General features: G+C 42.1%; 2 protein-coding genes across 2 annotated transcripts; both read right to left on the bottom strand.

Annotated features, from left to right (window-relative positions):
- Positions 1–25578: 25578 nt before the first annotated feature.
- Positions 25579–27454, bottom strand: tmdd1 (transmembrane and death domain 1). Its single transcript, XM_062970948.1, has 2 exons — positions 27406–27454; positions 25579–26585 (listed from the first exon to the last, which is right to left on the bottom strand). Exons 1-2 carry the CDS (start codon positions 27442–27444, stop codon positions 25641–25643), a joined length of 984 nt encoding a protein of 327 aa, XP_062827018.1. The 5' UTR covers positions 27445–27454; the 3' UTR covers positions 25579–25640.
- A 10134-nt stretch (positions 27455–37588) lies between these two features.
- Positions 37589–114593, bottom strand: fignl2 (fidgetin like 2). The gene is made up of 2 exons (XM_062970947.1): positions 114323–114593; positions 37589–50268 (listed from the first exon to the last, which is right to left on the bottom strand). The coding sequence occupies exon 2, from the start codon at positions 50255–50257 to the stop codon at positions 48101–48103; it is 2157 nt and encodes a 718-aa protein (XP_062827017.1). The 5' UTR covers positions 50258–50268; positions 114323–114593; the 3' UTR covers positions 37589–48100.
- Positions 114594–138804: the final 24211 nt, after the last annotated feature.

Raw genomic sequence — 138804 nt, 5'->3', positions numbered from 1 at the left:
CTGAGATTTGATGGATGGCTCCTGCCAAAATTTAATACTGTTGCTAAAGAGAGACTGAAAAGATTAACAGCCTGCTCTTAGGCAGGGTTAAACATACCTCAGCCCACTGGAATTCACAAGAGTAGTTACTCATAACTTTGCATACAAATGGCAGCTGGTGGCTTCCATGTCAATGGGCTAGTGAATCCCCGCTAGATTTTAGTCGGAACTTTAAGGTGACAAAACCTATCTCCAAGCTAAGTGTGGGGAGCTCCTTTGAGGTTCAGACGAAAATCCAGAGTGGATTTAGCTGTCCAGAAGCATAGGACGGAGCTGCATTTGTGGGTGTTTTGCTCAGTTCTGTCTCAAGAGGAGAACACAGCTCTTACCTAGCTGTATAGAACAAACTGTGATAAATCACAATGAGCGATTTATTTAAAAGCAAACCCATTCATTTTGTGCTATATTCAGCCCAACCAATCTAGCAAGCAATACCAGTCTCCCAGGACTGGTCCATTAAACAATTTTGCACCATTTCAGCATGCTTTGTGGCATCAGCCAAGTAATATTGACAAATACAGCTTGACAAGAGTACTATGAATTGCCTTGTTCCCGCCACATAAAATCTCAGTCCCCAGGGCTGTTTATAGAAAGGAAAGCTCTGTTACACCAACTTAAGTCTACAGTGTAGAAAAGATAAGCCACCTGCCACTTCCCAATCTAGTCACTTAGTTGTCACCATTGTTTGTATTTGGGGACTTTGTGGTATGCAACATGGTATCTACAAAACCTTCCTTTCACATATCTAGGGAGCATTTCTCACCATAAACCCCCCCAGGACCATTTAACTAAAGCTTTGACTTCTTTTCCACTAGGATAAATTGGGATCCGATTGGAAAGAGCCAAGAAACAAAATCAGATGATTTTAATAGGCATATTTTTTACAAAACCAAAAATACTTGTGGCTAACATTTTATTCCATTTCCACTCTTCCTCAGGCAAGAAGAAAACAGTACGTAACATAATTTTGTCCTTAGGAAATTTTGAAACCTGGAAAATTGATGTTTGATAAGCAGATTTGTTGCTTTCACACATCGGCACCAACCAACCACTGTAAAGATTGGAAAGACCTGAATAACTTTATGCAACCTTTTGAAAATTTAGTGAGAGGGTCATAATTTGCATCTTTCTGAGATTGCATTTTATCCCAAATCACACAATGGTATAAATATGCTTGATACTTGGGGACTCAATTGCACTTGGTACTGCAATTGAAAAAGTGGGTTTTATATCCACAAAAGCACATGTGAAAACAAAAACTAGTTAATTTTAAAGGTGGCGCCCCGGATTGCGCAATGCCGGCAGTCCAAATGCAGGTAGCAGGGTGAACTCCCGTCTGTCAGCTCCAGCTCCCCATGCAGGGACATGAGAGAAGCCTCCACAGAATGGTAAAACATCTGGGCGTCCCCTGGGCAACATCCTTGCAGACAACCAATTCTCTCACACCAGAAGTAACTTGCAGTTTCTCAAACCGCTCCTGGCACGAAAAAAAAATCTTAAAGGTACTTCCATATTTCTAATTCTCACTCTTTTCTTCCTCCTTCTTATTGTCAAAGCAGCTTTGCTTTTGCTGTTTCTGATTTTTCTCTGACTTAATCTATAATCTTGGAAATATTTCAGCACCTGCCTATAGGGCCAGCCACTTGACAAATGTCAGGTTCAGCTGTAGTTCAGACAAATGTCAGGTCCACCCTAAAAATTAAGCCTGGTATAACCTTTTACTTGCCAAACTCATTGTCTGCTCAAACCGCACCTCCTTCCTAACAGGACTTCAGAAAAAGATACTGTGAGTTATATTTTTTCTCTTCTAGGAAGCAAGTCAGATAAACAAGCCAATATGTGGGGCTCTACAATTCCACTTTCATAGGATCCTAGTGTTGGAAGAGACCTCGTGGGCCATCCAGTCCAACCCCCTGCCAAGAAGCAGTTATGACACAGAAGAGATGCAAGACTTCAATTTGGGAAAGCAGCTTGAAAGCATCTGGATAAGAATCAAGGGAACCGGGACTCAAAAAGATCTCATTGTGGGCATCTACTATAGGCTATCGAGCCAGGATGAAGAACTTGATGAAGCCTTCTGTCAACAGTTGATCAAACAGGCACAAAGAAGAGATATAGTAGTCATGGGCAATTTCAACTATCCCCATATTTTCTGAAAAACAAACTCGGCCAAGAGTACAAAAGTCCAACGAATTTCTTGCTTGCCTTACAGACAATTTTATGGTCCAGAAGGTAGAAGAGGCAACAAGGGGATCAGCTACTCTCAATCCCATCCTAAGAAACGTGAAGGACCTGATCAATGCAGTCGCAGTGGTTGGACCCTTAGGAGCAAGTGACCATGTGCTCCTGCAGTTTGTGATACAAAGGAAGGCCGAAACTAAGCCAAGTCAAACCTGCATTCTGGACTGCCATGACTACATTTTTGTGGAAACCTTGGACATTTGTGGTTTGGTTTGTGGCATCAGAGAAGCTCCCTGGTTAAGGGGCATAAGGGCCCCTCCATAAATTCCCAGTTCCACGATTCCATAGGATGGTGCCATGGCAGATAAAGTGGAATTATGGCACTATAATTGTGTCATGTGAAAGGACCCCTAGGGTGGAAAGGGACATTTTTGTACCATCCCTTTCCTACTTCTGCATGTCTTTGTCTTCATTCAACCTGAAATGGTTTCCTAATGTGATAACATAAAAATACAGTCTTGCATGGTAATGGGATCAGGAGTTATAACAAAATATAAATGTTACACCACTTGTTATTTCTTCATGTTTTATGTCCCTCCTACAAAACCTAAAATAAACATTAAAAAAAGAACTCTGGCCAAGGCACAATGTACACAAGTCAAAGGCGCCCAACCTCTTCAACGTCAAGGGATGCTTACTTAATCTGCCGGGCTTCATCCACCCCATGTAATAGAGCAGGTAATATAATATTTTCCACCTGCACGTGACACTTGCTGTGCATGGCCAAAGAATTAGAGTATGCATAAGTGTTATTGCAGGTGTGTGTGTGTGTGTATGTGAGGAGACTGTTCCCAGCTCTGTGAGAAAGTCCATTACTTAAGCTCATAGTGTGAGAATGCAAACACACAGGAGCCATGTTGTGATGTCATTGACTCCTCAGGAACCAGGATGTGAAACTCCGTGACTTTATGTTCATATTGCACAGCTATTAGAAAAGAATTAACCAACAGAGCGATTCAAAAACATTATTTGACATCAGCACTGAGCACTGGCAAAGGAATGATAGTTGTCATCCTTCTTTCATCACAAGAAAAGGTCACTCACCATTGTCACAATTCTCAGCAAGACTAGAGAATCTCTGATCCTTCAGGTGACACAGGACACCATTTCCCTCGGCCCCAATAAGAAGGACTAAGTCAAAAAGGAGAATAACGTTCATGCCTAGCATCAGGTTAAAACTGAACTAGTCCTCACTACTTTCTGGATGAGGCTCAGGCCCCATCTGCACTGCCATATAATGCAGTTAGAAACTACATTATATGATCCATTCATATAATGCAGTTTAGGTGCACTGAACTGCTGTTTCAAGCTGCGTTATATGGCAGTTTCGGGCTTCTGTCTCCCTGTATTGTATAAAATGCCATGTGCACTGATGACAACACATATGGCACTAAATATATAAAGTTTTACGATGTATATCTATAAGCATCATATTATACCAGCCTAAACCTCAAGCACTTTTCATAGAATCATAGAGTTGGAAGAGACCTCATGGGCCATCTAGTCCAACCCCCTGCCAAGAAGCAAGAAACTCTTTTGATAGCTTGAGTGAAGGTATTCCTATCCATGGTCTTTTTCTTTTATTCCTCCCTGAAATTTTGTGCAGGGTGGGGATGTATTTAAGCTTATGCTGCAGTGCTTTGGCTCTAAAGCTCAGCTCCGCGTGCTAGGACCTCTAGTCATCTAGTCCTGCACTTCTATAGTGTGCTCTTATTTTCTCCCTCCCACTTGAACTTTCCATGTTTGGTGGGTTAGCTGCTCTTAACATTCTGTAGACTTAGAATCACTGGGCACAGGCTCTTTTTAGATCAGATACATGGGTATGTATTAACACACATTCATTTAATTCTTCTCATTTACACCCACTGCCTTATTTCCAGGTAGCCTTGGTTTACTTCCAGCCATTAGAACATCTGAGTTTTATATCCAAGGCAATGTGTCGCATCCTACAACAGAACGGTGTAGTTCAACTCTACCTAGCCAACCTCTATTAGGAAGGAAATGCCCCTATTTGGAGCTTCACTTAGTTGAGAAGTAGAGTCTTGAAAAATCATTTGGGACTATACAGCAGAGATGGAAATCATGGAGTCCCTAACCTCTAGCCAGAATAACCAACAGTGAGGAATGGTGGGAGTTGTAGCTCAACAACTGATCCCTACTCTCAGGGTAGTTCAGAAAAATAAAGAAAAATGGAAGAAAAAGAAGGTGGAAAACAAATATATGACACTGTTTTACTACTTCTCGAATTCTTGGAACACCCCCTATTTTATGTAGAGGCAAAAGATCGAACCTTAGGGCTGTAGCCAAGGACCAGAGTATTTTATACTAGTAGTGTACAAAATACTACCCCTGGTGGCGCAGCAGATTAAACCGTTGAGCTGCTTAATTTGCTGACCGAAAGATCAGTGGTTCAAGTCTGGGGAGCAGAGTGAGCTTCCACTGTTAGCCCCAACTTCTGCCAACCTAGCAATTCAAAAACATGCAAATGTGAGTAGATCAATAGGTACTGCTCCGGCGGGAAGGTAATGGTGCTCCGTGCAGTCATGCCGGCCACATGACCTTGGAGGTGTCTACGGATAATGCTGGCTCTTCGGCTTAGAAATGGCGATGAGCACCAACCCCCAGAGTCGGACACGACCAGACTTAATGTCAGGGGAAAACAGTTACCTTTACAAGTATACTTACAGTCTGCGACTAAAAAATGGCAACATTTCTCCTTTTACACCTTACTTTTCGGAAAACGCATAGGATTAGAAGAAGCATATAACAGGCAAGAAGGGGTTTTTTTTCTCTAATGCCCTATCACATAACCCCCAACTCATATTCCGCTATCCCAGGCTACTATTACTAGAGGTTGGAAAAGTTACTTGTGTGAACTACAGCCTTGAGAATGCCACTGAAAATGCTGGCTGAAGAGTTCTTGGCAATGAAATTTAGGCAAGCCTGACAATATATTTTTAGCAGTTCAAGCAGCTCTGTCTTTTGTGGGGTTGCAATGCACAACCTCAGCATTTTGTGCCTCAGTGACCCCAAGAAACCACAGATTGTGATGAGAGACACATTTTGCTTCTCATTGCAGTTCCATTTTGCTTCCAAATCAATAGGAACTCAGCCTCCCAAATTCAGTGCTAAAGGTAATGAGGGAGACAGTTCCTCCAGGCACTCAAACTAAGATAACGAATTAAGATAGTGAAGGATTCTGGACAAGATTTATTATTTTTCCAAATCTGGAAAGGTTTGGAGGAATGTCTGTTCATTTGTTGAGCGAAATCTGCCCGGAAATGCTCTGCCAGAAATAATCTCTTTAGACCATCACACTGTGACTCAGAGAGCAATAATCCTAACCATTTTGCAAGGTCTAGCCTACCTCTTAATCACATCTTATCTTGGCCTCCAGTTGGCAGTTTACTGTTTTTTCCAATAAGTTTTCCTTTCAAGTGTTGAAAGTGAACGAAGGAAATTGCTGTAATGTTTACAAGAAGGCCTGGGATAATGTGGCAGAGCATGCAATTTTATTTTAACTGGAAAGATCAACCACGGGACACAATTACCCGTTTAATCCAAGGAGCTGTAAACAATGCTGTGGTTCTCTCTTGCTTTACTTTATTATTAAAGATAAGCTGCCTTGGGTTACCTTATGTGAAGGAAGTTGGGAATTCGGACTCTGTTAATAGTTTGTGGAGAAGAGACGTTGGCAGGATTAGTTAGGCCAGTGTGACAAAAACGTTTCTTTTGGGGGTTAGGATAGAGTTTGGAGAAATTTCTTTTTTGGACTTGGTTTAGTTTTCTACTAGGGTTGCAGTTTTCCATTTGGAAAAAAACACTCAAACATTCTTTATAATGCACAATATTATAGTGCATGACCCCATATCACCTCATAGTTCTTTTCTTCAGTGCTTTCTCCAGCTGAGCCCCTGAACTCTTGTCAAGGCATCCAAGGTCATACCACCTGTTTTGGCCCCATGTTTACCAGGGAGGGAAATAATGTAGTGGTGGCGGTGGTGGATTATTTTGAAAGAAAGCAAAATAATGCTGGTTCATATTTTAGGATAGCATTGGTATGTTTTGAGAGCCAGTGTTGTGTAGTGTTTGTTGGAACTCAACCACAGCCTGGCACAAGTTTGTAATCCTCATTAAGCACTTAGACAGATGAATTCGTTGACAAGGAAAAGTCCTTCTCTCGTTGGCCTATATTTCTGTCTTCCTTTTCTTCTACTATTATGTTGCTTGTTAAACAGATGATTCTAAGGAACGTGCCTTTTTCTATGAAATATACAAATTATTTGAGCACATGGCAAGGCTCAGGGTTCTTCATTTTGTCCTTCTCCTGAAAGCCTGGACAGAGACATGATGTCTCCTGTGAGTTAGATAGATGGCCAGCCCCTGTTTTACTTTCCTATCTTACATATGTAGTTCTTTGAATAAAGTATTGTATAACATTAAGGGAGCCCCCAGTGGAGCAACAGGTTAAACCGCTGAGCTGCTGAACTTGCTGACCAAAATGTCGGCAGTTCAAATCCGGGGAGCGGGGTGAGCTCCCACTGTTAGCCCCAGCTTCTGCCAACCTAGCAGTTCAAAAACATGCAAATGTGAGATCAATAGGTACCGCTATTGAAGGTAACAGCGCCCTGTGCAGTCATGCCGCCCACATAGCTTGGAGGTGTCTATGGACAATGCTGGCTCTTCAACCTAGAAATGGAGATGAGCACCACACCCCAGAATTGGATATGACTAGAGTTAATGTCAGAGGAAAACTTTTACCTTTGCCTTTGCTCTAATTTTTAAGCTTGAGCGCAATTGCTCTACTTCTGGTACTATAGGCTTCTGATCTGCTGCTGTTGCTGTGTTACCATTTTAATTTTTTTCCTTTTTTGGAAATTACCCTCAACAGTTTGACCAGGGCACTGGGAAACTAGGGTTCAACATGCATCTTGGGCAAGTCACGCTTTCTCATCTTTAGAAGAAGGGAAAACCGCTTCTGAACAAATTCTGTAAAAAAAAAAAAAAGGTAGGTTCTTCTTAGGGTCAACGTTGTGTTGTGTAATTGCAGCTTCCACAGGAACTGCAGGTTCAGAGTTTGGCTTGTCCAGCTTCCCAGAAGGCCTGATGGGACACAGATGGGTTGAATGCAAAATCAGAGGTTTATTCTCAATGGTCAGAGAGGATGTCTGTTGAGAAAGCAGTCCGAAGAACTGACATACTGCAACTGCAAAAACAGAGCATATTTATTGCATTTTGACAACTGTTCAAATTTATTGTGCTGGCTTCTGATTGGTTCAGAAAGTGTCCGACTAGCATCCATTCCCTGAGTGGTCCAGGGCTCCAGCCTATGTCATCACTGATCAGTCCTGGTTGTGGAAGGAAACTGTAATAAACTGTCATTGGGCTAGGGTGTTGTGTGGTTTTAGGACTGTCATTGGACGATTTTGAAGAATGTATCCTTTTATAGATCCACCCATGAGAAGGGTGCAATCAGATAGGAATGTGGTGGGGCAATCAATAACGGGCTTCATATTTTAGCTCCGGTTGACACAATGGCGTTGGGGCAGAATAAAAATGGGTGCTTTAAGGTGATGGCTATCTCATTGGGTGTCACAAGGAGAGTCTAGCTTGGGGAATGAGAGCAGAAACATTCCCAAAGATAACCCAGATCATATAATAATAATAATAATAATAATAATAATAATAATAATAATAATAATAAAACTTTATTTATACCCCGCCACTATCTCCCCAACGGGGACTCGGGGCGGCTTACATGGGGCCATGCCCAAAACAATACAATGTAAACAGCATATAAAAGAACAGCACAACACAATACAATAAACAATACAGTAAATAATATCCATTACAAAATAAAACAAGGAGACAATAAAAACAAGGGCAGACCACATGAACATTAAGTTAAAACTCGGGGTGAGAAAGACATAAAAATAAAAACCACAGCGAACAGGGTCATAAGGGAGTGGGGTATTCTGGAGGATAGATATTAGGGGGAGCAACGGAAAAGAAATATAAAATGGTTATTCTCCAAAAGCGCAGCGAAAGAGCCATGTTTTCAAGTCTTTCTTGAAGGCTGCTAGTGTGGGGGCTTGCCTAATCTCAGCGGGCAGAGAATTCCACAATCGGGGGGCCACAGCAGAAAAGGCCCTCTCCCTTGTTCCCACAAGGCAGGCCTGAGATATCGGGAGTGGGGACAGGAAAGCTTCCCCTGATGAACGAAGGGATCGGGTAGGCTTATGATAGGAGATACGGTCACAAAGGTAGGTGGGTCCCAAACCGTTTAGGGCTTTATATGTGATGGTATACACCTTGAATTGGGACCGGAAAATAAAAGGCAGCCAGTGGAGCTCCTTGAACAGGATGAAATAGGAATAAGGACCCAGAAGCTTTGACACAAGCCCATTGTGTACCCCGCCCTCGGTGTCTCCCAGTTCATTATGAAAGGATTATGGTAATTTAGGGAATCATTTCCTGATATCCAATGTGGGGTGATGCAACATTCCAAGGAAATTTCTGAGAGGTTATTACAGGGCGAAATGGAAAAGGCAAAATATGTCCCCATGGGACTGCACCTCAGAATTCATAATTTCAGGGATCTAATTTCTTGACTCGAGCGGTTAGAAAGGACTTGAAAGCACAGAACAATATTTTATATAATTTTGGGAAGACTAAATTTGTTGAAATGAATTAGGAAGTGTGGGGAAATTAACTGGGTTGGCCTTTTGTAAAACAAAAAATGGTTGAACAGGAATGATATTGAATTCTCAGGTCCCTCCTCTGCCTTATATGCAGGTTCATTAACAGCCTGCCTTTCTGAGAAATTAGAGGAACTAACTGCAGCTATTATGGCAGACAATTTTAATGGCATCCTTCCTTAAAATCCCAAATGTGCCCACATGATCATTCCAAGAAGCGTGGTCAGCAGCACAAAGACCTTTGCACACCACTCATTTCTTAGATTTCATTAGCCTTTCCCAGCAACATAATTTGAGATGGTGAAGGTGGTTTTGTGGTTTGTATGAGAACTTTCCTCCATTTTGCTGGACAAGTGGGAGTCAGAACTCTTTCCTGCTCTTTTGACAATCACTTAGGCAATTATAGCCCTATTATTTCACTGTAATAGCCATGGATTCATTCTGTGGAATCCTGTGGGAATTATAGTTTGGTCAGAGGCACCAAATGAGTTCCTTGGTTGAGAAAGTCGCTCCCTCCACTGCATTTAAAGTGGAATCATAGTCATATTTGAGTCCCCTCCGGGGTGAGAAAGGCAGGGTACAAATGGGGTAAAAAATAAATAAATAATATTTGTGTCCTGTAAAAGGGCCCCGGTGTTGGCAATATGAAGATAATTTCTTTTATGTTGTGTCTGCTCCTGCCATTGTTTATGGTACATATAATGGGAATGAGAATTTACTTCAGTTTACTTCTTAATAATTAAGCTAAGCAGAATGTAGAAAATTCTGATACCACCCTAATATGGAAATATATTGATTGTAGCACTTTAGCCAATTACCTTAGCCCCTGTGTTTACAAAACTCACTCGGTGCACTTTGCCCAGTTGTTTTTATGACTTTTATCTTGGTGCCTAAATCATGTTTTAGTACAGTAACCTTTTTAATTTTATTGTGGTAATGTGTAAATTTTTATATTTCTGTCTGTATTTTTCCTTTTTTGATGTGTTCTATTTTGTTTATTGTAATTATCCAGCCTTGGCCCCATGTAAGCTGCCCCGAGTCCCTTTGGGGAGATGGAGGTGGGGTACAAAAATACAGTTGTTGTTGTTGTTGTTGTTGTTATTATTATTATTATTATTATTATTATTATTATTATTATTTATCCAGAAGATCATTATCTTTTCCATTACCTTTGCAGGTTTGTGATCCCACCAGTTCTTTACTGCTGGGAGGTGGTACCTGTGACATAAATTCCAGTGAATCATTTGGGCCACATACCATATTTCCCCAAAAATAAGACAGTGTCTTATATTAATTTTTGCTCCCAAAGATGCGCTAGGTCTTATTTTCAGATGATGTATTATTCTTCCATGAAGAATTCGTATTTATTGTTGAAAAACTGAAATTTTATTATATAATGTACAGTAGTTGTCATCACAAACCAGCATAACCAGACAAACTGTGAATCCTATCAAGAATTTCCTATTACTGTACTCCCATTATTTCCATGTATAACAATCTATGGTACGTACATTTACCAATCCTGCATGCTTTGGTGTTCTGTCCAGCAGGGATGCTTCCAAACAACAACTTTGCTAGGTCTTACTTTCAGGGGAGGCCTTATATTTAGCAATTCAGAAAACCTGTACTAGGTCTTATTTTCAGGGGATTTCTTATTTTGGGGAAACAGGGTAGTTGTGTCTCTGTTTGTAGTCTGTCTGTGCGATTTTCTTACAGCAGCTGAGGATATGATCAATAGTTTCATCATCTTCCTTGCATAGTCTGCATTTTGGGTCACTGGCTGATTTTTCAATATTATTGTTGTTGCTGCTGCTGTTGCTGTTTCTGCTGCTGCTGCTGCAGCAGCAGCAGCAGCTTTTGGGGTGAAATCATAAGGGAATCCTAATGTGGAGTTTACTGGCTATGGCTACTAGAAATTGCAGTCCATTAAAGTTAGAGAACCACATAACCTACTGGTAAATCCAATTGCTCATCCCAACCAGAGCACAGCCATTGAATCAATTATCAAACTTATATTCAGTGGGCTCAAATGGTCTACTCTAATGAAGACAAGAAATTGGATTTAGGCCTACCAAAGAGTGGAATATCTTTTTGTTTGGAGATATTTACAAGTCAAGTTTCTCACGTCTTCTGAATATGAATGTGAAAAATATGACAGCCATCCTGTTAAGGTTTTGCATTACACAAAATACAAAATGCATTACACAACAGATAACGACATTCAAAGGTTTATAGGACAATTTCAGATGAAATAATGGTATATTCACATGCATTTGTAAAATATTGATGGAACTGGGGGCCAAGAATAATACATTTGAGAGTCAACAGGATAAGATATTAAAATCAGTTTCTCTGATTTTTTAAAAAAAACAGAAATGCATTTGTAAAACAAGATTAAAGTCTATATTGAATATGACATTTTAAAAAAGATTTCTGTAAGATAATCTCACAGTGGGATTGTATGCCAACAAAGCTGAATAAAATGTGCCAACACAGAAGTAATGTATGCTGGAGATGTAAGAAGACGGAAACTAGTTTTCTCCACATTTACTGAAGCCATAAAGTCATAAAAGCATTTCAGATGAGAATTACTGAGGTCATATAAAATGTTACAGGAGATAAATTGTTTTTCTCTCCAAGAATGAATCTTATGAGTGATACTCTACTATATGTTTTTTAAAAGACACAGAACAAAACAGAAATGGAGTAATGATTGCAAATACGCTCACACAGGAGCCCCAAACTGGAAGAAATGTAATCTATATAACATCAGCCTCGAGTCACAGATATTTTATTTCATTTATCAAGCAGAAGCACACCAATTGTATCTGCTGCTGTCGGTGGGTAGGAAAAAAAGCATTTTTGCTCTTTTCAGTCTGGTGGAGATACATCACATTTCTGGGAAAATACTTGTAGGATTGCTCATGTGAGACAGCAGTCAGATATTAGATATTTTATGATACATTAACATCGTAAAACCTTGAACAGCTTCTTTATAGAGATGTCTTTAAAAATCAAATATATTTTTCTATTCCCTCCCATTGGACTTGATTGAGATCTTTCAATTATTTTTGATTTAGTTGTTTTATCTTCATGAAAATATTCAATACTTTTCACATTACCAATGGTTTGTATGGGATTTATTATTGCTGCTGTTATTATTTAAGAACTCCCCAGCTGAAGCCCTGGTTTCTCTAAAAGCACAAAAGAAGTCAGCATAGCATAGTCGACTGAACGCTGGACTCTGGACCAGAATTCAACTCCCACTCAGCTCTGGAAGGCCAATGGGTGACCTCAGGCAAGTCACTCTCTCTTGGGGCCCGTCCAGACAGTACCTTTATCCTAGGAGCTTCCACAGCAAACACGAGAGTGGCCAGACACCGTTCCTTCAAAATGCGGGAAGAGGCTCTATAAACAACAAAAAAACATGAGATTTTCAGGTGAGGGAATATCCTGGTTGTGAGCCAAAAATGCGGATCTTCGCATGTCTGTATGTCCCTGCAATCGGAAATCAAAGGGTTTTTTTTAATCTAGATTTGTTCCTGGGTTTTAGATGCTTGTTCCTGATTGGTCAGTTCCTAAAAAGAAGGCGACACTTGAGTAGTAAGCAAATACTTTGTCATGGCAAAAGGAACTTCGTTCACTTGTTTAATGAAGTTTGTGGCAGAAAAACAAAGTTTTTGGGTGCAACCAGTATTTTCACAGTAAGTAGAATACAATGAAACAGGAACAGACACTTTCAAACTAGGAACAGAATGCCATCATTACTATAATTATTTAAACCTTGTATAGCCATCTGTCCAGACAGGTTTCGTGGTGTACTTCTGCCAGGGAAGAACAGGGTGATGTTCCCGGGTAATATATGTCGGTACCTCATTGGGTCTATGCTAGCAACGTGGGGAAATTTTAGTAAATGTCAAAAACTTACTACTGACTGGAGGGACATTGAAGTGGTGGAGAGGAATGTAAATACTGAGAGCCAAGGTCATGCAGGTGGCTAATAGGAACAGACATGTATAACCCAGGAACATCGCCCTGTTGCTCCATGCCACAAGTACACCACTAAACCTGTCTGGACAGAAGGCTAGGCAGGCACTAAAAAGTGTAAATAATGACAAAGTTCTGTTCCAGGCTTGAAAGTGTGTATTCCTGTTGGATTATGTAGTGTTGACTTGAAGTGGTCCTACCCCATTAGGTTTGTTTGTGTGGCAGATATTTCATGAAATGCCTGGAGGACAGTTTCTTTGGCCAGGACAAAGAACGAACTTTTGCAGTGATTCGCATATCTGCATATCTACATATCCGCATCTTGAGTTTTTAAATTAAAAAATACCGCCAAAGTTTCCGGCGGACATCCTGCAGTGGCCATCCTGGGAGCCTCTAAATCTCACAACAAAGCATTGCATCTGGACAATGGAGGCAGAAATCATATGTGGACCTCTTCTGAAGTCCTGGGATTTTTTGCCCCTCACTAAATCCAGCGATTTGCTGCTGTCTGGAAGTGCCCTGAGTTTTAGGGGTAGGAAAAGGTAAACCTTCTCTGCATTAATCTTGCCAAGGAAACTCCATGATAGGTTTGCCTTAGGGTTTATCATAGCTCAGAAATGGCTTGAAGGTACACTGGAAAGCGTCCAGAGGAGGGCGACTAAAATGATTAAGGGTCTGGAGAACAAGCCCTATGAGGAGAGGCTTAAAGAACTGGGCATGTTTAGCCTGCAGAAGAGAAGGCTGTGAGGAGACATGATAGCCATGTACAAATACGTGAAGGTAAGTCATAGGGAGGAGGGAGCAAGCTTGTTTTCTGCTGCCCTGCAGACTAGGACACGGAACAATGGTTTCAAACTACAGGAAAGGAGATTCCACCTGAACATCAGGAAGAACTTCCTCACTGTGAGAGCTGTTCGGCAGTGGAACTCTCTCCCCGGGGCCGTGGTGGAGGCTCCTTCTTTGGAGGCTTTTAAGCAGAGGCTGGATGGCCATCTGTCGGGGGTGCTTTGAATGCGATTTCCTGCTTCTTAGCAGGGGGTTGGACTGGATGGCCCATGTGGTCTCTTCCAACTCTACTATTCTATGATTCTATGATTCTACACAACAACATCAAGAAAAACAACAACAACAATACTCTTTCATCCACTTATTTTAAAGCACAGTATGACTTCCATATCCATGGGGACACATTCCTGGACTTTTCGTGCTGATGATCCAGGCCAAAGTTTCAAAGTCAACTTGGATCGTGCTGCTTAGGAGACAATGGGAGCTCTAGTCCAAAACGAAAGTTTCCATGCTCTGCACCAGTTCATATGTTTGGAGGAGCCCTGCTGGGGACTTTACCATAGTAGCATAAGAAACAATGTCATTATGCTTCAAGAAGTATTGCAATATTCCCTCATCCCTTCTCTATTCTGAAGGGGAGCCATTGGACTTGAGGAAAGTATTGAAAATATTTTGCCAGACAGCTGTATTTTAAGTTATTTACCACACACAAGTGAAAAGAAATTCATAGGTCTCAGGCCCAGTTTAATGGAGGATTGGGTGTGCCCACAGAAAGGCTCTGAAGCCAAACCTATGTGCTACCTCTTTCTCAGAAGGAGAATAAACCTCGTTAAACTATGAATCAGAGTTGGATGCATCGGGATCTTTGCTGTAGGCATTTTTTCAAAGCCAACAAAGCATTCTTTTTAAAAGGTTAGTGTGGGAGGGGAATTGATATTGATCAGCCCAGTTCCTAGGGAAGCTTGGATCCTTCCTTTATTATGCCTTTGTGGTTCAAAGGGCCCTTCCACACAGGCATATAACCCAGAATATCAAGGCAAAAAGCCCAAAATATCTGCTTTGAACTGGAATATCTGAGTCCACACTACCCAGTTTAAAGCAGATAATGTGGGATTTTATTCAGCTGTGTGGAAGGGGCCACAGTTTTATACAATATAGTTCAAAAGAGTTGCTAACTTTCCCCAGTCCTTAACACCCATTTAATCAATTAATTTATATTGTTATTAGTTAAGTTTTTTTTTAAGATATCTTAAACCTATATAAATGGGTTGATTAGCATTAATGGCCTTGCCAGCTTCATGCTGGACTACTCTAACAACTATCATGTCAGATTACACAGAGAAGCCATTGAAATCCACAAGCATGTGGACAATTTCAACAGAAAGGGGAAATTATGAAATAAACAATGGCTACCAGTATTTAAAAACTCTAAAATCAGAACAGTAAATAAGGAACAACACTCAGAAGACAGAGGAATTCCAGACATATATCAATCAGGGGCAGCTAACGCCTCTGAACAAAGGATTCCCTCAGCCAGGAAGAAGCCAGGACATGAAACTGGCAAGGCCATTAATGCTAATCAAGGTGATTAATTACAACATTCACACTGACCTCCAACAGACAAGAGTTCTTTCTCCCACCCTGGACCTTCCACAAACCTTCTTTGCTTAGTTTTTCCAATATACCTCACAACCTCTGAGGATGCCTGCCATAGATATGGGTGAAATGTCAGGAGAGAATACTTCTGGAACATGGCCATACAGCCCAGAAAACTCACTACAACCCAATATAAATAGCTCTGGTCCTGTCCCCCCGTATTCTGAAAACAACATTGGAAAGTAGTTCAGGCTGAAAAAGAATAACTGGCCCAAGATCATGAGACCAAAGTCCTATGCACACTTATTTGGGAGTCAGCTACAATGAAGGCTGTAGGGCTTACTCTTGAGTAGGCAAGTTAAAGGACCAGCCTTTCAAATGTGAAGCTTTTCCTTATATGGAGAAGCCGCCCAGCAAATGCTTTTCCAGTTGAACACCTTGCATGTCAGATTGTTCTTAAATGCAGGAGAGCAACCCCAGAAAACGAAAAGGATGGCAACCTGAACTTTTCATAAAAATCTTCCTAAAAGCAAAAGGAGAATATATCCTCATGCCCTTAAAGTTTTCAACTGTCATCTAGGGCCTGTCAAATTCCTCGGCAGGATTAATTTTACTTCCTGCCCTAATTCCTTCAAAGAAACGCCAAAATGTCAATCCTAGGTAGACAGGCAAACTTATCACACACCCAAAAATTCCAATGCAATGTGACTGCATTTTCAACATACTTTCCATTGAAGCCCACACAGGGTTTTTTTTCTCTTTGAGCTTGGTATGAGTGTGGCAAAAGGAAGAGAGACCTAGAGAAGGGGGTTTATAAAATTAGGGCAAACATAGGGTGGAGAATAGTAAGAGATGATAAATGCGGAAAGGTGAGGTTTAAGTTCAAACTATCTGAAAAACAGTATCTGCTTATACCAAACTAACAAAAGCATGAGATCTGCAGGGGAAGGCTTTCTCCCACCAGCATTATAGGCTCACTTGGTGAGGACAGGAGAGGGAGTCTTTTTTTACTGGGCATGACTTATGTGTCTTTCAACTTTTGTGTGTTTTTGATAGATTTCAAAATGTATCGTATGATTTTAATTGTTGTCACATTGTGTAATACAAGCTTTTTAATGTGTTGTTTTTGGAAGCCACCTTCAGCTCTGGGAGAAAGGTGACATAGAAATATAAAATAAATAATAAAATATATGAATAAACATGAGGGATAAGAAATAAAGATAAAACTTTCTGTTCCAAGAAACCAACATTTCCAGAGGTAACAGCAGCAGGACTGTCATTATTGCCACAATTACATTCATTATCACGATTTTTATCATTATATCAATTTACATAATTAATAGAAGATTTTCATATGTGAAGTGGTTCATAGTAAACTGAAAAACATTTTCTTCTTGCTTGGAACTCTATAAATATAGGATTCGTGACATGGAGTGCTCATGGTTTCTTTCACAAATGGAGGTGTGAGGTGGAAATTGTAGGGTACAAATGGTTCCCACAGATGTTTTGGCACTTAACTGGACGCATGAAGCTCTTGCATTCCTGAAAAAGAGGGGGTGTGAAATGCACACACCCAATGATAAAGTCATCCTTGGATGCATTCAGGAGTGGCTAAAGACCTTCCCTGATTGCGGAAAACAGAACCTAGAAGTAACTATCAGCTTTATTTTAAGTTGTATGTGATTTCAAGTTGCTTGTTGGCCTTTTCAAAAAAATGTGAGGAGCGACTTGAGAAACTGCAAGTCACTCCTGGTGTGAGAGAATTGGCCATCTGCAAGGACGTCCTGGGGATGCCCGGATGTTTGATGTCTTACCATCCTTGTGGGAAGCTTCTCTCATGTCCCTGCATGGGGAGCTGGAGCTGACAGAGGGAGCTCACCCACTCCCCCCAGATTCAAAACACTGATCTGTCGGTCAGCAGTCCTGCTGGCACAAAGTTTAACCTATTGCACCACCGGGGGGCTCCGGTGACAACTTAAGTTGGCTTATGACAACTGCATGAATTTCATAGGAATTTTCTTCAGCAAGGGGTACTGTGGCCCCATCTACACTACCACATAACCCACATTATCAAAGTAGATAATTCACATTATCTGCTTTAAACTGGATTATATGTGTCTACACTGCCCTATAATCCAGTTCAAAGCAGATAATCTGGATTTTATATGGCAATGTAGAAGGTGCCTCAGAGGTGGTTTTGCCAGTTCCTCTCAAAAACAGCCAACAGCACCTGTGATTTGTAGCTACACAGTGGCCAATTTTTCAACACATGCAGCTCACTAGGGGGGCATTGGGAAATAAATAATCTCATGTACAGTAGAGTCTCACTTATCCAAGACTCGCTTATCCAAGGTTCTGGATTATCCAATGCATTTTTGTAGTCAATGTTTTCAAAACATCATGATATTTTGGTGCTAAATTCATAAATACAGTAATTACAACATAACATTACTGCGTATTGAACTACTTTTTCTGTCAAATTTGTTGTATAACGTGATGTTTTGGTGCTTAATTTGTAAAATCATAACCTAATTTAATGTTTAATAGGCTTTCCCTTAATCCCTCCTTATTATCCAAGACATTCGCTTATCCAAGGTTCTTCCGGCCCATTTAGCTTGGATAAGTGAGACTCTACTGTACTTCCTGGAGCTGCTTAGAAACTATGGGCACCCAGTAAGAACTGGATTTTTAAAAGAATGGAATCAATCAACCTTTGGTTTTAGACCTAGGGATACGTCTTGGTCTGCAATTGTTTTTCATAAGTAGTGAAATGGAACAAACAACACCAGTATTCCTAGCTTCTTTGGAGAGACATGGATGGTTGCCATAACAGTTGGGAGTCCCAGTTTGGCTGAGAGGCAAGAAGCTGGAAAAGAGAAACTGCGTAAGGGCCCTTATCCAGAACCCCCAAGTGGTAAAAGGAGGAAGAGATCTGCTACTTAAGTGAAAAACTGGTGTCTGAGAAACTGAAACAGGATAAAATACACTCCCTGCAAGACAGCACCTCTATCAAGCGTTCCAACTTCATGTATTTATGAGCTTTTCAGGTAGTTGATTGCCTGTGACAATCTTTTATCTTACACTAAAGTCAATATCACACTTCATGGCCAGGTGTGTTTATATTGGCCTTATTACACATTGCACCACTTATTGGCATGTTTACATAGCCTGTGAAAGTTTAATGTGTTGAAACAGATTCTGCTGCACGTTGTAATCTTTCTGTTGTTATATATGTTCGATCAAAGGAGGGGAGCACCAAGGTACCTGTACTGGTTTGATCGCAGGGGGAGACGAAAGTAAGACGACAGACATTGGACACACTGAGTGAGGTATGGCATAGATGGAGCATTTCTTCATGTGGTTTGAATTGTTGGTAACATCCTCTCTGCACTATTAAGGGAACCATTCATAATTCCCCCCTACCAAGAGTTAAGGAATTTGAAATATTATTGAATTATCTGGAAAGTTTTATGACTAATGATTATGTTTGAAAATAATTTTATTTTGCATCTCTGTACTACTGTTGTTGGGATCAGACTTCGGATGTTTAAGTAATAAAATGGTTGAATGCTTTGCTTGGTGCTTTGAAGAGAAAGCAATTCAGATTTGCTCTGGTTTTGATGATGTTGCTATTGCGAAGGTATCTGGTGTCCAAGCAACTGTCTAATGGCTAGGGTGCATCTACACCAGGCATGGGCAAACTTTGGCGCTCCAGGTGTTTTGGGCTTCAACTCCCACAATTCCTAACATTCCTACCGGCTGCTAGGAATTGTGGGAGTTGAAGTCCAAAATACCCAGAGGGCTAATCTACACAAATCCCATGTCTAATCTACACTGTAGATTCTAGCATGAGGCCTTGCAATCTGTTTCTTTTGCTGAGACTTGATGACGTGGAGTGGACAAACAGGAGAGGAAATCAGTTTTACCGATGCTGCTGTTGCCACGGGCAGATGGGCAATCTGCAATTTCAGTTATAAATGTGTGTAAGCCTCATCATATCAACTTGCACAAAGTACATTCTAACACATTTGACCAAGGAAGAATGTAGTGATGCAATTAGATCATATATTTATTCAGAAGTTTCCTTGGAAACTATATAACTTCCTTCTATGTAAATATGGACATGGTTATAATCTTAGGCAGAATCTCAGCATATGCACACATACATTAATACGTACTGTTTGCCTTCTGGCTACAGATTGACCAAACCTGGCTTTATAGAGACACAAACTGTGCTATATTCTATGTTTTCAAAACATGCATGTGAATGGCAGATTTATCCCTGCACTTTTAAAAAAACATTAATAGAGCACATACAGCGGGCCCAGTTGGTATCCACTCGATTTTGGTTCCAGGACTCCATGCACCTTCCCTGGTAAGTAGATCTCTTTTACCTGTCAATATTACTAACATAGCTACATCCCTGCCTGTCTATGTACCTTGCACTCTCACTGGCACCTTTGTTGCTCCAATTACTTTTCAACTCTACACCTTCATGACTGCAATGCCCTTTAAATGGGAGGAATACAAGTTAACCATTCAAAATAATCTGTGACGTGGTATAGCACCAAGTGCTAAATCCTAGGGTGAATGTACACTGTGGAATTAATGCAGTTTGAAGCCACTTTAACTGCCACAGGTAAGTTCTTTAGCCTTCTCTTCCAAAGACTGCTGGTGTTTCATCAACTCCCACAATCCCGTAACATTGATCCAAAGGCAATTAGAAGAGTTTTTATCATGCCAGAAGCTAGTTGTGACAAGTCGCTTCTGGTGTGAGAGAATCGGCTGTTTACAAAGACGGTGCCCAGGGGACACCCGGATATATTACCATCCTACTGGGAGGTTTATCTCATGTCCCTGCATGGGAAGCCAGGGCTAACAGACAGGAGTGGATTCAAACCTTCAGCCTTCAGATCAACAGTTCAGCAGGCACAAGCACTCATTGCACCACCACAGCCCCTTAAAGGGATGTCAACATGCATTTATTCAACCGTGTAGATGGCCCCTAAATGAACTGGATTTTTATTCCTATGCCATAAAATATTTTCCCTTAAAGAACACCAACCTGGCTGCGTGAGGACATCCATAGGCATCTTTCAGCACCATGAAAAATAATTATGTGATAATAATTCATAATGTAAGAAGGGAAGCTTTATGGAAATCTTTTCTGTTAAATGCCTCCCTCCACCATTTACTTGAAAAGAGCTTTGCGGAAAAGATAGTGCCGAGAGCCAAGACATCAGAAACACTGAAGGTGCTATCAAACTTTTATTGCTCGCCCGCTGGAGGAATGAATGGTGTTTGGGTCTTCCTCAAATTGTAGAAGAGATCTCTAGAATTGGGTTGCTGTGAGTTTTCCGGGCTGTATGGCCATGTTTCACAAGCATTCTCTCCTGACGTTTCACCCACATCTATGACAGGCAGCCTCAGAGGTTGTGAGATCTGTTGAAAACTAGTCAAGAGATTTATACATTTGTGGAAAATCCAGGATGGGAGAAAGAACTCTTGTCTGTTTGAGGCAATTGTTAATGTAGCAACTGGCCACCTCCATTAGCATTTAACGGCTTTGAAGCTTAAAGGCCTGGTTGCTTACTGCCTGGGGGAATCCTTTGTTAGGTGGCCCTGATTGCTTTCTGCCTATAATTCTGTTTTCAGGGTGTTGTTCTTTATTTACTGTCCTGATTTTGGAGTTTTATAGTACTGTGGTAGCCAGGTTTTGTTCATTTTCATGGTTTTCATGAGCCACTCCCACAACCACCATGTCAGACTGCACAGGGAAGCCACTGAAATCCATAAGCAAGTGGAAAATGTCAACAGAAAGGAGGAAACCATGGAAATTAACAAAATCTGGCTCCCAGCATTTAAAAACTCCAAAATCAGGACAATAATTAAAGAAGAACACTCTGAAAGCAAGGGAATTTCAGACAAGAATGCGATTTCCTGCTTCTTGGCGGGGGGGGGGGGGGGGGTTGGACTGGATGGCCCATGAGGTCTCTTCCAACTCTACTATTCTATTATTCTATGATTCTAAGAAACAAAAACGAGCCAGGTAACACCTCCCAACAAAGTATTCCCCCAAGCAGGAAGCAGCCAGGCTTTGAATCTGCAAGGCCATTCAATGCTAATCAAGCTGGTCAATTGCAACATTCACACTTGCTTTTTTCTCCCACCCTGGACATTCTTCACAGATATATAAACTCCACTTGCCTGGTTTACAACATACCTCACAACCTCTGGGGATGCCTGCATAGATGTGGGAGAAACGTCAGGAGAAAATGCTTCTGGAACATAGCCATACAGCCCGGACAACTCACAGCGACCCAATTTTTAAAGGATCTCTTTGGCCTCTAAACAACACCAAGTATCTAATCAATAGCAAGCTGTCAACACATCTCCATAGAAGGAAATCCCCAGCTCAGTTTGCTCAACGAAGAATCCCAATCTGCATCATTCGAACGATTGCAGCTACAAGAAGAGCGAGCAACTTTTGATCGCAAAGCAAAAGCCTTGGATGCTGTTCAGGAGCACTTTCCGGGGCTGCTTTTCCTGTGCCCAGACTGCTCCAAACTTCCAAAAAGCACTTACCAGCGAAACTACTGGGAAGCGCCTTACATTGCCTGAGTTCCCAGCAGAAGGAAAACACGCACGCGCTGGGGGGCGGAGCTAACACCGCTTCCGTCTTCGTTCAAGTTCCAGCTCCCCCGCGTGAACCAATGAGAGCCGAAAGGCTCTTCGAATTAACCAATCACTTCTCAGCATTGGTTGGCTAGGCGATACCGGCGCTTTCTGCTCTTACATTCTTCTCGATTCCCCATTGTTCGAACTCCTTTGCTTATTGGCTGATGGAAGTTCCCATCTTCCTCTTCAGCCAATCGGAAACGAGCGCTACAATCTGAACGTACTCATAAAAAACGGGGCGCTTCTCATGGCAAAAGTCAAAAGATTTCTCAGCTGTGGTATATACAGAAAGCAAGAGGAACCATTTCCCCCTTTGCTTCTGCTCTAGTAATTTGCCTGTGCTAATCCTGTGGGTAAAGATCTCTCTTGTCTACAAAGGGTTTTTTTCCCCTGAGCATCCTAACTCCTCACTGTAGTCTACAGAGCCATTGCTTTCACCAGCCAGTTCAACAATAATACTAACACGATTTTTGTTCCTTGGTTATGAATGTCATTTTTTAATTGGTTCTATCATAAAAGCATGGGAAAGATTTATTAATTTTTGCAACACGTTTTGCTATAGGTTGCTGTGAGTTTTCCAGGCGGTATGGCCATGTTCCAGAAACTCTCTCCTGACGTTTCACCCACATCTATGGCAGGTTATGAGGTCTGTTGGAAACTAGGCAAGTGAGGTTTATATATATGTGGAATAATGTCCAGGGTGGGAGAAAGAACTCTTTGTTGGAGGCAAGTGTAAATGTTTCAATTAATCGCCTTCATTAGCATTCAAGAATCTTGCAGCTTCAAAGTCTGAATGCTTCCTACCTGGGGGAATCCATTGTTGGGGGAATCCTTTGTTCGGAGATGTTTTCTGGCCCCGATTGTTTCCTGTTTGGGATCCCCCTATTTTCTTTGTGTTGCTTTTTATTTACTGTTCTGATTTTAGAGTTTTTTTTAATACTGGTGGCCAGATTTTGTTCATTTTCATGGTTTCCTCTTTTCTGTTGAAACTGTCCACATACTTGTGGGTTTCAGTGGCTTTTCTGTGTAGTCTGATATGGTGGTTGTGAGAGTGGTCCAGCATTTCTGTGTTCTCAAATCATATGTTGGTTCATCAGGTACTCTGCTATGGCTGACTTACCTGGCTAAGTTAGTCTGCGGTGCCTTTCATGTTCTTTGATTTGTGTTTGGTCAATGCTGCTGCGTTTGGTGGTCCCTATGTAGACTTGTCCACAGTTGCCTGGTATATGGTAAACTTCTGCAGAGTTGAGAGGATCCCTCTTGTCCTTTGCTAAACATAGCATTTGTTGGATTTTCTTAGTGGGTCTGTAGATAGTTTGTAGGTTGTGTTTCATCATCAGCTTCCCTGATTCAATTCAATTCCTTGATTAGCTATTCAATGCTAATCAAGGTGCCCAATTGCAACATTCACACTTGCCTCCAACAGACAAGAGTTCTTTCTCCCACCCTGGTCATTCCACAGATATATAAATCCCACTCGCCTAGTTTCCAACAGACCTCACAACATTTGAGGATGCCTGCCATAGATGTGGACGAAACATCAGTAGAGAATGCTTCTGGAACATGGCCATACAGCCCGAAAAGCTCTCAGCAACCCAGTGATTCCAGCCATGAAAAGCCTTCAACAACACATTTTACTATAGTTTTTCAAAGAATATCACCATAGTTTGTGGCAGCCACAAAAATGAAGTTTTTGGAGTACAACATCTACTTTCAAAATAAGTGCTGCATTATTAAAAAGAAATCATACTTTCAAACCAGGAACAACATTTTTGTCATTTTGTTACTACAGTAGAGTCTCACTTATCCAACATAAATGGGCCAACAGAAGAATGTTGGATAAGCGAATATGTTGGATAATAAGGAGAGATTAAGGGAAAGCCTATTAAACAGCAAATTAGGTTATGATTTTACAAATTAAGCACCAGAACATCATGTTATACAACACATTTTACAGAAAAAGTAGTTCAATACACAGTAATGCTATGTAGTAATTACCGTATTTACGAATTTAGCACCAAAATATCATGATATATTGAAAACATTGACTACAAAAATGCGTTGGATAATCCAGAATGTTGGATAAGAGTGTGTTGGATAAGTGAGACTCTACTGTATCGTGTTATTCGACACAGTGAGATGGCTACTTCGGGCAGCATGTCCTAGAAGTGATAGATCAATGCTGGCTCTAAAGCAGGCCTTCAGGGGTTGTAGGAGAAAAGAGGGGAAATATGGAGTAGGCTTACAACTAGCTGGATGTTTGGCATATGTTGCCCAGCCCTGCTGGATTTCAGGCAGGATTCTTTCTTGATCCTGCCTGGATATTTTCTAGCGATCCCTATCGGCCCTCCTCCAGCCAAGTGAAATCTTGCATTTCCAGGCTGGCATGGTACGACTCATATGGGAAACATTAACAGGTTGTGTTGTCGAAGGCTTTCATGGGTTGCTGTGAGTTTTCCAGACTGTATGGCTGTGTTCCAGAAGGATTATCTCCTGATGTTTCACCCACATCTATGGCAGGCATCCTCAGGGGTGTGAGGTATATTGGTAACTAGACAAGTGGAGTTTATATATCAGTGGAATGCCCAGGGTGGAAGAAAGAACTCTTGTTTGTTTGAGGCAAGCGTGAATGTTGCAATTAATGGGTTGTTGCCTCATTGTCGGTCGGCCCGAAGGCCTTTCCACGCAGCTGAATAAGATCCCACATTTTCTGCTTTGAACTGGGTTATATGGCAGTGTGGACTCAGATAACCCAGTTCAAAACAGATATTGTGGGATTTCCTGCCTTGATATTCTGGGCTACATGGCTGTGCGAAAGGGCCCCCAATCGCCTTTTGTAAAGTAGGATTGGGGGCTTGGTGTGATAAATTCTTTGCCTCAGGCAGCAAAATATCTTGGCTATGAGAAGGGCCCCCCGGTGGCGCAGCATGTTAAAGCGCTGAGCTGCTGAACTTGAAGGAGGCCTTGAAGTTTCACCTGCTGTTAGCCCCAGCTTCTGCCAACCTAGCAGTTTGAAAACATGCAAATGTAAGTAGATCAATAGGTACCACTTTGGTAGGAAGGTAACATTGCTCTATGCAGTCATGCCAGCCACATGGCCTTGGAGGTGTCTAAGGACAACGCCAGGTTTTCAGCTTAGAAATGGAGATGAGCACCAACCAGTGTTGGACATGACTGGACTTAACATCAGGGGAAAAACCTTTACCTTTAACTTTGTTGTTGTTGTTGTTTTTAAGCCCACTTCTGCTTACAAATTAATTACCTGAATTCATTCTTTATGACTACAAAGTGAGTGTGAGTGTGGAGAAGAGCAAACCACAGACCACCTATTCCAGTGCAGCCTGAGCCTGCCACATGTACTATGGAGGACCTTCTCACAGCAACATCAGAAGCACTCCAAGTGGCCAGCTACTGGTATAATGCCAAGTTGTTGTTGTTGTTTCTGTTGTTGCTGCTGTTGTGGTTGTTGTGCTTTTTGAAAATTTATGTTTTCAAATACATTACAACTTGTACCCTTGACACGATAAATAAATAAATTCTTTATGACTGCACGTTTCTGGTCTATCTGTTTTATTCTCCTTTCCCCCCACAATATTAGTTACAGGAAGATTGGCTTTATGACGTAAGAAGGGGCTCTGCGTCCTCAGCTTCACCACCATCACTGCCGTCACCGCCTTCAGCAACTGACTTGCTGTCGTATTTCCGCTCTTCGCCAAACTGCAAATATGTATAGTAGATGCCACCCGGTTGGGATGAAGGTAAATCTAAGGTCACCTTGGGAATGCTGTCCCTGTTGGGTAGAGTGATGTCTGAGCGTCCCTCATTCAGGATCCAGATATAACTATAGACGGCTAGAGCCACGAGCACAAAGGAAGTCAGAAACCCACCAATGGCACCCGTGGCCACTGGTCTGACCCATTCAAAGAGACTTCTGTCATACGGTGGTAGAGGCATTCTCTGAATGAGAAGCTCTAGCTCATCCAGGCTTCTCAGTGCTCGCCTTATCTTGGAGGCTTTTCTCCCTCGCCGTGCTCGGCCTTGTCCACTACTCTCCTTCTCGCCCATCCCAATCTCGTTCTCTTCCAGGAGCAAGGTAGAAGTCAGGTGCTTAACGGTCTCATGATATTCCTCCACATTCTTCTTGATCTCCAAGTTCTTGTCCTGGTTGAGGTTCTTGCCCAGTTCCAGGGAGACGTCAGGGCGCCCGATGTCCTGGAGAGCACGTGAGAGGCGGTCCCAGTACATGGTGTCTCCTTCCATTTGCAGCCAGTGATCCAGTGTCTCCTTGCATTGCTGTGTGCTGAGGATGTCTCTACGCCTGCGGGCTCCAATGGGGTTCTTCTCTTCCGAGAGCCGGTCTAGCTCTTCTCGCATATTCTCCTCGGGCCCAAGGAGTTTTGTGTTGAACGCTTGGCATTCCTCCGGGGACAAGAGCTCCGAGATGCGGCCCATCATATGGCTACCAATATCGTCAGCCACTGTGTCATCGCCCAAAGCCGGGGCCACCAGTAACAAAAGGGCTACTCGTATGAGAGGTAGCATCAGAAAATTTCCAGAAACCTGAATGGAGAGACAAGGAAGAAATCTAAAAGGAGAAGGGAAGAAGGGAAATGGACTGGGGCATTCCCTCTTCTCTAGTTATATACAAGACAATAGTCCCCAGGCTAGAGCATCCTCCTTCTCAGGGATTCATCCTCAAACTTGGGAGGCAATAATAAATAGAATCACAGAATCATAGAGTTGGAAGAGACCTCGTGGGCCATCCAGTCCAACCCCCTGCCAAGAAGCAGGAAAATCACCTTCAAAGCACCCCCAACAGATGGCTATCCAGCCTCTGCTTAAAAGCAGCAGAGAACAAGCTTGCTCCCTCCTCCCTATGACTTCCCTCAAATCTTGATACTTGGCCATCATGTCTCCTCTCAGCCTTCTCTTCTGCAGGCTAAACTTGCCCAGCTTTTTAAGCCACTCCTCATAGGGCTTGTTCTCCAGACCCTTGATCATTTTAGTCACTCTCTTTTCACCATGTTTTAGTATGTTGTTGATTGATGTAATTCAGTATTTTTATATAATGGCTTATTTTTTAAAAAAATTATATCATTTTTTCCCTGTGTGTTTTGATTTTAGCTGGATATGACCTGCCTCATGCCCCATGCTGGAACAACAGTGAACACACAAGAGATTGTTCAATCCACATCCCCATGAGTGAAGTTTATCTATCTTGAGTGTCCACTGAAGTTTATCAATGGAGCCCGATTTCTAAAGTATTTTACATTATGGAACTACTCTTCATGATTTGCTAAAAAAAAAAAAAGTTCCCCCCTCCCCCGAATTTTTTTTCTGGGTTTGGCCCAGAGTTTTAGTGATAAATATTGAGCATTACCTGACTTGACTCCCAGACAAGAGCACTTCTTTCAGGCATCTCTCTTGAAATACTTTAGAACGTTTTCTATAGAATTAAGAATCACTTCAACTGTCTGATGTAACAAGAGAGAAAGCAGACAGGGCTGGAAGTGTATTTCAGAGAAGTTGCTGTGAAAGGTCTAATAGATTGCCAGAGAACCTGGTGTGCATAAAGTTGGCCAGTCTTAGTCCTTGGTATCTGGGGGGTGGATTTGTGGCCAGGGTCTTCCGATATCCCTTTTTGATTGAGGGGTAGGAAAGCAAAGAAATCCTGAAAAGAGAATAAACCCAAACTTGCCATATGTCTATCGGTGCATTGCCACAAACCCCCACAACACAGCTGTATAAAATCCAGATTATCTGCTTTGAACAGTGTAAAAGGGTAAAGGTAAAGGTTTCCCCTGACGTTAAGTCCAGTCGTGTCCGACTCTGGGGGTTGGTGCTCATCTCCATTTCTAAGCCGAAGAGCCAGCGTTGTCTGTAGACACCTCCAAGGTCATGTGGCTGGCATGACTACATGGAGCACCGTTACCTTTCCGCCAGAGCAGTACCTATTGATCTACTCACCTTTTGCATCTTTTCGAACTGCTAGGTTGGCAGGAGCTGGGGCTAACAGCGGGCGCTCATTCTGCTCCCGGGATTGAACCTGGCACCTTTTGGTCCGCAAATTCAGCAGCTCAGCTTTAACGCACTGTGCCACCAGGGGCCCTTGAACAGTGTAGACTCAGTTAATCCAGTTCAAAACAGATAATGTGGATTATCTGCTTTGATAAACTGGATTATATAGCAGTGTATACAACACAGGACAGCACATTGTCTTCCTTAAGTGGCAGGGTTGCGGAGTCTTAATGCCAAGCCTTTGACTCTGAATCTTATATTTTTCTAATATCAGACTGCTTCATAAACGGTAAATAAATATGAATCAGCTATCAGTATGGTAAATATTAATGCACTACAAATTTGCTGTTGTACAATCATAGCTCAAAGCATTACATCACCATCCCATGAGTTGTTCGTGGATTTAGCTGGATAGAATATCAAACATATTTGATTTAAAAATAATGAACAAATATTTTTCTCTAAATTTCTATGAAAGAAAGTGTGCAACAAACAATTATAATATGTGTCTATTTTCAAGTCTAAGTTTGTCCATTTTTTCCAACTGCACCCAAAATTGTTTCAGACTCTGATTCTCCGCTCTCCTGTTAAGTGGCACTGGCCACCCAGAGCTCATAGCACAGAAATAAAGGATAGTGGCCTCTTTTTTTTACATTTTCAGTAGTATTATTTTGACCAGCAGGTGGCAGCACTTTACCATTATTACATATTCTTATTTTTAAAGAAATCCAGGAGATAATAGCAAGTGACTTCCATTCCAGTTCAAATATTTCAGGCCCTTTCTACACTGCCTTTATATCCCAGGATCTGATCCCAGATTATCTATCCCAAATGATATGGCAGTGGAGACTCAGGGCCCTTCTACACAGCCATATCATTCAGAATAACACACAATATCTACTTTGAACTGGAATATCTGACTCCGCACTGCCATATATCACATTGAACTGGATATTATATGGCAGTGCGGACTCAGATAACCCAGTTCAAAACAGGTATTGTGAGTTATTCTGCCTTGATATTCTGGGTTATATGGTTATGTGTAAGGGCCCTCATTTTATCCAGTTCAAAGCAAATAACCTGGGATATAAGGACAATGTACAAGACTCAGAGGGCCTTTTTTAAACCCAGATAATAATATGCCGATTTGTTTTACTGGGTTTGATGGGAGCCGTAGGGCTCCGTGGCCAAACTTACACAAAACCTCTCTGCTGTTGCCGATAAGAAGCTCATGTGAAGAGGTGTTGGACTGGATGGCCCATGTGGTCTCTTCCAACTCTACTATTCTATGATTCTATCAGAGGCTGGATGGCCATCTGTCGGGGGTGCTTTGAATGCGATTTCCTGCTTCTTAGCAGGGGGTTGGACTGGATGGCCCATGTGGTCTCTTCCAACTCTACTATTCTATGATTCCTTTGAGAATGTCCCTACTTTGTATGAATCACCTGAAAGGAGAGATGTTTTGAGTTCATCAGTGTGGTGTAAAGCTTAGCCAAGAGTCAATACAGTGTAATTTTTTTGAGAAAATACTACAAGTCACTTCTGGTGTGAGAGAATTGGCCGTCTACAAAGATGTTGCCCAGGGATGTGTTACCATCCTGCTGGGAGGCTTCTCTCATGTCCCTGAAAACTAGAGCTGACAGACGGGAGCTCAGCCCATCTCGCAGATTTGAATTGCCATCCTTCAGGTCAGCAACTCAACTTTCAGATCAGCAGTTCAGCCGGCACAAGGGTTTAAACTGTGGCACAGTGTAGTGGTTTGACTGTTCAAGATGGACGCAAACCAGCTCTGTGGCAGCTGCATCATGCATGGTGCTGATGAGGGTTAATGCAGGCCAAGACTGCTTAATTTGACCTTGAACAGTGTAAAGAAGTGTGTTTTTATTTTGATTTATAGAAGTCATGTTTAATTTCGTTTTAAAAGTCATGTTTAGCTATGTTTAAAAAGGGTAAGTATTAGTTACCAGTGCGTGGGGGATGGTAACCAGCTCAGCATTCTGAGGCAGGTTACCATAGTAACGAGGGCGGAGCCAACCACCGTTTGAAGGAAAAGGAGGGAATGTTTTAAAAACAGTTCAGTCTGATTTTTAGTCACAGGGAAGACACTGGTTCCAAGTTAGGGAGACCAGGGAAACTCAGATCTCTAGTGGAGTTAAATTAAGCCAGTTAGGTGACTTTGGGTTTATTTGTAGAGTCTGAGTAGTAAGGGGAAGTAATCCCCATTAGATCCAAAGTGATCAGGTTTAGACTGCTCAAGGAAAGGAGCAAGTATTTTGAAAGTGTATTCATCATAAGTTATATTTGCAACCATTATCTAAGTGCCTTTAAAGAAGTTACTGTAACCACTAAGCTCTGTGCCTGAAATAAACTTATCTTTCAACATCCAAGCCTCTGTCACTCATATTGTAAACTAAGTAACACTACCATCTAAAGAGAATTAAAAGAAGAGAAAGAAAAGGTTTAAAAAGAAATTCCCCTCTGCCTGAGATCTCCACAACTGGTGGCAGCGGATATAAAACATATAATAATATAATTAATGGAAAAAATCCCTTCCCCCACATCTCCACAATTTGGTGGCAGCGGTGGGATTTAAAAGGATTCCTCCCTGCCACATCTTGACAATTGGTGGCAGCGGTGGGATTTAAAAGGATCCCTCCCTGCCACATCTTTACAAACAGCATTAACAAAAGCTGCGGGTTGCTTCAAATTTTACCCAAGATTCCAGAGTAATCCACAATTTTGTGTTCTGTGTAAGCAAGTGGAATGTCTGTGCAACTGTTTACAAAGTCATCCTGTACTCCCTGGACTCAGGTGGCCCAGGGACTTCGGATGGCACCAATAGACCACCCCTCCTCAACGTATCGTCAGCCACCAGTTGCGATATGGCTAGTGTCCGTCAGTCATTGCCTGGAGTTACATCATCTGGGGCCCAAGGGTAATTGGAGAATGTAGAGGGGAGCACTTCCTCCTCTCCCCCCTCCCCTATCCCATATTATTCTGGCCAAAGTCACCCCAGCTGCCCTGGAGACTAGGACTTGGAACAATGGGTGCAAATTACAGGAAAGGAGATTCCACCTGGACGTTAGGAAGAATTTCCTGACTATAAGAGCTGTTTGTTCAGCAGTGGAACTTTCTGCCTTGGAGTGTGATGGAGGCTCCATCCTTGGAGTCTTTTAAACAGAAGCTGGATGGTCATCTCTTCGGGGTACTTTGATTGTGCTTATCCTGTGTGGCAGTGGGTTGGATGACACATGTGGTCTTTTCCAACTCTATGATTCTATTATTCTAGGTGATCAGTGATGGACACTAGCTGTATTGCAGCCAGTGGCTGCCACTACAATAACAACAAGAGGAGGGACAGTTTGGGTGGCCAGGTTTGGTAGTGCTGATGGTTAAGATTCTGCAGCAGCTTTGAGGCTGGGAGTAAAAACCATCCTTGGGTCAGTCCACATTTGGACCTGGTAAATGTCATTGTTCCCCAAGCTGACAGCCTCCATATGCATCTGAGTGAAATATTTTCAGGGTTATGCTGGCTAAATATGATGGGATTTGTAGTGCAATACTTCTGGGGCTGCTATGCTGAGAGAAGTCTGCTTTCCACGATAATACTAAATTTAAAATGAAAGAGATTGTGCAAAAAACAAAGGCATGGAGCCAAGTACAAAATAAATGATGGTAACTTAATGTGTTGTCAAAGGCTTTCATAGACAGAATCACTGGGTTGCTGTGAGTTTTCTGGCCTGTATGGCCATGTTCCAGAAGCATTCTCTCCTGATGTTTCACCCACATCTATGGCAGGCATCCTCAGAGGTTGCGATGTCTGCTGGAAACTAGGCAAGTTAGGTTTATATATCTGTGGAATGTCTAGGGTGGGAGAAAGAACTCTTGTCTGTTTGAGGCAGGTGTGAATGTTGCAATTGGCCACCTTTATTAGCATTCCCCCAGGCAGGAAGCAGCCAGGCCTTGAAGATACAAGGTTGTATTTCTTCTTCAGCTTCCATATGCTTAAAGGCAATTCAATGCTAATCTGAGGATGCCTGCCATACATGTGGGCAAAATGCCAGGAGAAAATGTTTCTGGAACATGGCCATACAGCCCGGAAACCTCACAGCAAATCTTTCCATCCTAGAATGGACTCCATCCATGTTGTTGCACCCATCCAACTGGACTTCTTTCTTCTCTTTTTCTTCAGCTACATCTCAGTCGAAGGAGCTAGTTATTGCTAGAGTGAGAATTAGCCATCACATTCTACTTTTATGCCCTGCCTATCTTAGCAGCATGAAAATGGATGAGAGTCAAAACTCGTACCTTTGGAGGAGTTCAAAATAAATGTTTTGGCCTTCCATTCTCCCCTGTTTGCACATAGGTGCAACCATCCCTGTCTGCCTGTTGAGATTTTTAACAGTTCACATTTCATACCTCTTCCTAATAATGCCCATGAGACAAAGTTGTTTTTTTAAAGATATGTGTCTGCTACATGGAGAACCTGTATAATGCTCCCTATCGGAGAAAAGGCTTCTTGTAAACCTTACAGAGGGGCCATTAGAGATGCACAGTCGTCTCATTGTTCCCGCCTAGGAACACCCAGCAACCCGTTCCTGAAGAAGCAGAAGTGGAAGATGAAGAAGTGACGGCTGTGGAATGAAAACAAACAATCCACAGTTTGTGACTGAGCAGAGGGGCCCCACAGAGGGTCCCGTTCACGCCTTCCAATTTCATTCAGATTCCAAAGGGCAGAAAAGAACATTTCAGGCAACTTGTGCTTCAAGTTGTGCTGTGGGTTTTTAAAAATTGCCGCTCTAGTTATTTGTCCAGTCCCTTCTCCCTCCCTTGATGTTGAGTATTTTCTACATAAAATGTGGAGCCTAGCAAAGCTCACACAGTTCTGCGTCGCTGCCTGGTTTGCAGTTTCCACGGTGTGGGGGAATAGACAACAGGCCTCTCTTTCAAGAAGAACGACAACTTTTCCACATCTGGCTTTCATTGAATGCTGCATCAGGCCATAAATGGATCTCCTCAAACTGGCGAATGGCATTTTAATTATCACAAGCCCACAATCAGGCCATTCTCCCAGGCACCCCCAATTCAGTGGCACGGATTTATTACACCATTCAGAAATGTGTCTCCCGGATGGCCTGAAAGCAGCACTCTCCACCCTGGTGCTCCTCTGCTGCCTTGGAAAGACATCCAAGGCATCTTCATCCTCAGCAAGTGGAGCCATTGTTCGTACTGGTAGGCAATGGGAGCTGCACTCCAAGACATCAGTGTAGCACCAGGTTGGAGGAGGCTGCTTGCTTACATAAGTAGTAACAGCAAACCATGGAAAATTTTTCACCAGATTGTACAGGAGACAGCAGCATGTTCGACTACATCTTTTATGGTTGCAAGCGAGGGCGTTGTGCCCCTGAAGTCTTCTTTCCTCTCCTCTAATCATATGCAGGTAATAAACTAGCAGAACAGGCTTAGAGTAGCCCTTTTCCTTTCTCCCTGTGACAGCCTATTATATGTAAAGGGGTAAAGATTTTCCCCTGACATTAAGTCTAGTTGTGTCCGGCTCTGGAGGGTTGGTGCTCATCTCCATTTCTAAGCCAAAGAGCAGGCATTGTCCGTAGACATCTCCAAGGTCATGTGGCCAGCATGACTGCATGGAGCGCCATTACCTTCCCACCGGAGCGGTACCTATTGATCTAATCACATTTGCATGTTTTCAAACTGCTAAGTTGGCAGAAACTGGTGCTAACAGTGGGGGCTCACCCTGCTTGCCGGATTTGAACCGCCGACCTTTTGGAAAGCAAGTTTAGCAGTTCAATGGTTTGACCTGCTGTGCCACGGGAGGCTCCTAATATATGTACAGACCTTTAAAAATGTGAACCCACACTCTAAAAGTACCCTCTCTTTCCTCTGGCATACGAAGTGGTGCAGCTCTGAAATCTCCAACTTCTTTCATGAAATATATGACAGGGGTCTTTTAAATTGTGTAATTAAATTTGGGAGTGGGGAGGGAGGAATGCCTGGGGCCAAGACATCCTTTGGTTGGTGACCAGGATATGTTGGACCACAGCTCATATTAAAAAGGTAAAGGTTTCCCGTGATGTTAAGTCCAGTCATGTCTGACTCTGAGGGTTGGTGCTCATCTCCATTTCTAAGCCGAAGAGCCAGCATTGTCCGTAGACACCTCCAAGGTCATGTGGCCGGCATGACTGCATGGAGCGTCGTTACCTTCCCACCGGAGCGGTACCTATTGATCTACTCACATTGGCATGTTTTCGAACTGCTAGGTTGATAGGAGCTAGAGCTAACAGCGGCCGCTCCCGCCGCTCCCGGGGTTTCAACCTGGGACCTTTCGGTCTCCAGCTCAGTGTTTTAACGCACTTCGCCACCGGGGTTCCACAGCTCATATTATCCCCTAGAAATTTTAATCCAAAACATATGGAGGGGGCCACACTGGGTAAAACTGTGTCTAGGGAAAGACATTCATGGTGTGATTTGTGTTTGATTTCCCTATGCCCTTTTTCTTTTCAGAGAACAAGGAAAAGAGGAAAATACATGATGCCACAATACACGTTTGTCATTAGTTTCAGCATAGTTCACTATTACCCATGGTTTCCTGTTTCGTGATTACGAAGGTTCATAAAGAGTACACCTACAAGACAAAAATTATCTGTGCGCTGGTTATATTAAAACTTGTTAGCCACACTGTCTTAGCAGCACTTTCCGTACATGGCCTCTATCTCCCCACTCATTACTGTGCAGTTTTGAAAGTGCCATGTCAGTTAATTTACGTCTGCAGTGAAAGAAAACTTGGCTGCCCTCCTTGTGATTTGCACAAAAGAAGAGCACTGTGCAGTGAAAAAGGTTCAACCAACAGTAAGTGATCATTACAGTGAGATGCTCAATGAAGAGCTGGAGCCTAAAATTTGGACAAAACACAGAGGGCTGCTATCCAGGGGTTTTTGTGCTGTTGCATGACAATGCATGTCTGCACACCCCTGCCCATACTGTTGAAACTCCCCAAAAGCTCCAAAGTGTTATATCATCCTCCCCATAGTCATGATTGTGCCCCACCGGACTATCACCTGTTTTGTCACTAAAAGAAGTCCTACTAGGACAAAGATTCATGTCTGTTGAAAAGGTGAAGACAGTGGTACACGTGTGATTTGCAGCTCAGCCTAAAACATTTTTAATAAGGGAAGACGAAAACTTGTTGACAGATGGACAAGATATATTGAAAGGCAAAGAGATATTTTTTTTAAAATGAAGTGTTTGTATTTTCGGAAAGTTGAGTAAAATAAATTCTAGTCAGAATGCGGATAATTTTTTTACTCACTCGCATATGTTTATCATCTATCTATTGATCTATCGATCTATCTATTGTTTTTATTAACTTCCTAATCTTATTCTTAACATTCTACACTTATGTGAGTCTAAGAGCAAGGCAATTGTTTGCTGTCCAGAAGAACAAACAACTCCAGTAACCCACCACAATAAATCATTGGACCACAGAGCTGACAAATCAACACAGAAGGGAATGGAAGGAAGCATGGTTTGTTTGGTTTTTTTTTTAGTCAGGAGTGACTTGAAAAGCTGCAAAATGCTTCTGGTGTGAGAGAATTGGCCATCTGCAAAGACTTTGCCCAGGGGACGTCCGGATGTTTTGATGTTTTTTACCATCAATGTCCCCACATGGGAAGCTGGAGCTGAAAGAGGGAGCTCATCTGCACTCTCCTCGGGTTGGATTTAAACCGGCAACCTTCAGGTCAGCAACCCAACCTTAAAGTCAGTCCTGCTGGCACTGCACCACTGGTTTGTTGTGGGCAGAGCACATTGTTTGAAACAATCTGTGAAAACGTGCAGCCAGGGGGCAGCAGGAGCCCACCACACATCTTCCTGTTGATAGAGCTGAAGGATTTTGTGCATTAAACTTTCCAGATTCTTTTCAAGCTTGCTGGCCTTTTTAAAAATAAAACCAGAGTTCTTTGGTTTTGGTCATTTTATTTTACCTTGTGAGTAGATGTTCAAATGTTAAGAAAAAAGAATGTGAGCAGCACTGGTGCAGCCGTCACTAAAGTTAGGGTATACGGGAACAGATTATAAAAACAGAAGTAAAGACCCACCTATACTATTAAAACCAGTTTGAAGCTAGTTTCAAATAGTTAGACAACAAACTCCCACAAAAGAGCATGAAAGAAAGCCCTTAATGTGTGCCGGTACTCTGTGGTTTGTGTAATCACCATCCGGGCCTCATACCGGGTCCAGGATTTCTTATGTAATCATCTGCACAGTGAAATCACTTTCTTCAGTACCAGTTTGGAACTGCATTACATGGTCACCATAGCTGAGGCCTTAGTGTGAGTTTGCCATCCAATGTAAGCCTCTCCTTCTCTAGGGAATAACAGAGGTATGTAAGTTAATCAGAACGACCCTGTATACACCACGTTACTTTTATTCTTTTAAGAAATTGCATAGATTTTAACAACTGCAAGATTGTTTGAGGGATGGAGATGAGTGGGGTTTTGCAACAAAAGAGACAGGTAACGTCCACACCTGTATCTCCCACATTCCAGTTATTTCCACATTAAAAACATATACAATTGGTTGCGGTTGATTTTTAAGAACTCATAGATGAACTGAATTCTGCTGTCCCTTCCACATAGGAGTAGTGATAAGAGCTACACATAGACCCGCAAGGAATAAAAACAATTCTATTTGAAATAACAATTGACATGAACTTTACTGTTCAGTATCCAATTTTGAACTTTATTCTTCAGTATCTAATTGTTCAGTATCTAATTTTGAAATTCTGACTAAGGCAAAGGTAAAGGTTTCCCCCTGACATTAGGTCTAGTCATGTCTGACTCTGGGGGTTGGTGCTCATCTCCATTTCTAAGTCGAAGAGCCGGTGTTGTCCACAGACACCTCCAAGGTCATGTGGCTGGAATGACTGCATGGGGTACCATTACCTTCCTGACGGAGTGGTACCTATTGGTCTACTCATATTTGCATGTTTTCGAGCTGCTAGGTTGGCCGAAGCTGGGGCTAACAGCGAGAGCTCACCCTGCTCCCCGGATTTGAACCAGCAACCTTTTGCTCAGCAAATTCAGCAGCTCAGTGGTTTAACCTGCTGCGTAATCCAGAACAAATTCATCATGCTGTTAACATACAGCCATTTAATTACCCCTTCCTTTAATAGGTAATGTACCCGCAAAATCGTAACTGCATTGATATTTTTAATCCCCTGAATATTTTAATTGATGTGCAGAATACAAAGTACTGGGTTAACTACTTGGATATTTTTTCAAGTGTTATTCAAGAAATTATGAACCGAGAACAGAGAAAAGGCTGAATTGTTTTTAAAAAGCAGGCTATTTTCCTATGGCTGTTGGAATATCAAATCACTTCCTGAATATGTTTTTGATGCGCTTTCATTTGCTTACACAACAAGATTACAAAATTCCCCGAGTACGCCTCTTACCACCATTACTGTGATCACAAAGGTCCTGGGATTGAGTGACAGCGGAGATGAAAAACGAAAACAAGCCAACACCTTTTGATTCCTTGCAATCTCTTTAATACTGTGAAATACTTTTTCTTTTTTAAAATACAGTATTTTCTGAGGTAGACCATTACAGTTTAAACGCATTTTTTTTCAGACATTAATAAGACATGAATTAAATACTTTCATGTACAATATGTTGCAAAATGAGGTAGAAATGGTTACAGAGGATGTACAAAGTCAAACATGATTTTTTTAAAAAACAACAACAACAAAGTCTTCAAAATTCCAGTACCACTTTTTGGAGGAAAGCAAACGTAAAAGAGAAGATAATTTTCCTGAGGTGAACTATATATATCTTTGATATCTATGAGAGGAATGTGTACTGAAAGCACCAGAGTGAAGCCAGAGCTTGGAAAAGTAGTGTTTGGGGGATGCAACTCCCAAGAATCTCCCAGAGACCAGTGGCTATGCTTGCTGGGGGGAGTTGCAGCCTTCAAATAAAGCAATTTTCCCCAAGCACTGGAAAAAAAGCTCTGCTCAATGACAACAATTTCCTTTTATCTAACCAACAGAATAAATTTTATCAGCATTTTATTATTCCTGGGTATCTTGTGTGTGCTGTCTACATGAATTTCATAGGCAAGGAACACTCAGATTATTTTACCACTTCCTTCCTCTACAATATACCCTACAGCATTTGTTGATGATCTCCTATCCAAATACTAACTAGGGCAGGCCCTGCTGAGGTTCCAAAATCATACAGGATCAGGAGATCTTAATGCTCGCAGATCTGATGACAAGAGTTGTGTGTAGATGACTACAGGCAAACACCTTATCTCTGAATTACTAGCATCAGCTTTACTTGGTGTTGTTGTTTTCACGTCTTTCTTTTATCATTTACGTGTCTCATGCGGAAGCTTTATTTGTTGTAAAGTATTCTGGGGCCATGTTTCATAATGTGAGATCACAAAAGTCTGCCTTGTGCTGTTGAACACACTGCTGTATTGAATAGATTCAAGCAACTTGGGTCGCAAATAAGATGCTTTTGCAGCTGCCCATGGCCAGGAAGATTTTTAAAGGTGAAATAATCTCAGAGTTCCTCTAGATCAGTGGTTCTCAAACTGTGGGTCACCAGATGTTATAGCCTTCAAATCCCAGGAATCCTAACAGCTGGTAAACTGGCTGGGATTTCTGGGAGTTATAGGCCAAAACACCTGTGGACCCACAAGTTGAGAACCACTGGTCTAATAGTTCTTAGACTTTGGTTTCCCAGATATTTTGAACTGCACCTCCCCAAAGCCATAGCCAAAACAGCCAATAGTAAAGTCTTCTGGAGACAGAAGTCCACGATATCTAGAGCAATTTGACAACCTTCAACTTTCAGCAAGAAAAGAAATCAAGATTAAAATTGTTAAAACAATTGATCACTATTAGCTAAATGTGCCTCCTTCTCCTCCTCCTGATTTATATTTCTCCTTTCCCCTAAGACTGGGACTCAAGGAAGCCTTTGGGAATGAAGTTACAGTAACAGTGCCACAAATCTCTGGGCTGAATTCAATCTTTGGTTGCCCTCTTTTATGCCCCAGTAGAGTTCTATGCCAAAAGTGAGTCTTGTTGAGTGCCCAATCTCGCAATATCCCCTCCCTTACAATTCCAGAAATGCTCCCAAATCTATACCGCAAATTTTCATTGGACACAACAGACTGCAGGGGGAGAGAAATCAAGCGAGAACATCCTTCTGTACTACCCAGGAACTGCTCCTCCGGGTTGGAAGCCTCCTGCACACAGAAACCTCACAGAGAATGTCTTGGGCATGTGGGATGTGTTTTAAACTATGGAGAGTGCATGTTTGAAAGGGCTATTTCCGTTACATGGGAAGGAAAGGAAGAGAGAAAGGAAGAGAAGAAAGAGACAAGCAAACTAATAGGAGGCAGGGAAAACCTTATTTTGAAAAGCTAATGTTCAGTAAATTCAATGTCCAGAGCAAATGAATGCAAGACATACATACATTTAAATCCAAACGTAAGTCAGCAAGCAGAAAGCACACACATAAAATGCTATGGAAATCACACACAACTTTTTCCTTGGTAGAAGACTTCCACAGCTTTTCAAAGACAGTGGGGCCTGTGAATCATTTCACAGTTCTGGGAGCAACAGTCCGAAAATGTAAATTTTTAAGCTCTAAGTTTGTTAATGGAAACCTGCCCTTTCCAACTAACTAGTGCAGTGGTTCTCAACCTGTGGGTCCCCAGGTGTTTTGGCCTACAACTCCCAGAAATCTCAGCCAGTTTACCAGCTGTTAGGATTTCTGGGTGTTTTGGCAGTTGAAGGCCAAAACACCACTGAACTAGTGCCTTTATGTCTGGAGACAGTTTATGTCTGAATGTTAGTTTGCTGATGACAATCAAGGATGTTTTGTTGCTATCATGCTCTGCTTGCAAACTACCTGTGGGGGAATTTAGCTGGTCACTACTATAAAGAAGAGTACTAGATTAGCAGTTCCCAAACTGTGTTCCACAGCACCCTAGGGTTCCATGAAAGCATCACAGGAGTTCAGTGAAAAAATTGCCAGAGTTTGAAGATCTTATTGAAATTCAGTGTACCTCTGCTTTAAAAACGAAATCTGAATCTCTTTATTTCCAAACCTACATTATACAAAATACCCAAGCAACAGGAGTAGAGGAAAGAAGAAGAAAAATTGCAGGTTCATAGTGCACAGGGACACTGATAGGGTTCCAAAGGAAAATCAAGGACAGATTTAGGGTTCTAGAAAGGGAAAAAGTCTTCTGAAAGTTTCCATGGCCAAAAAGGTTTGGGAACCGCTGAGCTAGACTACATAAAAATGAGCTGCCATAACACTCCTATTCTGGAGTAGAATGCCAAACAATGTTGACATAAATGCCAGTTGTCTAAGATCAGATGCTTGAAATCTACTCTTGCTTACCACTCTCATCCTAAAAATTTTCCTTCAGGTCCATCATCACCACAATAAATTCTATGTTTCGCACCACATCTCAAATTGACGTTTCTTTCCAAAAACCCACCCCCCTTCTCTGCTTAATAGTCCCTACAAACGAATAACAAGAACCTCACATTCCTGTTGATGTCAGCAGTGCAGCCCAGGCCAATTGTGTCTCCCCTTTACACTCCTGTAGAACCTAGCTTTACACACACTTTCTTTTCCCAGGCTTTTTAAGAGGCAGAAGAACAAAAGAGCTATGGTTTGTTTAAAAGGGGGAGCAGAGAGCCAATCAGCAACCACTGATCACAGAATCATAGAGTTGGAAGAGACCTCGTGGGCCATCCAGTCCAACACCCTGCCGAGAAGCAGGAAATTGCATTCAAAGCCCCCCAAATATGAGCCAGCTTCCTCCACTGATCTCACTTTTCACCAGTGGGAACAAATGCTGTGAGCCACATTAACTCTCCTACAATGGACTTCCTGGTACTTTGGAGTCATCATATGAGCACACAAAAAAGTCATTTAGTTACCCCATCAGTTATGTGTAGTATCAAGGCCATCACTGCTTCTTTCTCACAGAACTGACATCCTAGAATTTATCTAAAGGGAAGCAGCAATACAAACAAAAAGCTTCACATGGCATGATCAGCAAACCAGAAAGTCGAAATATCTTTGGTAAAGCAGCCAAGCTTGTCGGGCAGGACAGATTCACTCTCTTGTATTTCACTTCTAATAGATGTCTTACTTTTACAGGAAATCTGTTTTTCAAGCGACATATATGTACATAAAATACATCCTGTGCAATCTACAGTTTAATTCAGTGCTCAAAACCAATTATTCTCCACTATTTCAAACCTCAACATCCTTGTGTAGATGTAATATTTGTTTTTTGTTTAAAAATATACATTTTACAATTTGTGGGTAGATAGTGTATCTATTGATTATAGGCAAGGGATGTTTAATTGTTATCAGAATTATTGCTCAGAAATTATATGCTAGGCAAGCACAGCTAGACATAACCATGAAGACCAAAATTTGCTTTTGTAACAAACACTGTCATTTTTAGGAAGCTGTACCACATATTTGGCATTGCAAATGAGAAAGGATTAAACTGCATTGGTTGTGAATGGAGAGAAATGGATGGATTTCTTATTAGGGACTAAAACATGATCACTCCTACCATAAGAAGTCAGCATTCTGCTCCCACAGTAACACTTTGGAGCAAAGTGTATGGATCAACTATTCAATTTTCAGACTGGTTGTGTGTAATTCCTGTTGTTATTTTAGCTACATCACCTGTGCTTGAGAGTGAAGAAATAGTTGCATATGGAATGAAAATTGCTTTATTTGTGGTTGTTAGTCATGCCTTAGCCAAGTGCTTGTTTAATTTCAGTCTGCACAACAGTAGTTTCTACTGAAATCTGATGTCATATCGAAAAAGGGAAGAAGAAAATCAGAGCGAGATAGACTCTTGTACATTTTAATGTGGGGAAAAGGAAAGGCCTGAATCATTTTGATCCAGTGGAGCTTCCCAGGTTTTCCCCAACACAAAGGCTTTAAAATATACATATATGGAATGAGGCTATGGGAGATGCAGCCATGGCTCTCCTTACACTATGTGCCCTGAAGTGGGAGGGGAAAAAAAGGAATAGTTAATAAGTGGGTTACCAGGCTTCATTAGTGTATTAAAGGGAGACAAAGGAAATAGCCAGAGAGGAGCATAGGGAAGGCTTCTGGATGGCTGAGGGTGAATTTGGTCACTGTGAAACACCACTAAGTGTACTGAGATGAAACACACTTCCGCTCTCCCTTCTATGGGAAGGCAGGGAATAGGTCTTGGTTTGGGATGTAGGAAAACAGCCTGGAGAAGTGATCAGTGGTGGTAGGGGAGAGAATATGAGGACAAGTAGAAGGAAGCACTTATATCCCACCCTGAGGTTTTGCACTACAATCATTGGCAAAGTCTTGCTCAACATGAAAAAGTAATAACATACACCCATGTTCTACATCAGGTACTGTACTTAGTTATGTATATGTGACTAAGTATCATTTTCTATCTTAATCCCTAATCCCACTATAATAGCCAGCAGGCAGATTGGGTGAAAGAGGTTTGTTCAGCTGCCAATCAGGGTGCAAGGATGGCATTTCCACTCCCTTTTGCCAGTAAGCAAGCCTGCAACAAGAAACAGAGAAAGGGATCCTGCTTCTGATTGTCATCGTTTCACTCAATGGGCAGAAGGGGTTGAAACATCATCTTTCTTGTCCCCCAATTTCCAACTGAACATACTTCCTTTATCTGACCTGGCTGTTAATGGGGGCAAAGAGGACAGTAAGACTATGTCTGAGTACTGAGCACTTACAGATACGTGAATCTAGTTTACAAGTCTGTAATTGCAAGATGGGATATCAGACTGTATTCATAAATCACCAGCATAAAAGAAAGTAGGCTTGGGGATTAAATGTCTCGAGACAACAATCTGAAATAACAATCCCCTATGCCACAGGGGAAAAAAAGCCAATGGATTGAAATGAGTAAAACAGAGTTTCTTAAATTCTCTCCTCAGATGTTTTGGACTTCAGCTCTCACGATTCCTAACAGCTAGTCAGATGGCTGGGATTTCTGGGAGCTGAAGTCCAAAACATCTGGAAGAAAAGAGTTTGAGAAACACTGGAATAAAATATAACTACAAGTAGGCATGTAACAGAGACCATACTTTCCCACTGAATCAAAAGAAGGTATAAATGGATGCCAACAAAAAACTGCAACAGTGCTATTATAGGTGGATGATGGCAAGGTTTCATTAATTTCCAAATTAAAAGTGCTACCAAATGAAACTGAACTGCCTTGGTGAGAAATCCAAACATTTACAATATCTATTTAGCCTGTGGATGATTTTAAAGTTGAAAATAGTGTGTGCTCACTTATGGGGAGGACAGTCAAAGATGGCAATTAACTGTCAACACTGACAGCTATCAATTCTAGCCAGACAGAATGCTATTTTTGATTGTCCGAAACCCACAATGCCAAATGAGTCACAACAGCAATCTTCACAGCTATTATGGGAATGTGGGGAGAATTCATAGATGTAGGCTTGTTCCATACTAATTACTGTGGAGCAGTTCATATGTCACCTTTTCAGGCCTATACCTAAAAAGCCAAGTAGTTATGTGGGCCTTTCCTCTCACCTTATGGAAAGCAGGCGAAAGTGGCAAAATAAATCAGGTAGTAGTAAAGGATGTCTGAACTTTTCTCTTCCTGCTGGTCATCTCCTCCAAATCAATCCCCTTCCCAGCTGATATGGGCAAAAATGTCAGCTTGGTATTTCTTCCTCACATAAGATGTCCATGGGGCTTGATACTAAACTGCTTCTATCCTTGTAGAATGTAAGAAAGAACCTGTAATGGCACACAATTTATGAAATAGCCAAGCAAACACTACAGATACATCCTGCAATATGATATCGAATTCCCACAAAAATAATACTTGTTCATGCTCTTTGGCTATGGGCTACAATGGATGACACACAAAGAGAGAACACCACACTTGTGAATGGACAGTCAACACCTTTTTAACAACAAAAAGATTTGATTTTTGATTAGTTCCAATCTGTGACTTTTTATATTAATAAATGCAAAGTACTTCAATATAAAAAGTGCCTGATCCTATTAGAGCTCCATGGCACCTGGGTGAGGCAAGTCATTCCCATTATCTTAAGTGAAGATGCGGGAATATCACTCGCAAAGAAACCATCCATTCAATCCACGGCTTAGCCAGGACATGTCTCCTATCCCAGCCTCTCCTGCTCTCATGAACACCCCCTCTCTTTTTGGTATTAAGTGCTTTGGTTTATTGACGACTTATATGAGAATTTACCAAACAATGCCAAATTCAAAAGCAATTGTTAGCCTGTTGCTTTACAGCCAGTAGCTGAGATAGGCTACCCCTATAGTACTGCAATGCCATCTTATCAGGTCCTGTGTCCAGCTGATCCAAGATATTCTCTTTAGCCATTTTTTTCATGTCAGGAGTGACTTGAGAAACTGCAAGTCACTTCTGGTGTGAGAGAATTGGCCATCAGCAAGGACGATGCCCAGGGACGCCCGGATGCTTTGATGTTTTTACCATCCTTGTGGGAGGCTTCTCTCATGTCCCCGCATGGGGAGCTGGGGCTGACAGAGTGGGCTCATCTGCGTTCTCCCTGGATTCGAACCGGCAACCTTCAGGTCAGCAACCCAACCTTCAGGTTAGCAGTCCTGCCGGCATAAAGGTTTAACCCATTGCACCAACTTTAGCCATGGACCAGCCCCTTTCCTTTGTATAGCAGCATAGGCATGTTACGTTTTCAGGAAGACATGAGAGAGGTGGGCATCTGTCGCTACAGAAGGAAAGTATCTGCACCTCTCTCTGTCATACAACATATGCACTCACCCTCCCTGAGAGAGAAAGAAATTTTTGGTCTCAAAAATGCAATAATCAAAGAAGAAGGACCTGTAGAGTAGAATCGTTCTGCAGGTTCCAGAAAACACGACATACAGGTTCTCAAGTCAACAACATCAACATCTTTTCCCAAGCATTTGAGACAACTAAACTTTTGTTACCTTGTAGTTTAGGGATAATCACTGCCAGGCAATGATTCACCGATACAAAATGCTAGTGAAGAACTGCTTAGGAAGCAAAACATCCTGGCAAACTAGTTCTTTGGATTCGCAAGAGAAATCAGACTAAACTAACCACAAAACAAAAGTGCACAATTGTTATCAGGTGATCTGTAAAGGCCTTTTACTGCCTTCTAGGACACTGAAGAGACGATCGTTCTTAAGGTTCCCTAGCCACAGGTATAGTGAGATAACATACATCTCCACAATGTGTCTGCACGCAATCTCACTGTGGCAAATATTCAAGTGGCAGCCTTACTCAGCATGGGCTCCCAAGAAGTCTTTGGTTTGGATGGGGGACAGAAGTAATACTTGGTAGGAGAGACGTGTCATATCAAAGACACTGTTTGGGGGAGCGCACTGCATTCAAATGATTATTTTGTGGACAAAATCTAAAGTTCACAAAAGGGGCCAAGCCTTGGCAAGCAAACCTTAGTCTGTTACAAGCAAAGGCATTTGAAGTTAAGAAGAATACAGGCAGCATGACTTTACTGTGAGATTCTATGTATTTCAAGAAGGATTCTGCACAGAAATGTACTACACAAAAAGTCTCTATTTCTGACCAGAAAGTACATTTTCTACACCATACATCTGGGCAAAAAGTGCCTTTTCTGGACAGGAAAACTTATTTATGCACACAAAGCAGGGTTTTTTTGTATAATACAACAATCTCTTTTTGCAACATGTTACCTGGTGTCAAGAGATCTGGAGATCTTTAAACATAACACGTTATTTGTGATCTTTGAGTTGGTCCAAGAAGAATACATGCTAACATTGATCTGAAAGTTTTATAGTGCATAATGAGTGGTTAGTCCTGTATTCTACCAAAAGTCTTATCATTATCAATATAAAGTATAGATAGACCTCATTTAATGAAGCGGATGGGTTCTGTGTTGCATAAAATTTAGTAGCACAAATAGAAATGTCACGGAAAGATTAGGGACAGGTTTCTGCACCTCAAAAAAGGTCAGGTCAATAAGTTTCAGCATGCTTTATATCCAAAACTAACAATATACACATATGAAATGAAACATCCACAAGGAAAATGCCCTAGGTTCAAAGTTCTAGAGACAACTCAAAAGTTTCTTCCAAAATGCATCCAGGGCTCAGTATGATGTTCTGGAGGCAGATGCAGTTTACTTTGCCTGTTGTAAGCCAGCTACACACCACCTACAGACTGAAGCAGAATATCATTCTTTCCCAACTAAAGTCTCTGCTGAGCCTCATATCACATAGAAAAGCAGTGATTGAATGACATGCAAAAGTTGTGAGAACCTGTGAAATGGTGGGAAGTCTGGGTTCACACTGAATACTATTCTAGGATCACCACCATTTCATAGATGTACCCCATTTCTTTGCTGCTTGTGTTGTGTATAAGATACCAGGCTGGAAAGAGAATAAAGATCTGTGAAACAGCAGAAATTTAAACACAATGTTCAGAGTGAATCCAAGCCTCTTCAGCCTTTCTTCCTCTCCCACCTTAGCAATACAGTATGTATTAGGATATTTGTATTCCAAAAACTGAAAAATCTGAAATACAAAGCACTTCAGATCCCAAGTATTTCAGATTAGAGCTATTCAGGCCATACCATCAAGTCAAGCCTGAAGACCAAAACGATCCCCAAATGATTACCGTGAGGCTATCATACTTTGGATATATCAGGAAATGACACTGCTTCCGGACCACAAGGTTGTGGCTCATTTTCTGTAAATATCTGGTTTTGTTGCAATTATAATTTTGGAAGCTTCAGCTAGAACTTTTTTCTTGGCTTCCTGAAGGCTCACTGCAATAATGCATTTAGAAGTCCCAGTCCATAAGACCATAACAAAATGAGAAATGAGTTGGCAAACTGAAATTTGAAAATGTCATTGAACAATTCCTTCAAAAAGTGGTACTAGCCATGGCTTTAAAACTACAGCACTAATACTTCTTAATCTTTGAAGACACATTACTCCACAAAAACGCTATGGTAAAAATGCTTTCTTTAAACAAAACAAAAAAAAAGAATAAAGTTATGGCATAATATATTGTGAAACGCCCCTGAAATACATTCAACTTTCATCTTTGTAACAACTTCAAGTTTATTTTTGCTTTTATTTTTCCTCTCTTGCTTTTGCTTTAATGTGGGAATCAAACGGGCCATTAAAAGCACATCTGTAATCCCTCCTGAACATTTTTTACAATTTTCCTTGAGTTTAAAAAAAAACATTCTTCTTGGTTTGAGGTAAATTACTTTTCCTGAGTCGTTAAAAAAGAAAAAAAAACCACTACTACATACTTTACAAAAATAAAAAGGAGGCTAGTTTATTCAACAATCTACACTTTTAAAAAAACAAACCCAAACCCCCTTCCCTTAAAACCCACAGATGCCATCAGCCTCAGAAATTATACTCCTGAAGGCTCTAAAGGACATCAGGGGTATCTCCCTGGAAACACACCTGAATTATGATATAATGCACTGAAATGATTCCGAGTGCAATGCCCATGTGACCAAACAGAAATAGCCAGGAAGTGCGCTATGGAAAAAAAGGGAGACCTGTCTGAACACGTTATAATGCTGTTATGGGAAGGGGACGTCTAGGGGAAACAGCTTAATAATAAATAGATTATCCTGAGTTCATTGAGCAACTACTTTTTCATTAACATAGAGACCCAACAACCACCACACAGTCAAACTTTCAGACATTTTTTAAAAAACAAACCCAAACCAAATGTATGCAAATCAATCTAGGGAAGTTCTTGCATCCAGGAGGTTTGACTTTCTAAGAGACTAGAAGGACTCCTCACCCGTCCCATGTTCCCATAGGCAGACAGGCATTCTGCCCCACAGAAATGGGAGCACTGAGAGCAATAAAATAGGACAAGGTCTCCCGACGCAGAAACCCAAGCTCCCACTCAAAGAGGCCCTGGATGATCTAACAGGTGAGACTGGACACTCTCCACTAATGCCTTGACCCGTACATTTTATCCCATTCAATGTACAAATCCAGCTCTTTCTGAGAGACAGCAGGGTGGATCTTGCAGAAAACGCTTTCAAAATCTTTGTACGAGGTGGGCTGAAGCTGGCCCGGCAAGCCATGTAGCTTATTGGCCCCTGCTTGTTGACAAAGTTGGAGGAGCTCACTGCCAGAGTAGCTTTCAGTGAGTTGCACAATGGAGGCCATTTCCCTCTCGCTGAGGCAGTAGTTTTGCTGGGCTAAGGCATGGTGCAGGATCTGCCGCCTGGCAATGGTGTCTGGCGGGGAGATGTAGAAGCGCTTGGCAAACCTTCTTTGCGTGGCTTCGTCCAGGTTGCCAGGCCTGGTGGTGGTTGCTATCACAACCACGTTCTGCTCACCTGAGGTAGCAAGATTATCCATGTAGGAGAGGAGCTGGGACTTCAGGATGGCTGAGTCTTCCAGGACAGACTCCACATCAGTGAGGAGAACGACGGCAGGCTGACGACAATTGGAGACAAAGAAGGTTGTTTGGAGGATCTTCTCAGCTTCAGCCTTCCACTTGGAGACCAAGGCTGTGCCACTGAGCTTCAGCAAGGTGGATCCCAGCTGTGTAGAAATACACCTGCTCAACAGGGTCTTCCCCACACCACGAGGTCCAAACAGAAGGATGGTTTTGGGTGGTCGGCTCACCCCGGTGTAAGCACCTGGCCTCAGGATGGGCCACACTAGCTCTTCCTCTATGGCAGCCTTGACAGAAACCTGTCCGGCAATGTCTGTCCACTGCACTGGAGGGCCACAGTCAATTATCTTGTTGTTCACTAGTTCCAGGATGAAAGGGTCCACTGTTTTCAGTTGTTCTTCTATTGTCTGGCTGCTGCTGTCACTACTAAACGTGGGCGCTTTGGGCTGCATTCGGAGACCAAAGGACTCTCCCTCGCGGTCACCATTTGCAGCGGGAGGAGTGAACTTCTCAAAGCTCTCACTTGGCCTCAGTGGGGCTTCACCCACATTGTAGGCTGGCGAGAGGAGTCCTTTCATGGGCTGGCTGTTGTATTTTTCAACTGGCTCCTCTGAAGCCACGGCTGTCGCCGCCACTCCCACAGACCTTTTCCCACCTTTGAAAGGCACCTCAGAGCTGCGATTGAATCCATTCCCTCTACATTCGCCACTGTCGGACATCTGATATGGGGACTTTGGTTGCTCATAGCTGTATTTGCGATACCGGCTTTCGCTATCATCTTCATCACCGGTGATGTCAAAGGCCTTTCTTTTCAGAGAGTTCCCCGACTCCCCACTGAGAGGTGGCACCGGGAGGGGGCTCTGGTAGCTGTATCCAGGGACCATAGGGGGGCGAGAAGAAGGAGGGATTGGGGTGGGGGCAGCAATACCTGAGGGCAAGTAAGAGGCTGACGGGTGAGGAGAGTGGATAGTACCATAGCCAGGCTGAGGTGGGTAGCTACCTGTGGCATAGTTGTACATAGCTCCTGAGGGGCTGTAGCCCGGGACAAGCGCGGTCGTGGGGTGGCTGGGCTGTAGGAGGCCTGAGCTGTGCAAGGCAGATGGGTGTGGAGGAGGAGGAAGCGCCGAGGCAGGTTGGCTGCAGTATCCTGATGACAAGTAGCCTCCACTGTAGCTGGAAGAGTACTCCTGAGGTGGCCCAAGGCCGCCAGAAGCAGTGGCCCCCCCACAAGTGTTACCGGGATAAACTGAGTCAGAGAGATTACTGGAGACCACAGGGGAGGTACCAAGACTGTTTCCTGGGGTGACAGCAGGGGGGACAATCCCCTTGGAGCTGGACAATCCATCATGCATTGGGGTCAGAGGGTATGCCCCTTCTGAACTATGTGCCATTGGCCAAGGCTCCATCTCCCCCTTCTGACCATTGAGGGGCCCAAAAGCACCATCCCCATAGGTGTTGATTGCCGATGGTCTGTCATAAGGGGAGTCCAATACGCCAGAGTACTTCTCCGCATAGCGCTTCAGTAGGTTGGAGGCCGTCAGGGCTGAGATGTCATCATTGGCCCAGGCATAGTTGAAGCGCTGCCGGCTGCTGTGGTAGAGGTCAGATTTGTGAGCAGGCGAGGAGGTGGTGGAGGAGACATCAAGATGCTGCTCCGGCCACTGATTCAGGGGCTGAGCATGCTCTGGTGTCCAGTGCATCTTTGACAGAGCTGGGGAAAGAAGAAGAAGAAAGAAAATAAGAATTAGATTTATGAGGAGGGGGCTGAAATATTCAGAGGTCTTATTCTACTACTCTATGTGACTGTCAAAGTACCCAGCTTCACAATGGTCTGCTTAGCATGGCATCAAGTGACCTTCCAACAAAATTACACATGTGTAATAGTTGAAATCAATGTGCCCAGCAATGTCTCATGAAGCCATGCTCACTGGGCCCCTTTGGCGTAGCCACTGTTGTGGTGCACCCTCATGGCATTTTGAAAGAGGGGCCCTCATGCCCATAAGGAAGGTGCTTTATAGCCATGGAAAAGTGGGAAACTCTGGAGCCATCCTAGATATTAGTTACCCTTGGCTTCCAACTATGTCTACTGCTGGAAGAGGGACACAAAACTACACGAGCTCTTGCTTGATTTCATGTAATAACCTCCCTCCATCCCAGCATTCCTCAGCCCTCAGGAGAAGCCAACGGAGCCCCAGTGGCATAGTGGATTAAAGCCTCATGACTTGAAGGTTGGGTTGCTGATCTGAAAGCTGCCAGGTTCGAATCCCACCCAGGGAGAGCATGGATGAGCTCCCTCTATCAGCTCCAGCTCCATGCAGAGACATGAGAGAAGCCTCCCACAAGGATGATAAAAACATCAAAACATCCGGGCGTCCCCTGGGCAACGTCCTTGCAGACGGCCAATTCTCTCACACCAGAAGCGACTTGCAGTTTCTCAAGTCGCTCCTGACACACACAAAAAGGAGAAGCCAACCAACTCCCTAGAAATATGATGGTATACATTCCCCCCTGCACAGTTTAACAGCAAAAATTAGGAACTGTTCCACCACTACTAAAGGAGACAGAAAATCCATTCTCACACATGTTGGAGTGGCAGCAGCATACCCTCTGAATCTCCTGATTTGGCAGGTAGGGTCCTGGCTAATCCTCTGTTGTCCCAATGTTTCAGCTGCTTTTAAAATATCCCAGTTTCTCTCTCCTTCCCCACCTTCCTCTTTTGTGCAAAAGCAGTTTGCATTCCTTTAACTCAGCAAGGAGGAGGAGAGGAGGGAACAGAATTTTGTTATTCCTTATAGGATTATGAAAAGCAAACTGCAAAAGTCTCTCCTGGCTTGTCTGTTCTTCTCTGTTAATACATTTTGCTATTTTGACCACACTCTTAATGTTTGGCTGCACACGGCCAGGTTTTCATCAGTGAAATGTTAGAGGATATGCTGCTGCAGATCTCTAAAGCACTTTTATGTTCCATGCTCAGAGAAAGGTGGGGTATTTATTAAACAAACAAATAAACAAATAATGCTTCTGGAACATGGCCATACGGCCTGGAAAACTCACAGAAACCCAAACAAATAAGCATCTTCCCAGCCTTTTCCCCCTGCCTGTCCATTTAAACAAACCCTCAGAAGAAAATGAAATAGGACATGCCAATGAAATGAAACCAATTATCTCTCCTGTAGATCTGGTTTCTTTCTGAATTCCTGGGTCTGTAGGTCTTCATAGAATTACAGAATGGGAAGTGGTCTTATTGTTCAGTGAAGGATCTCCAGACTCTTTTTGAAGGTATCCACCTCTCTAGACAATTGGTTTCATTTCTGAACCATTCTTACTATCAGGAAGGTCATTTCAATGTGCAATTAAACTCATGTAAATTCAGACCATTAGACCTGGCCCTGCCTTTGGGGCAGCAGGGAACAGGGCTGCCCTCTCCTCTCTGGTTATTAGAAACTATTTTCATTTTTAAAAGGCTAAGGTAAATGTTTTTCCCTGAAATTAAGTCTAGTTGTGTCCGACTCTGGGGGTTGGTGCTCATCTCCTTTTCTAAGCCAAAGAGCAGGCGTTGTCTGTAGACGCTTCCAAGGTCATGTGGCCGGCATGACTGCATGGAGCACCATAACTACCCCACCGGAGCAGTACCTATTGATCTGCTCACATCTGCATGTTTTCAAACTACTAGGTTGGCAGAAGCTGGAGCTAACAGCAGGAGCTCACTCTTCTCAGATTTGAACCTCCGACTTTTGGGTCAGCAAGTTCAGCAGCTCAGTGGTTTAACCCACTGCACCACTGGGGGTTCCTTTAAAAAGGCTGTTTCTCAGTTAAATTTCACCTAACTGATGCATACATGGAGAAACATACATGTAACCATCTGAAGTGTAGAGCAGGCAGTTGATATGAGGCAAAGTTCAGGAAAGTTCCTTTTTAGGACTCCAGCCTACAGAATTTCCCAGGCTGCATAACAACTTCTAAAACACGTTTTCAAAAAAGGAAACTTTCCAAACTACGTCCTCAAAATGAACAAAAGAGAAAGAGTCAAAACTATGTATGTAGTTTTTCAACTGCTTAATATACATGTCTGTCAGACAATCAAATATTAAGGACAGCTAAGGAAATCAGAATTACTTTAGCAGAGAGATTCACTATAAGTGAACAATTATAACTGTAACTATATTGTAGTTGCTTTAAAGTGCAAGCTGTCTTAGGTCCCAGTTATTGGGGGAGGGGGGGGGAATGTGGGATATAAAGAGCAGATGAGGTAGAGAAGAAAAAGAAGAGGACTCTGTTTTAAGAAAAATCACCTGCCCTCATTGTAATCATGCATAAAAGGTCTCACACATCTGGAGGGGAGGGGTCTGAATGGCCCCAGGCCGCATTAAGCTTTAAACCCAATGCCATCAAAGCTCAGTTATCCATGTATAGAACCAGTAGGCGAATTGATTTGTTTTGGTGCTGGAACCCCGAGGTCTCATTTAATTCACTCACAATACCCCTGATGGAGCACTGTTCACAGAAATTCAAATACTGCCCCTTCCTGGTGGTTCAATATCAGGGGCATGGTGGGAAATCAGACAGTGGATCCCAGACACCCCTTTCCTCAGGGTGGTGTAATTCTTCGTGTCCCACAATGCTCCACAAGCAACACTTTGTCGGGAGCCAATGGGAGCAATTTAAACGATAACTCCCAAATTATGTCATCCATTGGTGGACCGCTGGTAGTAGTGATATTTAAATAGGAGTCAAAGGCATTCATTCATATTCATAAAAATGTTTTTAAAAGGTATGGTTGCTTTTTCAGTTACTTGCAGTGCATTATTGCATTTTCAGTTACTTGCAGTGCATTATTTTTAAGCTCTGGGAAGTGTAGTCCAACACATGGAGAGTGCTAGCCTACAGATAGATCTTGCCTACTTTCATAAGACAGATAAAGGTATGGCTGCTTTTTCTAACCATGACTGTGCTGCCACTTTAACACAGGAGAATAAAGATGATTGGGGATATCGAGCAGTGCTTCCAAGCTATCTGTGGAGAAGTGACTTTTTTTTAACCAGGGTATAGTACCATATCCCCCCATTAACTGACATTCCTATCTTTCTTCTCCAGAAATTCACCAGGACCACCTCCTTGACAGCTTCATTAAACTAGCATTTTAAAGTGGGCACCCCTGCTTTCTTGGCATCTTCCTCTTCCTACAGAACTCTTGAAGATGTATTTTAGAGTAGGACCTTCAGAATTGTCAACTAGAGAGGTTTCCACCTTCCCAAACTACATTTTCCAGAGTTCTGCAGGGTGCCTGCTTTAACACACTAGTCTAATGAAACCCTAAGAAGCACTGCTCATATGTAATACAGTGGGAAATTTTATTCACTCAGATTTCATTCCAGGAACTCTGGTGGGCACCAAAATCTGTAGAGGTTCAAGTCCTATTATATACAATGGTCAAGTAAAACAGTGTCCATTATATAAAATTGCAGCATCAAGATTTGATTTCAGATTTATAAGGTAAATGTAAAGGTAAAGGTTTTCCCCTGACATTAAGCCTAGTCATCTCTGACTCTGGGGGTTGGTGCTCATCTCCATTTCTAAGCCGAAGAGCAGGCGTTGTCTGTAGACGCCTCCAAATTCATGTGGCCACCATGACTGCATGGAGCACCGTTAGCACTCCGTCAGACCGGTACCTATTGATCTACTCACATTTGCATGTTTTTAAACTGCTAGGTTGGCAGAAGAATAGCCAAGAATAGTTAAATCCATGAAAGCAGAATCTGAGTGTAAGGGGGCCAAGCAGATTCAAATTAAAAGGAAAGAGATTCTACCTAAACATTAGGAACAATGTTTTTTGATGTAAGAGTTGTTCAGAAGTGGAATTGGGTACTTCAGGCAATGGAGGACTCACTCTTGGAAGATTGTAAACAGAAGTTCGATGGATGGATGGATGGATAGATAGACAGATAGATAGATATTTGTATCCTGCCGCCATCTCCCCGAAGGGACTTGGGGCGACTCACAGAAAGCATTCAATAGTGCAACAATATACAAATACAACAAAGTATATCAGTTGCAGATTTCCTAATGGCAAAGACTTGGACTAGATGGCCTTTGTGGTCCCATCCAAGACTATGGTCCCATAACTGAAAAGGTCATTCAGTAAATAATTCTTGGTATGTACTGCTATTTACTCATGTTTTCCCCATTCTGGTAGGGTGTGTTGCATGTTTGACTTATTAGGGTTTTTTTTCCTTTTGAAGGGCACATAAGCCTATTCTATTGGCTTGGGAAAATGAAATGGGAGATGCTGGTCGCCTAAACAAGCAGAGTGCTCTTACAGAAGGGCTTTCGCAGTTCTGTATACCCTAAAGGCACCATCCTGTCTGTTCTTGGAAGCTAGCAGAGTCACCCTTTGTTCTTCCTTGGATGAGAAACTGCCAAGGAATATCAGGTGCTATATTTCAAAGGGCAGGGCTGACAAACCCAACTCTGAGTATTCCTAAGCCATAAGCAAAGAAGTGACTTGAAGCCTCATATGTATGTATATATACATACAAAGAGAGGAAGCTTAATACAAGGCCAGCCATGCCAGTTGTAAATGTGCAACCCCCTCTCCCTCCCATCGCCCCCTCCCACTTGGCTCAGCTGCTCCGTAGCAAGCAGGCGGAGGAATGCACACAATGAAGCAATCAGGGCCAGCGCTGGAGGAATGCTAACAGCACATCACCAGCCTCCGACTTAAGTAACTTTAATTGTGCCGGGCTGTTTTCGACCCCTGCCCATGGCTTTCTCGTGCTTCTGATCTAATGAGCAAAGACATTTCAGGAGCCTTGCCGAGGGGGCTCAGCACATTCCAAAACGTGGGGGCTCCAGATTGAGGGGAAGAGTGGGAGGGAGGAGCACAGAGGAGTGTTTGTGTGTCGCTCTGTGTCTGTGCATCCGTCCAAGAACACTGGGCGCATTATGCACAACCAAACCCACACAGGGCTTTGTGGCCGCAATCCTAGGTTTTCAGTGCAGCTCCTTTCCTTGACTCTATTGTTGGTGTGTTTCTGTGGCTGTGTGTCCACGTTCCCTCCCTCCCTCCCACCCCATGCCTTCCTCTTGGCTCTCCCTCCTCCTCCTCCTCTTCTGCTCCTTCACAAAGGCCTCAGGGGGAACGCTATGGAGCGGGATGGGGGAGACCCAAGCGGGCAGGGGAGTGTTGCCATTCAGGCTTTAAGCCACTTTGTGGCCACAGCACAATTAGATTACCTAATGCTTTAATTGACTTATATGGCATTTGTCCTTCCACTTTAGATATCAAACTTACACAAGAGGATTTAAATGGCAGCTTTAACCAGGCTTTCTTCGACATCTTGCTTTCATTTACTCACCATTATAGTAAAGTGCTACAATCAGCGAATATCTGGAGAGAAGACAGAGAGGGGTGTCCCTCCTCCTCCACTCTTACCCCTCCCCATAGACCTAGCCCAATAAATAAATAGAAACGAAATAAAATAAGATACTCAGAAAGAAGAGGGGTTGTTTTTGCGGGGACGACGACAAAGACCAAGTGCTGCCCAGTGAACATTCACTGTCGGCACACAATTTCAAGGGTAAATATACATAGGCAGTGACACAATAGGGGTGAGGGGAAGGGGAAATATTGTTCCTTGCCAAAATGAAAGTGGAATCACCTCCATATCAGGGGCATCAATGGCAGCAAAAGCTATTAAAATAGGAAGCATTTCTTGACCTCTTTAGAAGGAAGGACAGCATTTAAAAGGAAGAGCATATATGGAGCATAAGGTCCATACGGTTATTGTTTGGCAGAGGCAAGGCCAGGGTATTGGCTAGGTTTCTCCAACATGAAAACTGCATGACTGGAAAAAAAATGTGTGCAGCAATTTTTGCCCCCTAGTCTGCTCCTGCTGAAATCAAACCAGCTCTCGATCCAGTGCTGGTTTGTGGTGATGCAATGGGATAAACCCTTATGCTGGCAGGACTGCTGACTGAAAGATCCAAATCCAGAGAGCAGGGTGAGTTCCCGTGTGTCAGCCCCAGTTCCCCATGCAGGAACATGAGAGAAGCCTCCCACAGGATGGTAAAACATCAAACATCCGGGTGTCCCATGAGCAACATCCTTGCAGACAGCCAATTCTCTCACACTAGAAGTGACTAGCAGTTTCTCAAGTTGCTCCTGACATGAAAAGAAATCCAGTGCTATGAAAAAAAACCCTGATGCCTGAATGGCTGGGAAGATGGGTGCCCATCAGATGGGATTCGGAAATAATTAGTGCATGAGTGGTGAGTAGATTGTGGGTATTCATGTGTGTGTGTTTGTATGTGCAAATAGAGCTGTATAGTTCTAGGGCAGAGCTTTTCAAACTGTGTGTCGCAACACGTTAGTGTGTGAGCTGCACTGTGTAGATGTGACGTGCGAGCATAGCGGCAAACCTCTGTGTCTATATGACATGAGCAAAAAATCATATATTTAAAAATATAAATGAAAGGTTTTCATCAGATCTGTTGTAATACATTTTATTATTATAATTTATGTATGTATCCGTATCTCTTATAAAGGGTTGCTTTGACCTCTGGTTTGCTAGTAAAACTGAATTACTGTGTCACCAAATGATGCATGTTTAAAAAGTGTATCAGTAAAATGAAACATTTAGAAAGCTCTGTGCTAGTGCTTAAAGAAGTCTGATGCTGCCTTCCACAACTGTGTAGGTGTCTCATATAAATTGTAACCATTCCTCCCACTTCCAGCCTCATGGCTTTGCGAAATGAGTTGACCCATTAGCTGCAGTAACCATGCCCTTTTGAAATCACCCTCCTCACTGGCTGCTCTGTTAGTCCAGATCTCTCAGGCCACAGCAAATGAACTTAAATTATGCAAATAATATCTATGCAACAGCACCACTGATCTGTCAAAATATTGATGGTTCCTTAGGGAGGTTACATCAGCTCTTTACTAAATGATACAGGGGGAGTTCTTGGAGAAAAACAGTTCCCTAGGAGTGATCCCAAAGGAGAATAAGAATATTCTGAAAGCATACAAGCAAAACAAAAACAAAAACAACTCTAACATGCTTTGTGTTTTGTGGCAATTGGTGCTCTAGCTTTTACTGAACAGTTCACCAAAATGCTTCCCTTTGGACAGGAATTCTATTGAGAGGAAATGTCAAACATTTACTTCAAAATGATCAATAAATACCTTGGAGATTAATGGAAGCAACTGATATTTTCTATTTCATATCCACAAAAACATACATTTGGATGTCAAAACATCGTCAGATGCTCTTTCTTTCCTTTGAATCAGATTCCCAAATATTAAAACAAAACAAAAACAGATCCTGATATGTTTATACCAAAGTGGCTAGTGGTATATTTAATGGGTCCATTCTAATTTAGATTAACGAACAGAATGTGTGCCAGTTTATAGCTATGCTTTCAGAATTAGTGAATTCGGAATGGAAATGGATTGTAAATTACTCATTTCTTCTCTTTGTCAAAATACAAAATCAGTTATATCTCTTCTGATGCAAAATGACATGAGGAGATAGAAAACTTGTAGGAAAATATCAGCCAGAAGAGGGGGGGGGGGGGAAACAACGCCCCTGGTACTAATCTGCTAGGGGAAACTCTAGTCTTCATCATGATGCATAAATACATTGGAATAAATACATTGCTTGCCTACTTTCAACCTAACTCCTTGTTTGTTTTTCTGCGCCTTCAATTTGTTTCCGATTTATGGTGACCCTATGACAAAGCTATCTTGGCTAAATTTATTCAGGGGAGGATGGGCTTTGTAGATGCCAACACCAGGAGGAAATCAAGATGAGAAAGCGAGTTGCACTGAAACAAGTGAATGTGTACGGACAAAACACTTTATGGCAGTGGTTCTCAACCTGGGGTCTCCAAATGTTTTCGGCCTTCAACAGCTGGTAAACTGGCTGGGATTTTTGGGAGTTGTAGGCCAAAACACCTGGGGACCCACAGGTTGAGAATCACTGCACTATGGGGCAAGAACACATTATAACTACAGATTGGTTTCTTTCTGCTTGGCAATAATTTCAGTACTGTCACTGAAAAAAGGGTTCCATTCATTCCATTTGCTGGGCAGTACAAGGAGTGTTTTTTGCTCTAAGGCCTTGATTTTCAATATCTCCTTAGATAACCTCATCTCCATTACATATTCCTCACTTTACTAGCCTCGCAAAACTTTCAAAAATGGAGATTCACAAGTAAAGATTTGGACTTGGATCTTTTTTTGTATACATTTTTATTGTGGTAGATGAAAAAAAAAACATACTATCTTCAAAATGCAACAACTGTGATACACTTATTATTTTCCCAGTCCCACCACTTCGTCATTCCCACCTGTGAACCACCAACCATGACTTCCAACACCGAACCATATGGAACTAGTATCTAACAAAACTCTACCATTACATTAATAAATTTTTCTTGCAGCTATTTTGAAATCTATTTTTGTCTTTTAAAAAAACATACCCAAAGGCAAGTCCCCATTTTCTAACAAACTCTTCATTGTTTCTTTTCTTTAAGCAATTGGAGAGCTTGGCCATTTGGATATCCTCAACTAATTTTTTTTCTCCGGTCCTTAATGAGTAGTTCTTTTTTTCCCTTTTCAAGACTTTGCTATTGTAATTCTCAAAGTCACAAAACTATATTGGCAAATTTATACATCATCTTGACTAATTCCCTCTTGAAACAAGTCCAATAGGCATCTCCAGCATTCCCACCATTGGGTTTTACCAATTTTGGCCATTAATTCAGGAATGATGTAACTTCTATAAAACATTTTATACATGTTTTCTCTAATGGACCTCACTACTGTAAATTTAAATCATTTATTCCAGAGGTATTCCCAGTTATCCAAATCTATATTTTTTATATCCAAATCTAAGTCTCTAGCCCAGGAGATCATTACTGTTTTTATTTGGTTATCTTCCAGGTTTTACTCTATTAGTACTCAATCCTTTATTTTCTTTCTCCAATATATTTTCCAACTCTAAGGATGGAGCAGCCCCATCCTTGTCAGGAGGACAACCTGAGGATGACCTGGGCCCTGCCGCATCCCCTCCCAACCCAACCCGACTCACCCAGTGCATGCCCGCCCCTTTCAGTTGGGCTCACAATACGGGCCCCAAGGCAAAAATGTTTGCCCATGCCTACATTAGACGTTCTCCAATCTTCATTATATGTTGGTTTTAGTACTGCTTCCAGAAGACGCAGTCATAACAAGGTCTTTGGCTTCATCCCTTCCTTATATCTTTCCCATAATGCTAGAAGGCTAGCTCTTATCAGGTGCCTATTAAAGTCTTTGTTAGCCTTATCTTTCCCATACCATAAGTAGGCATGCCAGAAAATCTTAGATTATGCCCCTCAAGGTTAAATAAAGCTCGATTTCCTAATTTATTCAGATCTTTAACCAACTAAAGCCAACAACTTCATAATATCGAAGACCTGGAAGTGCTACTCCTCCTATATCTTTGATGTCTATTAGATTTCTATATGCAATTCTAGCCTTTTTTCCAATCCAAATAAATTTGACCATATTCTTTCTCCATTCAATAAAAACCTTCACTCCTTTGTTTATTTGTAAATTTTGAAATAAGAACAGCATTTTTGGTAAAAATCATTGGATCTTTTGCCATCTTTCCAGATCTTTTTTTACTTCCTTCCATGCCTTCTCATAGTTGTCTTGAAATAGATTATTGTTTTTATTAGTTAGCCATATTCCTAGGTACTTAACTTTTCTTGTGATTCTACATGCTGGTAGGCTCTCCAGTTTATTGATATTGTTTTTCGAGAGGTTTTTAGTTAAAAGCTTCGATTCTGATGTATATACAACTGGCCTTAATAAAACTGTAGAAGTAATGACAATACACCAGTCGATGTCACATTCTCCAGTGGCTATTGCCTAAACACTAACTATACACATAGGCTAGTTGAATGTCTTGGTATTCAAATATTCAAAACTGGTTGCAGAAAATAACCTTAGAGAATAATTTATTTGAGTCTTCCATGTCCGCTAGGAATTGGCTCTCTGAGCTTGCACTGGTAGAAGCTAGAGTCCAACATTGTCTCAAGGTCCTCAAATTCCTCACCCTGGTTCAGGGCTTAGAAAAGTTACTATTTTTGATCACAACTTTTAGAAATGCCCAAACAACGCAGCAACAGCTAGCTGGGAATTCGGGGGAAACAATAATTTCTTCCACCGTAACTTTGCTCTATGCCAGTGGTTCCGGACCCATGGGCCGCAAGACCTAAAATAAAGTCCGAGAGATGTGCGGGGAAAATTGCAACTGCGCATGTGCTGAAGTACGTGCCACCAAGCGCAAGAGAGAGAAGAAGAGGGAAAGAAGGAAGGAGATCCCTGCACATTGCCCTCACCAGCGCTTTCTCTGCCTTCAGAAGCTTCCCAAGCCAGGGTAGAGAAGACTCACCCGATGGCATGTGCGAGGGAGCACGAGAGAGAAGAGACTCCCCCCCCCAAGTAGTAGTAATTGTTGTTGTTATTAGCTCACACTGCCAAACACAAGAGTTGCAATGGGAAACCAGCCCTTTCTAAGACCCTGTTTACTCCCCCAAAGTAACTACTACTACTACTACTACTACGACGACGATGATGATGATGATGATGATGATTATTATTATTATTATTATTGCTGCTGCTAGGGACAGTTTCTTGGGTCTCGCGTTCCGTTTTTTCTTTAAAAAAAATTCTTAAGTGTCTTCGTTTTTAGGCCTGTTCCTGGAGTTATTTGAGGTGCTGATTCAGAAAATTGCATTCGATAGACCACATCAGCTCTAGATTATTAAATATGGTTTTCTGTGGGCAAACACATGGCCACTACTGGATGGAATATGTTATGTGTCAGAAACTAGAGCTGATGTGGTCTATCCAATGCAAATTTCTGGATTGGCACCCCAAATAACCAAACCGAATCTAAAGTTGACCAAAAACAGATTTGTAATCCTTTTGGTACTAATGTTGGAGAGTGGTCTCTGGTCAAAAAACATTAGGAACCACTGATCTATGCCCAGGAGCATGGAGGGAGAACTGGAAGAGGAAGTGGAGTCCTCACTAAAGACCGGGAATATTGAAACAATCCAATGCACACACCTGGGAATAAGCAGACCCACGTCTAGGATTTATGAAAGGAAGCTTTCTTTTAAAACTCGGCATATAATATTTATTCACAAAGAAGGACCCAGAAATATTTTTAATGGAAAAGTGACATTTAAATAAATAAATTGTTTAAAATGAATACATTAAGGCTAGTATTTGAGAGAGATAAAAAAATAAAAAGGAATGCAGGCACCAATGTTTAACAATGAGGGTGATTAACTACTTGAAACAGTATCCCAAGGGAGAGAGTAGATGCTCGATCCTTTGCGGTTTCTTAGTGAAGGATGAGTTGCCCGCTTTAGAAAATTATGTTTTAAGAAAATTACTGTTGTTGTTGTGTGTGTGTGTGTGGGGGGGGGGGGGGGGGGGGTTGGAGCTGATTTGCTGAAAGCCCAGACTTCCACTAGACTGACACTAGAAAATAACAATACATGTGGATGGATGGGTAGGTGTTTTTTAAAAAAAACTCTACTGAACAGGGAGAGGAAACGGATTCCGAGATGGGCGCAATAAAATATAAAGAGAGAGGAGCACAGAATGAGCTGTTGGAGCAATGTCTGATGAAGACTAGAAGTAAAACCATGGCAGGCTCCTGCTCTTAAATTTTTAAAATAAATATATAAGAAAATGGCAGGGAAGGGGCAAGCAAAAGGGGACGAGAGAAGGGGTTCAGAGGGAGTGGAGTGGAGTTGTCAGGCATTTGAAATGGAACGTAAATAAGCACTCCCAGAGAAGGCAGATGTTTCAATGAGCTCCCTTGGCAGTGTGAGAAAATTACTGTCCAGTGACCAAATGGCATGTCAGTTTCCCACCCTCTTGGCTTGCCCATTATCTAAAGCACAAGACAAAAGGAAGAAGGGGGGGCCAGGCAGGAGAGAATCCCATTGTCCCCTCACACTCTAATTATGGAAATCTGGTTAATCTATTCAGGAGCAACTATGAACTGGGTTTTTGTTTAGGGGGTGGTAGAAGAAAGCTCTTTTGCCGAAGGCTTGCAGCAAAGGGTTTCCAACTGTTCAGTGTTAAAAGCGGGTGCCCTCTCCTCCCATCCACACCCCTGCGGCTCCCCCAAACCTAGGCCTGCTCTTGCATCCACACTAAAAGTTAAAAACTCCTCTGTGTTGTTTTCTCCATTTCAAAAACAAAACAAACCTGCTTTGTCATTTGAATCACTAAACATACAACAAAGAACTGCCCTTAACAAGCCTTTGCTGAGCCTATCCCATGCAAACACACTCTGCAAACAATCTACATCCTTCACTTCAGATGCATTCCAGAAATGCGAGTCAAATGCAAGTTGAGTATCTCTTATTGTAAATGCATGGCACTAGATGCGTTTTGGACTTTTGATTCTTTTTTCAGACTTTGTAATGTCTGCATTTGCATATACATACATAATGAAATATCTTGGAGATGAGACTCAACATGAAATTCATCAATATTTAATACAAACCTTATATACCATACATAGACTAAAGCAGGACTTCTTAAACTTTATCCTCCCTTGACTCAAGTAATTTTTACCTGATCCCAGTATACAGGTATATAAAATAGGTATAAAAACTAGAATTTAGTGATAAATCAGCATTTGCAAGGCTTGCCAACAGGCTGATTTCCCCTTTTAATGAAGTACATCTGAAGCATCCTCTGCACAGTCAACTGAAAACACTGCATGTTGTTGCTAAAAGATTTACTGCTGCTAAATGTTTCATGATGCCAACACTGAGTTAAAGAGTTGAGTATTTGGGGTTAGGACCCACAGTTTGAAAAGCAATGGACTAAAGTTATTTTTATACACAATATTTGTAACAATTATCTTCATGAAATAAAGTTCGTGTACAGTGAACCATCAACAGGGAAAGGTGTCATTATTTCAGCCACAGATGTGGCACATTCCAGATTTTAGATTTTGGAATTTTGTATAATGGATCTTTACATAAAATGTTGTTGTTGTTGTCATTACATACTACTTTTTCTCTTCCAAAAGAGATACATCCAGGTTTTTTTTGTGTCAGTAGCGATCTGGTGTGAGAGAATTGGCCATCTGCAAGGACGTTGCCCGGTTTAATTTTTCTACACAAATTGAATTCCTAGGCATACAGGCATTCTAATGCAGCAGATAGATCTTAGGTTTCTAGGATGAAAATAAAGCAGATTCCACAAGTCTGTTATAATCTGTAGTCATAATAGGACTTTCCTGCTATGAACACACATTAAGTACATGTGTATAACTGTGATAAGAATTTGTGCAGCACCTCTGCACTGTAGTGAACAAAATATTTATAAGTGCCATACATAAGCATGACAAAAGAGTTTATGAAAGCAGGAAAAAACCACTGAGAAGTAAGACCTGCCCTATAGCTGGAGACAAATCAAAATGTAACTGGATTCAAAACTGTCTTGTGTTATTCAGAAAAGAACATCTAGCACAGTGGTTCTCAACCTGTGGGTCCCCAGATGTTTAGGCCTTCAACTCCCAGAAATCCTAACAGCTGGTAAACTGGCTGGGATGTCTGGGAGTGGTAGGTCAAAACAGCTGGGGACCCACAGGTTGAGAATCACTGGTCTAGCAAATCTATCAAGAAGGAAGCAATGCTTAGGATCCATCCAAGCTACTTTAAACCTCATTTGTTTCATGTTTATCTCCTACATTTTTCACAGAGGTGAAAATGTGTCAATATTTTTGAAGAATTGTGGCCTCTGTCTAGTTGCGGCAGTTTCTCCTTAAATGATACATATGTCTCTACAGCAAATGTGTACATTTGTATATCACACTTAAGGTTTAAAAGTCAATATTCAACATAGAGGATTTTTAACATGAAGCTTTCTCCTCTATCCACCATACTACCTTATCTAAAGTCCAAACACAGAAAAGCAACCTTTGATTGTTCCTGGTTAGTCTTGAAAGCACTGAATGGCTCATAGTATTGTTTGGTTTACTGCTGTACCAAGACACAAGTCCTATCTTGATCTCCACAACAGGAACAAACAGAAAATCTACGTACTAATAATTTTCTGGGTCATCTGCAAAAGGTTTCTTTCACTTTCTAAAATTTCCAATTAATAAAAACAACAAAATGTTTTTCTCTACCACCTGAAAAATAAGCTACTTTTAAAAAGAGTATGCTGTATGAAACAACTAGAGTTCAGTTCCTGTTGAACAAAATTCTTGCTCTGAGCCATGTGGTCAGAGGCAATGTTTTAATCAATTATAGTAGACCAATTATTCACAAATTTGTTATTCACTGATTCGCTTACCCATGTTCCAAAAATATTCCCTCCAAGAAATGTTTATGAGCTTCTCTAAGTCTTCAAGTTTGCTTCCAGCAGATATATAGTCAAAATACAGGGTTTGGCACTATCCACAGAGGTCTCAGAATGTATGCCAGCAGATATAAGGAGCCATACTGTCTACATGTACATCTTATTACATATATCTGTCCTATCCCCACATTTTTTGCTCCTGCTGGTAGACCCTAAGGTTTGATTTTAAAATAGATTCCAGAAGTCAAAAATTAATGCAACGAACATCCAAGTAGAAACAGTGCTATTGTGAACAGAGAACCCAAGCCTACTGCTAGAATTTGCTATTGCTGCGGCTATAAAAAAGATAGTTCTAATACACTAAAAAAGTATACTGTGTATTGTTTTAAGGTTTTTTTTCACATATGACTGCTGCTAATAGGTAAGTGACAGCAGCCTTCAATCTTCGGCTGGGAAAAAGTTGTTCGTGAAAAAATTAAGTCTCAATATGAAATTTTATTTTTATTTTACTTTTATATACATCAGTTATATCCACTCACTATCTAAGAGCACCACCATGTCTTAGTTATAACAGCCGAAGCCCTCCAATGTTTGAGTCCAATATCCTATCCAAAAATTATTCCCACAGGACTCGCAGTGGAAACAAGTGGACCAGTACATCTCCATAACTTACTGGTCTCTTGCGCAATTTCATTGAAACATCCAGGCAGGAGACTTGGATGCCCTGGGACTCATTCGCATTTTGCCTAGCAACTCACAGATTGTGGTCCACCAAGGACGTGTGATTACATGCTTGCATATATTTTGCAGATCATACCAAGCGGGGGAAGCTGATGATTAAGAGAAATTTCACCAATATATTCCAGCAAGCTCATCATGCTCTCAGTGTTACTTGCCAGCACATGGCTTTGCATAAGCAACAGCAATTATTTGCAACATAGTCCTCTTGCATTGACAATAAAAAACTTCTACAATAATGTATTTGCCTATTTAATGCATTGAACAGAATAGCTCTTTAGCTACTTGTGTGAGCAACAACCTAACCCGTTTTCCACTCTTCATACCATGTGTAAAATAAGCCATTGCTCTCTGTGCCTTTCATGCAAGAGAGGGATTTATTCTCTTTTCTACTCCTTCTCCCTGCTGCTTCAGTAATCAAAAGAGCTTGCTACATCATATATCTAAAATAAATGTTTCAGAATACATACCATAACACCTTCCACCATCACCATTCCAATATTCTAAAATTATGGATCTAACTTCATGTGCTCATCTTATTCTCTTTCCATTTGCAATGTCACACCTGGCCTGAAACACACAGGCAAGCCCCTTCTCTGCTGCTTGTTTCCAGCATTTTACAATCACAGGCTCTATTTCAATCAATCATGGTTAACTCCATCTCTTTAAAAAATCCCTGCATCATTATTATCATTGTTTCAAAATTCTGCTTCAAGAGGTGAAATCTATGACACTCCTACCCTGTTTCCCCTAAAATAAGACATCCCCAGAAAATAAGACCTAGTAGAGGTTTTGCTGAATTGCTAAATATAAGGTCTCCCCCGAAAGTAAGACCTAGCAAAGGTTTTGTTTGGAAGCATGCCCGCCAAACAGAACACCAGAGCATGCAGGATCGGTAAAGGTATGTACCATAAAGTGTTGTACATGGAAATATTGGTAGCAACAAGAAATTCTTGATAGGATTCACAGTTTGTCTGGTTATGCTGGTTTATGATGACAACTACTGTACAGTATATAATAAATGTTCATTTTTTTTGTTCATCAATAAATGTGAATTCTTCTTCATGGAAAAATAAGACATCCCCTGAAAATAAGACCTAGAGCATCTTTGGGAGCAAAAATTAATATAAGACACTGTCTTATTTTCGGGGAAACACGGTACAAGAGTTACTCTGGCTTTTTGATTTCATTTACTAATTAATCTAAATGATATTTTGGTCCTCAAACTCCATTAAAACCTATCCAAAGGGATACAGAGGCAGTGTGGTGTATTGGTTTGGGTGTTGGATTAGGATCCTGAAAACCCAGGTTTGAATCACCACCCCAGCATGAAAGCCCACTCAGGCTGGATCTACACTGTCGTATAATCCAGATTATTATATCAGATAATGTACAATATTTGCTTTGAACTGGATTACATGAGTCTACACTACCATATAATCTAGTTCAAATGAGATAATCTGGATTTTACACTGCAGTGTAGAAGGGGCCCAAGTGACCTTGGCTATGTCACTCTTTAATAGCCTTGGAGGAAGGCAAAAGCAAATTATCCCTGCATAAATCTCACCCAAAAAAAGTGATTGGGTCGTCATAAAGTTGGAAATGACTTGAGGACACATAACAACAATCCAAAGGGACATCCAATAGTTAAAACTACTATCTGGAGAATGGTAAAAGGGAGAACTGTCTTTCCTCCCCTGCTCAGAACATGAGCTGCCATTGGAGATCCCACTAGACTTGTAGATACAGATGGATGTTTGAAGACTATTTGGACAAAAGGAATGCTTTTCACTAGGTGTCCCAGACCCTTCTGCCAGCCCTGGTAGGCTTTATTACAGCACATCCAAGAAGTGCTAGGAGAAAGGGGCAGGAATTTGATGTATCCAGTACAATGTGAGTGCCAGACCATGAGTTTACTCTTTGAACCACAATCCCCAGAATCTCTAAGCCAACAATGTCATGCCCGGTGAAAGATTCTAGGAGTTGTAGACCAATTTTATTTATTTATTTTAAAATAGCCAACACACCACATTCATAGGGATTAAAAGGCAGGAAAATTGTGCATGTCTCTAGGCTCCTCCTAAAAGCTAACTCTTAACACGATTGACCATATTTAATACACACATTATCTGCACTTTTCCACAACAGGACATAACCCCGTCTCAATGCCGATTTAATTATTGATGGTAAATGTTCAGATAATAAATTCCTGTGAAAGTTAAACCCATTGAAGTTGAGGTATTGACTGTATTTATTTGTTGTCAACTGTTGTCAAGTCACCTTCAACTTATGGCCAGCCCATGGTATCCATACAACTCTTTTCCAGCACTACATTTCCCACTCTGTATCAGGGCAGCTTTGCGCAGCTTACTACAGCATCAAAATCAGTTAAAAATAGTAAGATATGTTAAATAAGCTAAAGAAAAAAATTAAAATATAGTGAGTTAAAATCAGATTTTATTTTATTTTTTTTTAACTACAAATAACAGTCTTTGGCTTACATTAATGAGGCACAAAGGTGTTTGTGGTCAGCAAAGATTTTACTTGATGCCTAAATGACATGAATATTGGCACCAGTTGGGCCTCCAGATGGAGAGCACGCCACAGTTGGGGTGCCACAGCTGAAAAGGCCCTGTTCCACTGGTGGGACATGAAGGAGGGATCCCACCAGATCTAAAATCTTGGGAAGGCACATAAAAGGAACTTTTCCAAGCATTGCATTGGGCCCACAATACAGTCAGCATAGTGTAGTGGCTTGAGTGTTGGACTAAACTCTGGAGTTGAGGGTTCAAATCCTTTCTTAGCCATGAAAACTGACTGGGTGACCTTGGAAAAGTTGGACACTATGTTTCAGATCGGGTGACCTTGGACAAATCTGAACACTCTGAAAACACTATGATAGGGTCACTGTAAGTTAGATGTGGCTTGAAGGCACCAACAATAAAGTCACCTTTTTACAGTTACAGATGAGCCAGCAACAAACAGCAGGGCCATCACAGGCTACAAAGTCTAAAAAGCAATTTCTCTAACCTGAAGCATGGTAATGTCCCAGATTTGTTTTGGAGTACAGTAGAGTCGCACTTATCCAACATAAACGGGCCGGCAGAACATTGGATAAGTGAATATGTTGGATAATAAGGAGAGATTAAGAAGAAGCCTATTAAACATCAAATTACGTTATGATTTTACAAATTAAGCACCAAAACATCATGTTATACAACAAATTTGGCAGAAAAAGTAGTTCAATATGCAGTAATGCTACGTAGTAATTACTGTATTTACTAATTTAGCACCAAAATATCACGATGTATTGAAAACATTGACTACAAAAATGTGTTGGATAATCCAGAACGTTGGATAAGTGAGACTCTACTGTATTTGCCTTTTCTATGGAAGTTTCCTGCACTTCCAACTGTGCGCTACAGTATCTATCTAAGTAGGAGCATAAGCAGTTGTTGTGATAAACACTCCCTAAAATTACATCATTCTCCTTGACTTGCACCAAGACAACAAAAACACACACACACACAACTGAAGGATGAGGAGTTACTCCTGGACAAGAAAGCGTTTTATTATTATTTTAAGTCAAGAACTCCAAGGCTCTTGCTTCTAAAGATAGAGCTTAAAAGGGAACTGTGCCTGCTTTTGCCTAGTGGTGCTGCACACAATGAACATCCCCATGACTCTTGTTGACAAAAGGAAAGGATGGTTTTGCAATCAAAGTGGGGTCAATGTACATATGTTAAAAGGATTGAGGCTAACTTCAGTGGTGCCCCTATTCTGACTCCACCTTCTGGAGCAGTCACTGCCTGGAATCAGATTTCAGCTCTTGTTCTCTTTCTTCTTTTCTTCCATTTATCCTCCTTTTTTTGTTTGTTTGTTTCCACGAGCCCTGTGGCTCTCTAATGTCCACTCTCTGTCCACTCATATATCAAGGGCAGAGCAGCTGGGCATCACAGAGTGACCAATAGGCCATTTCCCATCTGTGCCCTTTCAGTATCTGTCCAGCAACTAAAAAATTAATATGTATCCATTTGTACATGGCAAGCAGCTGAGCATCACCCATCTGTCAGGCTGACAGTGGTTAATCTCAGTGAAACGCAAGCAGGAGAGAACAGGAGCAAGGGAAGATCGGACATTAGAAAATGGTTTGAAATCCCATCTCACACACTCCCTTTTAATACAGTTCGTAGTTCTACACAAGACCCCGAAAAGAAAAAGGAAGATACTCACATAAAAAGCAGTGATTTATCCTGATGAATCCCATGAACCACCCACCATACGATCTACAAATCTTGGGTAGGCATTTTGAATCTTTGGTGTAAATGGGGGAGCTGGGTCAGACTTAGGATGTTAGGCAGATCCCTCTTACCTTTTGTTGGAAATCGCCCTGAGTCCCTTTGGGGAGATAGGGTGGTCTACAATTAAAGTAGTAGTAGTAGTAGTAGTAGTAGTAGTAGTTGTTGTTGTTGTTGTTGTTGTTGTTGTTGTTGTTATTATTATTATTATTATTATTATTATTATTATTATTATTATTATATTAATGGCTTCTGAAAAGCAACCTTTGTCCTAGGCCCTAGCTTTTTTCCACAGGTTCTTAAAAAGTTACATATGGTAGACAAAATAAATATTCACACTGTTCCTGTTATGGGGCAAAACTCATGAACCAAAATAATAATTCCCCATCCATTTGAAAAAAGATCACAAATGCGTAACAGGTAATCTGCTTCAAAAAAAGCAGTAGGAGGTCACATTTTGTAATAGCAATGAAGAGAAAGGAGAAAGAGGTTGTCAAACGGGCCAAATAAACTCACCATTAATAGGTGGTGAATGGAGACCATAAGTGGTCCCATTAAGAAGTACTGCCTGAGATATGCTTATCATGTGCATGACTGTAAATATGCCCATGCAGTATAAACTCTGTATTCACGGGGAATATTATCTTTCAGAAACAAGAAACCATGGCAAAACCTACTCAAAGTTACCATAGACTTAAACAGGAGGACCTTGAAAATACCTAGACAAGTATCTTCTTAAGGAATGTGCTAGGTCCTCCACTAGTGAACTACCTGGAGGACCTAGAAAATTTCTACAGGTGAGATTGCAGGTTCAGGTCCTGAAGGATGTACTGTATGTCAGATGAAGATGCTCCATCCTTGGTGGGTGTTAATGTCTTATAGATTAACAGTCAGGAAATATAACCTGAGAAAGGATGGCATAGCTTGGCTCTTTTCATTAGGCAAAGCAGTAAGCTTCATGCCTTCCAGGAGCAATATCTGCTTGAATCCATCTACTGGAGCTTCATGGCATCCAGTAGAGGTTTCTGATTTGATCCGGTCAAAGAAAGCAGAAGGAGATTCAACCCAGCACTCTCCAGATGTTCTGGGAGTACTACACCCTTTCCCCCCAGCCATGTTGACATTTTGACCAAGATAGTGATGGAGCAATAGAAGTTGTAAACTGATTTAGCTGAATGCCTACAAAAGAGTGCCCTGGTGCACCAGTGATCCTTAATCTGTGGTCATCAGGATGTTTTTAGGACCACTAACTTCTGGTGAACCGAAGGCTAAAAACCACTGCCCTACACAGCATGCTCAGTTCCCAGAAAGCAGCAGTGTCACTTTCCTTTTAAATGAGGGTCCCAAAAAACACCCAAATAAATACCTATGAGTATACATTACAGGAAAAATAGCAACGGTCAACAGCAAAGTGTTATTCAGGGGATGTGACCATCACTGCAGAACTAAGCCCTATATAAACAACATGGAGGAATATAAGCAAACAAAGTCATAATGCAATATCACATTAGTAGAAATAAGGTGCAGTGTGATGCTCATATCCACAGGACCAGTATTAAAGATTTCATTTATCCACATCTGACAAAATATGCTTTTTCTAGGAATTTTCTAGGTCATCCAGCACAACTCTGTAGTACTCCTGGGTCAGAAATCCCTCATTTCAATAGGATTTACTATTATCCATGGTTTTATGTACCCATGCAAAGTATGGGAATATATCCCTTGGAGATATGAGGGCCCTACTGTACTTGCAAAGGGGAGGCCTTTAAACACACTGAACACACTCCAGAACCTGCAAGAATTCCACCGCAGGCAAGATGAAGTAGAAGTAGAACATAATCTCTGGAGATAAAAAGGTGAAACAGAAAGAAACCAAACTGGGCTTCCTATCATAAAATTCAGCAGCATTAAGGGTTGGGTCTGTCTGACTTCATTACTTTTTCAAGGTTTACTGATCTAATTATTTTTAACTTGCTCTTCAGTCAAATGGAGAATGTGTATTAAGATAAGGCAGTTCCTGCTTGGACACCAACAAAAATGACAGAACACAGAATCAGGAACCCCAGACACCAGTTCTTAAATAGTACAGTTTGATATCCCTTATCTGAAATGCTTGAGATAAGATATGTTTTGGATTTTTTTAAAAAAAAATTGTGGAATGTGTTGGATATAGAACCTAAGTCATAATATCGTTTCATATGTACATATGATAAAGCTAATGTTATGCATAATATTTTAAATCATGTTGCGCATGGAACAAAATCACCAAAAAGCAAAGGCATCACTATCTCATCCTCCTCTGTGAACAATTTCACATTTTGAATTTCCAGATAAGGGATACACAACCTATAATTTCTATGGGCCATATACACAGGCAGGAATGGGGTAGGGGTTGTTGGTGTTTGGATGGGCCAGCCATGCTGGATCTGGTTCAACTGTGCTAGACTATCACCCTCATAGCCCCCTGTCATTCTGGGCTTTACAGTGACCAACTGGACAAACCTGTCACTCATCACCTCTAGTGACAGTAGCTGAAGCAAGAAAGTGACATGAGACAACCGTGGGGAGGGAGGGAGGGAGAGAGAGGGAGGGGGAGAGAGAGAGAGAGAGAGAGAGAGAGAGAGAGAGAGAGAGAGAGAGAGAGAGAGAGAGAACAAATCATTCCCTCCTTTCTTCTCTTCCTTTCTCAAACAAGTTGTTGCTCCAGCTAGCATCATTACAGGTGTTTAGCCACGATCACCACCAATTTTGTGACTAATACTCACTGCTAAGGTCAAATCAACAGGGGGAAGGTAAAGCCTATCCGCTGTCCCTGTGCTACTCGAGCCTAGGAAAGAGGGATGGTTGTGTAAACGGCCCCAGCCATTTCCAAATATAAAGTGCAGATAAAGTTCTGGACTGTTCCACTTCTTTTTAAAACATGGGACAAGGCAACATTAAGGCAAATGGATCCTGTGTGTCATGCGGATGCCACAGTGTCCATCAACCCGCAAACCCACTCATCTGGACCATCAAGGTGAGGAATCCAAGCCGTTACATGTCATTGGCTCCAATTGTATTTTTTATTCTTATCCACAAGTTTTGAAAAGTTACTTTTTGGACTTGTCAGAATACCCAGTCAGCATAATCATGACTAGGGCAGTGCTTTCCAAACTTTATGTCGTGATATATTTGTGTGTCAACAGCAGTAGGTGTGTCCCATGAACATAACAAGAAACCTCCAAGTCTATGTGAAATAAGCAATAAGGTTTTTGTGAGTTATTTTGTACCCCTATTGGTGATTCGAATCCGGGGAGCAGGGTGAGCTCCCGCTGTTAGCTCCAGCTTCCATCAAACTAGCAGTTCGAAAACATGCAAATGTGAGTAAGTCAATAGGTACCACTCTGGCGGGAAGGTATTTATTTATTTATTTATTTATTTACAGCATTTCTATTCTGCCCTTCTCACCCTGAAGGGGACTCAGGGCGGATCACATTGCACACATAAAGGCAAACATTCAATGCCATAACATAGAACAGAGACAGAGACAAGACGCAGGCACGGGCTGGCCTCGAACTCATGACCTCTTGGTCAGATTGATTTGTTGCAGCTGGCTTGCTATCCAACGGCGCTCCATGCAGTTATGCTGGCCACATGACCTTGGAGACGACTACGAACAACGCCGGCTCTTCGGCTTAGAATTTGAGATGAGCACCAACCGCCAGAGTCGGACACGACTAAACGTCAGGGGTTTACCTTTACTATACATTTTGTTATGACAATGTATGTATGTATGTGTCCCTATCTCTTATAAGGGGTTGTTTAACATCTGGTTTGCTAGTAAAACTTTATTCCTGTGTCACAAAATGATGCATATCTAAAAAGTGTGACACCAACATGAAATGCTCTGGACTGGGGGATTTGGGGAAGTTCACTGGGAAACCTTACTTTTCAAGATTAGAGGAAATTTTTGCAGAAGCATCTCAGCTGTGCACTACATTGAAATCCCTGCTCCTGGGCGACTTAAGAACTTTGTGCACTTTCCATAAGCACTGTTGTCTCTTTGCAACAGATAATTGTAGCAAAATGTGATCCTTGATCTCCCGATAATCTATTACTGGTGTGGAGGCTAAATTTTAGCCTGCCAGAGCTCATTTGACAAGCAGCTATTTAGAAAGCTAAAACGAAGGCTTTGGGAGGGAATCTGTCAGGCAAGTGGCAGATCAAGCGCAGGAGACAAGCAGCCCCGTGCAGCTCAGATTTCCACTCCTGTTTATCAATGGATACACTCGGGAGATTCAGTAGCTCTATAAAAAGCAGGAGTCACTTTTGTATGGTGGGGATAATTCTGAAAAGCCTTTTAAGTTTACAGCTGCTTCGGATCTCTTTAGACACAGTTCTCTGCCCCCTCAATGCAAGCACGAGAAGACCAATAAATTTTTCTTGGTGTTCTGCCTACTGGGATTCCTGTTTTTAAAAGTCTCAAGCATCCGAATTCATGTCAAAGCCACCACTTTATTTTTATTTTCCTTTATTTCTGTAAAAATGTTACTGCAGGGATTTTTTTTTAAATGTGCTCTGTCTCTGGCATCTCTCCCTGCCAAAGGGGGGGGGGGGGGAGAGAGAGAGAGAGGAGGAGGCCGGGAAGAATACAAGAGACACTTCAAAGTCAGACTCCGATCCGATCCAGCACAAGAGCAATCTACAAGTGAGATATTCCAGCAAAGGGGTGAGGGCAGTATTATATACAACATTTCAAAGACCCAGAGAGCTGGAGAGGATAATGAAAATGTACCAGAGAGTTGCTAAGAGGGGGATTCTTGCAGCTGGCCTCACATCCCCACCAAGGGCCCCACGGCATTTAGGGAAACTAATAGGAACCATGTGTGCTCGTGAGTGGCAAGAGCAGCAGGCTCACTGGACAGTTGAGCTAGGAAAGGACATTTGCTTATTTGAAGCCCAGCAAGGACATAGTTTTCCAATAGGAATAAGGTAAGCCTGCTAGCACTACATCCCTTAAGGAAGGAACTTCAGCATTACTAAAAACCTCCCTTACCAATATGCCTTTTCCTCTTCTATGTAGATAGATAGATAGATAGATAGATAGATAGATAGATATATATATATATATATATATATATATATATATATATATATACACACACACATACATACATACATACACACACACACACACACACACACACACACACACACATACATACATACATACACACACTAGCTGTGCCCAGCCACACGTTGCTGTGGCGTTGTCTGGTGGTGTTGGTGAGAACTTGCTGAGGCTGGATGGCCATCTTTCAGGAGTGCTTGGATTGTGTCCTCCTGCGTGGTAGAAGGAAGTTGATCTGGATGATCCTTAGGGGTCACTCCAAACCTTAGGATTGTATGATGATGTTGTTATTATTATTAGTAGTAGTAGTAGTAGTAGTAGTAGTAGTAGTAGTATTGAGAGGCTGGGTGGCCATCTGTTGGGAGTGCTTGGATTGTGTCCTGCATGGCAGAATTGGGTTGGACTGGATGGCCTTTAGGGGTGTCTCCTAATTGTCTGATGCTATGATTCGATGTGTATTATTATTGTGCAGATATTGGATGGCCATCTGTGAGGAGTGGTTGGATTGTGTCCTCCTGCATGATATAAGGAAGTTGAACTGGATGATCCTTAGGGGTATCTGCTAACCTTAGGATTGTATTTATTATTATTATTATTATTATTATTATTATTATTATTATTATTATTATTATTATTAAGAGGCTGGGTGGCCATCTGTTGGGCTGAGTGGGTTGCTAGGAGACCAAGTGGGCGGAGCTTAGCCTTGTAACTGGCAGCAATTGGATAAAAACAATTATTCCTCTCCCTCTAATTAGGACTTTATTTTTCTTTTCTTTTTGTTGTATGAACATAGAGGCATGGATGAGGGGTTGTGCTGCCAAGTTTAGTGTTTTTGGTATGTGCAGTTTTGTTGTTTTGTCCTAGGCCGAAATTTCATTACCCTTTTATATATATAGATATATATATAGTTTTGTGCATGAATATCTGTTTGCTCAGGAGAGCCATCGCCAATTATGGGAAGTGGCATGGATTTTGCAGACATGTTACTGCCTCCTGATGTACTTTTTAGGAATATAGTGATTTTTTTTCCGTGTCAGGAGCGACTTGAGAAACTGCAAGTTGCTTCTGGGGTGAGAGAATTGGTAGTCTGCAAGGACATTACCCATGGGATGCCTGGATGTTAATTTTTTTTACCATCCTTGTGGGAGGCTTTTCTCATGTCCGCGCATGGGGAGCTGGAGCTGACAGAGGGAGCTCACCCGCTTTCTCCAGATTCCAACCACCGACCTGACAGTCAGCAGTCCTGCTGGCACAAGGGTTTAACCCATTGCACCACCGGGGGCTCCAAGACATATCATGAGATAACATAACTCACTGGTAAAGACAGTAATTCTTGGTAAAACAGAAGGCAGCAGGAAAAAAGGAGGACAAGTAGACAGGCTCAATCAACCCTGCATCTGCAAGATCAGAACATGACTACTGATGATCAGCTGACTTGCAGGTCTATCATTCATACGCAGGATTGGCAGAGTGAAAACTGGAGGGGGTTCCTATTCCTTGAATGGTTGTGTAGAAGAGAGAATTTCAGCAAGTACTTCTTGTTACCTGTTTGCATGAGTGCAGACTGAAATTTCTTCCTCTGCTCAAACAGCTAAAGCTAACTTCTCAGCAAAAACATCATTAAAATACACCAAGTTTTAATTGCAAAAATATTTTAATCTAGTTTTCTTTGGAACACTTTTATTTTTATTTTGTTTAAGTTGTGGATTTTTGCATCTCCCTCACTGAACCACATAACACACAAAGACACACTGGTTACACTAGATGTTGCATCAGTTCAAGCCAATGTACCACCAGTGAAGAAATTCAAACTTTACATGAAATAGTAGGAAAACCTAATAATCCTTAATACTAGCAGATGTATGACTCTCTAAGACACTGGTTCTCAACATGTGGGTCCCCAGATGTTTGGCCTTCAACACCCAGAAATCCTAACAGCTGGTAAACTGGCTGGGATTTCTGGGAGTTGTAGGCCAAAACACCCGGGGGCCCCACAGGTTGAGAACTACTGCTCTAAGGGATGCTATTATCATCTCAACATGGCTGATTCATGAGAACAATTACAAAAGATGTGATGTTGTTTTCCTCACCTCAGATCTTTTTAGAGTTTGAATTCTAGAAGAGTGGAATGGCATTTCCTGTGGACAGGTAAGTTGCTACCAAAGGGGGAGAAGGAAACATCCTACGCAAAGACATTTCATTTCGTATTGTCAAAGGCTTTCACAGCTGGAATCATTGGGGTGTTGTGTGGTTTCCAGAATGTATGACCGTGTTCTAGCAGCATTTTCTCATGTTTCACTTGCATCTGTGGCTGGCGCCTTCTTCAGATCCTCTGAAGATGCCAGCCACAGCTGAAGGCAAAACGTCAGGAACACGGCCATAAAGCCCAGAATCCACACAACACCCCAAAATTTATTATATTTGGTGTCAACTGGTTTTTCTGGGCTTCTTAATTTTCAGCTAAAGAATTTAACATTAATAGTATAGGGAAGTTTAGTAATCTGCAGATACATTTGTAACTTAGATATGGTTTGCCCATTGGATAACGAAAGGCAAATACAGCTCTCTCATGAGTAAATTTACTAGCAAATCTCCTTTTGCTCATTAACACAGGGATGGTAGCGTGTCACAATGCATTCCTCTGCAGCATGGACTGCAATGTGGAAATTAATCCAATCTATCTGTTAGGACCATGAACATCTCTCCTGGTCAAGTCACTCAGAGAGGAAGGGAGAAACAATTATTGTTTGCATCAATGAGGAAATAAATGAAAGAGCCATGTAGCTGGGCAAAAAAGCGCATCCAGGGCCTGAGCAAGAACAAAGAGGAACACTTCCAAAGCACTGAACCAAGAACTCTAGAGCATTTTTCACAGGAAGGAAAAGACAACCAAAGACTGGAGGAAGAGATAGTGTGCTCCAAAATGGATGGGAGAAGAGAGCATTACAGACTGCTTCTGTGCAAGAGAGACAGCCAAAGAATGAGAAAAATGTTAACCATCAAGAATTACAGGCCTTTCCACTATCAATTAAAAGGCTATTCCTATGAGGGCTGGCCTTGTTCAAAAGGAAAGGTTGGCTTATTTTATTACCAATAGCCAATAGTTTATATTATATATATTATACTATTCTAGAAGCATTGCCTCCTGCAAAAGAATTACAAAACAATGTGCTGGAACATAACTATCCAACCAACAATTGCACATTAAGAAAGACAGTACCCTTATTTTTTATTGTGTTGCCACAGGCATAAAATATTCATCATGCAAACAGGGCTTTGAGGCTAGAGACACTGGTTAAAGGGCCTTAACAAGCCCTGCTTCTGCACTTTTTCTGCTCACATGCACAAAGGCATGCCAAAACCTATACCAGTCCTTCCGTAATTTGACGTTTAAATATCTCATTCATGCACACAAATGCACCACATAACATCCTTCCAGCATGACTCTGTCCATCACCCAACCTCTCCAAGGAGCAAAGACTCCACATGCTGACCCTATCTGGAGGAGCAGACAAATTCACCTCGAGAACGGCTTTAATTTTCAGTTTTTGTCCATCCTCCTTCGAACAGCTCAGGGCAGCATCCAGAGTGTCCTTATTCATCCTTTCTCACAATGGTGGCTACTTGTGAAGAAAGATTTTGAGATACCTGCAACCCAGAAACAATTAACTGCTCCATCACTCCCCTAAAACTGACACAAAAGAGCATGCTGGATCATTAATTTTATACGGGGCAGAGGATTTCTTTATCTGTCACATTTATATCCAACCTCACAGTTGGGAGCAGCACATGTGATCCTCCTTAGCCATGTTTTTCTTTTTAACATTGGTTTTCTACTAATATTTTTGTGAACTAAGATAAGGAGCACAGCAGATTAAACTGCTGGGTTGCTGAACTTGCTGACCAAAAGGCCAGCAGTTTGAATCTGGGGAGCGGGGTGACCTCCCGCGGTTAGTCCCAGCTTCTGCCAACTTAGCAGTTTGAAAGCATGCAAATGTGAGTAGATTAATAGGTACCGCTACAGCGGGAAGGTAATGGTGCTCCATGCAGTCATGATGGCCATATGACCTTGGATGTGTCTACAAATAATGTCGGCTCTCCAGCTTAGAAATGGAGATGAGCACCAATCCCCAGAGTTGGACACAATTAGCCGTAATGTCAGGGGGAAACCTGATAGGCTGTGAACTGATGGCAGGAAGTTGCATGGCCAAGTGACAATTTGGAGACATAGTTTCCTAGTCCAAGACTTTGACAATTACATCATAATGGTTCCCAAGAGGATGTCTCACACCCCTGACTCCCTTAGACATCCATAGAAAACAACCTCACATTGCCCAGAGATAGGTCTTCTGGGCTGTGAACATCCAACATCCTATATCAACACTTCTGCAGTACATTTGCAATTTAAAAGTCCTATGAACCCTTTGAAATTTGCCATTTTCAGAGTCCAGTTTTGACAAAAGAATACTGTAACTGAATTGGGAGAGGTATTTCACTGCAGTTGCTTCTCTTGTATCTGCAACCCGCCACCTATCAGACGCCCAAATACTGCCAAGAAACAGCTGGACCAATTATTGGTATACAATTTTTTGATCATGTCAGAAGCGACTTGAGAACATACTGCAAGTCACTTCTGGTGTGAGAGAATTAGCCATCTACAGAAATGTTACCCGGGGGAACACTCCTGCTAGGAGGCTTCTCTCATGTCCCCGCAAGCTCGAACTGAAAGACGGAAGCTCACCCCATCTCGCAGATTTGAACCAGCAACCTTCACTTACATTGCATACATTGGTATACAATGAAACAACCTTCACTTGAGTGGTCAAGCAGATGCATGGATATTCTGTGGTGGTCCTAAGAACCCAGCAATAGGAAGGCTGAAGCTTAAAAGTGTCACCCAGCCAATACCATCTACAAAACAGGATTCTGAAGTAACAACACCTGTAATATTCTATGGAGTAGTAATGATCTGGAGTAAAGATCTACCTTTCCAAAATAATTGACATTACTTAAACATAAAGGACATCTGGCAATCTTACCCCAAGGCATCAGCTACTCCTTTTGAAGGAAGGATGGCTAATTTGACAGCCCCATCCCACCTGCAAAACCTGACTTGCAGGCTCTGCTGGCTTTCAGGGGAAGTTAACCCTTCATCTTCTAAAATTAGATAGCCATGGAAGAAAAATTCTCTCCAAGATGCTCCCACTCCTTAATTTCTCTACTAATGCTCCCACCCTCTAATTCCCTAGACCTGCGTCTGACTGTACCCCACCCTTCTTGTGTTCCCTCATATTCCTTGAATGCTATGCATATACAGTAAAGACTCGCTTATCCAACATAAATGGGCCAGCAGGATGTTGGATAAGCAAAAATGTTGGATAATAAGGAGGGATTAAGGAAAAGCCTATTAAATGTCAAATTACATTATACGTAATTTCACAAATTAAGCACCAAAACACCATGTTTTACAACAAATCAACAGAAAAAGCAGTTCAATACACAGTAACATTATGTAGTAATTACTGTATTTACTAATTTAGCACCAAAACATTGCAATGTATTGAAAACATTGACTACAAAAACATTGAGTCCTAAAAGGCAGACTGCATTGGATAATACAGAACGTACCTTGAACTTAAGTTATAAGTGAGGTCCATGTTTCGTATCTCTCTTGTAATGGCTAACATAAACGGTATGTGATATTCTGTCACTGCTCTGCAAATCTCAGCATCGGTTGTCACTGGCACATTTGGCCTTCTGTATCCCCCTCCCCCAAAAAAGCAGTGAACCTGATGTAAGGGCTGATGAAAAATGTATGAATTCACACAGTCGGTCTCAACATATACAACAAACTTTATCAATACTCATCAGGGGATAAAATTCAAATACGTCTTATATTAAGTGATTAACTAAGAGCTTTTGTTCTTAATGCGCCTTGCTACTTTAATCTTCTTCTGTGGGCTCTATCTTAAATTACAAGACAATGCCACAAAGTATTCTAAGAACACAAAGATGCTCTTTAGATACATGGGAAGACTAATAACTACTCAGGTTTTCCTTACCTCAAGCCTGGTAAATGTTATTTTTCCAAAGGATAGATGTTCACTAGTCTCCCAAATCTAAAACTTCCATGCTTAATACATCCCTAAAAATGATAATCCACTGGCATTTGTTTCCAGGTTCTTCCCGTGAATATCAAAACTCGCAGATTCTTGTCTTATTATATACAGCGTCGTAGTAATATGTTGTCTCTTGGATGGAGCCCCCAGTGGCACAGTGGGTCAAATCCTTGCAATGGCAGGACTGCTGACCTGAAGGTTGGGTTGCTGACCTGAAGGTTGCTGGTTCAAATCCAACCCAGGGAGAGCACAGATGAGTTCCCTCTATCAACTCCAGCTCCATGCGGGGACATGAGAGAAGCCTCCTACAAGGATGGTGAAAGCATCAAAACATCGGGGGGCCCCCTGGGCAACGTCCTTGCAGATGGCCAATTCTCTCACACCAGAAGCGACTTGCAGTTTCTCAAATCGCTCATGACACAAACAAAAGTGTTGTCTCTTATATAAAATGGCAAGAGCAAGCTTTGACTTATGGATTTTTAAAACTATATTCATGGATACATACTCTGACGTAAATCCATTTGGTTTGCCCAATGAGTCAAGAGTGTTCTTGACTCTCTTCTTTGCTGCCACCATTGGCTCATCACATTTACAAATCCCTGGAACTATGAGAAGTTCCCTTTGTCACTCATAAAATTACTTTCCATAATATGAGAGAATGGAAGATATTTCCCCATCATTTTGAATGGAAGAAAACAACTGTTTCTGTAATCAAGACATCAGGATTCCCCTACAACACACTCATAGCAATAGTGCATTCTGCATGGATCATCCAGAAAGGATGTAAACCAGATAACTTTCCAAGGACAACATAGAACAATCCACAGCAACTCATGTCCTACACTAGTCTTTTTAGGGCAATGAAACTGGAGAAGCAGTCTCCAAACAGCCACACCATTTTGCAGACTTATGTAAAATACAGCAGGGGAGCATATAACTGGAATTCCAATCTATAGGCTGGGAAGACAAGAAAATATCTCCATTTTTTAAAAAGAAATCCTTTCTATGATTGTAATGAATTAATATTTCTTAGTTCAAGAAACAAGGAATTGGCCTTCTTTCATTGTAGCCTTCCCCAACAATAACAGCTTCACTCTAGAAAGCGCTCTCTCTCCCTCTCTCTCTCTCTCTCGCTCTCTCTCTCTCTCTCTCTCTCTCTCACACACACACACACACACACACACACACACACACACACACACACACACAGAGTGAGTGGGGACTAATCCCTAAGGGAGAGAATTAACACATGGGAGCCACTCACTCTGCAAATAACAAAGCCTGAAAGTTAACAAAAGGGAAAGAACAAACAATGCTTGAGGACAGGCTAATCAAAGTCTTGACATACACAACCATGTTTTGACAGACATTATATAACATTGGTGGTTTACCCCCTCCATTAACTCCAATAGGATATGTAATATGCAACCAACTATAGCAATAGATATTTGTGGTACGCTTGTCTGTGCATGAGTAAGAATAGATAAGAATGAGAACAGTAATAATAATTATTTATATCCCGCTTTTTATCTCCACAAAGGAGACTCAAAGTGGCTTACATTAAAAGCATTTCAATACAATTCAAAATCCAAAAATATACAGACGTTAAAATAGAATTAAGCATCAATGGTATTAATTTTTTTATCGTGTCAGAAGCACATTGAGAATATACTGCAAGTTGCTTCTGGTGTGAGATTGGCCATCTACAGAAATATTGCCCAGGGGACACCTGGATGTGTTACCATCCTGTGGGAGGCTTCTCTCATGTCCTGCATGGGAAGCTGGGGCTGACAGACAGGAACTCATCCCGTCTCACTGATTCAAACTGTCGACTGTCAGGTCTTCAGGTCAGCAGTCCAGCTGGCACAAGGGTTTAACCCACTGCACCACCGCAGCTCCAGAATGGTATTAATTAAAGATTAAGTTAAAAACCATAAAACAGCACCATTTCATGGATCTCAGAATCAATAGACAGAGGAAGGAGTCATTATACCTCCCAACAGTACAAACTCCTTTAAAGAGTTCAGGTTGGCAATCTGTTTCTCCAGATGTGGTATTTTAGCTGGCATTGTATCAGCACACTGCATCAGAAATGTGTACTCTAGATTTCCCAAAATCAGGGCCTTCCAGATTGTTTTATCAACAATACCTACAGTTGTCAGCTAGCATTGCTGTTGATAGGAATGCTGGAACTTGTAGTCCAATTTTAAAAGTGACTATATTTTGGAGTGAGCACAGACTAATGCACTGCTCCTTAAACTACCAGATAGAGGGTAAGGGTAGGTTACTTTTCCCAACTTGCCAAGGATCAGCATCATTTATGGTTAAACTCTCCAGGGATCAGCAGCTGCTTGTGGACCAGCTCGGTTTCATTGATCCCCCCCTTTGAGGAGCACACTGTCCTATCCAGAGGGCCGGCAACATTGGCACAATCCATGATTCATTCTTATAAAGAGCTCTTCCAACTCCCTCCTTGCCAGAGTGAATAATGACCTCACTATGAATCTCAGCTGCTCATTCCTATCAGCCTGTCTCTTGGTTCATAAAGGCACAGGAAACTGAGATGAATGAGAAGAACAACAATGAGACCTCTGGAGCTCATAACACCCAGGGTGGGTGCAAGATCTGAGCATGGAAAAAATAAAAATAACACCTACTCTGGACCAAGAGGGGAAGGACTCTAGGAGCCACATTATACCCCACACAACACCAGAGGCACTCCAAGTGGCCAGCTACTGGTCAAAGGACATTTAGTATAATGCCATGTTGTTGATGTTGTTGTTGTGTTTTTTTAACTTTGTGTTTTAAAATACATTATAACTTGTACTGTCGGTTCGCTTCTGATACAATGAGTAAATAAAACTGCAAAATCTTCTTCTACACAAAAGGTAAAGGTAAAGGTTTTCCCCTGACGTTAAGTCCAGTCGTGACCGACTCTGGGGGTTGGTGCTCATCTCAATTTCTAAGCCGAAGATCCAGCGTTGTCCGTAGACATCTCCAAGGTCATGTGGCCGGCATGACGGCAAGGAGCGCCGTTACCTTCCCGCTGGAGCGGTGCCTATTGATCTACTCACATTTGCATGTTTTCAAACCTCTAGGTTGGCAGGAGCTGGGGCTAACAGCGGGCACTCATTCCGCTCCTGGGATTTGAACCTGGGACCTTTTGGTCCGCAAGTTCAGCAGCTTAGTGCTTTAACACGCTGTGCTACACAAAAAGGTACTCCAAAATGCTAGTGGCCCAATTTATCAAAATTAGTATGTGTGCCACAATCCACCTGCAAAGGATCATAGAAACTATTATTGCACTCATATAGCACAACTCCCATTTTCACCTACCTATTTCTGACAAAATATGTTCTCTTTAGGAACCAATTTTCTAACCTATTCTATGGTATGCTTCTGCCAGAAGTTATCACATAATCATGTTAGAGGACTTAGCACATTCCTAGAGAGAAACATCTTTATAGGAATATCTAGGTTCTCCAAGACAACTCTACTGTAACTTTCAATGGAAGGTGTTTATTTCAATAGGGTTCACTATTATTTAGTTTCCTATCTCCACACTACATTCATGAATGCACCCCATGTGGATACAATCCTATTTTTAGCTAATATAAAAGCTACTACATGCAAAGAACTGCTCTGAACGTAAACTGTATTCATGTATCAAAGTGGAATATAAAATTCAGAATCAAGACTGGTCCCAATTAGAGAACCAGCTGATCCTTTTCTGATTTTGTAACTCAGTAAATTGTGTATAGTCCTCCAAGGGCAACAAAGGCCCTTAATGAACATGTTATGCACCACGAAAGAAAAGGGCAAAGACTTTTATTTTGTGTCAAAAGCATTGCATATAAATAAATTTAAAAGTGAGGAAATAAAGAAAATCACAAGCAGCTAAATAGTTTTAGACCAAAAGCAGGCAACAGCGCCTGCATTGTCTGTGGCTTTAAATAACTCCTCCTCCGTACATGAGGCAGGATATTATGGGCAAGCATACATATGCTGAGGTGTTTGTTCTGCTCCACAGTCACACAAGGAGGAGGATTCCTCCAGGTAGTGCCACCCTATCATACATAAGCAAGGCTGACATGATGCCTGCCTGTCTCCTATGAATGATAGCACCCCCTCCACATTTGTGGTTTCATTATTCATGGACTTCATTAAAAATCTTATCTACAGGAATCTTAGATCCTTCAGTTTTGCTCCATAGTGAATTTCTTTCAGTCAACCAGGAGGATTTCTTCTTAGAAATCTCTATGGTCAGTTTCCAGCAGAAATGGTTGATAGATAGAGCCATGCTAGAAGACTTAAGGCCCTTCCATACAGCCATATAACCCAGAATATCAAGGCAGAAAATCCCGCAATATCTGCTTTGAACTGGGTTATCTGAGTCCAATTGCCATATATTCCAATTCAAAGCAGATATTGTGGGATTTTCTGCCTTGATATTCTGTGTGGAAGCCATATAACTCAGCCTTTCTGAATGCCTGGGTGGGAAAACTGTACCTAGAGATTCCTAGAGAAGTGTTCTCTCTAGTTAAAAGTAGCAATGTATTGATTCACTGTTTTTCACTTTCACGGTGGTCCCCTCTCCCTAATCCGAGTGAGGTCTGACTGTATTGAATGTTCACTCACACTTCTGGCACTCAGTTCTCATTTTATCCTTCAAGGAAAATGCACCGAAGAGCGTGAAAGGGCAACATGGTCCCAAAGATTCCTCTCAATTTCAATCACCCACTCCATGCAACGGGTCAGTCCTCAAAACGGGGTCCTGCAAATAATGCTGCCACATACAGACATCCTTGCTGTTCCCTTAAGCAAGAAATTTAAAAGGGAATCTCATATTCCCAAAGCTCCTGGCCTATGAAGGGGAAGCTTTCAGCCTTTCGGAGCCCCCACCCCTTAAGGAGTGCCTCGGAGCACGACATGTTCAATCTGGCTCATGTTAGGACCGTTTAGGCCTCTCCAGGCCGCCTTTGTTCCTTGACTGACAGCTCTTTTCTAAATGCCACCTTTATGGGCTGAAAGGCCAGCACAGCCTTCTCTGTTCGACTTGCTGATGGCTCTTCCATAGGCTTTCCCTTACCCAAACACTTTTGGAGTCTGCTACACCTCCGATACTGCCCTTCTGATCCCTTCTGATCTGGGACACTAAGCAGGCTCAGTCCTGGTTAGTATCTGGATGGGAGACTGCTAATGAATACAAGGTGCTATAAGCTGTATTTCAGAGGAATGAACAGGCAAAAATACCTCTGAGGATATCCTATGAAATTAATGGAACCATCATATGCCTGTAGGTACGTGAAGGCATGTATAGTACACACACACATATCACTGATGCAATTATCCCTATCACAGCTCACTAAGCCCAGCTCAAAAGCAAAATCAGGAAGAATCTTATAGCAAACCCGTTTGACCAGTGGTTCTCAGCCTGTGGGTCCCCAGGTGTTTTGGTCTACAAATCCCAGAAATCCCAGTCAGTTTACCAACTGTTAGGATTTCTAGGAGTTGAAGGTCAAAACATCTGGGGACCCACAGGTTGAGAACCACTGCGTTAGACCTTCTTTTTCCTGTATTTCTACTTGCTGGGATGGCTCTTCCCCCATTGATCATGTCCCAACACACTCTGGTTAGGTGGGCTTTCAGCACGTTCAGTTTTTTAAATTGATCTACCCTTCTTTCACGTTATTCTGTGTGGGAGAAAATAAAAGTTTACTACCACCACTACCCCAATCTGCACAGCAAACTCTGTTCAGATGAGAGAGAGAAAGCAGCCTGACATGAGTTCACTCCTACCATCTAGCTTACCCTGAACTGATAAACCTCTCCTTGCATCTTAACCAGTCCCTAAGAACTTCGCATAGGAAACTACATAGAGATGCATCCAGCTATAGTTTCAGTATTTCAGATGCTCCCTAAAATAAAAAAAGATCCCAAGATGGCAACTAAAATAGGATCGTAGCACTACAATTAACTTACATGAAAGGGTCTTGAGAGGATGTATCCTAAAAACAGGTCTAATACATTGGTAAGAATTAAACCCAAGTGCTATATGTTTCATTAGCAATTGAAAAGATGTTTAGTTTGAAGAAACAAAAGAAAGGTTATTTTTTAATTGTGGCACCCAGATGACAAAAATGCCTCTTCAGAGCAATATATGCAATTTCATTATTATGAACTTATGAGCTGGTGCTTAAAACTGTTTGGGTTCAGCTGGCATTTTAAAAGTATACTTTTTATTTGTATTGACTTCTCTACCACCTAAGCCAATTTTAAACATCTTGTTATATTGTTTTGTCTAGTTTGCTATGCCTGAGTCTACTTTGCAGACAATTTATGAGATTGGTATTTTATTAAATATAATATAAAAACAAATTCATGCACCAATAGTTTTAAATTAGGACCTCCTTAGTTCAGATCTAGTACTCTAGCCATTACACTATACCCTAGGCCTGCTCCATATGTTTCAATTCAGCTGCGACCTTCCTGATTAATGGAGCCCCAGGTGGCAAAATGGGTTAAACCCTTGTGCCAGCAGGACTGCTGACCAAAAGGTTGGCAGTTCAAATCCGGGGAGCAGGGTGAGCTCCCATCTGTCAGCTCTAGCTCCCCTGTGGGGACATGAGAAGCCTCCCACAAGATGGAAAACATCAAACATCCGGGCGTCCCCTGGGTAGCGTCCTTGCAGACAGCCAATTCTCCCACACCAGAAGCAACTTGCAATTTCTCAAGTCGCTCCTGACATGAGAAAAATCCTGATGAATCTTCTCTCATCCTACTTTTTCAGTGAGGTCTTTTAATCTTTTAAAATGTCCTGCTTTCTCTCTTCTCGTCCCACTTTCATCCTGTGTTCAGCCTTGTCCTTCCCAGTAAGCTCAGGCAAAAGCAAACTGTTGCAGCCTCTGCTAATCTTCTAAACCATCTCATTAATGACTTTTGCCACCTTGGCCACATTCTGGTGCAATTTGGCCAAACATGTCCCATATGTAAAATGTTGAAGGACAAAGTCATAGTCAAAATAGAAGGCAATTTTTGTACCATATACTTCATTGTAAAATTACTATCCCTTGAGTTACTCCAAATGTTCAATATAATTAGTTTGGTCACCTAGTTCCATCTAGTACAACATCCTATATCCAACAAGAACGAATACCAATTCATCCAGAGACAAACATTAAGATGATCACTAAGTACGTATCTATTCATCTTTTTGCTCCTCCCCCAAAATACTGGAATATCATAAACATACAGCTGTACCACTTCTGACTGGAAAAGCCAACATCAAATATTTATGCAATATTGTGGATTAAATGCCTACATATATTACTGATGTCCTTAGCGATCTTTACTTGAAATAAATTGCTTATGCTACAATTTCAGAGTGCTGCAGAAGCATCACAGGATATCATTCCTTTACCATCATCTTCTCATCCCTGTCCCCTGATCTCTACTGGGTTTCCACCTGCCCATGGAAAAACTAGCTGCACCTGTGGAAGCCTTGCCCCTGCTCCCTGAGAAAAACAGTCATGTGACATGATACGCAGGACAGCTAAAGGCCAATACTGGCTCATGGATATTTCACAAGTACAGGATCACTAGCTGCTTCTCGATTTCCATTCAGCGTGGATGGCTTGTGAGCATCTGTGCAATTTGAGAAGAGAAGATCAAAGGTGGATTTTTTACACAGTACATGGATATAGCTCATTCTGAAACATGCCAACTGCAGGCACCAAATACTAATGACTGCTTTGCTTGTTCATGTTGCACATTTGGCTGTGTCTGTACATGTCCGGCTATAACTGCTATGAAAGCACAGTTCCATTGGTTTCTGTGGCAAAGGCATGCTCAGATTCACATCTTGTATTGGAGTGAATGCTTCTGGAATATGGCCATACAGCCCGGAAAACTCACCACAACCCAGTGATTCTGGCCATGAAAGCCTTTGACAACACAGCCTATTCTTCTTTTTAAATGCCCAGGGCAACTTATCTAGAGAAATGACACATTCAATCTGGGAAGGAAATTAATTCTTATAACTGAGTCCACAATTCAGGCTTCTAGGACAACTGTCAGTGTTTCCTTATTTCTTCTCCATCAAAGCTGGACAATGATGAAGGATTATGAAAGGTTCAATCCAGAGCCAAAATTGTTCTGCAGTTCACACATGTCAAGGAACGCATACTTTTTCCTTCATAACAGCATTCAGTTGCCAAGCTTGCTTTCATAAATAGGATACCATATTTCTGCAGCAAAGAAGCAATGACTGTTGTGATGCTTATGCAAGTACAAGGGAGGGAACATCACAGAATGTGATAACTGATCAAAGCATTCAGCTCCCCATGAATCCCAGGTCTTATGTGATGCCTGTGCTTTGTGTGGGGCAGGGATGGGACTTGATCATCATTTATCTCACTTGCCTTTTTTAAAAAAAAAAATCTGCTCTTTGCTCTTTTGTGTTTACCAGCATCATCCAGTTGTGGAATGGGGAACTAGAAAAAAACAGCTCAACTTCCCACCCAAGCTGTGACTCTTGAGAAGACACATCACCTTGAAAACACTCAACCTCCCTAACCTCCATGGCACTGATCGGGTTAGCAGAGCATCACCCTTGGCCCTTTAATTACACATCTTTGCAACCATTAATCCTGGTGCCATCAATTACTGGAGCTTTATCCCATTCATTTTTAAAAGAAAAAAAGCATCAGGGGTCTAGCAAGCAGTCAAGTACTTCTCTCCTCTACCTGTCAATTACAGAGCATCGTATACCTCTATAGCGTAAGTTGCTATATGCACATTCAGACTGTTCAGCAACCAACCACACACACAGTCCCATCCCATTCGTTACTTGATTCCATTCTATTTCTCTATCAACTCATCTTCTTAGCACCAAACCTTCCAAAGAGTATCTCCTACAGCAAAGATAGTTTGAAGCACTGAAAAAAGGAATACAATTCAGCAGAGCAGAAGCCTCTATGTAACGAAATAACAGGAAAAAAAGAGTCAAGTTACAATAATGAAAACCATCATCATCATCCTTGAAATGCATAAAGCATTGCGCTTAGAAAAGCACAAAGCTTCTCACTAAAAGAGCATATTAGTACTACAGAGTTGCCATTTTGTAAGAGATGGGTTGCACTTTGGACACTAACAACAACTTGATGATAATTTCCCTTTGATATTATTATGCCAATGATGATTTTCCTCTTTCACATATGTATATACTTCCTCCTGTTCCTCTGTCTGCAAAAGTACCATAACTTAAGTGTGGTTTCCATCATATGGGGATCAGGAAGACAGCAGGGCTGTACCTATCTTTAATGACTACAATATTTTCAAAGTGGGGGAAGGAAAATATGTGGCTATCAATATCATTTCAGTGCAGTATATTACAAATGGGTGTGGTGCTCATGACTGGATTATTTTGTTGTTGTAGATCAGGGCGTCTTAAATGTTTTCAACCTGCAAATGCTTTTATATAATACCAAATATATAGGTATATATAATAGGTATAAAAATCAAACATATACTGATAATAAATCTGCATTTGCAAGGCTTGTAATCAGGTTGATTTCCTTTTTATGAAGTACAGCTGAAGCATTTTCTGTAAAGTCCATTTTAAATATTGAATGTTGTTGCTAACAGTTCAGTGCAAATATCTAAAACAGTAACTACCTCGTTTTCCCAGAAATAAGACATACCCATAAAATAAGCCGTAGCAGGATTTCTGAGCATTTGCGCAATATAAACCATATCCCAAAAATAAGACACAGTGATAGATGTGGCTATGCAGAATACTGGCGCAAAGCAGTAAAGAAGACAAGCAGCCTTTCTCATCTGCCCCATTGTGACAGCTGATATCTCGGAGGGACAAGGGATAAAATCACTGACAGTATTGTTGCCAATGCACTCCAAGCAGGTTACGTGGATAAGAGATACTCATTTAATGAGTGCTCTATTGCTCGACATGAAAGATTGGGGCCAATGGTTCCAAAGGAAATGGATTTGCAAGAAATTCAGGATAGAATTCCAGGCTTGGAGAGTTATAACGATGTTCCAGAAGAAGACAACTTAACTATATCTGAATAAATGTAGATTGTTGCACCATACTTAATTTAAAAAATAAGACATCCCCTGAAAATACGCCATAGTATGTCTTCTTGAGGAAAATAATAATAATAATAATAATAATAATAATAATAATAATAATAATAAAAAACTTTATTTATATCCCGCCACCATCTCCCCAACGGGGACTCGGGGCGGCTTACATGGGGCCATGCCCAGAACAATACAATATAGCAAAAAAAATAAAACAACATATCATAATACAATTACAACAATACAAAAATAATCATGTACAGTACAACACAAAATCAAAAAAGCAATATAACAGGGCGGGCCGCATGAACACTCAGTTAAAACCTGGGGTGAGAAAAAGATAAGAATAAAACCACGGGGAGCAGAGACATAAAATAGCAAACAGTCTGGAGGATAGATGAAGGGGGGAGTAACAAAAAAGTGTGTAACAGTTACTCTCCAAAAGCACATCGGAAGAGCCATGTTTTTAGATCTTTCCTAAAGTCTAAAAGAGTGGGGGCTTGCCTGATTTCAATGGGCAATGAGTTCCACAAACGGGGGGCCACAGCGGAAAAGGCCCTCTCCCTTGTTCCTACAAGGCGGGTCTGGGATAAAGGCAGTGGCGACAGGAGGGCCTCCCCTGACGATCGAAGAGATCGGGCAGGTTTATGGTAGGAGATACGGTCACGAAGGTAAATATAAGACAGTGTCTTATTTTCGGGGTGAAACAGTAGGTGGCATTAAGAATTTTTTATTGTTGCCAAGGTTTTTATGACCCAACATTGAGTTAAGGAGTCCCCATTTGTGACCAGGACCCACAGTTTAAGAAGCAGTGGAGAAGACAAAAAGGAAGAAGATGCTAAGATATTTCCCTATACTCCTACATACCAAAAGGAGTATTTTTAAAACGTAGTAACGCAGCCCCTGCAAATCGTAATTTTATTTCCACATATATTTTTCTTTTAAGGGATCCATTTTCAGCCCTCATGACTATGACAAAATATTACGTGGGAAAGATCAGCTGAAAATCTCAGAAATCTCTTTATGCAGAACATTTGTTTGACTACCTACCTTTATCAACTCGGAGGATCTGGTTCCAGTCATTTCAATACCTTCTCTATCCCTTCTCTGATTATCGAGCAAAAAGTAACTACTTCAGCACATTTAGCCCAGTACCCATACACTTTGCAGCTAAATTATGTGTACATATGAAACAAAGCTTGCTTGCATATGAGCCGGGCTTGACTGGGGCAATCTGGTTATTGCATTTTAAAATCACACCTTCCAATGAGATTAGGGGATTAGATGTGGGTTGCCATTACAGTAAACCAATTGTCTACGCAGTGTGATCAGTGAGAGCAATCAGCGTAGTGATATTCTTTCCCACTTAAAAAAAAACCAGGTTGCAATTTCATTATGTCTTAGTGGAGAACTGAGTCTTGCTATTTCCCCTCCCCACACAGACACGCAAACAGGACATCCTTTTATTGCTTTGGCTTCCAGATTACTGATGCAAGCTTCTTCATCGCAAAGTGCCCTTTGTCCAGGGGGAAAGATTATTTCCAAGTGGGTCAGTTATGTCTCAAAGGGTATCCCACCCCAAAAGGCTATGAGGGCTAGAAACAATCCAATGTTTTGTTTAGTTTGCAGGAGATGTAGATGATAGGAAGTAATGAAAACAACACTCAGAGAGAAGGGAGATGCCATCCATGGCTAAGTAACAGTACAAAATGATTATTGTAAAACAATGTAGGTGCATAGGTTGGCCCCTAAGAGAGAAATTATTCCAAAGAGCAATAGCACTGACTGTTTTAGCAGAACAAAACAGCTTTCAAGTTTCATAGAACTATTATTCAGATTGATTTTTTAAATGAGGGGAATAAAAAAGAGATAGCTAGAAACAAGATGTTTCATATACTGAAGAAAGGCCAGATAAAGCTTCCCTCCTATGCTTGGCTGCCTGGTTATCAGATAAAAATGTACGCCACTCTACATGTCCCTCTATCTCTCTTCTCTTTCCACCTCTACTAGCACAAAAAAATGCCAAAATGGGGGAAAATAGAATAATTGCACAATAGCCTTTTATTTGAATTACTAAGCACAGTCCAGAGACACTCCTTGCTCCAATTTCAGATAATATCAAAAGGCATAGCATATTCATATAGATGTGTGCAGTCAGCTTTCTGTATGCACAGATTCTGCTTCCATGGATTCAACCATGCATTGCTTGAAAACATCTTTCCCATGTCCCAAAAATGCAAAAAGCAAATCTTGATTTTGCTATTTTATATAAGGGACACCATTTTACTATACAGTTATATGAAACCTACACATTCATGGATTTTGATATCTACGAGGGTCCTGGAACCGAACCCCAATGTATACCAAGGGCCAAATGTACTCAGAGGTAAGCCATTTCATCAATGGGGCTGACTTTTGAGAATGGCATCAGAGGGTGGATATTTGCAGATTAGGGCAAAGTCCAGTTTACCAGATGTTTTTGAACTATAACTCCCAACTTGCCTGAGCATTGGCTATTCTGGCTACAGAAGTGGTTCACAGCCTTTTTTTGACCAGGGTCCACTCTCCAACATTAGTACCAAAAGGGTTACGAATCAGTTTTTGGTCAACTTCAGATTCGGTTTAGGTATTTGGGATTTTGGTTCAGAAAACTGCACTGGATAGACCACATCAGCTCTAGTTTCTGATACAAAACATATGCCATATACTAGTTGCCATCTGCTCACCCACAGAAAATCATATTTAATAATCTAGAGCTGATTTTCCCCGCATGTCTCACGGACCTTATTTTAGGTGTCCCAGCCCACCAGTGGGCCGCGACCCACAGGTTGAGAACTACCGAGCTAGACTAAGTAGAAGTAGCATTCCAACAACACCTGGATAGGAATACAAGTCCTGTGCTTCTTGTTGGGCAAGGCTGTGATCTTAAGCATGCTGGCTAGAGAACAAGATTCCCCAAGGAATACAGGTTTTGCTTCAAAGTAAGCTGGCTTAAAACTCAATTATAATAAAATGACTCTGTACCTGTATCAAAGCACAGGTAGGAAAAGAAGCAATGATAGGGCTCATTTTGAAAACATAAAAGCAAATTATTGTCCGGATATTTTTACAGTACAAATCAGGGTGCCTTGTACAACAGAGAGCAACATATGGACGGGAGAAAACTTGCAAAGCTGGAGATTCGTGAGGAAGGAAAGATCTTAAAAGTCACTTTATCTCCTTGAGGAAACAGCTGTACTCTTAAGAGAAGAAGAGGCACTGTTTATTGCTCCATGATCTAGAAAGCAATTCAGTCAAGGGGGGAGGGAGTTAAATGGGGCAATAAAGATCAATGTCTCCTGATAAGAGGAGACCAGGTCTTATATGTCTGAGGAAAGTCAGCCCAGCAGCACGTCCTGCTTAACTCACCCTTAACCGCAACTGATGACAGGACATAAGTCTGGGAAAGTGTGTCCAGCTCTGGCTGTCCCTTCTGGGAAAGAAAAACTACAATGTAGAAGGTGGCCTAAATACTCTAAAACAGGCATGGGCAAACTTCGACCCTCCAGGTGTTTTGGACTTCAACTCCTAGAACTTCCTGGGAGCTTAACCAGCTGTTGGGAATTGTGGGAGATGAAGTCCAAAACACCTGGAGGACCGAAGCATGCCCATGCCTGCCCTAAAGGCACCAGATCCTGTCTGAGAGTAGAAACTAAGCAGGGGCAGCTCTGGTTAGTAACCGGATGGGAAACAGCCAATGATTCCCAGGTGTTGTGGACTATATTTCAGAGAAGTGGTTCCCAACCTTTGGACCTCCAAGTGTTTTGGACTTCAACTCCCAGAAATCCCAACCAGCTTACCAACTGTTAGGAATTGTGGGAGCTGAAGTCCAAAACATCTGGAGGCCCAAAAGCCTCAGAGGAAAAGAACTGGCAAAACCACCTATTACTTGCTTAACAAAACCCTACAAAATTCACAGAGTTAACATAAGCTGACAGGTGACTTTAAATACACAGGAGGAGGTAGTCAAGAACTATGAGATGTAGGGGCATTTTCCTAAAAACGAAAAGGCTACAGCACTGGGGGGCTTTTAAAATGGGAAGACGCATGAAGCCAAGTATGATAGTCTCTTAGCCTTACCTACAGATGCTAGGGATTGAACTTGGGACCTTCTGCATACAAAGTAGGTGCTGTATTGTCAGCTGTAATGTGCACACCACATGAATAACTTATAGAACCCAGCTTAGACTGTAGGCAGTATACAAAAGTCAGATCTATCAACTAAACAGAAGGTCCACTGGTACCTATGAATATTGGCTTCTAGGGAACTATTACAGGGAGGCTTCTTCAACTCCTGATAATGAACATCTGCCTAGCCACCTAGATAAACAGAACAGCAGACTTAGGTGAACCTTGGTCTGGTCCTACAAAGTTATTTTTGGTTCTTAAATGGCCTCTACAAAAATCAGGCATAACTTTCAATTGTTCAGCCTGTTAAGAAACCCATAGGGAACTGGAAGAACAGCTCAGAAGAGAAGATTTCTAGCACGGGGAAGAGGAGATAGCTGTGTTAATCTGTCAGCCAAAATAACCATGGATAGCTTAGTGGCACCTTAAAGCCTCACCAGGTTTATCCAGCATAAATTTTATGGACTGCATATTCATTCTATCAGATACATTGCTTCAGCGGGTAAATATTAGCAGAGAAAATGAATGCTGTGCTCATCTTTCAAAATAAGGTAATGTAAAATGACTTTTATTGAGCTATCTCCAGGTGATACTGCAGTGAATTATTTGTGCTGAGGTGTTCTTGCTAGGCACTATTCAGGATACTTCTTTGCCTAATTTGACATTATCCATCACCGACCATTGCAGCCTCTTACTAAAATGTAAGCAGAAATGGAACTAAAATACATGTTCTGCCTTGTGAAAAAGAGACAATATTGGATTTCAGGGCAAATCCATGAAAAGATCAACTTTCACTCTATGTCCCAATTGGTATTACATTACATTAGTATGTGACTTCCCCACCATATACAGCTCCTCAACTGGCAATGTCCAACATGATACTTATTCTTTACAGTAATTAACATGATAGATTGGAGATAATATGTAGAGAATTCAGGGGTATCACACTAGACAATGATACCACTGAAAATGATAACTGCCCTAGTGCCATCCTATGGAAACCTGCAGTTTGGTGAGGTAATGAGAAATCTCTGTCAGAGATTTCTAATGCTGTGGTTCATGATGGTGGACTAATTAATTCTGACTACAGTCAGCCCTCCATATCCATTGATTTCACTATAAATAATAGAATAGTATAATAGTGGTCCTGGAAATAATCCCTAGCTGATATCAAAAGTCAACTGTGCCTTACAAAAATACCAATGTCAGGATTACATGTGCTGGAACCATATTAAAATATAAATATCACATAATATCAAACTGCTATAATTATGTCATGTCTATACATGCTTCATCTTCTTTAATTTTTTTAACCAGAACCATATCTACTTATTAGAGTGAGACACATCAGAGAAATAGTTAGAATTAAAAGAACTGTGAGACCTAGGAATCTATTTACAGTACCGAACTGCTGGAAAGACTTCACAATCTTTCTAACCCACAAAATAGACATTACACTTCAGCTATATAGCCATTAGAGATGGGGAGTCATGATGTTACTGCTATTTCAAACAGCTGGGAATCAGAACTTTTTGCTGATTTATGGCAAAACACCCTAAGAAGTAACAGCCTGGAAATGCAGTCTCAACTGGTGTCCACTGCTGGTGTAAAACACATGTTAAAATGCTCTTCAGACCATCTTATCGCCTTAAAACAGTAACTGGGCACCGGGTGAAGTATTAGAGACAACTCAGTTTACATTTCATCAGCCAAGGCCATTGTAATTCAAATATTTGCACTGCATGGATTGATTTAACAACCCTATGCCAAAGGTTCCCAAATGTGACTTGCTATGTTACAAAAAATAAACAGGAGGCACATTTGAGTCTTATATTTGCACAAGTTACATACATAATATTTATTATGGTTGCAGACTGGTCAAACAAGAGTTGAATAGAGTCCATTCCGTTTCTATAAAAATAGGAGTTTCAACCATGGCCTCGTGATTGGATGGTCACATGCTGTACCTACAAAAGCCTTTATATTAGAGTTTCTCAAATTATAGTCATCCAGATGTTTTGGACTTCAGTTCCCACAATGCTTAACGGTTGGTGAGGTGGCTGGGATTTCTAGGAGCTGAAGTCCAAAACCCCTGGAGGAACAGAGTTTGAGAAATACTGCTTTATAGACTGCACTGTAGAATTAATTCCACCTTGAATCCTGGGAGTCGTAGTTTGGTGAGGCACCAGGACTCTTTGGCAGAGAATGCAAAGGACCTTAAAACTACAACTCCCATGATTCCATAGATCAGTGGTTCTCAACCTTTGGATCCCCAGATGTTTTGCCCTTCAACTCTCAGAAATCCTAACAGCTGATAAACTGGCTGGGATTTCTGGGAGTTGTAGACCAAAACAACTGGGGACTCACAGGTTGAGAACCACTGCCACAGATCGAGTCAGGGCAGATATAGTGGTACCAAATTGCATTAGTTCTACAGTGCAGAGATACACCCACAGTGATGCAAAGGGCGGTCTCTTCTGGGAGCAGGTAATTTCTGCTTCAATGTAAGAGTCTTCTGCATACGCCTGCATGGTCACCAATATGGAAGGAAAGCATCACAAATAGCCAACATTCTGGTGGTTTCAGCAGGTGTTTGAATGAATCCTTATTGGTTAGCCCACCGACTTTGACCCAATATATACTGCATAGTCTCATGGTCCATAATCAGGAAAGATGAGACTATGCAGTATATATCGGGTCAAAGTTGGTGAGCTAACCAGTAAGGATTCATTCGAACACCTGCTGAAACCACCAGGTTTTGAGCTCCTTACGAAAGGAATGCAGAGTAGGGGCCAACCTAATCTCCTTGGGGAGGGCATTCCTGAGCTGGGGTGCCACTACTGAGAAGGCCTGCTCCCGCATGCCCACCAATCTCGCTTGGGACAGTGGCGGGAGTGAGAGGAGGGCCTCCCCAGCAGATCTCAAGGACCGCCCTGGTTCATAGGGGAGATGTGATCACGGAGATAGGCAGGGCCCGAGCCAAATAGGGCTTTATAAGTCAAGACCTGCACCTTGAATTGGGTGCAGGTCTTGTTATTGGCAGCCAGTGGAGATGCTTTAATAGGGGCATTGTGTGCTCCCTATAACCAGCCCCAGCTGGAATTTCTGGACCGTCTTCATGGGCAGCCTCACGTAGAGAGCATTGCAGTAATCCAGTCTGGATGTAACCATGGCGTGGACCACCGTGGCCAAGCTTTAATTGTGCAAAGGCCCTCCCGGCCACCGCCGACACCTGGGCTTCAAGCATCAGCAATGAGTCCAAGAGGACCCCCAGATTGTGGATCTGTGCCCTCAGGTGGAGTGCAACCCCGTCGAGCACAGGTTGCCACCCAATAACCCGATTAGTCCCACAACTGACCAGGAGGGTCTCTGTCTTGTCTGGATTAAGCTTCAACTTGTTAGCCCTCATCTAGTCCATCACAGCTGCCAGGCACTGGTTTAGGGTCTGGGCGGCTTCCTTGGAGTTCAGTGGAAAAGAGTAGTAGAGTTGGGTGTCATCTGCATAGACATGGCACCGAACTCCAAAACCCCAGATAACCTCACCCAGCGGTTTCATGTAGATATTAAAAAGCATGGGGGATAAGATGGAACCTTGCAGAACCCCACAGGTCAACAGCCAGGAGTCCGAGCAAGTATCCCCCAGCTTCACCATCTGGGTTTGGTCCCTCAGGAAGGAGCGGAGATGTCCAAGAGAACCAGTAGGGATGCACTCCCCCTGTCGAGCTCTCTGCGGAGGTCATCCACCAAGGCGACCAAAACCATCTCAGTCCCGTAACCAGGCCTGAAACCAGATTGCGACGAATCTAGATAATTGGTCTCGTCCAAGAATTCCTGGAGCTGAGAAGCAACCACCCTCTCCAAGATCTTGCCCAAGAATGGGAGGTTGGAGATTGGTCAGTAGTTGTCCAATAATGAAGAATCCAATGTGGTCTTCTTCAACATAGGTCTAACAATTGCTTTTTAAAGGCAAGATGGTATATGCCCTTGTTGAAGAGAGGCGTTGATGATTCTCATGAACCAATCAACCAACCCCCCACTGGCAAGTTTAATAAGCCAAGATGGGAAAGGATCTGAAGCACAGGCGGTCGCCCTCACTACTCCAAGAACCTTGTCAATGTCATCAGGCTAAACAAGTCGAAACAAATACAACAAAACCTGACAAGCAGATGCCTCAGTTACATCCCTTGGTTCTGAACAAACGCAGGCGTCCAAGTCGGAGAGTATTCGAGCGACTTTATCTGCAAAATGATGCGCAAACTCGCCAGTTCGAGTTCTCTGCCAGAGGCTCTCTAGCCCCTGCCTCTTGCACTTCATCACCACCAGCTCCCCGATAAACCAGGGGGCTGGTTTGGATCGTTGCGACAAGAGGGGACACTCAGGGGCGATCTTGTCTACTGCCCTGGAGATCTCCAAGTTATAGAGGTCTAACAGGGCACCGACAGGATCGTCACCCAGCATGGAAGGAAAATCCCCAAGAAATGTCAGGAATCCATCTGGATCCACCAGCCTCCTGGGGCGGACCAACTTAATGGGTCCTCCACCCCTGCGGAGGTTCAAGGCTACAGTGAGTCTAAAACTGATCAGGTAATGATCGGTCCATGACAATGGAATAATTTTTTGCTCTTCCACACCAACATTTTCCCCGTCCGTGATGAAAACTAGGTCCAGAGTGTGGCCAGCTACATGGGTAGGCCCAGCTATCACTTGGGGCAGTCCCATGGTCATCATGGCGGCCATGAAGTCCAGAGCCGCGCCAGACAGGGTGGCCTCCGCGTGGACGCTGAAGTCTCCCAACACAATTAGCTGTCAGTAAGAGGTCAGAAGCTTCTTTTACTCTTGAACAGAATATCAGCCAAGATGGCGATCGCGACCGCGTTTCGATAAACTCACGACCCTGCCCTCCTACTGGTGCAGGCCGCCTCCCAGTCTGGCGAGGTGGCCCTGGTGAAGGAGACTCAAAGTGGGCCGCCTCCCACGGCACCCTGAAGCAGGCCTTGGGGCAGCGGGAAACAGCATGACTGAGAACGGGGAGTTGGTCTGCCTTCTTCTCCAGAATGTTTTTAGAGTTTTTAAAGTCTTCCCCTCTCCCTTCTTCTTCTCCTTACCGATGTGTATGGAGGGGAAGAGGCAGCATCAAGGGATAAGGCTGGGATCAGAATGACAGGTGGGAAGTTTTCCCTTTCTGTATTTGATGTGTGTGAAATTTACCTTCAAGTCACCTCTCGACTTTTGAATTTAGTAAGATCTTCTCAGGCAAGAAATACCCAAGAGATGGTTTTGTGAGTTTCTTTCTCTGAAATGCAGCCTACAGCACCTGGGATTCATAGGCATCCTCTCATTCAAGTACTAACGAAGGCCGGCCCTGTTTAACTTCCAACCTCTCTATATATTTTTTCACAGAGCAAACCACAATTGGGAGAGAGAGAAGATTTAGTGCAGGAAGAGTGAAGGAGGGAAAAGATAAGTCCTCTCCTCCAAGAATTGTGGCTCCAATGTCTTTTAAGACCCCCACCACCATCATTTCTGTGATTTCTGTAAGCACTTCTAAAATACATATATAGAAGGGTTAGTCTTCGGATGCCATCTGGATTCAGGTTTGCTCAAATTCTGCTACCAAGAAGAGGAATACAGTATTACATAATCACAGGAAAAAGCAAGTGAGGCAAGTTAAACAGGTATGGACAAAGCTAATAAAGCCACAAGAAAAACTCTGCAGGGGAAGGAAGGCCATGGCATTTTGGAGCTCTGTCCCTCCAGAAAGATGAAGTTTGTATGCAGGCCAAAGTCCAGAAAAGCTATTTGAGTACCACTCCCAGAGTTCTAATGTCAACATAGATACTCTAACTGGTGGGTTCTGGCTGCTGCAATCGAAATAAATAACTTTTTCAAGCTCTGCTTCTGACCACTACAAGCAATTATGCTCATTTCTCTGGTCTTCAATCTCCAAGCACTGCTTGCACTTCCAGCTCACCAAAGAAGTCCCTCTTTCTTTCCTCCTTTGCAGTAACCAAACCAAGTTACTTTGTCACCCACTCTGTCTCTGCAATCGGATGTCCAGTTGTTGGGCTGTCTAAGAGCCATCCCAAAACAGTGATTTCATCTGCTAAGTAGGTGGTAAATTCATCTCAGCAGACAAGACTTATCTCTGGCTCTGGGAGGAAACAGACTGGATTTACCCAGCCATTCACCACCAGAAATAACTCCAAGCAGATGACACTTTGCAGATGCTGTGGCAGGACGGAGACAGCAAAGATTTCTCTGCCCACTGCAATGGCTCCATTTTCTAAAAAGACATTGGTGCTATTACTATTTGGCTGTATCGTCAGTCCAGCAAAACTTGCACTCTAGTTCACCTTCCTAATTCAATAGTGTCAGATTCTCAGTTAAGCCAGAAGACTAAGGGCCATTCACACTATAGATTTATAGTTCCATTTATAAATTCAATGTTACTACTATAGCGATATCCTATGGGAAACTGGTATCTGCAGCTTAGGGAAGAGCATTTAGAATTCTCAGCCTTTCACCAGGAGTCCATGGGACAGAACCACTTCCATTGAAATGGAATAAAATAGTACTATAATTGTGCAGTTTGAATAGGCTCAAGGTCAGAGAGGAGGACAAGGAAGATATGAACCAAGAACCCCAAAACCAACCTGCATATTACAAACCTCTAAAGTATGGGAAAGCTACCTTTGGGATAGCAACTCTTAGAATCCCCCATCTGAAGAAATGATGTATAAATCATTCTGGAAGCTGACTGAAAAAAGTAACCCTTCCAGCATCTGGTCCTGAGTCTATTAAACTGAACAACTTAAATCAGTGATTCCCAAACTGTGGTCTGTGGATTATCAGTGGTCCCTAAGAACTAAATTATGGTCTGTAGACTCACAGTTACTAAACCACTGCAACAAGAGCAATGGGGATGTCAAGAGGGGAGAGGCTGACTATCCATGAGAAGCGCAACAACAAGCCTCCTGACTGCTGCTTCTCCTCCTCCTCCGTCCCCCTGAGCAGAGCCATTCCACATGGCACCTGGAACCAGGAGTGCCTTGGTGTCTTCATTTTTAGACCAGTTCCTGGGGTTATTTGGGGTGCTGATTCGGAAAATTGCATAGAATTGACCACATTAGATCTAGATTATTAAATAATAACCAAACCAAATCTTAAGTTGACCAAAAACTGACTTGTAACCCCTTTGGTACTAATGGTCCATAATAGTTGCCGATGAGAGTGGGAGAATTAAACTTTTCCTTGTGGGGTGTGCTACCTAAGTTTTGTCCCCAGAACAAGGCATTTTATTTGTGGAAGCAATTTAGGAATAAAGAGAAGAATACAGTCACTTTTCTGTAACTATTTCGCTAAAATTATCTGTATCTATGGTTTCAACCACCCACAGGTTGAAAAATATTACCCCCTCCAAAAAAAAAAACAAGTCTTAATTTTGCCATTATAGACATGGAACTCCATTTTACTCTGCCATTGTATACAATGGGATCTCAGCAACCACAGGTTTTGATATCTATGGAGGAGTCCTGGAACCAAACCCTAGAGCAGTGGTTTTCAACCTGTGGGTCCCCAGGTGTTTTGGCCTACAACTCCCCGAAATCCCAGCCAGTTTACCAGATATTAGGATTTCTGGGAGTTGAAGGCTAAAACATCTGGGGACCCACAGGTTGAGAACATTACCCTAGAGGTTATCGAGGTCCCAATGTATGTTTCAAATCATCTCAGAAGTATTATTATTTCATTTAATATTATTTTTAAGAAAAGGGGGACTCATAAGGAGCCTCTCATAGTATCACCCATTTTGATCAAGAATAAGGTTACAGAAGAGTAGGATACGGCACAGGCAAATGAGGATAAGCAAAGCAATGAGCCAAACAAGCTAGAAAGAGAAGTAAGAATCAAACATTGCAGACAATAGCAAAACAATGCACGAAGGCACTAAGACCACAAATCATCTTTGGGTGTCTAGTTGTTGCAGTGTATCAAAGACTCTGCTTGTGATGCACTGGTTAAAAGCACAGCACAGAGAATTCATGTAGGAAGTTCACCATTGGGGTCACCAGGCTTCCTTCCAATTCTGGGGCAGTGAAAAATGAAAAGATGATGCAGCCTATGCAACAGAAAGTGAAACTGGAAGGTCCTAGCAGCATGATAGAAGATGGTCAAGATGGAGACAGGCTGCAGGAACTGAACTAAGTATCTACAGTGTTCCCTCACTTATTGCGGGGGTTACGCTCCAGGAACACCCGCAATAAGTGAAAATCCGCAAAGTAGGAACACTATATTTATTTTAATATTTATACATTATTTTAGTAGTTATACACTATTTTACGTCTTTATCAACCTCCTTCTCCTCCCGTTGCGACTTGGGCTCCTTTTCTCTCCCTTCGGCTTCTCCTTTCTCCCTTCCTTAGGCTGTAAACTGTAATTTTTTATGATTTATAATATTCTTTTAGAGTTTATTGAAAAACCGCAGAACAGCAAATTTGCAAAAAAGTGAACTGCGAAGTAGTGAGGGAACACTGTACTCACTGCAGTAAAAGCTAAGGAAAAGGAGCAAGGGTAACAAAAGATACATGATTGGTTAGTTTCCCCAGCTTATCCAGGCATAAAGATTTAAAGCCATCTCCACCCTTCTTCAAAGGAAGAGCATTAACAAATGACAGTGGTAGTCAGAGACCAGTTTATGTGGCCTCTTCTGTAACTTAATCTTTTGCAACGGGTCAAAAAGAACTGTAGTATACACTATTCTAAAATATATCCAGACCATACATATGTATATAATCATCCATTGCAATATCACTTTCTTTATTTGTTTTCATTACAAGTTGAGTATCTCTTATCCAAAATCTGTGGGACCTGAACTGTTTTGGGTTTTTTTTCTGGATTTCAAAATTCCTGTCTATATACATACATACATACATACATACATACATACATACATTCATAATGAAATATTTTGGAGAGGAGACCTACATTTAAACACAAAATGCATTCATGTTTCAGATACACTTTATGCAAACAGCCTGAAGATAATTTGATAGACAATATCTTTAATAATTTTGTGCATGAGAGGAAGTTTGTGTACAATGAACCACCAGCAAAGGTGTCACTACTTCAGCCCACCATGTGGACAACTTCAGATTTTGGACTATTTAGGATTTGTCATTCGGATAAAGGATAACTTGTATGTTTTTAACTTATCAGCTCAAATCCAGGGAGAGTGGGTGAGCTCCCTCTGTCAGCTCCAGCTCCCCCTGTGGGGACATGCGAGAAGCCCCCCACAAGGAGGGTAAAACATCAAACATTTGGGCGTTCCCTGGGCAACGTCCTTGCAGATGGCCAATTCTCTCACACCAGAAGCGACTTGCAGATTCTCAAGCCACTCCTGACACACAAAAAAGCTAATGTTGCTATGCTAGTTTTTTGCTATTTGTCATGGGTAACGGGAGTTCATGATGTTTTAATGTCTTAAATTGTTAATTTCTCATTCAGCGGAGTACATGTTCGTATATTTTATTTTTGGTTGTAACTGTCTTGACTTTATCTGCTGTATACCGCTTTGAGTCCCATCATAGGAGGAAAGCAGGATAGAAATAAATAAATGAACAACTAACGCCCAATCCAAACCACAGCAACCTGGATTAGATTTTTCACTGAATGTCCACTGTCCCAACAATCTCTTTCCTGATAGCATAAATTACATTAAATCCTTCACCAGTTGATTCTGCAAAATTAGAGCTCTTTTGTTTGTTGATGTCAAGAATACCTCCCACATTCTCTAGCATGATAAGCCACAGAGAGCCACCACTGGGAGATGTTTTTCCAGAGACCCTGATCATTGAAAATCTAAATGGGGGGGTATAATTATAATCTAGAGTACTGTGTTGTTTCTACATGAAAATGTAGCTTTCAGAAAACAAAAATGCAACAATTCTGCCCCATATCTTTTTCCCTGAGGCTAATTGAACCCTTTAATTGACTAATTTTCTCCTAACCAGGACCACATGACAAGTTTGGCAGGGCAGCAGAAACATGAATGATTCCAGCGAGAAACAAAACAGAAACATGAGCAGAAAGAAAGCTCTCTGTGTGCCTGTCTATTTGTACATCTGTCTGTTGTTCTGTCCAACAAACTGGTCTGGTCAAACTGGCTCCATAGGCGATGGCTGCTTAAATCAAACCGAAGTTGCTGTGGTGAGAAGTACCAACTTTGGTGCTAAGGCTCTGCCAGAGAGGGAGGTGCAAAGAAAAGGGTGTTCCCAGATAAGCAATTGTTAACATGATCCATATGGTAGACAAGTTGCTTTTCTGTTTAACCAAAATGATAATAGCAAGAGGAAAGAATGCAGGGGAAGAGAGAAGGGGGGTAGTCCTAAGAGAGAATGGATGTCAGGACAAAGCCTGCTAGTTAAAGCCGAGTTAAAAGAAAACTCATTGTGAAAAGAACTGCAGCTTTCTGATTCTTTGCAGCTTAAGCCTCACAAACTGCGTCCACCCACCCCCTCGATGGCAGATCCAAAACCTCGAGCCCCAGAAACCAAGGCAGATTTTCCTGTGCCAAAAGCTCTCACAGATCTATAAGTTTTTTTTAGGAAATAGTGACAAAGATTCTTTGTGAAACAGCACAGGAAATTAATATGATGCTCATCATACATGCCAAGCTTTTATATGTGTAATGTACAATTCCAAATGACCATTTTACTTTTTTTCTAGGATGTATGAGTAAAATAGAAAGAAAAATAATGCTCTCCTAGGGGTACCAGAACCACTTTCCCAAAGTATACCGTAACTACACATCTTCAAATAGTAGCTCAAAAAGCATGAACACATCCAGGATTAGTTGTTTTTGTTTTGTTTTTTTCGTGTCAGGAGCAATTTGAAAAACTGCAAGTCGCTTCTAGTGTGAGAAAATTGGTCGTCTGCAAAGACATTGCCCAGGGGATGCCTGGATGTTTGATGTTTTACCATCTTGTGGGAGGCTTCTCTCATGTCCCGGCAGGGGGAGCTGAAGCTGACATAGGGAGCTCACCCACTCTCCCCGGATTCGAACCGCTGACCTGTTGGTCAACAGGCCTGCCGGCACAAGAGTTTAAGCCAATGAGCTAGTTAAAAAGGTCAATTAGTATCCATTAATTTTATAAACACACTGCACATAAGTATTTGCCTTCAAAAACCGTATGGTTGCGAATGACTTCAAAATGAAAATTACTTCAAAACGAAAGTGTGGCTATTAACAGGATTCAGGCATTTATTTTCTTCAAAAGCTACACAATGACAGTGCCCAATCTCTTTCCTAACCTTTAAGCATCTACTCTACTGAAAACCTTCACTTTCTGCAATAAAGAAAACTTCATGGCAACACAATTCTAAGCATCCTCTGAGACCAAAGAAACTTACATCCAAGCAAGTGTGCAAGGTCTGCTTTTCTTTTCATTAAATCAGTGTCTGCCAACTGAAAGCGCTTTAGTTGGTTAATCATCTGCTTTTAAACAGATGGATTGCTTTCAAATGCATCTCTGTACATTGCTCAAAACGCAGCACAGGCATCTAGCTGTGATAGTAACGGAAGTACTAGACCTTAGAATGGATTCCTATACAAATCCATTCAAAAGTAAGACTCACTGATTTCAATTGCCCTATAATTCCAGATAAATGTGCATGGGACTTTCACCTTAATATGCAGCAATTTCCGGTCATGTTTAAAAGACTATCTATAATTTCTCACTATAGTAATCTACCAACCAAACAGCCCCCCAAAAAAGAGCATGTGCATCAACTCACAACCTCACAGTTAGCATCTCCAATTAATCACCTTACATTTTCATGAATCAATATACTGATTAACCCTATTAAAGTGTATGTGTGTGTGCACGCGTGTGCCTTTCAAGTGGCCTGTTAACTGATTATGACCCCATGAATTTCATAGGGTTTTCTTAGGCAAGGATTCCTCGAGGTGGTTTTGTCAGTTCCTTCCTCTGAAATATAGCTACAGCACCTGGAATTCATTGGCGGTCTCCATTTAAGGACTTTCAGCCCTGCTTTTCATTACCCAGTTGTTGCAAGATGTAATGCAGAAAACCACCATTTGCAGAATGCTTCAGCTGGTTTGCTTACTGATCGGAACTGTAGCTCTCCTGAATCTCACTGACAATGAGTTATCAAAAATACTTGGCATACAGAGCTGGAATGAATTCGAAAGAGCAAAATACCTCTAATTCCAATATCCAATTCAATATAAATATTGTGTTTTAAAAGGCTTTCATGGACAGAATCACTGGGTTGCGGTAAGTTTTCTGGCCTGTTTGGCCATGTTCCAGAAGCATTCTCTCCTGATGTTTCGCCCACTTCTATGGCAGGCATCCCCAGAGGTTGTAAAGTCTGTTACGAACTAGGCAAGTGGGGTTTATATATATCTCACAACCTCTGAGGATGCTTGCCATATATGTGGTATATACATCAGGAGAAAAGCTCACAGCCACCCAATATAGATATTGTGGCATAAACCAACGTGTGAGAAGTGCCACAATATTTTTGTGTTACAGTTGGATGTGGAAATGTTGTGTTTTTGTTGTGATACTACGTTTTAATAAGTATGCTAGAATAACATTTTTATACTATTACATTTGATTATTCATATTTTATTTTGTTCAATTCACCCCAATTCTGTGTGCTAAATAGATTTTTCTATGTTGGGATTTACTTCCCTTTCCCTCCCCATTGAACTATCCAACAAAAAGCATCAATGAAAGGCATTTTCACTACCAATGCATCAACCTAAGCAGATGGCATTTTGGAAACCTTTAAAAAAAAACAGCTAAGATATTTCTAACCTGGAAGTAAAAATATGTAGGTACCTGAGGTTTAACTTTAAATACTGCTATATTCATACATTCCCTACATTGTTTATGTAACATTCTTTTTTAAAAAACAACAACAAAACAAATAAAAATAATAATTTTCTGTTTCCATCATCTCTTTGGCAATGAAATAGATATCTACTTTTTCCTCTTTGGAGCTCTGAGGAACAGAGGCAAACAACCATACCATCAGGTTGCCATGAATTTTCTGGGCTGTATGGCCATGTTCCAGAAGCATTCTCTCCTGAGGTTTCGCCCACATCTATGGCAGCCATCCTCAGAGTTGTGAGGTCTGTTGGAAACTAGGCAAGTGGGGTTCATATATCTGTGGACTGTCCAGGGTGGGAGAAAGAAAGAACTCTTGTCTGTTTGAGGCAAGTATGAATGTTGCAAGTGGCCATCTTGATTAGCATTGAAGGGCCTTGCAGCTTCAAAGCCTGGCTGCTTACTATCTGGGGGAATCCTTTGTTGGGAGGTGATTAGCTGCCCCTGATTGTTTCCTGTCTGGTATTCCCCTATTTTCTGAGTGTTGCTCTTTCCTTACTGTCCTGATTTTAGAGTTTTTTAATACTGGTAACCAACTTCGTTCATTTTCATGGTTTCCTTCTTTCTGTTGGCATTCCACAGATATATAAACCCCACTTGCCTAGTTTCCAACAGACCTCACACCCTCTGAGGATGCCTGCCATAGATGTGGGCGTAACATCAGGAGAGAATGCTTCTGGAACATGGCCATACAGCCCGGAAAACTCACAACAACCCAGTGATTCCGGCCATGAAAGCCTTCAATAACACATCTTTTTAAACTTACCCTAACTCAATTAAATTCAGAGAAACTAAGCTGCTGAATGGAACATATTCTTCTTATTATTATTCCATTTCCCTCCTTTTCTTTTTTGATGAATATGTTTGTTACCTTAGCCTAGTTGTCTGCACTGTTTTCAGATTATGTCATTAAATCCCAATATTGGCTCTTTGTGTTCATTCCTCTCCAAGAAAACAAAGGGCCAAAGGGCACTTAGGATTATAGGGAGACTATAGGAGTGATCTGAAAGAGCTGTTCAACAGTGGAACTCACTGCCTATGGTAGAGGCTTTTAAACAGAGAATGGATGGCCACTGTTTGGGGACGCTTTGATTATGCTTTTCCTGCATGGCAGGGGATTGGATTAGATGACCCATGCGGTTTCCACCTCTATGACTCTATGAAAAATCCTAATTTTAGGAAAGTGCCAGTCTTATTCAATGCACTGTGCAGCCATACGATTTGCAAGGGGCTTTTAAAGACAAGAAAGGGCGAAGATTAATCAGAACAGGCTACGTTTTTTGCTTTAGGGATTCCAGAAGGGCTCCTTCTCTGAAGGCATGTGCTATTTTGCTGCATGTTCTGTGTGTGTGTGTGTGTGTGTTTGGGCTATGAGGCCCCCAAGATCAAATTCTTGCCGGAGAGGCGGTGAGGCCGGAGCCGGGCAGCGTCACTCCATTCCTGCAGAGCCTTCGTCCAACCTCCCTCCCTGCCTCCCTCCACCCCTCCCTGCCCTGGGTTGCATTTCTAGAGTGTGCAAAATAATGTCATGGCTGATGGGAGAGACGCTGCCTCAAACTGACATTGTTTGAAGCCACTCTGCGTGCTCCTTGCAAGTTTGGCTAATTGACAGCTCACTAAACCCACAACCTGGGGGGATTTTTTCAAAGGCAATCAATAGGAAATGCAGGAGCAGCGGAGGGAAGGAGAGAGAGAGAGGCGCCCAGATTTAAAGCCCCCCTCCTGGCCTTCCCCTCACCCCCTTCCTCCCCACACTTTCCCTGCGGCCTGCGAGATAGAGACCCCCGGACAGTGGCAAAGAAAAGGGAACAGCCCCTGCCACGCCAAATCAAAATTCCTCAAGAGACGGCTGCTCCTCTCGCCCCAGGGGGCCACCAAAGACACAGCACACAAACAAAGGCCCCTGGTTTCTGGTCGCTCCCAAATATCACACGCCAAGCCTTGTTCTCCAACTGCTGGGCAAGGAGAGGCAAAGGCACACATGCACACATGTGGGTTAATGCGCAAATGTATACAGGCAGTCCCTGAGTTGCAAACAGCCGACTCACAAACAACTCATATTTCAGAATAGGGGTGAAACAATAGGAAGTGAGAGAAATCTAGCAATTCACTCCTGGAAGAATTATCATGGGGAAAAGGTGTCTCCACCAAAACTGTATCACCAATCCTTGTTTTCACAACAAGCCACATTTCTCAAAATCTAATGATCACAGGGACAGAAAGTGAGGTGAAATCTTCTGAACAGGGGCACAGACAGTAAAACAAACCCCACAGAGGAGTTACACTTCAGAAATGTAGCTATTCTGACTCACATACAAATTCAATTTAACAACAAACCTACAGAAGCTGCCTTGTTCATAACGTGGGGACTACCTGTACAGGAGAGACTCCATTAACCGAAACTCAAGCAACCAGCAAAAATCAAATACAGTAGAGTCTCGCTTATCCAACGTAAACGGGCCGCCAGAATGTTGGATAAGCGAATATGTTGGATAATAAGGAGAGATTAAGGAAAAGCCTATTAAACATTAAATTAGGTTATGATTGTATAAATTAAGCACCAAAACATCATGTTATACAACAAATTTAACAAAAAAAGTAATTCAATACACAGTAATGCTATGTAGTAATTACTGTATTTAAGAATTTAGCACCAAAATATCACGATGTATTGAAAACATTGACTACAAAAATGCGTTGGATAATCCAGAACGTTGGATAAGTGAGTGTTGGATAAGTGAGACTCTACTGTAATCAAAAAGCTAATACATTGTCAAAGGCTTTCATGGTCGGAATCACTGGGTTGCTGTGAGTCTTCCGGGCTGTCTGGCCAAGTTCCACATGCATTCATGAAACGTCAGGAGATCATGTTTCTGGAACATGACCATACAGCCCGGAAAACTCACAGCCTTAAGTGGCTGAGGTGGAAAAGGAAAGGGTCTGAGCCTGTTAGGAATTGTGGGTGTTGAAGTCCAAAACACCTGAAGGGCTGAAGTTTGCCCATGCCTGAAATAAAGCCAACCCCAAATTGTTCCCGCTTCCTTCCCTATGTCCCTATATTGGGAGAAAGGCAGATAAAAAATGCAGTAGATGAATAGATAAATGAGTTTCTCAGTTGGACAAAAACCAACATCAAGCAGCATCTCCCTGGAAGGCATCCCAATTCTCTGGCCATACCCTCCTGTCTCTTTTCCCCTGTGCAATTGGGGGCAGGATTTCTGCAAGCCTGGAAGGTGCCCCCACTTTCCCTCCAGAAATGAACCCACAAAAGAGGGGAAAATTATGTAGAAACAGAGCAAGGAAACACTGGGGAGACCAAGGCAGCTTGAGTGAATGGAGATGGGTCTTTCTTTCTACCAAATACAGGGTATGGGTTGCTGTGAGTTTTACGGGCTGTATGGCCATGTTCCAGAAGCATTCTTTCCTGATGTTTCGACTGCATCTTATGGCAGGCATCCTCACAACCTCTCAGGATGTGTGCCATAGATGTGAGCAAAACGTCAGGAGAAAATGCTTCTGGAACATGGCCATACAGTCTGAAAAACTCACAGAAACCCAGTGATTCCGGCCATGCAAGTCTTCGACAACACATTAAATACAGAGTGTGCTTGCAATGAATTGGGGGTAAGGGGAAGAGAGAGAGACCAACCTCCTCCTCCTGGAACCCCACCCACGCAAAGGAGACCCTTCCCCATAGCCGGTTCCAAACCCTAAGGAAGCAACCCCTTGAAGGCTCCCATTGCGTTGCAACCCTCTCCAGATGTTCAGCATGGGTCTTTGGGGGAGGCAACTTGGAGAGGTTCAGCAACTGTAGAGAGTTTTTTTTTTAGGAGGGGGGGTTCAGGATGAGTCTTGGGGAACAGTTCTTGCGGAAGGTTCACATTGGGTCTTTTGAGGGGAGTCAATATTACTCCTTGGGAAGCATTTACTACGGATTGTTGTATGTCTTTCGGGCTGTGTGGCCATGTTCCAGAAGTATTCTCTCCTGACGGTTCGCCCACATCTATGGAGAGAATACTTCTGGAACATGGCCACACAGCCCGAAAGACATACAACAACCCTGTGATCCTGGCCAGGAAAGCCTTCGACAACACATATTTACTACAGATCTTTTTTTTGGGGGGGGGGGGGAGGGGGGAGAATCCAGCATTGATCTTTTGGAGGGTTCTCATGGGCTTTTGGAGAGGTTGCAACATGGGTCTGGGGTCGGAAGTGGTTAACATGGATCTTTGAGAAGTTAGCATGGGTCTTTGATGATGATGATGATAATTATTATTATTATTATTATTATTATTATTTTATTTATAGACAGTCCTCTGTCACTGAGAGGACTCAGAGCAGTTTAAATACAAAGGAGGCAAACATTCAATGCAGTAGTTAACAAAAACAAAACAAATCTAGCAATGCAAACAACATCAATAGACTTATAACTACTAAAAATAGAAATAATATAAATTAATAATGAGAGATACTAACATTTAAATAAACATCATTAAACTAAAAACACAGAGTCCCACAGTCTGGCTTAAGTCAAGATGCAATTTTCCAATGCTTCCGAGTCCTGGTGCCTCTTTCTTTTACATATGTAGCACCACTGAAGGGCAAAGTATGACCTGGCAAGGAGAATCTGGCTGCAACAACCCAAAATTGTCGAACACATAGAAATCTCAAAGGACTCTGCAAACAAACAAAGCAATGGGGAAGTACCGTATGTTCTTTAAGCTTAACAAAAGTTACTTTGCTGGGCTAACATGCTCAAAAAACGTCCAGCCAGCAATCTTCCAAGATCTGCCTAGAGTTGTACCCTTAGGTTTTCCCTTTCCGTGAACTAGCACAGCACTGATGATGGGGATATTGTCTTTCACCTCACCTGAGCTTTAAGAGATCCAGGTGGGTCATGTAGTCCATGTACACAGAGAGCTATGTTTTCCAATTAGTGAATAGCTGAAGAATGCCAGAGGTACTGTCCTGTTCCCACTTGCTGTCAGTCTCATAGAATCATAGAGTTGGAAGAGACCTTGTCGTGGTCCATCCAGTCCAACCCCCTACCAAGAAGCAGGAAAGTAGCATTCAAAGCAGCCCCAACAGATGGCCATCAGCCTCTGTTTAAAAGCCTCCGAAGAAGGAGCCTTGACCACACTCTGTGGCAGAGAGTTCCACTGCTGAACAGCCCTCACAGTGAGGAAGTTCTTCCTAATGTTCAAGTGGAATCTCCTTTCCTGTAGTTTGAAGCCCTTGTTCCATGTCCTAGTCTCCAGGGAAGCAAAAAACAAGCTTACTCCCTCCTCCCTGTGACTTCCCCTCACATATTTATACATGGCCCTCCTCACGTCTCCTCTCAGCCTTCTCTTCTGTAGGCTAAACATTCCCGGCTCTTTAAGCCGCTCCTCATAGGGCTTGTTCTCCAGACCCTTGATCCTCTTAGTCACCCTCCTCTGGACACCTTCCAGCTTGTCAACGTCTCCTTTCAATTGAAGTACTCAGAATGGGACACAGTGTGATTCCAGGTGTGGTCTGACCAAGGCAGAATAGGAGGATAGCACGACTTCCCTGGATCTAGACACTAGACTCCTATTGACGCAGGCCAAAATCCCGTTGGCTTTTTAAAGAGCCGCATCACATTGTTGGCTCATGTTTAACTTGTTCCCCACGAGGACTCCTTCTCATGACCAGGGAATGAGACTCATAGCAAGCCCAATCCTTCCTGTTTAGATTTAGCATATCTTTAGGGAGGTTCGATGTCGATTGGGGGGTAAGGGGTCTTGGGTGAGATTCATGAAGGATTTGGGGAGAGGATTCAACATGGATCTTTGGAAGGGGGCTGCAACGTGGGTGTCGGAGTCCACTTCGGCCTTTTGGGTGGCGGCGCCGGCCCCTCTCCGCCCCCTCCCTCCTTGGCGCACCCCATGCGCCCTCCCCCTCTGACAGCCTCACCTTCCCGCTTCCCATGCCGCGGTTAGCGGGACCCGTCGGCGCAGCCACATGGCCCGCGCAGGCCCGGAGCACCGTGGGGGCGGCAGCAGCTTCGGCGGCAGCAGCAGCAGCAGGAGCGGCAACCGCGGGGGCGCCTCGGCATCTTCTTCGCCTGGCCTCGGAGCGCGGCCCAAGCGCGGCCGTGCCTGCCTTCCTTGCTCCCTTCCCTCCCTCCTCCCTCTGTCCCTCTCTCTCTCTCTGGCCCTGCGTGCCGCCCCTCGCTCGCCCACGCAGCCTCGGCCGGCCTCCGAGAGAGGACCACCCCGCCCCCGCCACGCCCCTTCCCCTCCGCCCGCTCCTCCTTCGGCTCTCCTGTTCCCTCTTCCAGCCAATGGGGGTATCTGCCCCTACAGACTTAACGCAATTTGGGCCCGCTTTACCTGCCCTGGCTCAATGCCGTGACATCCCGGGAGCCGTAGTTATTCAGAAGGTCTTCAGCCTCCTCTGCCTCATCAAACTCCCACGATTCCATAGCCACGGCCCTTGGTAGTATCCAATTGTGTTAATTCGACAGTGTAGATCAGTGCTTCTCAACCTTCCTAATGCCGCGACCTCTAAATAGTACAGTGCCTCATGTGGTGGTGAACCCCCAACTATTACCATCCTAGAACTCAATGACAGAACAGTTATCAGACTCGAAAGGCACCAATTGTGTAGCTAAAGGTCTCCCCTGACCTTAAGTCCAGTCGTGACCGACTGGGGATTGGTGCTCATCTCCATTTCTAAGCCGAAGAGCCAGCGTTGTCCGTAGACCCCTCCAAGGTCATGTGGCCGGCATGACTGCATGGAGCGCCATTACCTTCCTGCCGGAGCAGTACCTATTGATCTACTCACATTTACATGTTTTCGAACTGCTAGGTTGGCAGGAGCTGGATCTAATAGCGGCCGCTCCCGCCGCTCCCGGGGTTTGAACCTTTCGTGTTTAAAAAGGGGATGGAAAAGAAAAAGGGGTAAAAGGGTAGGTAGGTAGGGTAGGGATATGGGTAGGGCTAAACATTAGGTGGGGTTGGGATGACTTCCGTTCTTTATGCTTCTTCTCTTATTAAATCTTATTGAATTCACTTTTTTTATCACAGCAACAAGAATGGTGATAGGAAAGCATTGGAAATCAGAAAAGGCCCCGACAAAAGATCTTTGGTTAGAAAAGATGATTGAAATAAAGGACATGGACAATTTAACCTTTTTGATAAGGAAGTTTAACGGTAGAGCAATGAAGGCTACAGATTGGACTACATTTGAGGACTACTTGAGGAAAACAAATGTACAAACTAAAAAAAAACATAACATTATTTTCGTTGCTACTTCATAACTGTAATTTTGCCAGTGTTATTAATCATAATGTAAATACAGTAGAGTCTCACTTATCCAAGCTAAATGGGCTGGCAGAACCTTGGATAAGCGAATATCTTGGATAATAAGGAGGGATTAAGGAAAAGCCTATTAAACATCAAATTAGGTTATGATTTTACAAATTAAGCACCAAAACATCATGTTATACAACAAATTTGACAGAAAAAGTAATTCGATTACACAGTAATGCTATGTCGTAATTACTGTATTTACGAATTTAGCACCAAAATATCATGATATATTGAAAACATTGATTACAAAAATGCCTTGGATAATCCAGAACCTTGGATAAGCGAGTCTTGGATAAGTGAGACTCTACTGTATCTTATATGTAGGATGTATTTTCATTCCTCTTCCTGACATGCCCAAATTTGAATACTGGTGGGCTTGGGGGGGGGGGGTTGATTTTGTCATTTGGGAGTTGTAGTTGCTGGGATATATAATTCACCTACAATCAAAGAGCATTCTGAACTCCACCAAGGATGGAATTGAACCAAACTTGGCACACAGAACTCCCATGACCAATGGGTTTGGTGGGCATTGACCCTGAGTTTTGGAGTTGTAGTTCACCTACATCCAGAGAGCACTGTGGACTCTAACAATGATGGGTCTGGACCAGACTTCACACAAATACTCAATATGCCCAAATGTGAACACTGGTGAGGTTTGGGGAAAATAAATCATGACATTTGGTAGTTGTAGTTGAATTGAATAGCCTTTCAGCATAGGGAAACTGATAAAGAAATACAACCTTGCAGCTTCAAGGCCTGGCTGCTTCCTACCTGGGGAAATGCTAATCAAAGTGACCAATTGCAACATTCACACATGCCTCAAGCAGACATGTTTTCTTTCTCCCGCCCTGGACTTTCCACAGATATATAAATTCCACTTGCCTAGTTTCCAACAGATCTCACAACCTCTGCGGATACCTGCCACAGATGTGGGTGAAACATTAGGAGAGAAGGCTTCTGTAACATGGCCATACAGCCCAGAAAACTCAAAGCAACCCATTGTCCAAAATAGCCAAAACCAAGAAATTTAGGCATTCCTTGTCATTGATTAATAGTTAGTCAGGAGAAGATATGGAGCATAAAGTGAGCCCTCCACATTTGCTGGAACATACCCATACATCCTGGAAAACACACAACAACCCTAATCTACTCACATTTGGATGTTTTTGAAATGTTAGGTTGGCACAAGCTGGGGCTAACTATGGGAGCTCACCCCGTGCCTCGGATTTGAACTGCTGACCTTTTGGTCAGCAAGTTCAGCAGCTCAGCAGTTTAACCCACTGCGCCATTGGAGCTCCAGGATTCAGTTTAGGACAGGACAATCTCTTTCATTTCTCATCCTAATAATTATTGTGTGCCTTCACATAATTCCTGACTTATGGGGACCTTAAAGAGACCCTATCATGACGTTTTCTTGGCAAGATATTTTGGAAAGGCATGACCTTGTTAGAGATCATAACCTTTTGGACAGCCAAAATATTCATAGCCATTTGGAAGCATGACCCTTTTTGGAGATCAATTGGCAGTCACACTGTTTTGAATAATCATAGCCTTTTTGTAAAGTATGATCTTCCTGAGAAGAATTAAAAACTCGCTTGAGTCAATCTTCTCCTTAGTGGTAAATATCCACTAGTATTCATGCAAGGGAATTTAGGTTTCTCAGTTGTTTCCCTGATTCAATTCAGTTCCTTGATTTCCCACTCAGGACCTTCCACAGATATATAAACCCTACTTGCGTAGTTTCCAACAGACCTCACAACCTCTGAGGATGCCTGCCATAGATGTGGGCGAAACATCAGGAGAGAATGCTTCTGGAACATGGCCATACAGCCTGGAAAACACACAACAACCTTGTGATTCCGTCCATGAAAGCCTTCGACAACACAGTGAGTAGATGAATAGATATTGTTCTGCACTCAATGCAGTCATGCCGGCCACATGACATTGGAGGCGTCTACGGACAACGCTGGCTCTTTGGCTTAGAAATGGAGATGAGCACCAACCCCAGAGTCGGACACAACTAGACTCCATGTCAGGGGAAAACCTTTACCTTTATGTATAGATGCACCCCTAATGGGATGAGGACTCCAATACAATCTGTTTTTATGCAATGAAGGGTTAAAATTATACTGGGGAGAGGAAATGTCTCTTAAACATATACATCTGGGTGGGGTGTTTTAGCATTTGTAAATTATTTTCTTTTTTTCAGTTAGAAAGAGCAATGTGTCAAACACCATAGCTTCAATACAAACTAGGTAATTTCCTTTCCAATGTTTTTAGGGTTCCTACTTTGGGCTGTAACTGTCGGATGTTCTGTATAGATTGTAACCATCTTTTGAATTTGTAGGGTTTTGCCATGTGTGGCGAATGAGTCCTGTGTGTCCTATGGAAACCCAATTGTTAGAGCAACTCAAAGATCCCAATAGGGATGGGCAAGGCCCACTGCTATCAAAATTAGAGGCAGCTTTGCCTCTGGCCTCAGCTTACAAAGGACCTGGCTTCGGGTTTATGGGTTGTCTCCATAGAAACAGGAGTGGATCCCCGAAGGAGGGGGGCCAAGGAGAGAGGAAGGAATGAGCCAGCGGCAGGAAAAAAAATCAGAATAACTGTACAGCAACCACTTTGAGGCTCTCTAAAATGCTGCAAGGCCACGAGATGGAGGAATGCAGCACTTTGCCCATGAAAGCGGGTTTTGAAAAACAAAGATTTGAAGGACAACGTGATTTTATGATAGCATTATCCCCTTTTACAGCCCTGGCAGGGGGCCTTCATGGGTGACTTGCAAAATAAAACCCCACGTATGAAAGGCACAGATGAAAATATACCAACTGGAAGCAATTTGCGAACCATCGCAATTAAAAGCTTGGAGACGAAGCAAGGGCTTCCGAAACCAGAGCACAAGGGTACGAGGCCAAATTATCACTGGCTTCTTAGGATGATGTTATTTCTATTCTTACTGTGTGCCACATACATCTTGTGTTTCAACAAGAAATTGGAAAATGCTTACCCTAAGTATGCAAGCAAAGAAAAAGAAGAGTTGTGTTGTGACTGCAAAGGATGCAGAAGCATTTTAGACGATTGCATGTGTATTGAAATAATGTGGCTTGGAGTTTTCCTGCATCTAGATCAGGCATGGGTAAACTTCGGCTCTCCAGGTGTTCTGGACTTCAACTCCCACAATTCCTAACAGCGTCAGGCCCCTTCCTTTCCCCCCTCAGCCGCTTAAGCAACTGGAGGGCTGAAGTTTTCCCATGCCTGATCTAGAAGCATAAGAAAGGGAAGTCTGTGGTTGCCAAATAAAATCAATTTGAAAACTATGGATAGTGGTTTGTACAGTAGCACAGTATGTCGTACATTTGAAACATGGAGATTGAAATTGCTTTTGATAGATGAGGGGATGCAAATATATCGTCTAGCTTCTATACACATCTGTCTACTATACACATCTATCTATACACTTAATAATCTTCTAAAGGTAAAGGTTTCCCCTGACATTAAGTCTAGTTGTGTCTGATTCTGGGGGTTGGTGCTGCACTCCATTTCTAAGCTGAAGAGCTGGCATTGTCCATAGACACCTGCAAGGTCATGTGGCCGGCATGACTGCATGGAGTGCTGTTACCTTCCCACCGGAGCGGTACCTATTGATTTACTCACATTTGCATGTTTTCGAACTGCTAGGTTGGCAGGAGCTGGGGCTAACAGCGGGTGCTCATTCCGCTCCCGGGATTTGAACCTGGGACCTTTTGGTTCACAAGTGCAGCAGCTCAGCGCTTTAACACACTGTGCCACCAGGGGCCCCTAATCTTCTATACACATAATAAAAGTGAAAATCTGTATGTGTGTATGTGGCAGAGGTGTCCACTTACCCAGACAGCCTCCGGCCTCCACAAATGGCTACAACCCATAGTGCTGAGGTGCCACCAATGGCCCTCCCCCCAAGGAACATTGCAGGTTATAGTGAGCACCATTAACATGTAGTCCAAACCCTTCCAATTGTAGTGTCTCAGAGACTCCCAAGTCATGACCCCATCGCCATTATGGATCAGATTGAAGAAGAGATGGGGTTTGTGCCATTTCCGCACGATTCTGCTCCCTTCCAGATGTCCCCTGTTGACAGTTCTAGCCCACAGTTAATTAAAAAGGGCCTTGACTCACAGCCCGGTTCTCCAGAGAACGCTATGTTTGACCGCAGATTGTTTTGGGAAACATCTCACTTGGAGAAACAGAATTTGAGGAGAAGTGCTAGATTAGCGGAGAGAGCAAGCGTTAATTAAGCCGGTTCCCTTGAGAGTTTCCCGGGAGGATTGCATCTGGCAAGTTGTTGACTTAGTCCACTTTCCCTTGGGAAAGAGTGTTCAGACACCTGGCTGGAGAGGAGAGCGAAGTCCCATAAAAGTTCTGGGCGGCCACTGACCTTTGCGGTGTTCAACGTGTCAGTTGAGGAATTCACATCGACTCTAGTTCTGCAGCGTGCTACTCTCGAGTAGACCGGCATTGCATCTCATCTCCCTGTCAAGTCTGGACAGCGATTCAGCTTTACCATGACTAACTTTGCCTTGCCTTGCATCCTAGCCTCGGATTTGAGCCCTGGAACTCTTTGACAGATCTTGCCTTAATTCCCACTCAAACAGCCTAAAGGTTTGAGTGTGTTTGGGTTATTGGATTTAAAACTTTGAACTCTAATACTGGACATCTACTTTCACATTATTGGACTATATTTGACCTTTTCTGAAAGGTCTATTGCTGGACTGTATACTCTGCTTATTTTTAGTTCTCTCCTTTATTTACTTAATAAAGATATTAGATTGTTTATTGGCCTCCGTGTCTGGTTTCCAGTGCTCACGCTGCCCTGAGGTGTCACACCAATGTCCTTCCCAAACACTACAGCCTACCACCCAAGGAATGCTTTCATTTGGGGACAATTTCATCCTAGATTTTACATGTTTCCTCCACCACAGGCAGGCATCCCAGTTTCCTTACTGTCTCCATTGGTATGGAATTTGCATGACCCCACCCACTGCTTCTCCCTTAACCGTTTCCTACCCCTTTCAACTCTGTCTGCATAACAAACAGAGCAGCAACTAAACATCCTGGAGGGGTTTGGGGGACAGAACACTGTGACCCCCACTGACAATGGACCTGGACCACATTTGGCACACAGAACCCCCATGAACAAGGAAAAATACAGGAAAAGTTTGGGGGTAATTCACCTTGATTTACAGCCGTGTGGGTACTTGGATTTATTCACCCACAATCAAAGAGCATTCTGGATCCCACCAACAATGGACCTGGAACTAACTTGGCACACTCAACCCACACGACCAACAAAACATACTGGAGGTCTAATCACTAATTGTAAGTCCAAATCTATATGTCCAAGATAGTAAATCCTTTTTTAATCCAATCTTTTAAAGAAGTCCAAGATTTGTCACCATCCACGACTGGTTTCAACTGTATAGTTTTCCTCAGGTGGTAGTTTATGAAGGTATGGAAAACCTAGAATAGTCAATTTTCCAAAGTAGCACATTCTTCGAATCAATAAATTCAATGTATCAGTATCAATGACGGAGTGGACCTACAGGGAATATATATGAGTGGCTAGAAACACTTGTACAGGATAAAAATGACAAAGTAAAGTAAATGCATTAAAGACAGGAGCATGCATACTCACATAAACTCTCCTACAAGGGTGCTCTGCTACCCTGTTTCCCCTAAAATAAGACATCCCCAGAAAATAAGACCTAGTAGAGGTTTTGCTGAATTGCTAAATATAAGGCCTCCCCCGAAAGTAAGACCTAGCAAAGTTTTTCTTTGGAAGCATGCCTGCCGAACAGACCACCAGAGCATGCAGGGGCGGTAAATGTACGTACCATAGAGTGTTGTACATGGAAATAATGGTAGTCACAAGAAATTCTTGATAGGATTCACAGTTTGTCTGCTTTGTGATGACAACTACTGTACAGTATATAATAAATGTTCATTTTTTGTTCAACAATAAATGTGAATTCTTCTTAATGGAAAAATAAGACATCCCCTGAAAATAAGACCTAGAGCATCTTTGGGAGCAAAAATTAATATAAGACACTGTCTTATTTTTGGGGAAACACGGTACTAGTTTGATTACTTAGGCAAGCACAGGAGAAGCAGGTAGAACTCACTGTATATAGAGAGAGTTTTAAAGGGGCGCAGTATGGATATCCCTAACGGTGCACCATGCAGTCATGCCGGCCACATGACCTTGGAGGTGTCTACGGACAACACGGCTCTTCAGCTTAGAAATGGAGATGAGCACCAACCCCCAGAGTCAGACATGACTGGACTTAACGTCAGGGGAAACCTTTACCTTTATGGATATAGGTGTGGCTATGTCCCAGCCATCTGAAGCAAGTTTCTCATAAAAAGAACCTATTTGAACTACACAAAAGGTATACACAGGCTCACAGAAAACATTGAAATGAAATAAACCCTTAGGATGAACGGTTTTAAGAGTAAATATCCAGAAGGCTTTCCATTGTTGTAATTTGGTGCATAAATCTGTGTTTGAAGAAGAAGTAACTACCTCTAAGACTAGAACCCTGAATGATTCAGGTCTATGGTTCATGTCATTGAAATGTTTATACAGGCTTGAGTCAATGGCCCGATTCCTGATCTTACTCTTGTGTTCTGTTACACGGAGTTTAATTTGCCTACTGGTCTGGCCGACATACATCAAGGAACAGGGACAAGTAATAAGATAAATTACTCTTTTGGTGGTGCATGTAGCAAAATGTTGCAGTTGATGAACTATCTTAGTATGAGGATTCTGAAACACCTTCGTATGAGTAAATTGGGGACATATGGCACAGTGGTGACAAGGAAAATTTCCTACCAAATTAGGTCTAATTTTCATAATTTGAGAATCATGATCAATATTAGAGTGTACCAACATGTCTTTCAAGTTCTGTGTTCTTTTATGTGCCATGATGGGGGGCTTTTCACATCCCGGTATATCACGAACAAGTTGCCAATATTTTTTCACTGAATAACCTGTCTGGAAAAATTAGTTAATGTCAAGGGCCAGACCAATCTGTTATCTGTAGATACAGATTTGTCTGCCAACAAGGTGGTGCGTGAAACTTTGGATGCCCTGATGATGGTATTATCAACAATATGTCCCGTATAACCCTTGGATAAAAACTGATTTTTAATCGATGTTAAATGGTGTACAAAATCATGTTGCAATTACAGTAGAGTCTCACTTATCCAACACTCGCTTATCCAACGTTCTGGATTACCCAACGCATTTTTGTAGACAATATTTTCAATACATCGTGATATTTTGGTGCTAAATTCGTAAATACAGTAATTACTACATAGCATTACTGCATATTGAACTACTTTTTCTGCCAAATTTGTTGTATAACATGATGTTTTGGTGCTTAATTTGTAAAATCATAAGCTAATTTGGTGTTTAATAGGCTTCTCCTTAATCTCTCCTTATTATCCAACATATTCGCTTATCCAACATTCTGCCGGCCCGTTTACGTTGGATAAGTGAGACTCTACTGTACATGCAATTACGTCTGATTCTCAATATTTGAGAATAAGATAGATTATTTTTTAAGGATAGTGAATGGAAACTGGAATAATGTAGAGTTGAATTTCGATCTGAACCCACCGATGATGCATCTAGAGAACATTTGCCCAACATGACAAACTGTAAATATTGATAGAGTTTCAGCGGGTTAATCTGGCATGATGTGAGTTGTAGTTTACCACAACCATATGCATTTTGTAAAAATAAAATGACTTCTAATAACCCTGGCAACGCCGGGTACCTAAGGTAGTATAAAATAAAGATATTAACAGTATCTCTTTCTACAGATTGGCTGCTATTTGAATTATGCACACCTTTCTATGATTTCAGCTGCTTTCTTTGGTTTGTTTCATTTCAAATTGTGTCTTTGAGTCAAATCATAGATTGGATTGGATTTTGCCCATTGTAAGTGAGCCCTGCTAAGGAATAAAAATAAAATGCTATTGTATGATTTAATATTAAGGTTCTTTTTGAAATGCACAGTATCAGATAATTGCTAAACAGGCTTTTGTGATCAAAACTGCTTTCCTTTCTCTGCCCCAGTTCTCTTCAAAAGTAACACCATGATCAAAAAGTCTCTGCTGGTTAATTACCTCTCTGTTTGATCAGCCATAGACACCATCAGCAGAAATCCATGCTGACACCTCCCTGTTAGAGCACCCGCTTGATCCCATGGGGAAACTGGCATTCCTCAAAGCTCATTAGTGGTTTCACAGCAAAAATATGATAATCTCGCCTCCAGGATTTTTTTTATTTTTATTTTTATTTTACAAGAAAAATATTAAACCTGATAACAACCCCTCCCCCCTTGCACCTCTTCCCTGTTGGTTCACATGGCATGACATATTATCCACAACTTGGATTATGTTTCAGCAAGCAATGTGTGAACGGAGCATGAGCAGCCATGTTGCTTCGAGAGAGGAGAGAAAACAATTACGCATCAAACATGTTAGGCGAGATGAGGCCCCTAACATCATTACTGGAGGGAGTGTCTCCGATCCCTGGTCTCTACGCAGAACCAGTGACAGCCAAGGACTTGCACGGTAGATGACATATCCTTCCGAGTGTCACGGCCCCAGACTTTTCTGTTCAGGGATGCAAACATTAATGCTTTTAGCCTAAGAGGTTCCTAGCATGTTGGTCAAAGAACGGTCACACTTAACAGTCATTCTTTCTAATTGATGGCCCTATTAAGGACTGCTTTATAGCTGTGCAGCCATTCAGGAAACAGGCCTCTGTGTCACTGATGATCGCTTGCAAAAGCATCAATGAGCTCTAATGGGGGGAAAGGACGGCAATCCCTGCTGCCCCCCAAAAATGTTGCCCACAATGCTCTCACATCTGGAAAGCCACATGAATGATACCACTAGTTTGTCTAAGAAATCGCTTCCACCATTATGTTAGATTGCAACTTTTAAGTAAATCATCCTTTTTATTACACTGTCCGTACATAATGTACAGCTACATGTGGCTGCTTTTCAAATTAGCAGTTCTCAGGCCTGTTGCATACTCCATAAGGTATATGATATTTTTATTCAAACCGAGTTAACCTGGATGGGTCTAAGGCTGGAATTGATTAATTACTATATGCTTAGTTGCTGCATAGCTTGTGGGATGGGTTGGTGATAAGCCTTTTGTGTGTTTGCTTGTCCCAACAGTCTTAGGTGACACTTGAAATTTCCATGACATCTAGTAGAGTTTAATCTAGGAAGGAGGAAAGGAGAGCCCTCCACATGTTGCCAATAGGAATTGCACACACATTTCTCTTTAAATCTGTCGGTTTTTCTCTCGGTTCCACTTCAAGATTATACAGAATTAATTCCATCAGCATCACATCAGCCACTTTTTTGTTTTCAATCATTTATCTATTTTTTGTAAAATAAAGATGTCTGGAGATCATGAAAGTTTACCCATCATTTTCTTGGTTTTTGGTTAGTTCTGCTGCCTAATTGCAGATTTTGAAATGTATGGAGGTCTTCCTTTGGTTTTTTTTCATGTCAGGAGCTATTTGAGAAACTGAAAGTCGCTTCTGGTGTGAGAGAATTGGCTGTCTGCAAGGACGTTGCTAAGGAGATGCCTGGATGTTTGATGTTTTACCATCCTTGTAGGAGACTTCTCTCATGTCCCCACATGGGGAGCTGGAGCTGACAGAGGGAGCTCACCCGCTCTCCCCAGATTCGAACTGCCGACCTATCGGTCAATAGTCCTGCCGGCACAAGGCTTTAATCCATTGCTCCACCAGGGGCTCTTTTCTTTGAATCAGAGCTCAAAGACAAAAATATGATTCCTGGATTATACCGGTGTTTTATCCCCTCATCCATTGGCAATAGTACAGATTATATGTGGGGATCATATTTTTATATCAGCAGAGTAAGGGTCAATCCACCAATGAGCTTTCCTCCTCCCATGGGAAACCAGAGGTGGACATCCAGTCCAGCGGATAAGATTTTGAAGGCACCTGCCAGCATAATAGTGTTTCCTGGCACAGACTTTGGGATTGGGACCACTATCTTTAAACGGAGAGCTGAGACATTGCATGCCCAAGGTTTACATAGGATCAATATTCCTCAGTTGTTTCACAGTAGAGAACACTCCCTCTGAAGGTAGAGGAGTCTTCTTCTCAGGAGGTTATTAAACACAAATGAGATAGATCAGTGGTTCCCAACCTTTGATCCTCCAGCTGTTTTGGACCTCAGCTCCCACAATTCCTAACAGCTGGTAAACTGGCTGAGATTTCTGGGAGTTGAAATCCAAAACAACTGGAGGACCAAAGGTTGGGAACCACTGGGCTACACAGTTGCCAAGAGTGCTCTGAATGTGTATTCCTGCATAGCAGAATGGGATTGAATTGGATTTTCCTTGTGACCTCTTCCAACTTTATACATTTATGAAATCTAGTTTCAGCTTCTGAGAATGGAATGGACTGAGGAGTCTAACATACAGCCTCATCACACCAGAGCATGGATCCACTTTAAATCTGGTTTCTGCCTTCTGCAGAATTCTAGGGTTTGTAGTTTAGTGAGCTGTTAATAATAATAATAATAACAACAACAACAACAACAACAACAACTTTATTTTTATACCCCGCCCCATCTCCCCGGAGGGACTCGGAGCAGCTTACATGGGGCCATGCCCAACAACAATACAACAGCAGCAATAAAAAACAATAAAACAAATATCGAGAATAAAACAAATGTAGCATCAATAAAACATCAGCATCAGTAAACAGTCATAAAAGGCCCTTCCCTAAACTACAAGCCCCAGAATTTTGCAAGTGGCAGAAATTGGATGTAAAGTGGATTCATTCTTTAGTATGATGACTTAGAAAAATACTTCTTTAACAAATAATTGAGTATGGTGTGTGTTCTTCAATTAAAAATGCCTTTAAAAACATGCAAAGAAAAGAAAGAAAGAAAACCATATTGGTCCATAACACTGTGTAACACAATTTTTGTTCCTGGTTTATAAATGTCATTTCCTAATTAGATCTATCATTAAAAAAACATGGGGAAAGTTTATTAACTGCAAAAACTGTTTTTGCAGAACATCCTGCAGCACAATTTCCTATCGTTTTTCCAGTGAATATCTCATAGAGTCTCAACCAATTCAACTTAGTTTGTGGCAGCCACAAAAACAAATTTTTGGGAGTATAACAACTACACTACTTTGAAAGTAAGTACCATACAACTAAACGGGAAATAACACTCTCAAACCAGGAACAGAACATGTTTTCATATTTTGTTACATAGTGCCATGAATGTTCCATTCTTAAGGATAAATAAAACAGAAAAGATGTGGTGAGATGTGGATGGTCATCTGTCGGGGGTGCTTTGAATGCAATTTCCTGCTTCTTGACAGGGGGTTGGACTGGATGGCCCATGAGGTCTCTTCCAACTCATTCTATGATTCTATGAATCAGTTCAATCTTAAGCATACCAGTGAAAAATGGTTTGGAAAAGGTGCATGCCAACTCACACATTACTAGTACAAAAATCAACAGCTTGGATGTTTCTATTCTTTCAGATGGATATAGGAGTTTTAAAATAAGATTAGAAAAAGTATGGTGTGGTGATCTGAGACCAGGGTTTGTTTCTTGTTCAATCATGGAAACCCACTGTGTGATCTTGAGCAAGCCTCACACTCACAACCCCAAATAATCTCATGATATGTTCCCTTAGAGTCCTTATAAGTTGAAAATGACTTGAAAGCACACAACAATGGCAGAGACAACAACGAAGTTGTTTTAAACAGGAATAGCTGGGAAGGGCCCATTCTATGCATGCCAGTCAGCATAAATGAGGTGTCACGGGAAACTTCAATTTGGGTATCTCAGTGAGAAGCTCCCCATGGGGTTGTTTTTCCACTGTGGAACTTTGCCCACAAAGATGAAAGGTGGCACTTCCCATACGGATCAGATGTGTACTGCATTGTTGCTGCTGCAGCCTCAATGGGAGCGGTTCCCTGGAATTCCACTTAAAGTCCAGTGCACAAGAATAAAACTTGAAGGCCCCACGGATTATCCCTGCTGGAACTTGTTATGAAAGCAGATTCATGTCCCCCAGTCACAGCCTTACATTCCTTCCCATATCTTCCACACAGCTTGCAAGTTTAAAAGATGTTTAGATAGACAGGAAGTCAAATAGATAGGTGATGGACAGATAATAGCTATCCATCTATTTGTCTATAAGATGATAAATATGTAGTTGGATAGATAGATGATAGATACATGATAGAGAGTAACATAAGAGAGAAATGTGCAATTGTCAACTGAAGAATGGAGAAACCGTGCTTGTAAAAGCTGGGTTTGGCATGCTAATTAATTTTGCCTTCATTCGGGAAAGGATTTGCTGTCTAGATATATCTTTGAGAGTTCAATAATGGTTAAAATAGAGGTCTTGATTGCTTTAAAAAATAAGTGGAATTTTTTCTTGTGGCAAAAAGTTAAAAACTAAAGCATCACATTATGATGTCAAAAGCATATTCCCTCCTGTATCTTTCTCCCCTGTACATATTGACTCCACTCTATTTTTCATAGACAAACTGTTAAATTCTGTCTAATGAAAAATGCCCAGTTGTCACTCTGGGGCAAACCTAGAAGTAGCTTAAGTTGTTCTCCTGATTAGTACAAAAAGGGGACAAATCCAGTAGTTTCCAAACATCTATGAATGTGTTGTCGAAGGCTTTCATGGCCGGAATCACCAAGTCACTGTGAGTTTTCCGAGCTGTATGGCCATATTCCAGAAGCATTCTCTCCTGATATTTCACCCACATCTATGGCAGGCATCCTCAGAAGGTATGAGGGCTGTTGGAAACTATGTATAAAGATCTTATGCAGGGGGGAATCCACTGGCTACTTAGAGAGGAGACTTTTTAATCTTGGTTTTTCTTTCTTCTTCTTTATTCTTGTTGTGTGTATAGAGACTGAGATGTTTGAGAGAACAATAACAAGTTTACTCAGGCACAGCTTAATGGTTACAATAACTTTTCTTCTTGTTTGAGGCACGTTACTGAACAATTGCAAAACTATATTGAGGTGTTCCAAACTTCTTAAAACGTCAATTCTTTCTCCACTAACAGACTACCTTAAAATAAGTCACCAAACTTATTTTATCCCTGATCCCCTCAACTGAGAATCAGCCTTCCCTGAGCTTCACCAGAGCCCAGACTAAAATCAGCCTTCCCTGTAGTTCTCTGACCACAGACTGACTGACTGAGTTTCTTTTCAAACTCTCTTCTGCCAAATGACAGTTGGCTCCGCCTATGTTTCTATGGCAACCTGCCTCAGAATGCTGATGCAATAACTGTAATACTTACCCTTTTAAAACATAAACACACAATTAAACATAACATCTGTAAACCAAAATTCATACTTCATTACACTAGGCAAGTCATTTAGAGGAGGGAGCAAGGTTGTTTTCTGCTGCCCTGCAGACTAGGATGCGGAACAATGGCTTCAAACTACAGGAAAGGAGATTCCACCTGAACATCCGGAAGAACTTCCTCACTGTGAGGGCTGTTTGGCAGTGGAACTCTCTCCCTCGGACTGTGGTGGAGGCTCCTTCTTTGGAGGCTTTTAAGCAAAGGCTGGATGGCCATCTGTCGGGGGTGCTTTAAACGCGATTTCCTGCTACTTGGCAGGGGGTTGGACTGGATGGCCGATGAGGTCTCTTCCAACTCTACTATTCTATGATTCTAAGTGGGGTTTATATATCTGTGGAATGGCCAGGACGAGAGAAAGAACTCTTGTCTGCTTGAGGCAAGTATGAATGTTGCAATTAGCCACCTTGATTAGCATTGAATGGCCTTTCAGCTTCAAAGCCTGCCTGTCTCCTACCTGGGGAATCCTTTGTTGGGAGGTTTTAGCTGGCCCTGATTGTTTCATGCCTGGAACTCCACCGTTGTTCGTTATTTACTCTCCTAATTTTAGAGTTTTTAAATATTGGTACACAGATTTTATTCATTTTCATGGTTTCCTCCTTTCTGTTGAAATTGTCCACATGCTTGTGGATTTCAATGGCTTCTCTGTGTAGTCTGACATGGTGGTCGTGAAAGTGGTCTAGCATTTCTGTGTTCTCAAATAATGTGCTGTGTCCATTTTGGTTCCTCAAGTGCTCTGCTATGGCTGACTTCTCTGGTTGAGCTCGTCTGCAGCGCCTTTCCTGTTCCTTGATTCGTGTTTGGGCAATGCTGCTGCGTTTGGGGGTCCCTATGTAGACTTGTCCACAACTGCATGGCATACGGTAGACTCTTGCAGAGGTAAGAGGATCCCTCTTGTCCTTGAATGGTTAACCACTCTACCAAGCCACCAGATAATTGGTGTATGCCTTACAAAATTCCTATTTAGGATGAGAAAGAATCCTAAAAAATGCATCACAAAGTCAGTATAATCCAGCGGGAGGGGGAGAGCAACAGCATCAAGAAGGTTCTTCCTCATATATCCACTTAATATATTATGCAAAAAGAAAGAAAAGAAAAGAAAAACACATAACTGGAAACACAGGTCAAAAGAATACCCACGCTTGCACAAAGTGTGTATACTAGGTATAGATGCAAACTACCATAAATTATTGAGCCTACGGTAGTGCAGCAAGTTAAATTGCTGAGTTGCTGAACTTGCTGACCAAAAGGTCGACGTTTTGAATCCGGGGTGAAGGGTGAGCTCCCGCTGTTAGCTCCAGTTTCTGCCAACCTAGCAGTTCGAAAACATGCAAATGTGAGTAGATTAATAAGTACTGCTCCAGCGGGAACGTAACGGCGCTCCATGCAGTCATGCAGGCCACAAGACCTTGGAGGTGTCTACAGACAACGCTGGCACTTCAGTTTAGAAATGGAGATGAGCACCAACCCCCAGATTAAGACACGACTAGACTTAATATCAGGGGAAAACCTTTACCTCTACCTACCATAAATTAAACAGAAATACAACATATTGCACCAATCATACTGAGGAAATTGTGGCCCAAAACCTGTTCCACAATGCAATATTCTTAAGTATTATCATTTCGTTACTGGATGAGCTGTCATTTACAAGCGTATTTTAAATTTGAAAGTTAATTTAAAATCTGAACTGATTTTGTCTGTTTGATGTATTCTGTTACATAAACGTACTTTGGGTGGTTGAGATATAACACTCTCTTTTCTTATGATGTGTACTTGAGTCTCTGGGAAGTATAAATGAATCTTCATGCAAAGGTGATTGGTTTTTCCATTGTTCTCCATAAGCTTAAAATAAAGAAATACCCCCCTCACTTCCTATTCCAAATCCTTCCACTGACAGAGTTCCTAAGTGAGACAAGGGAATCCTTATTCTACCATAGAAGTGGAATACAAGGATCAAACCACATGCTTAAAAAGCAAAAAAACAAAACAGGTACAGAGCTCTATATTCTGTTTCAACCATGCATTGATGCATTTTGAAATGGTATTGAAAGGAATCTTTCCTATTTTCTTAAGTCCGTTTAAAGGGAAGGGCTGTTATGTTCTGAACTGTATTTGCAAGAACAGTTCAGATAATTAATCTGGAATGATACCCCTGTAATAGTACAAAACATAATAGGATGAGACTCATTGCATGTTGTTGCAAAGGGGACTCAAGATAAAAAATGGTGCAGCGGGTTAAACCGCTGAGCTGAACTTGCTAATTGAAAGGTCGGTTCGAGTCCGGGGAGCAGGGTGAGCTCCCGCTGTTAGCTCAAGCTTTTGCCAACCTAGCAGTTCGAAAATATGCAAATGTGAGTATATTAATAGGTACCGCTCCGATGGGAAGGTAACGGCACTCCATGCAGTCATGCCGGCCACATGACCTTGGAGGCGTTTATGGACAACGCCGGCTCTTTGGCTTAGAAATGAAGATGAGCACCAAATCCCAGAGTCGGACGCGACTAGACTTAATTTCAGGGGAAAACCTTTACCTTCTTAATGCTAATATGTATTAAGAGTGGGGTTCTACACCCTAATGTTTACTCCTCTAACCATAGGGACATTCCTGGGAATAATATCCTAGATTCTTGCTAAGACAAGCCTGTCATGAATATATTTCTAGGAACAGAACATAGATAACCAGTTCCAGTATAATTTTCTCATATGTCTGCCCTCTCTTACAAAAGGAACATTTTATTTTCTGAGACATCCAGCCAAAGAGAGATCCCACACATAGAACTCACTGTTTACAAAGGCATACATCTGTGCTTTTAAAGCAGTTTAAGAGTAAGTAGGATTTATCTGTCACATAAGCAAAAAGCCATCGCCATTCCCACAACCAGTTTAAACATCCTGAACCAATTCTCTTTCTGTCAGGGCAATATATAAACTGACTCCATTGCCTGCTGGAATGAATAAAGATTCGGGATCTTAAAACAAAGGCAAGAAAGGGGGTAAGAGGGAAGAGAGAATTTGGAGACTATAACTCTCCAAGACTATAACTCTCCTGTAAGAATGTCCTGGGAGAGAGAGCAAAAGGAGAGGGGTGCGGTTCATCAGCCTCACCTCCCACATCTGGTTGTACTTAAAATTCATGTAGCAAATGGGGGAGGGTGGGTTGTCTTTAAGAAAAGGGGAAGAAAAGGGAAGGGGAACCCAGTACATGGATTAAGCAGAATGTTAGAGCCAGAGGCCTGACAGGTAGAGATGAGAAACCAAAAAGCATCAGCCGTACTTAGGAAGACAACATTGTCCTACCAAGAATGAAAAACAAGATTAAAGTACATAAAGGCATGTCAGCACTGCTTGTTAGCCTCCTCGATCTTCTTCATACTATCCCATTAGAGCATGATGATTCCACTTTAGCTGCATCCTATGGATTCCTGGGATTTGTAGGTCAACCAGAGGCAATAACTACAGCTCTCTAGAAGATTATTCGAAACATCTCATGACATCTCAAACCTCAGGATTTCATAAGAAGTTGTAGGCCAAAACACCTGGGGACCTACAGTTGAGAACCACTGACTTATGCCATAGTCAGGTCCATTCCCGAGAGTCCAGTTTAGTTCAAATATTGCACATAATAGGTCTAGCATTCATTCTCCTTCAGGAAAGGCCTGTTTCCACAGGAAAGTTTTTATTTGGTTCCTGAATGATAACAGGGAGGAAGCCATTCTAAACTCTTTAGGAAGGGAGTTCCAGAGACAAGGGGTAACCACTGATAAGGACCTCACTCTTGTTCCCACCAACCACACTTGGGACAGTGGTGGGACTGAGAGTAGGGCCTCTCCTGATGATCCCAGTACTCATGTGGGTTCATAGGAGGAGATGCGGTCTGTGGTTTGTGCCATCACCATCCAAGTCTCTAGGATTTCCTATGTACAGGGAGATTCCAAGGTACAATCAAGATAGGTTCTGTAGATTTGTTCTTAAGTTGAATTTGTTTGTAAGCTGGAACAGGTACATTTTTAAAGTGTCACTCCAGCCATATAACACCCCTGTAGACTTCGTTTTGCTGTCCGTGGCTGTGTTCAGAAGATTTCACCTCGATTTCTGTCCCTGAAATTACTGGAGTTTGAAAAAATTGGCTTGTTGTGGAAACAAGAATTAGTGCTAAAGCTTCAGTGGAGACACCTTTTGCCCATGATAACTTTTTCAAGAGTGACTTTCCCTTCCAAGGAGTAAATTTCTCTCACTTCCTGTTGTCTCACCCTCATTTGTAACTATGAGTTGTTTGTAAGTCGGATGTTTGTAACTTGATGACTGCTTGTAATTATCTACACTGCAAAAACACTTAGTTCAGTACCAGTTTGAAGCTGCATTAAATGCTCAGTGTTGATGCCCCTTGCCCAGCCAGCTCAAGCAAAAACAAACTGCCACAACCTCTCCTAGCATATGTGTTCTTCCTCATTCATTGCTTCTGCCGCACTCAGATGCTGCTTGACTTCACCTGTCCTTATTTTTATCTGTGAAATGTTGTGGTGCTATTATTCAACTGCCATGAATCCTGAGTCTGCAATGAACTAGTTTAGGTAAAAGAAGCAAGCATCTTTGTTTTTGGTGCTTACATGTGCGGGAAAATAGTAAACACTAAAAACACCCAAAAATTACATTGGCAAAGGCGGTGAGCGAAAAGTAACGAGGATATCAGCCGTCGCCACCCCCAGCTCCTTCAAAGTTAATCCAGTCCCTTCGAGGATACCATCCATCCATCTTGCCCTTCATCGGCCCCTCTTCCTTTTTCCTTCAATTTTCCCCAACATCATTCTCTTCTCCAAGCTTTCCTGTCTTCTCATTATGTGGTCAAAGTACTTCATCTTTGCCTCTAATATCCTTCCCTCCAGTGAGCAGTCAGGCATTATTTCCTGGAGTATAGACTGGTTGGATCTCCTCGTGGTTCAAGGCACTTAACACCACAGTTCAACACCTTATGGTCCAGCTCTCGCATCCATAGGTTGCTACGGGGAATACCACTGCTTTAACTATGCCAACCTTCATTGCCAGCGTGATGTCTCTACTCTTCACTATTTTTTCGAGATTGGTCATTGCTCTCCTTCCAAGAAGTAAACGTCTTCTGATTTCCTGGCTGAGCACTGGAAAAATAAGTGGCAGATTTAAGGACAAACTCTTCATATACACTGCTTCCTCAGAAAACATTCTGCTCAGTACAAACCTGCTGGAATTCTGGAGTAAGATAGTTACACAGCCAAGAGGGTTTCAATTAAAAATGTGTATCCTAATTTTCTCGTGAATGGCCTGCTTGGCTCACGCATTTAACCCAAAATGGTCTCTAAATACTACCAGGCAACTTCCCTGTATCAGTCCAGAGCCCAAAGGGGACACAATGGAGTCTTGTTTCTGGTAACTCGAGAAGCCTTATTCCTGGCTCTTTAATTTTAGACTCCAACACACTTGCATTCCTGAGCATTACAATGGCAGATATTTATACCGTGGAATGCAGGGCCCAGTGCTAATTTAACAGGCCTGGGGTAACCAAAAGCTGCGCTCCACACTGGGTCGACACAGAGATAAAACTGGAGCAGGCGAGGTTAATGGGGCTTACAAATCCTGGCATTTGTCCCCTTTTCTCCCTCCTATTTCCCATAAAAAACCCAAGCTGACAATCCCTGTAAATTCACTAGAAACCTGAATGGACAAGCCAGCTGCTGCTAATGAGAAATGTGAAATGGCAGCGATGCTCCAAGGAGGCCAAATTGGAAAGGCTGCCCTGCTTGCCTGTCAAAAAGCCCAAGGCAATGAAGAGAGGGAAGGAGGGAGGACAAGAAGAGTATCCTACATCCTTGTGAAGGCATATAGGGGCTTGCTTTGCAGGCACAGTAGGGGTTTGGGCTGCCCTTATACAACTGGGACAGGGAGTCAGGCTACTTCATTTGAACAGAGGAGCTCTGATACCCCATGACTGTCAGCTTCAGCACTCACACCATTCATTATAACAGTTTGTGACAGAAAGAACTTGGAAAGTAATTTTTGGACTATAACTCCCAAAATCTTCCACTTAGCATATTAGTCATGCTGGTTAGTCAAGCACCAGAACATCATGTTATACAACAAATTTGGCAAAACAAGTAGTTCAATACGCAGTAATGTTACTTACTGTATTTACAAATTTAGCACCAAAATATCATGATGTATTGAAAACATTGACTACAAAAATGCATTGGATAATCCAGAACGTTGGATAAGTGAGTGTTGGATAAGTGAGACTCTACTGTAATACTATGTCCCACATATTTGCATTTATTTATATTTTTGTAAAGCATTATTCTAAAAATGTGTATGCCAATTAACGACTTGGCCAGAGCCGGCATATTGCAGTGATTTCGATGCTGGACCAGGACTCTGGGAGACCAGGGTTCGAATCCTTATGCAGCCATGGAAACCCATTAGGTGGCCTTTGGTAAATCACACTCCCTCTGATCCTCTGAGGTAGTGATTCCCAACATTTGGGCCTCCAGGTGTCTTGGACTTCAACTCCCAGAAATCCTAGCCAGCTAACCAGCTGTTAGGAATTCTGGGAGCTAAAATCCAAAACATCTGGAGGCCCAAAGGTTGGGAACCACTGCTCTGAAGAAAGTAATGACAAACCTCCTATGAATAAATCTTAGCAAAAAATTGAGTGCATATCTCATGTTCCTGGTGTACACACACACAGCCCCACAGAGCAAGTTCACAACTCCTTTTGAAGCATCACATGATTTGACCATCACGTGATGCATATTATTTGCATCACAATAAATGAATATGTAAACATTCCATCTTTTAAAAACTTCTCCAGAAAGATCACCTGTAAGAAGTCATGAGTGGAAAAGCTAGTTAGAGACCCCATTCTGTTATTAATATGCAGGAAACACACATACAAGAAAATGTATGAAACCAAATTTACATTGACAGATCAAAAAACAAACAAACCAATCCACATTTAAGAAATGGAAGCCTGTCCTTCACACTGAAGCTGCCCTGGGACCTCCAAGATCAGACAGGATTAAGTAAAAGGCAGGGTGAAATGCACACATATTCCCTGCTTTGGTGGAGGCTGAGATTGGTTTTGAGAGGAGGTATTATGATGACACTTCATGACCTTGGGCTCCTGCTGCAGCTGCAGGTTTATGAGCTTAATATATGAAATGGTCTTTTTGATCAAGCTAATGTCACGGCTTCCCCAGCTCCATTCCCCCCCCCTTTTTTTTTTTTCCTTGGGCCTCATCTTCAGCTGCTATGAAAGGACAGTCAGTATTTGCTCACTCTGAGCAGTAAAGGAAAAACAAACCTACAAGAGACCTCAAAATGACAGGCCTCACTGCATCATTTGACCCCGAGATGCTCATCATGTTACCCAGAGATTCAAGCAGGATTACTGGGGATCCCATAAATAAACATTGAAGTAAGGATGGGGAAACCTATGGTTCCCCTAAGTTGCCATTCAACAATATGTGAAGGGCTATGTGTTCTCCTCACCCCTACATTAAAGGAGTGGGCTGTGTAGCTAGAACATTTTCTCATGGCATTTTCACTTCCCCCATTATGTTCAGAGTGTTTTTTCCCTAGTCCTTTCTGACTTCATATCTGTGGCTGGTGGTTCTGTTCCCCATTTTCTCCACTTAGGCATTTCCAGTATCAAATGAACTCACCAACACACCCATATTCATACTTCCGTGACATAAGCAATTTTGGCAGCTATTTTGCTCTCGGTTTCCTTGTGAACTGAAGGATCCAGCGCATGCCCTACATACGGTGCTGCTCACAGATGCTGCAAATTAATGTGTCAAGACCTTTCTTCGCGAGAAAGCTGAACTATGAATGATCTCGCTCCAATATGTGTCTCAATGTGTTAATTCAGAGCTGTGCCTGTGGCACTGGACTAGTTCCAAAGAGAGTTAGGGCATCTTTCTGATGGGGATTGGAGAGGAAAGTCTTGACTACATTAGAAATCACCAACCCTATAACTCTTGAAATGCAGGTGCTCAGCTTGTCAATCTCCAGGGCCAATCTCTGGTTCCCAGAAGAGTCCCAAAGTACAGGCAGTTGTGTTGATTCATATTGAGAAATGAACTCAAGCAGATTTCACCAATGCCAGGAGGGGGTTTCTGGAAATGTAACTCTTCATTGTCCATTGAAGACCAAATCACTGCTTTGGATAATAATTTACAACAATATGTTGTTACTCAGAAAACCCAGTTGCAGGGCTCCACCCCAGCTAAGCTCAGAGAGAACAGAGCAGGTAGGAAAATGATGCTCTTGTCCCCGCTAAGCAAAATATCCCTGCACGTTGACCCTGAGAGCTCCACTCCACCAGTGTCTATATGGATCCCTGGTGTGGCATTGAAATAATTGCTGTGTTGTCAAAGGCTTCCATGGCTGGAATCTCTGGGTTGCTGTGAGTTTTCCGGGCTGTATGGCCATGTTCCAAGTATTCTCTCCTAACGTTTCATCCACATCTATGGCAGGCATCCTCAGAGATTGTGAGGTCTGTTGGAAATAATGGCTGTTTGGTTTATCAATGCATACAACTCAACATTGATGTGGCCTTGAGCACAGTGCAGTTGTTTTAGCTACAAAGATGACAGAGACCGGTGACACTTCCTACACCCACCTCCAGAAGTTTAGCTGCTGCACTGTTCCCAAAAAGGTAAGCTAGGTAAGCATCTGGAACAATCCAGTCAGTTGTTCCTGGTGCCTTGTCATTCTCCACAACCTCTAACTTGGATCAGAACAAGGTTTACACTATGAAACATTGACTGTGGCTGAAACACAAGATGTTGCAGCCTGGCTAAGAAGAGATTTCAAGGTTGTCCCCATGTTTACAAATGCTGACTAGCCAGGAAGTGGGCAAGACCAGGAATTGTGTAATTCCACCAGCTGAGAGTAGGAAGAGGCACCAGCAGGTGACGTAGACCCCCATAAATTATCTCCGTTGCAGGGCCACCGTTGTATAGAGCCCACGTGTATAGGATGGGAAGCCATTCAGGCGCCTGCAAAGAGGTTCAAACTTTTGCCAAGTGCGGGGCAGGCAGCTAATTGAGAGAGGAGCAGCATTAGCAGATAAGGGAAGGGGTCAAAGCCACAAAAGCTAAATCCTTGACCTGTTATTTAAGAGGTCAGGTAGAGTTCAATAGACTACTCCGGGCCAATTCACTCAATTAAAATATTAAAAGTCCAAGTCAGAAGCACCGAGATGGGAGCTAAACCTTGCTTATACACACAGGCTGTGTGCACGGGAGGGGGGGGGGGGTTACAGGGATTATGGGAGCATTCCTGGCAGGCAGCGAGGGAAAAATAAGGGAGAAGAGGCATACCAGCCTTGGAAGAGGATGGCACTTCAAATACCATCCATTTCAAGTCAGTGTCCAAAACGGACGTGCCACTAGTATCAGCAGTTAATATTCACTGGCATTTTAGATGGAACCTTTAAAGGGTTTTCAAGCAATTAAATAGGCTATGGTGTTGGACAATTAAATGCGTGCTAAGGCAAACCAGGAAACTAAGGCCCCTTCTACACTGCCCTATATTCCAGGATCTGATCCCAGATTATCTGCTTATCCCAGATTATCTGGCAGTGGGGACTCATA

This window comes from Anolis carolinensis, chromosome 2, assembly GCF_035594765.1.
Source record: "Anolis carolinensis isolate JA03-04 chromosome 2, rAnoCar3.1.pri, whole genome shotgun sequence".
NCBI classification, from domain to species: Eukaryota; Metazoa; Chordata; class Lepidosauria; order Squamata; family Dactyloidae; genus Anolis; species Anolis carolinensis.
Note: the sequence above shows the minus strand (reverse complement) of the source record. Positions and strands in the feature narration are given on the sequence as shown.

What these genes read in the sequence shown, in the direction of transcription:
- tmdd1 (XM_062970948.1), bottom strand. Translation starts at nt 27,444, where the DNA reads ATGCCTGAAAGAAGTGCTCTTGTCTGGGAGTCAAGTCAG. An exon ending in TTGTCTGGGAGTCAAGTCAG is followed by an intron (nt 26,586 to 27,405) that starts GTAATGCTCAAT and finishes CTCTCCATTCAG; the next exon opens with GTTTCTGGAAATTTTCTGAT.
- fignl2 (XM_062970947.1), bottom strand. Translation starts at nt 50,257, where the DNA reads ATGCACTGGACACCAGAGCATGCTCAGCCCCTGAATCAGTGGCCGGAG.